This window comes from Phyllostomus hastatus, unplaced genomic scaffold (assembly GCF_019186645.2).
Source record: "Phyllostomus hastatus isolate PE091 unplaced genomic scaffold, TTU_PhHast_1.1 phas_contig_209, whole genome shotgun sequence".
Classification (NCBI taxonomy): domain Eukaryota; kingdom Metazoa; phylum Chordata; class Mammalia; order Chiroptera; family Phyllostomidae; genus Phyllostomus; species Phyllostomus hastatus.
In genome coordinates, this window is record NW_025333735.1 from 19525546 (window position 1) to 19647441 (window position 121896).

Below are 121896 nucleotides of genomic sequence, written 5' to 3' on the forward strand. Positions count from 1 at the left end.
ACAATGGTGGTGCTCTGAAAGCTGCACAATATGGGAAGCTTTTGTAGACAGAAACTAGGTGGAACAAGAAAATTAGTGGCAAAAGACAAGAAAGGATTGTTTTCGGCAAGGTTGCCTCCTTCTGGGAGAGTGGGAAGTCTTATCAGCAGACTGCCTGGCTTCCTTTGAGGTGATGGAGAGGGCTGAGGTGCCAGGCTGCCTCACTGGTGTTAACCAAAAAATCCCAGACTGACCCGTTAATATTACATTCCCAGAGAGGGTTGAAACTGCAATTAGACCAGGTAAGAAGCCTAAGTTTGGTGTCATGGGCTTTTAGCACAGGTGACTCCATTTGGGGACTGGAGACTTCTCTTTAATAGGCTGAAAATAATATAACTTGTTCACTCAAGGGTAACTATAGAACAATATAGAAACTAAAGCCAGTGTATTACTTTGACCTGACAAACCTTGCTTGTAATCTTTTGTATCATAAATAAAACTCCATAGTAATAATCAAGCTATAAATAGCATGCTTGTTCATTCATGATAATATAACAAGATATTACCAATGTCCTTCAAATATTTTCCTAGAGTTGGAACTGACAAGGAGTACAACCATATTAAACTTTTCATATATATGTACAGTCAAGATACCTCCAGAAAATTGTGTTATAAATAGGAAAGCTGCTAAGTGTCCTTTTTGGTCATGATAATGCAGGCCCTGACTGTAGGATATGCATTTGCCCAAGAGTAAGGAAAGTTCATGAGTGAGGCCTGAGAGGATACGTAACTGGGGCTACTGTGATTAATCCCATGTCCAGAGAACAAGATAAGACAAAGCCAGAAGGTGAGGAAAATGACACTCAGTTTTGTGGCATGCTTAGTCACATATTTCTTTCATAAAAAGGCATTCTTTCTGTTTGGTAAATTAATTGCTTCACCCCCTAGTCCATTCCAAATAGTGACTAAAACACCATCCACCTTATTACTGGTCCATTCTCACCTCCATTGGGAGTATACATATGAAAGTAAATTTCTACCCTTGCTATCAGGCAGGTCTTAGAACTAAATCAGTTTGCCTTTTACAATAAATAGCACTTCTGCAGCCCAAAGTGAACATGTAGTGAAGACCACACTGGAGGTTGGAGGGATGGAGAGGATTTAGTATTTGCTTAGAATCTACTATTGACCAGCAATTTGCCTACATATATCATTTAATATCTCAATTACTGTCTATATGGTTTTATAATTATCACTCTTTTTTAAAAAATGAAATTGCAGCTCAAAAAGATCCAATGACTTAAGTGATCCTGCTGCAAATAACCAGCAGAACAGGGATTTCACCACACTCTGCTGGATTCCAAGGCTCATCCTCTTTCTACCACCTCCACAAAACAGAAATGCCCCTGATGTGAATTCCACACAGGCTTATGCTAGCAGAGCCTGACATGATCTGTTCAACACTTGAATTTAAAAACAAAGGGCTAAAAAAGAGAATAAAAATTAAGAAATAATGAAAACAAAGGGCTGCTGCAGAAGAGGTTTGGTGCCTTGGTAACGGCCAGGGAACTTTGTGGCGGATACTGGCCAGCAGTATCCATCTCTGCTGCCGATGCTCGTCAAAACATGAGAAAAACATACACAGAGACAACCAGGTCCTGTGGGGAAATAGGGACAAAACAGCCACTTTCTCTAGTGGAGAGCACCCCATTTCCATTCCCAAGCAGATTTTTATTAAGAATACAGATTTAGTTTGTGGATTCACAGTCTGGCAGAAAAGGTCAAAAGAAGTAGGTGACTTTCAAAGGTGCAGACAGAACCCCTGCTGTGATTCTGGGCAGAGATTGGAGTTTTAATATTTGAAAGGACTACATGGCTCAAAAGGATAGTTTTGGTTTCCTGTCTGTGCCTTCAAATTCTAATCTAATAATATCCTCCAGCAAGCAGATCTCACAGGATCTTACATATTCTATGTCCCAGGCCTGATTACCCTGGGGATCCACCATTTCTGGTCTGGGCTGCACCACTCCTGTTATTTCCGCAGGCCTGAGTTGGGCAGAGAAGACAAAGGCAGCCAGGAGACTTGGATTTCTCACTTCTAAGAACAAGAACTCAGGCTTTGACAAAGCCGAGGGGTCAGGGGTTAATGTCCATCACCTCTTCATTTCCACAGCCCCCAAGTCCTTCCCTGAGGCCTCCACGCGATCATGCCTGTCTTAAGCGATTGCCCCCATGGGAAATCTTACCCGTCATTGGCTAACCGATCAAGCTTAGGAGGTCAGGCACAGAACAGGCAGCGTTCCTGCCAGGGAAATAAGTTTTGTCTCCTTAGTGGCTCCTGGTCCAGAGGTCTCTCACTCAGCCTAAGTCATGGGGGGTTACAGCTTCCTGAGACCAGGCAGGGCGATCCCCAACAGAACTTAAGCAACTATGCCCCTCACGCACACTGGGTGTTTGGTTACTGTTTTTACATGCTGCTTTGTTCTTTTCTCTCTCCACAGCACCTCCAGGTAGTCCCTCTTCAGGATGACAAATGAAACCAGCAAATCACTTTGGGACTGGAATCCAAGTCCTGGTTTCCAGACTCCCAGTTAGAGACCTGATCCATCCTAACCAAGACAATTAATTTGCACTTGAAGCCCAGAGCTGAATGGATTTTTAGGAATATGTCTCTGGTGAGGAGGGAAGTGGACTATAATTAAGGTTAGGAGGTAAGAGAAAGGGAGTTGCTTACCAACTCTACTTTTGGGAGAGTAAGTCTTCTGCTTCAGGTTGCCTCCACTGGCATTGAACTCTGACCTTAAAACGATTCTCTTCCCATTTCCCAGGCCTCAGCTTCCTTCTGAACTGAATCTACTTCCTCAAGAAGGAAATGGGAGCCCAGAAAAGGGAAGACATAGCCAGGACACACTGAAAGTGGAAGATGACAAAACCCCAGGACAGAGTGACATTCCCACGCTGAGCCTGGTGTGCAGGTTCCTGAGGCCTCATCACTGCACTATGTTGGCGCAGAGAAGCAATGGGACCCCACTGCAGCTGTGTCCCAGGGGTCATTTTCTAGTCTTTAAAGGTTCGAAACTCTTATTTTTGAAAAGCCCACCCATCAAACATCAAGCACATCAAAATGCAGCCACATACTTCATTTAATGAATGTATAATATATTTCAGTTCGGTGGTAGATAAACTCTTTTCAGTTCAGTGGCAGATAGTCTTTTTCTCGGCATTTAATTAAATATTTATTCATTTCAATTTTGCAGTCTTCCTTCTATATTCTTAAGCCAATATTTTTTGTACTTGAGGCCTTGGACATTTTCATAAGCTCCAGGCCAGCTGGCCCTAGAGCTTTTGGCTTTAGGGCTATTCTAGAATATTCGGTATCTTTTTTTTTAATTTTAATTGTTGTTCAAGTACAGTTTTCTGCCTTTTACTCCCATCCCAGCCCACCCCCAACATCCCTCCCCATCTCCCTCCCATTTCCACCCCCTTGTTTTTGTCCATGTGTCCTTTATACTTATTCCAGCAAACACTTCCCCTTTTCCCCTGAAATTCCCTCCCATCTCAGAAAACTAAAAATGGAACTGCCTTTTGACCCAGCAATTCCACTGCTAGGATTATATCCTAATAACCCTGAAACACCAATCCAAAAGAACCTATGCACCCTAATGTTCATAGCAGCACAATTTACAATAGCCAAGTGCTGGAAGCACCTAGGTGCCCATCAGTAAATAAATGGATCAAAAAAACATGGTACATTTACACAATGGAATTCTACACAACAGAAAGAAAGAAGGAGCTCCTACCCTTTGCAACAGCATGGATGGAACTGGAGAGCATTATGCTAAGTGAAGTAAACCAGGCAGTGAAAGACAAATACCATATGATCTCACCTTTAACAGGAACCTAATCAACAAAACAAACAAGCAAAATACAACCAAAGACACTGAAATATTTCATATCGTTTATAAATTGAACAAAGTCATCCCCCTCTAGGCAAATACATTTCAGAAAAGTTCATCCACACTGAATTAAATTCTGGGAGTTTGAATTTCCAGCTAGAATTAGGAGGTAGGGGAAGGGACTTAAGATGTAAGAAGCTGTCTTCCTACAGTCGATGAAGATTGCTGTTTGATCTGAGGTTTTGAATGAGATGACATTGAAGGCCCAAGGTGGGGGTGAAAGCCATCCCTCAAAAGGATATACAGGGGGGCTGAACTTCTCAGCCCAGGCCCCCCCCCCCCCAATGAACGGTCTTTATGCATTGTCTTTTCTGGCTTTGAACAAAGATTAAGGTTGACGTCTCAAAGGCTAAACTTTCCACAAGGGATTTAAAAACCCATTGGCCTGGGGTCAAAGGCAAGTCATTTATTATCTTCATCATATGTACTGAAATATCAGAAGCCAATGAAACTTACTAAAATGATGAGGAGCAGAGCTAAAGATGAAGACTCCCTATCTAAAAATGGCATATTATAACAAGAGACAGCACTTTAGACCATGCAAGCAAGGCAGTGACAGACACTTTCTGGGTACCAAATGCCTTTGGGAACTAGACCCTTAAGGTTACTGTTAGAAGTGGCCAGTTGCAAAGCAATTCATGTGTTCAGTATTTGGTACATAGAGTATATGTTCCCAATGTTTCAATGGAAAAAAGAAAACGAATAAATATTTGCTTCTCTAAGTTTTTGACTGAGAGAATCAAGGAAGGGGGAGGGTGTCATTTCTTACATACTCTTGTATATATTCAACAAATATATTTTAGCCCAGTAAAAAGATAAAAGAATTCCAAGTAAAAATTCTTTTACTATTCTACTGCTTAGTAGAATAAATTATCTATTCAAAGGTTTAGATCAGAAACCAGCCTACAGCAAAGGAAACTGAGAAGGTCGTGTACTTATAGAAATGAGCATCTGATTTTTTTTCAGTTGTGAGTAGTACCTAGGTGATAAATGAGCAAAGTGGTAGGAAATTTGTTTGACCAGGCAACATCTTCAACATTTTCATTCAATTAAATTTTTTTATATTTTTATACTCTTTATTATGGAATTTTTCAAACATTCACAAAAGCCAAAAGAAAAGGATAATGAAATCTCAGGTATCTAACAGCTTCCACAAATGTCAATATTTTTCCATTATTATCATTTCATTAATACCTACCTTCCAATAACATACACAGAAATTGTTTTTTTTTTCTTTTGCTGGACTGTATTATAGTAATTCAGATATTTCATTATTTCACTATAAATACTTCACTATAACCCTGGCTGATGTGGCTCAGTGAACTAAGCACTAGTCTGTGAGCCAAAAGGTCACCAGTTCAATACTCACTCAGGGCACATGCCTGGTTTGTTGGCCAGGTCCCCATTTGGGGGCAGAAGCAACCAACTGATGTTTCTCTCCCTCTCTTTCTTCCTCCCTTCCCCACTCTCTAAAAGAAAACAAATAAAATCTTTATGTAAATAAATACTTTACTTTGCCTGTCTGATACATGTGACTTTTTACTTTAACCACAATAACATTAGCATACCCAATAAATTTTTTGAAATTCCTAACCTCTTGTCATTTCCAATCTATATTTGATTTTCCCTGGTCATTTAAGATTCATATATTGAATTTTATTAATATGTTTCTTAGGCTTCTTTTAATATATAGCAGTTCTTTCTCTTTCTTTGTTTTCATACTATTTATCTGTTGAAAAAAACCAAATCATTTGTTTTGTGGAATTTCCCACATTCTGGACTCAGCTTATTGCATCTTCATGGTATCATTTGACACCTTCCTCTGTGCTCTGTACTTCTTGGTTACTTGAGGTTAAATCCAGAGCACAAGTCATTAAACTGTAGCCTGTGGGCCAGCGGCCTGTTTTTGTAAATAACATTTTTTTAAGAACACAGCTATGCTCATTTATTCACATATTGCCTATGATTGCTGTAACAGCAGAGTTGAGTAGTTACAACAGAGATCATATTGCCTATAAGGCTGGAAGTATTTACTGTCTGGCCCATCAGGGGAAAAAATTGTTAATTCCTGATCTAGAGGCTTGAATAAATTCAATGAATCCTCAGGTTTCAGGCATATTCCTTCACACGCACACACACCCTCCCAATAAACAGGGTTCAATATGTCAACCGACAGAGTAAATCTTTAATCTGCTAGATGGGTTATGTTTGTGAGGATCCAAAGTGGCCAGGTGGTAGTCACAGATTCCAATTCAGAAAACTGCAGAAGCTCGCCCTGGAAAAGGAAATCAGGACTTCAAACACAGCAGAACTCAAGGTTGTGAGGACAGAAAGCAAGCAGATGGAGGTGGTGAGGTCAAATCTATGTTTATCTTTGCTTCTAGGATCCACCTATTAAAGCTATTGAGGGCACAGCACCATATTAGCCATTGATTTTTTAGCACATCCAGATAACAGGGCACCCCTGGTGAATGGTGCTATCCCAGGGACAGTATTTTAGTGAAGCCTTCAAAAGCCCATTGCAGAGCTATCAACACATCTGATTCTCAGTGCTGCAGTAAAGAATACAATTAATAAATCATATGGTCCTGTGCCCATGGTTGCACTTTTTTTTTCAGTAATTTGGTCCCTTAGTCTGAAGCAGTATTGTGTCAGATACTATATCAAATACCATATCAACAGGTCATGATTTCTACAAATCCTCAAATGGTTTTGCTGACAAAGACATGGCAGGCAAAGAAGTTATATCCATACTTGGAGCAGGTATCCATTGCTGTAAAAACAAATTGCTCCCCACTGCATATTCTAAGGTATCCACCATAAATGCTTCACCAGGTAGATGGCTGGTGAGGGCCAGGGCAGTCACACAGAGCTCCAACTACAGTAGAGCCCACACTTGGTTTAATGTTCTGTTGTTGCTGTCTTGAAATTCTTAATAATTTCTGAATGCAGGGACCCACTTTTTCATTTTTCACCAGGCTTCACAAAGTATGGAGCCAGTTCTATGACCAGTCTTGTAGAAAGGAAGTCCATGTGCTTAGCCCCAGGCATATTGTCTACATCGGCAGTAGCTCAAATGTTCATGGTCCAATTGCACAAGCATGGCCATGACTGAGGATAGAAGTTGGCTTGACACCCACAAGACGAGTCATTCCATCCTCCTGCCAGTTCCAGGCCCCCACTGGTAAATATATTACGGATGGAAACCTGTTATGTCTCCATGTTAGTATAGAATGCTGTAGCTTGCAAACTCACCTTTATTCCATGGTGATATTTGCTGCCAGGGGATATTAGCAGAGACTTTATCAATTCATCAAATAATTTCTAATAACTTTGAAACTCGACAGGAAACAGGTCAGGGTTTGTTCCCTTTGTTTCTGGAAAATTCAGTGACCCCGGTTGACCACCTTCTTGAAGAACAGGCATGTGTGCCATCTGTGGAGCAGCCCTTTATTGCCAGGCTTCAGTTATGCTCCTGTTATGCCTTCCCTAAAGGCAATGGGTACCAGCTAGCCTCATATTTACATAGTAAGAGGGACTACCCAACCACCCAACTGACTCTTCCCAAAGCGATATCTGCTCCTAAGGATGCCTTTTGTTGGCTGAAAAATAATATCAACTAGGTGTTTTGTCACCAAAAAGGATTTATTCGGGAAAAGGAAAGGGGTGCTACCCAGTGTATTCAGGTACAGCAAGCCACAAGCACACTCTGGCCTGCAGCCAAGATGGAGAGAAAAGGTAGTAAAGAGAAGGGGAAGTTAGAACTATAAAGCTTTATTATAAACATAGATTTCTTTCTTTTGGGGTCTCGTGGCTACATAGTAATGTGAAAACTTCCATATGCCCTAGCTGCACGCATAGGCCATCCCTACTGTTCATTAATAAGCTATGTTAGGTAATTTATACTTTATTCTAAAGGTAGGTGACACTTGAGGGTTTTAATTAGAAGATATTAATTATGTTTTTATTTGGGGAAAAAGATATTCTAAATGCTAGGTGGAAATTGAATTTAAAATAGCATAAAACAGAGATACCTGTAAAGATGTTGTTGAAATTTATGGTAGAACAGACTAGTGGCAGAGATGATAGAAATAAGTAAATTGAGTGAAGATATTTAATCTATAATATTTATTTATTTATGGGACTACAGGAAGGAGCAGGGGTCAAACTGGACTCCCAGGTTTCTGACTTAGACACTGGATGAACTCCAGAGTTAGTTACTCACAGTATGAACACAGAGGGTGGGGGAAACAGATGGTCAACTCAGTTTGGGATGCTTGGGTTTAAAGCAGGTCAGAGGGGTTTTCAAGCCATACTGTGGATTAAAATCAGGTCTCCCTCCATTACAATACAAGCTGTCTAACAATAACTAGAAAGGAACATTCAAAAAGATATGACCAGAGGATATAGCACTAGTTGGATAAATGAGTCTTCAAACTGCAGAGGAAAGTCTGGGCTAAAGACATGAAGATATGCTTCTTCAAAAGACAGAGTAACTGAAGCTATGGGAGTAGACCAGCTATTCTAGAGAAAGGTGTAATTGAAAAAATAAAAGGGCTACCATCAGGACCTTAAGAAACACCAAGATAAAGAAAGAAGAGCCCTTCACAGACACAGAGAATGGACTGATGTTTGCCAGAGGGGGTAGAAGTTGGGAATTTGATGAAAAAGATGAAGGGAGGACTTCTGGTCAAGATAGCAGCATAGGTAAACACAGCTTGCCTCCTCACACAACCACAAACTCCAGAACAGCCGTCACTCAGAACTGTCAGACACCAAGATGTATGGAAGTCCAAAAACTACAGAATTTTTAAAAATTTAAGAAATACCACATCCATCCAACTGGTAGGAGGGGTGGAGATGTGGAACAGGCTGGTCCCACATCTGTGTGTGGTGGATAAAAATTTGGGAACAATATCTCAGGAGTGAGGAGTCCCAGCCCCACACCAGGCCCCACAGTCCAGGTTTCCAGTGCCAGGAAGATAAGTCCCTACAACTTCTGGCTGCAAAACTCAGCAGGGATTGAGTCTGTAAAAGAAACTTCTGGAGTCCCAAGCAGTTCCTCTTAAAGAACCCAAACATAGACTTACTCGGACTCACTCTCTCCTAGCTCCAGCACTGGGGTAGCAGCTTGAAATGGCACATAGGGAGGAACAAAGTGTCTGGTATCAAGGTGAGGGCTGAGGGACAGCTTTTTCCTAGACAGAAAGGTAGATAGAAGCCATTGTCCCTTTTCTGAACCCTCCCCCCACGAAACCACAGAGCTAGCAGGAGGGTGCCATATCTGAGACTCCATCAACCTGTTTAACACTGTTTATTTACCTTGACCTGGAAATCCCCTGAGACTCCAGCCCACCCAACTTTTGGGCCCACCCAAGCTATTAAGAGTGACTTTTCCATATGAATAGCTGGTTTTGGCTTATGCTTCACAACTTCCTAAATCCTCTTTAGGAGGGCCTCTTGAGACCAACAAGCAACAGCTGGCCTCAGTGAGCCCCTACCCCCATACCTCTTGCTAAGTGTCCCCAAGCCTGGAACTAGTGGAAGCCAGCCTAGATTCACAGCTTGGCTTCTCCTGGGAATCTCCAAGCCCAGCACAAATACCAGCCATCTCAGATTTCTTTATAGCTCAAGCATAATGGCCCTGGATGAAACACAGGTGGGAACTGACCTTGGCCCACACCAACCAAGAAATCCCAGAGCCTGCACACCCAGTGGACAGCTATAGACCACATCAGAGCACCACCACCCTGCCTTTGCACAGCTGATCCTCCACAGAGTGGAAGTTGGTGGTAAGTGGTCACAGCCAGTCCTTACAGCTAACTGGCCTGGGTAAATCTCTCTCATTGACCTACCAACAGCAATTAAGGCTCAACTACAGAAGGAGGGAGTACTCAGCACACATGAAGGCACACCTCAAGTACCCAGCTTGGATGATAGGGGAGGCTGTGCCACTGGACGCTATAGGACACCTAATACATTAGGCCACACTACCAAAACAGGTAGCTCTACCTAATACACAGAAGCACACACAGGGAGGCTTCCAAAATGAGGAGATAAAGAAACATGGCCCAAGTGAGAGAACAGATCAGAATTCCAGAAAAAGAACTAAACAAAATGGAGATAAGCAATTTATCAGATATAGAGTTCAAAACACTGGTTATAAGGATGCTCAAGGAATTTAATGAGGACTCAACAGCATAAAAAAGTTCCAATCAGAAATGAAGGATACACTGCTTGAAATAAAGAACAATTTACAGGGAAACAACAGTAGAGTTGATGAAACCTAGAATCAAATCAATGATTTGGAACCTAAGGAAGCAAAAGACAACCAATCAAAACAAGAAGAAAAAGAATCCAAAATAACAAGGATAGTGCAAGCCACCTCTGGGACAACTTCAACCATTCCAATATCCGCATCATGATGGTGGCTGAAGGAGAAGAGGAAGAACAAGAAAGTGGAAACCTACTTGAAAAAAATAATGAAAAGAAAATTCCCTATTTTGGTGAAGGAAATAGACATGCAAGTCTAGAAAGTACAGAGAGTCCCAAACAAGATGGATGCAAAGAGGCCCACTCCAGGACACTTCATAATTAAAACGCTAGAGTTTAAAGATGAAGAGAGAATCTTAAAAGCAGCAAGAAAAAAGAAATCAGTTACCTACAGGGGAGTTCCCATAAGACTCTCAGCTGATTTCTGAAAAGAAACTTTGCAGGCTAGAAAGAAATGGCAATAAATATTCAAAGTCATGAAAAACAGGTACTTACAGCCAAGATTGCTCCACTCAGAAAAGCTATCATTTAGAATCAAAGGCCAGATAAAGAGCTTCCTAGACAGGAAAAAAAAAAAAAACTAAAGGAGTTCGTCACCACCAAATCATTATTATGTGTTTAATATTTAAGAAAGAGGATAAAAACTATGAACAATAACATGGCAAAAATACGTATCTATCAATAATTGAATCTAAAAAACAAGTTAAGCAAATAAGAAGAACAGAAACAGAATCATGGATACAGAGAGCATTTTTACCATTGCCAGGTGGAAGAGAGGTGTGGGTGAATGAGTGAAAAGGTGAGGGGATTAAGAATTACAAGTAGGTAGTTACAGAATAGCCATGGGGATGTAAAGTACAGTAGAGGAAACAGAGTAGCCAAAGAACATTTATACACATGACCCATGGACATGAACAATGGTGTGGGGATTGCCTGAGGGAGTGGGGGGTGCTGGGTGGAGGGGAATAAGAGGGGAAAATCTGGGAAAACTGTAATAGAATAATTAATAAAATATAATTTATTAAAAAAGGTGAAGGGTTGCGATGTGGATGCCCAAGAACTGTATTGCCATTTATAAACTCTTTTCTAAGGAGGGCGTGATGGGGGCAAAGAAGGATGTGCACATGCCTGAACACCCTAAGCTGCCAGACAAGAACGTGCTTAATCTTCCCATCATGAAGGTCATGCAATCTCTCAAATCATGAGGCTATATGAAGGAACCACTTGCCTGGAGACATTTTTACCTAGAGACATTTCTACTGATTTGAGTAGATACTTTACCAACAAGGACACCCAGTATCTCCGTGATTACCTCCACCTGCCCCTGAGATCGTGCCTGCCACTTTGCACCGAAGCCAGCCTGAGACTGACAGGCCAAAGCCCAAAGGTCTAGAGGGCAAGCCACCTGCAAGACTCACAGGAGGGGAAGCTAGCTGACAGAGAAGACACTTAGAGATGGAGCTCAGTGCCCCCTGGTGCTGATGAGACAGCTCAGGCCTGGGCTGGGTCAGCAACTGAATTCCAGTTTAGAGGCAGATTTGGTTGTAGCTGTGGTCAATCACCTCAGTAAAGTTGGAGGGGTTGTTCTGTGTTGAATAAACATGTGGTCAGAAAATTAAAAAGAATCAAAATTAAAAGGTGAAGAGTGTGAGAAGTACTAATTGGTAGTTACAAAATAGTCTTGGAGATGTAACATACAGCATTGGAAATACAGTCAATAATACTATAATAACTGTATGTTGCCAGGTGGATACTCAAAACATCAGGGGGACCACTTTATGAAATGTATGATTGTCTCACTACTACGCTGTACACCTGAAACTAATACAAAATAATACTGAGTGTAAACTGTAATAGTTAACAATTTAAAAATATAAAAAATGAAAATAATCCAAAAAGAGAGAGAGAAAGAAAGAAGACTCTTCTTAAGAGGCTAAGAAAGAGTGGCCAGAGAGGTGGGGGGTGAGGAGGACCGTGAGAGTAAAACTGCAGAAGCCAAGATGACATACTGTTTAAAGAAAGGAAACACTGCACAAGAGTGGAATGCCGCCAAGTGATGAAATAAGTTAAGATCTGCAGCAAGGAGTCCATTTTCTACTCAAAAGCCTTCAAAGACACATCTTTCCATACGAAGAAATATTCATGAGCATGTGAGGGCCTGCTCGCGGAGAGAGCACATTAACTATGTTGGAGAGGACATTTCAAACTAGGACTTGGTTACGCAAATGGCTGAACATCTGAAAGAGCGAAGGACAACCTCATAGTAATCCAGAGAATAAGAATTGTGGGAAGCTAACCACACACACCTGGTAGGAATGAGGAATCTGAAGGCAAAGATGCTGCTTCCAGAACTGAAGAGCTTGGGGGAGAAGCTCTGAGGGCCTGGAAGTCAGACTTCTGGAAGGAACTTTAAAAAAACTGGGGTTCCAAGCTCTGGGAAGGAGAATCCAGCAGAGGCTTGCATTGCTCATCAGGGATTTAAGGCCTCTGGTGAAGGACTGTGGCAGCGTGGCTGGTTCACTGATGGCTAAACGAGTTGCCCCCCAGCTGCTGCTGGCAACCGAAAGGCATGGAAACGCCGGAGCCGACTGTCCCAGACTCTGGAGAAACATGCACAGGCATAGGATGACAGGAAGCAAGTCAACTTTCTCCCTCTCACTTTCCTCCATTTTCTAGTGCTTCCTAGTGGCAAACCCTAACAGGACAGCAGCTAACAGAAAAGTCTGGGAAATGCAAAGTTCTGAGCCCAACAGTATAGACTATGTATAAAAAAGTTATGTTTGTTGTTGAGAGATAACAGATTTTTAGAAGCCAGCCCACATGGCACACTAGATCCTGTGTAATCTGCAACCACAAGCGATGGAGCTTGAGCTGTGAAATCCAGCTTTACCATCTACCGGCCTTGCAAACACAAGTTCTAGGCCTCTCAGCTTTTGTTGCCTCTTTCATAAAATGAGAATCTAATAGTACAGGTCTCCTACTGCACTCTATATACAATCCTGAAAAATCTCATGTTCGACAAAAGCACACACTAAAAGTAAAAGGACTGAGGGGAAAAATAAAATCTGGCAGATTTCTCAAAAGCAGTGGAGCATTGCAACCAGAGTACTAATAAAAGCAATAGTTGGAATCTTGGAATATAACTCAACATGATCCAGGCAGGGCATTCAGCATAGTTGAAGGCTGCTTCAGGGGACATTTTAAAGGTATAAAATTATAGAGTGGAGGGGCTATTGTGTAGGAGTTAAGAAAAATGCAGGTAGAAGCAGAGCTGTGAGCCAAGGGCCTGCAGTGAGTGTGGACAGAGACGAACAGGCACCTGCTGTGACCCAGGAGTCCATGCAAGGCTGGGCTACCCAATGGGAACCCTAGAGCAGGCTCTCATTTTTAACTTTTTAATTTTCTTAAAATAGAGCAGTAAGTGCCCAGTCTAAAACATAGTAGGACTAAGGGTTCTCTCATTTCCTGTTGAGAGTTCTAATTGTACTTCTGCTCTGCCAATTCCCCTTGCCTACAGAAAAAAAAAAAAGTGTTGGCACTAACTGTACTTCATTACACAGAAATCATTCCCCATTTTCCAGACACAGGTGTGTTAACTGGGGTTATATTGTAGCACAATAAACTTGACCAATATCATAATGTTGTGTGAAAAGTGAAAAGGAAAGCCTGTGAAAAGTGTTGAGCAGAACACCAGGCTCCTAGGGAAATCCTGGCATTAATGCTGTTGTTCTTAAGCCCCCAGTTATCATCTTCAACTGTTTTCACTCATGCAACCTAAGCTCCAGCTGTGCTGAACAACCTGAAATAGCACTTACCATGTATTCTTGCAATTCTCAGCATCTGCATGGCTCTTGCCTCTGTTTAAAATGTTCACCATCCCCCTAACCCCTTTCCCCACCCATTGGCTATCTGCCCTTAGCCTGAAACTCTCTGTCCCAGACTCCTAGAGAGTTCTGGACATCCTCCTAGACCAGGGGTGTCAAACTCATTTTCACCAGGGGCCACATCAGCCTCGCGGTTGCCATGAAAGGGCCAAATATAATTTTAGGACTATGTAAATATAACTACTTCTTAACTAGAGCAAGGAGCTCAGTGCTGCCACCAGGTAGAAACAAGGTGTTGGGCAGGATAAAAGAAGCTAGAGGGCTGGATTTGGCCCACAGGCCTTGTGTTTGCCACCTGTGTCCTTGAGCAGCAGTTATGCTGTTGGCTGTCTCTCCAACAAGACCTGGAGCTGCTGGTGGGCAAACACTGTGTCTCATTCATCTCTATAGCCTCAGTGACAGTTGTAGTGCCTGGAATATAATAGTCAAACTTGGCTGCTGGCAAGAAGGAGAGCTGTCGACCACATGCCCAGGATAGGATTGTGGAGGGTTTTATATGCCCAGGTTTGAAATTCAGATTTGTTTGATCAATACTGGGTAACTTGTGACTGTTTTTAACAGCACAGTCAAAACTGGCCCTCAAATGAATAAAAGTAGCATCTAAGACAGATGGGCTGGAAAAGGGAAGACTGGAAGCAGGGAACCTGGAGAGGCCAGTGCTATGGGGGGAGCAGAGGTGATGGGAAGACGCAGAGAGGCACAGCGGGAAGGAGAGAAAGTAGAGACATTCTGGAGATGGAACTATCAGAACCAGGCAGCTGTTTACGTGGTAGGAAGAGTAAAAAGTAACTCCCAGACTTATGCTTAGGTTTCTGGAAAGAAAATGACCCTGTTTTCAGAAAGGGGAGGAAGAAAAGAGTTTATTGGGTATGGGGAGAAGGTGAGTTTGATTTCACTCATGTGGCATTTCCTTTGCTAATGGGGGAGCCTAGAGTTTGGCTCCCCTCAGCTCCAGTTAACCCTATGGGTCCATAAGTCTTAAACACTGACACTCACAAATCTCTCCAGTGACAAAAAAAAGTCCTGTCATCTTTTCCCTCTCTCCTTTGACTTAATATTGAACAAATACCTGTTTCTAGCCACCTGCTCGTGATCATTTCACGCAGCAATGGAAAGAGAGGTTGGGGTGAGGACGGGAGTCACTGTGAGTATGGAGGGCTGTGGACAGAGGTGGTGGCAGGAGGTTGTGGGTGAGGAAGGAATGAAATCAGGTGGGGACTTGAGGTCAGTGCCAGGTCTCTGGACTCCAGCACCTGCAGTGTGGCATCCAGCCAACTTCATGATGGCATTAGAGAAAACCAGTAAGTCTATCCTCTCTCTTCTAACTGCTGCTGTGAGTGAGCTGCAATAATGAAATAGAGCCACGCCTTCCTGACTTCGCATCTCCTGCCAGGGAGGCCTGCATCCATCCTACCGACACCAAAAGCGGTCCCAGGTACACAGGTTTCTGACTAAGAAACTTTTTTTAAAAAAAAAATGTATTACACCATTTGCCCTGGTCAGATGGTTCCATTGGTTGAAACATCACCCTGTACACCAAAAAGGCCATGGGTTCGATTCCCCATCAGGGCACATACCTAGGTTGTGGGTTCCATCCCCTGTCCGGTCAGAGCACATACAAGTGGCAACAGAAGGCAGTTTCTCTATCACACCAATGTTTCTTTCTCTCTTTCTTCCTCTCTCTCTCAAATCAATGAATATATCCTTGGGTAAGTATTATATATATTTATGCATATATATTACACCACTAATATATGTTCACTATAAGGAAAAAAACTAGAAAACGCAGCAAGATAAAACAACAAGCTCACCAAATAAGGACTGTTAATATTTGGTCTTCTTTCAGAGATTTTATATTCTTTGCATCTACAGTGTATTCACATGTTATTTCTTAATGTAGTTCCCAGATTTTGAGCAGGAAAATAATGAGCAGTCTTCTAAAGTGCTTAGTGGATGATTTCTAGCCCACTGCACAACCCAGAGCCTGAGTCCCATGCTTACCTCAACAACCCCCCTAGGTGGAGCCCTGGCATATCCGGGTCAGCACACGACCTCTGAGTAAAGCGGCTCTCTCTGGCCTAAGTACACATATGATTTTTTTAGCCAGGGGAGTCCTAAATGCCAACAAGAAGGCCCCAAGTCCTTGGGACTATTTCAGGCTCTTGTGTACTCCAGCTGGGAGTACTGCAGAGTCAAGCACTCCTGGGGGAACCTTGGGTGAAGCGGGAAGAAAAAAGAACTCTTATTTGAAAACCACCCACTATGCTCCCGTCTGCACTGTACCGCCATGAATGAGAACCATCTATCTCCTTTATGCCAAAGGTTCAGAGGGCCCAGGGGAGACTCCTCTGCCTGCACCCTGTTTGAAAGCTGGAACTTCAGACTTTGGGGCAGAGGTCCTTCACTCAGAACTTTTCAGAGGAACCTGGGGGAAAAAAAAACAAAACACAGAAACAACCCAAGTGTTTAGAAAAAGCTCCTTGAGAACTGCAAATGAAGCTTCCCTCTGCCTTCCCATGGATGACCAGCAGGTGGCAGAAGAACACAACTCAAACCTGGACGACTGTAAAGTTGAAACCCTCATACTTTTTTCTGGCTTATACTTTTTTATTTTTTTTATTTCTTGGATAACCTAATGCAGCGCTTTTCAACCTTTCTCATTATATGTCACACACAAACTAATTGCTAAAATTCTGTGGCACACCAAAAAGTATATTTTTTACCATCTGACAAAAAAAGTATATTTTTTATTCATTCATACTAGACAGCTATTGCTGTGTTAGCTATTGTCATTTTTTCATTTGACAATCTAAGGGAAAAGAGGACAGTGTCCCTAACTAAATAGATGATTGCATGCTTTCCAAATTCTTGCAGCACAACAGTGTGCCGAGGCACACCGGTTGACAATCGCTGACTGAATGGGTCCTATTCCACCTGGCCAGCCCATGATTGTTTCCTGACCTTTGGAGATTTGGAGTGTAGGAATCCTCTGTCCTCACCCATGGCCCTTCCAGCATTCACACTCCAAGTGGGGACATCTCTCGTCATGGGAAGCACACCGTTCATCAAGGTGGTTGTGACGTTGACGTGCATTTAGGCCTGAACCACTTACTTGCCTGTTCACTAGTACTGAGTTGTTGGAAAAGTGACTAGCCCCCGTTGTCTCACTGGGAATACTAACCGACACTAGCCACACAGGAAGTCCTACATAAATGACGATTATCTTGTCCCATTGGAACAACGTACAGGTGAAGTGAATAAAGAGGCAATAGTGGGGGGTGTCATTTCAAATAGTTTTAAAGACGTAGAGAAAATGATTCTGAAACCAGAATTTTCTTTTATTTTTAACTCTCCCGTGCAGTGCAAGCAGTGTCGACACGTCTTTGTCCTTAACATTCCACTCGGACTGATTTTGTTCAATGACATTCAGTAAAAATTTACCAAAGACCTATGCTGGAGGTGCAAATGTAAGATATTAAGTTTGTTAACATCTCCCTTCTTGTAATGTCTTGGCCGTTTTTTGGCATTGGTCATTACCAAGCCAAAGTTCAGTGCCCAATGCTTTGAAAGACCAAACCTCAAAACGTCAGAGTCTGGAGTCAGGAAAGGACTATTGATCAAGAAGGCACCAAGCAAGACAAAGGGAGGCCTAACAGTGCCCCCAATGCATCTTTTTCACTGGACTAGATTAAGAGTGTTTTAAGGGGCTGGGGAACAGGGGGCAAGTTGTAATTGGAGGACCTTGAAACTTGGTCATTTATGGTAAAGGGGCGTCAACACTGGAACTTCCAAGAATAGGAAAAGAGACACAAGACAAACCTGAGGCCCGGGCCAAGTCTCCGTCTCTCACTGGTCTCATAAATGCTAACCTGTGGAGCACAGTGATGTTTCTGGTCTCTGAGAATCAGTGTGAACTCAGAGCCAGTATCTAATAATGCCTGAGCATGCAGGACAGAAAGCCTTGTACCAGACAATGCTGGGGACATACTGCTGAAGTTGTTGAAAGGGGAGTTTAGGGTATTCGAGTCAGTTTGCCCCAAGTTCTCTAATCAGTCAGTTGCCTTGGAAAAAATAATGAGCATTTCTTGTTTCAAGTGCCCTCTACTGGAATGCCTGGAAGATCTGGGTGTTTTCCTGTCTTCAGTGTACCATTTAATTGGGTAAATGAGCTACAGTTGCTCTCAGTTGAGGGTCTTTGGTTCTGTAAACTGACTTAGTTCTCAGAACTTGCTAAGAAGCTGTGAATCTCGACTATGGTCCTCATGTCTTCTCAGCAGACCCCACATTTTACTTCCTATGTATGTCAAGCAACACCTTACTAGGCTGCCGATCTATTTCATTTCTGGAGATTCTGTTTGGTTTAGACAATCTACAAATTCTGTGTTTTCTATCAAGTTAGAAAGTATGACATCGCAGAAGAGAAAGAAAATGCTCCTGGTTAAAGGTCTGAGGGTGGAACATGAGAAATATCTGAGGGTCGTTAGCAATATACTCACCATTTGAGTTTGCTGATTTCAAGAGAAAGGCTGTGAATTTGTGGTAAAGTTTGAGGTTTACGTTGTAATGCCCGTATCAATAAAAAATTTGCAAGGTTATCAATCCTTTAATATAGAGAAAATTCTTCTTGTGTGTTAGTCAACATTTTTATTATTGTTTACTACTGTCAGTGTATCCATCTGTTTGCTCATTTATTTGCTGAAGAGTACATATTGTATCTCATTCTGTCCTTGCAGGTTTTATTTTTTCTTATCTATGTCATTTGGTGGTTCTTTCAGTGAAGGCCTATCCAGGTAAACTCTACTGCACTGTTATTTTCTCCCATGACTACAGATATTATTCTATTCTGGTTTCCACTCCTGTGTTTGAGAAGTCTACTTAGAGTTTAATTGTTCTTTCTTTGTAAATTGTCATGTTTTCTGGTTTCTCTTAATATGTTTTCTTTCCGTTCATAGTTGGGAGTTTCATCTGCTACCTGGGTATGAATTTAGTTTTATTCACAATTTGGGCTTGTGGTTTCTGGATCTTATGAGTCATGTTTTTCATTAATTCTAGGTTAACATTTCATGTCTGGAATGAATTCTTATTTTAGCAACTAATTTCCTCAAACGTAACATTTTAGAATGCTGCATTTTCTGGTTTTAGGTAGGTGCATTTCTGGTGAAATGAGGCATGCTATGGCTGACCTTCATCCCTTGTTTCTCCAGGTACTACTTGGAAGGCACCTCTGCCTTCCTTCTAGGCCTGGTTTTTCTCTGAAACATTTTTGCTCTCTTCTACTATGCCATACTACCTACAGCTAAAAACATCTCTATTAATTGCCTCATTCTCCAGTACTCTTGGCTTCCACATCTGCTGAGCTACTGCGTCCACCTATGAATCTCAGGTGGGAACAGTTTCTCTGCCCAGTCTCCATGCCCTGAGCATGCAGGACAGAAAGCCTTGTACCAGACAATGCTGGGGACATACTGCTGAAGTTGTTGAAAGGGGAGTTTAGGGTATTCGAGTCAGTTTGCCCCAAGTTCTCTAATCAGTCAGTTGCCTTGGAAAAAAATAATGAGCATTTCTTGTTTCAAGTGCCCTCTACTGCAGATACAGTACCTCCCAGCACAGAAAAATTAGCCACCTCCTATGTATTTTCCATTTACTTCACTAAGATTTATACTTCCTTTCAGCATTTTCTTGTTTAAAAGACTTCATTTGTTAGATATGAATCAGTCTTTTTTCCTGATGTTTTGACAATATCGTGAAGGGTAAGCAATGTGATAATGCTATATCCAGGTGGTATGGGTAGCCTTAGAACACACAGCATCCAGAGTCACTTTCTACCTTAAGGTCCCTCCCGCTGCCACCCTGGGTACAAGGTAACGCAATTCTTTCCACAGTGGTAGCCAATGATTGATTCGAAGATAGGCACATGACTAGGAATGGAACGTAGCCAAACATAAATCATCACAGGAGTGCAGGAAATTACTGAAACCAATCAAACTATCTTCCTCTGTTATCCAGATGTGGGATGCAGAGAAAAACTTCAGTCTACACAGATTCAGCAATAGAGAACCTCTGAGCAGCAGCCAGTGTGGGGTTAAGGACAATGAAATTAGTGTCCCCTGGAGCTGCTTGGGTCTCCAACAGATTTCCAGTTCCAGTTCCAACCCTGACTGGAAGTAGCTGGCTTGATAGGTGGGTGGGTGCTCACGGATCATCCCTGGGGCAGACTTCGAGACCAGGCCTCAGTCCCAAGATGAGGAAGAATGTAATTTTTGAAGTTAAATCTAAAGTATATCCATTTATTTTGCTAAATAACATCAGTTCTGCACAGATTAAAAATTTACACTCGGAAAGAACTAAAGTAGTAATTAATTTTAGCATATACAATTTTCTTGAGTTTGTGAGATTTACATTAGGTCTGAAATAGTAAGGTTGACAACATGACTTTTCTGCAGCCCCAGAATGTTAAAAAGGTATCACAGAAGATCTATTTAGGTAAAGTTATTTCCTTAAAATAACAGCTTATTTCCTTAAATTGGCATAAATATTCTTTGAAGTCAAAAGAGCTTATCCCACTCAGAGATATGCAACACCAAAATGTACCAGAATGAGCTCTAACTTGAAGGCATCTATGCACATAAAGCAGGAGGAGGGGATTCTGCTTTAAATGGGGGTGGGGTGAACCAGATGTTCTCAGACAGACATCCCACTGCAAACATCTAATGCTAGACAAAATATTAATGTAATCCTCAAGGTAAAAAAAAATTGAGCAGAGAGTTGAAACTGAAAAGATAAGAAAATAAAAATTCAGATGCTAAATATAGCAAATAAAAATAGAGAACACCCAGTTAAATTTAAGTTTTGGTGAAAACATATTGCATGGTACATACTCCTACTAAAAAATTAGCCATTGTTTACCCAAAATTCAAATATAAGCATAGGCAGGGGGCCTGTATTTTATCTGACAAGCCTGTCTCAGGGCCATATTTTAATGTTTATGTGACCCTGGGGAGCGAGATCGCATTTGCAAACAGTGGTTGCTAAAACCTGCAAGCTTCACACAAACTAGGATATGGAAATTCATCTGTCTCTCCTACACCTCTGGGTAGAGAAAAGGAAATGTAACCTTAATTAGTTTCCCCATGAGAACATAGGGCTGGAATTCAAATTTGTATTTACAGTGTGGTGAAACTATAAACTGAGAAATTAAATTTCTAAAAATTGTTATTACCGAACTGATGTCAGGCAGAAAAACATGCAAATTCACTCTGAAGAAAAGCATCCTTAATTCAGGTCTCTTAGAGTTTCCAAAAGTGAAGTTCAGAAGAATACAATTTCATAATTTAAAAAATATACACGGGTAAACAAGTCACTGTGAATTAGAGTTAGCGGAAATAATCGATTTGGTTGACCTAGGACTTCAAATATTGGCATTATCAGCTACAGGATACAAAACGATTACTAATAAGCTATGTTTAAAATAGACCTTGAGACTAAAAAAAAAAAAAAGCATGGAACAAGATGTAATAAAAATGACCAGAAGATTTGAAAATTTCTAAAATTAAAAAAAATGTAATTAAAATTTAAAATTCAATAAATATTTGATATGATAAGACTAGACTGCTCTAACAAAATGACCCAACAATAATTCAATGCCTTAAAGGGGACTGGAGTTTATTTTCTTCTCACATAATAGTCTGAGGGGATGTTCAAAGTAAGACCTTGGCCTCCTTCATTTGGCATTCAGGAACACAATATGTTGCTTTGCTCTCTAGACCTTTATTTCCCCGCTACCTTTTTGGGAAGTGGGTTGTCATGGGTTCACCAAACAGCCAGAAGGGAAAAGACAGAATGGAAGAGGTATGGCTGCGCCTTGCGTTTCAATCCTGGGACTGTACACATCTTTTCTGTTCGCTTCTGTTGACTCGAACTCAGACCTGTGCACCCGTTGGCATTTTCCCCCTCTCCCCACTCCAAATCACTGGCCCTGGGCAAACACCATAGATTTCTGTGACTTTTCCAGAATTTTACATAAATAAAATTATATGGTATATACACTTCTTTTTTTGTCTGCCCTTTTTCACTCAGTAAAATTATGTTGCAATTCACCCATGCTATTTTAAATATTACGGACAAAGAACATTGCTGTCCTAATCTTTGCACGGACATGTGTTTTCATTTCTCTGGGTGAAAAGGTTGCGTCTGAAGAATGTTGAAGCAAGCTTGCATGCTTGGATAAGCCCCACGTGGATACGATGTATAATCCTTCTATATATTATTGGAATAAATTGCTAAAATTTTATTAGGAATTTTGGAATTTACCTTCAGGGAGGATATTGTTCTGTAGTTTTCTATAGTTGTAATATATTTTCCTTGGTTTTGGCACTAGGGGAAGGCTGGTCTCATTAAATGAGTTAGAAAATAGTCCCTTCACTTCAGTTTTTCTTGAATTTCTATAGAATTGTTTTTTTTTTTTTCCTTAAATGTTTAGTAGAATTCACTGGTGAAACTAACTGGGCCTAGAATTTTCCTTGTGTAAAGATCTTTAACTGCAAATTTAATTTAATAGACATTGTAATGTTTAGGTTATATATTTCTACTTAAATAAGCTTTGGTAGTTTGAGTCTTTCAAGGAATTTATCCATGTCATCTAAGTATTGAATTTCCTGACATAAAATTATTGTAATACCACCTTACTTCCTTTTCATATCCATCAAAACTGTTGGATATCATCTTTTTCACTCCTAATTTGGGTAACTGTATCTTCCCTCTTTTTTCAGCCCAGTCTAGCAAAATTTTATCAATTTCATTGGTCTTCTTAAAAAAACAGTTTTAAAGGACCCATGGACAAAGACAATGGGGAGGGGGAATTGAATGTGGGAGGCAGAGGAGGGTAGGATGGGGGAGAGTAATGGGGTAAAAATGGGGACAACTGTAATCACACAATTAAAAAAAAAGGAAAAGAAACAATTTAAAAAAGTAACAAAACTAGTGTTGCATTTCATTGATTTTCTCTTTTGTTTTTAGGTTTTCTGTGTGATTGTTTTCTGCTTAGATCTTTATTAGTTCTTATCTTCAGTATATATCAAATTTTATATGCTATTTTCATTTCTAAAGATTAAAGATGTCACTTATCTGAGTGCCATAAATTTTCTGCTAAGTTTCTTCACTGCATTTCACAAGTTTTGATATGCTGTGTTTTTTCATTCAATTCATTTGGAAATATTTTATATTTTCTCTATTGATTTCTTCTTTGTCCGTGGGTTATTTATAAGTATACTATATAGTTTCTATGTATTAGGAACATTTCCTAATTTTTTGGTGATTAGATTTTAATTAATTCCATATAGAAAAAGAACATATTTTGAATGATGTATTGAGACTGTTTTATGGGCAGGAACGTGGTCCATAGTGGGGAGTGTTTTATGTGCACTTCAAAGCAATGAACATCCCCAGTGTAGGGGCGAGTGTTAGGACAGGTTGCTTGAGAGCGTTGTTCAGGTCTTTCACATGCTGCTGATTTTATGTTTATTCATTCTATCGATAATTGAGAGATGGGTGCTAGAACTCCAAATATAATTGCAAATTTGTACATTTTCCATGTAATTATACCCATTTTTCTTCATGTATTTTTAAACTCTGCTTTTATTTTTAATTAACTAATTTATTTTTATTGTTTTTGTTGTTCAATTACAGTTGTTGTTGATTTAGTTTATTTTTATTGTTATTCAATTACAGTTGCCTCCATTTTTCACCCATTGCCCTCCACTGCCTTACCCACTCCCCATCTTCAATTTTTAATCCTTCCTCCTACCCTGTTGTCTGTGTCCGTGGGTCCTTTATACATGTTCCTTGACTTGAACCTTGCCTTCTTTCCCCTGTTAACCTCCCCCTCCCCTCTGATCACTGTCAGTTTGTTCTTTATTTCCATGTCTCTGGTTCTATTTTGCTCATTTGTTTGTTTTGTTAATTTGGTTCCACTTACAGGTGAGATCTCTGCTTTTAGTCACATGCACCTTTAAGCTTGATTTATCCTCCTCATAATGGATTTATGCCTTCATTATTATGTCATTTCCCTTTTTATCACTTTTAATATTCTTTGCCCTAAAACCTGCTTTGCTTGATATTATGATAGACACTTCAGCTTTTTAAAATTAGTGTGTCATATAATTTTTTCCATCCTTTTACTTTTAACTAATTTGAATCTTTATGTTTAAAATGGGTTGTTATCCAATACAGTTCTTATGTGTTTCATGCTGATAAAATAAACTCCTGTAATAACCCCTACAGAATATATTATATTTAATGGTGAATTTCTGAAAGTTTTCCCTGGGATTGGTAATAAGATAAAGTTGCCTATTCTCCCACTTCTATTCAACATTATAATGGAGATACTAGCTAGCACATTAAAGCAAGAAGAAGAAATAAATATATTAAGAATTATATGAGAACAAATAGAACAAATGAAGCTGCCATTATTCAGAAATGACATCATTATAGATATACAAATCTAAAAGGATCTACAAACCTTTTATTCATTAACATTGATCAATATATTTTGAAAAAATATAAGGCATATATATAAAACCAAATGCATTTCTATATACCAACAATACTAATAGAAAATAAATATTTTAAAATTATACCAATTATAATAGCATCCAAATAATCAAATATCTAGGAATAAACTGAAAAAATATTATTTAGCAAAATTAAAGGAGATCTAAATAAACAAAGACCTATATATACCATATTTATAGATTGGAATATCAGATATTTTTAACTAAAATTTTTTCTAATTGATCTATAAAGACAGTGAAATCCACCCTTAGCTCCCCTCAAATCCCAGCAGATTGATTTGAGAAATTAACCGCCTCATTCCAGAGTTTATGTGAAAACATAAATGACCAAGAACAGTCAATGAAATACTGAGGAAGAACAAAGATGAGGGACTTACACTTTCAGGAATAAAGATTTATCCTAAAGCTACAGTCATTAAATGATATGGCTATTGGAATAAGAGAAGACCAAAAGATCAACATAACAAAATAGTGTCCAGATACAGATTATACATACATGGTTAGGATAAAGTGACACTATAATTCAGTGGAGAAAATGAGTTTTCTTTGATGAAATGGACTTGGATCAATTGAAAACCTTGGGAAGAAACTAGAAAAAGATCATACCACAGTAGGCAGAACATCAAGATGATGCACCATCATTACTGCATCCGGTATCCATGCCTTTATAAATTCTCCTTCTGTGAGTGCTGGCAGAGCCTGTAACTTACTTTTAATCAATAGAATATGGCAAAGGGGAAGAGATTTTTAAGATGTAATTAAGGTTTCTAAACAGTTGACTTTAAATTAATCAAAAGGCAAATTATCTTGGGTGAGGCCTAATCAAGTCAGCCCTTTACAGTAGGATTTGGGAGTGAGCAATCCAAAGTAGCACAGTACTCCTCTCTCCCTTGCTAGCTTTGAGGAAACAAGCAGTCATAAATTCTACAGCTGTGGGGAATAAATTCTGCTAACAATAATATGAGCTTAGAAGAGAGCCTTGAACCTCAGATGAGAACCCAACCCAGTTACCACTTTCAATGCAGCTTTGTAAGACCCTAAGTGGAGAACCCACCTAATCCATTCCAAGTGTGATAACCTATGAAAACTATGAGAAAATAAAATGTGTTGTTTTAAAGCTCCTAACTTTATGTAATTTGTTGTACAGAAATAAAAACCAACACAGGGCTTCTGGTCAAGATGGCAACGTAGGCAGACATGGCTCACCTCTTTGCACAACCACATCAAAATTACAACTAAAATATAGAACAACCATCACTCAGGAACATGAGCCAGAAATCAAGTTAAATGGGAGTCTGACAACTGCAGAATTGAAGAAACCACATCCATCCAGACTGGTAGGAGGGACACATGCAGAAGAGGCTGGCCACACACTCACATGCATAAAAATTTGGGAGGGATATCTCAGGAGCGAGGAGCCCAAGATCTGCACCAAGCCCCCCCACCCAGCCCAGGATTCCAGCGCCAAGAAGTTATGTCCCCACAATTTCTGGCTGCAAAAACCAACAGGGACTGAATCAGTGGAGGAGGCTGCTGGAGCCCTCAGCAGTTCCTCTTGGGGAACTCATACATGTACTCACCTACTCATACTCCCTCTGAGCTCCAGCACTAGGGTGGCAGCTTGAAAGGCACCAGTGGTATACGAGGAGAAACAGAAATGTCTGGCATTGGGGAGAGCAGAGGCCATTGTCCTTTTGCTGAGCCCTCCTACCACAGAGCAGGCAGGCTGGTGCCATATGTGAGACTCCATCAACCTGGTTAACACTGTGACTCACCTTGGAGATCCACAGAGGCTCCACCTCACCCAATTATGGGCCAACCCAAGCTGTTTTTCTATAAGCAGAGCTGGTCTTGGCTCCTAAATCCTATCAAACAAGCAACAGCTGGCTTCAGCAAGCCCTAATGGCAGTCAGATTAGAGTGACAGCTAGGCTTCACCTGGGAATCTCCAAGCCCAGCACAAGTAGTAGCCATCTCAGATTGCATTACAGCTCAGGCAGGGTGCCCTGGGCAAAACACAGGTTGGGGCTCACCTTGGTCTGCACCACCTAGGAAACCCAGGGCCAACACACCCAGTGGACAGCTACAGGCCACATCAGAGCACCACCACACTCCCCTGCATAGCTGATTTCCTCCATGGAAGGCAGACATTGGTGGTAAATGGTCACAGCCAGTCCTTGCAGCTGACTGGCGTGGGTAAATCCCTCCCATTGATCTGCCAACAGCAACCAAGGCTCAACTATAGGAGTAGGATATATGAAGCACACACAAAGAGCGGCGTACCCTGAGTACCCAGCTTGGGTGATAGGGGAGGCTGTGCCACTGGATCCTACAGGACACCTACTACATCAGGCCACACTACCAAGACAGAGTCAAAGTAGCTCTACTTAATGCATAGAAACAAACACAGAGAAGCTGCCAAAATGAGGAAAGAAACATAACCCAAATGAAAGAACAGATAAAAACTCCAGAAAAAGAACTAAACAAAATGAACATAAGCAGTCTATCAGATGCAGAGTTCAAAACACTGGCTGTAAGGACACTCAAGGAGCTTCATGAGGACCTCAGAAACATAAAAAAGACCCAGTCAGAAATGAAGGATACACTAATTGAAATAAAGGACAATTTACAGGGAAACAACAGTAGAATGGATGAAGTCAAGAATCAAAATAATGGTTTGAAACCTAAGGAAGCAAAAAACAACCAATCAGAACACCAAGAAAAAAAAAAGAATCCAAAAAAAATGAGGATAGATAAACAGCCTCTGGGACAATTTCAAGAGGTCCTACATCTGCCTCATAGGTGAGCCAGAAGGAGAAGAGAAAGAGTAAGAAATTGGAAATCTATCTAAAAAAATAGTGAAAGGAAATTTCCCTCATTTGAAGGAAATAGACATGCAAGTCCACAAAGCACACAGTGTCAATTATGATGGATGCAAAGAGGCCCACTATAAGACATATCATAATTAAAAGGCCAAAGATTAAAGATAAAGAGAGACTCTTAAAAGCAAGAGAAAATAAGTTAGTTACTGGAAGGTTACCAGATGGGAGGGGGCAGGGGAGAATGGGTGACAGGATTAAAAAGTACAAATAGGTAGTTACAGAATACCCACAGGGATATAAAGTTCAGTATAGGACATGTAGTAGTCCAAGAACTTACATGCATGACCCACGGACATGAACAATGATGGGGGGATTGTCTGAGGGAACAGGGTATGCTGGGTGGAAGGGACAAAGGGGGAAAAATCAGGACAACTGTAATAGCATAATCAATAAAATATAATTTAAAAAATATTGATAGCCTTAAGCAATACCATACCCCCCAAAACAAACTAACTTTAGATAGATTGTAAAAATAAATAGAATATATTTATAATACTAAACTACTTTAAAAAATCTTAAATAGGATTCAGAAAATGTTAGCTAGAGATAAAAGTAATAAATTATGGTACAATTACACATTCTTCTCATTGAAAGATTTCATTAGGAGAGTAGAAAAGCAAGCCACAGAGTGGTGAAATATCTTGGCAATTTCCAGATCTGAAAAAAGGATCCATATCTAGAATATATAAAGCATTTTTACAAATCAATTGAAAACAAAAGCAAACAACCAAGTAGAAAAAATATAGACAAAAGACTTAATCAAGTACTTTTAAAAAGTGGATATCTGAATGACCAAAACCCATATGAAAGACGCTTAATTTCTCATCAGAGCAATGCAAAACAATGCTCAACCATACTATCGCACATTCACTGAAGTGCGTGAAATAAACAGACAATTTCCATCATTTACTGAGATTTCATGGAAGCTTGGACTAGAATGGTGATAGAGGGGGTTGAAAACTGAGGACAGGTTCAGGAGATAGAAATAGGAGGATGTGGTGATATATTGGGTGTGATAAGTAAGAGAGATGGTGGAGTCAAACTCCCTGGCCAAGTGCCATACCTTTGATGCACAAGCTTTAATGGCCTTGCAGCAAGAAGCTGGACATCTGGCCACCTTAGGGATTTAAGAGAAGTCTGGCACAGTGTCACTAAAAAGTGTTTATCCGTTACAGATTCAAAAATTTTCCCTGACATCCTTCCCATGAAATTACCTTGCCTTGTAGTGTCAGGATTTAAGGCTATAGACAAAATATTTACTGAAGAAATTTTCATAAAGCTAGGTCATCAGCAATGATTTGATGCTCTTATGTCTTATTAAATAGAGAGAGATTTGGAAATATAGATGTTGCTTTCAACTATCTATCTACCATCATCTATCTTTCCATTTCTCTTCGTCAGATGTCTCAGTGTGTTGTCAGTCTACAAGAAATTGCAAGCAGTTTCACCTGTCAATAGCTCTACCTCCACCTACATTAAGCTGTTGGTAGTTCCCACTAGTTTTGTCCGCATGCAACTCCTTTCCCAGAGGTTTCACTCCCTAATGTGGTTGCAACACACTTGTTGCATGTGGCCCTGCTTCAAAGGCAGCTGCAGGCAAGCCCTGGAAATTAAGACCAGCACAGCAGAACCCAGAGTGTTGAGTCAAAGAGAAAATATCCAATGAGAGTGAAAAATGCCCCCTTTTGTCTTTATCATTAAGATTGGTAAACATGGTAAAAAGAAATATTGGTAAAAGAAACGTGTTCTTAGAAATTCGGAGTTGAAAGATACCTCAGAAATTAAGTAAAGCAAGTTCTCATTTAAGAGTGAAAAAATTAAAGACCAGAGTACATAAGTTATACCTCAAATAAGAAAAACTAAGATGCATATGTAAAAAGGAATTGTAAGAAATCAATAAAATTATAACTCAATAGAAAATTAGGCAAAGAATATGAAGGTAGAAAAAAAAACAAATAGCTTATAACCAGAAAAGCATGCTCAACTTCATTCATTTCGTTAAAATTAAAATATCAAAAGATACTGCAGACAACTTCAATTGGTTTCTTACACTTGCAACTGAGAGTCCTGACAAGCATATTTGCAAAAGCAAGCCAAAACTTAATTACATGTGAGAATGCTCACTTCAATATTGCCCATAATAGTGAAGGGTTGGAAACAAATATTCACCAGTCGTGACCTGCTTACATAAATCACTGTACTTTGATACAATGGTATACAATTCAGCCATTAAAAATAATGAATTAGGTCAATTTGAGTTTATATGGAAATACCACCAAAATATATTGAGGGGGGGTAATTTTATAACAGCAAGCAGAATACAATCCCAACCATATAATTTCTAAAAAGGTATGTGGTATGACAGTAACAGAGACTATTTTGAGAAATAGGAACTAAGGCTTTGGAATAGGAAGAGACCTGCACTTTTTATTTTCTATTTCTTTGTACTATTTGAAAATTTTCCTATGTATTCATTTTATTTACATTTTAAAATTAAAAACTAGAAAGAGAACTATACTAGTCTATTTAAATACTAGCCTAAATACATAGGCTAAAAACTCAAACTCCTAGAAACCTAACAAAATCAATGTTCACGAATTACTATATGTCAACATTTCTTAAGGAACTAAAGAGAACTCAGTATTTAAAATGAGTAATTTTTTCATTGCAAGTGGTTATAATTCCAGCAAGAATTTGGTATGGAGTGATGTATTCAGTAGGCACCAGAGAGTAACAGTAAGGGGAGATTACTTGGATTGAAAATGTTTTCAAATCCCTTCCAAAGGCAAAGCATTACATTTGCAAGAATTTTGAAGACACAAAGTCTAATAATAGATAAAAAAAAATTATGTTAAGTATTTACATAAACTACAAGGATAACTTCCTTATATTTTCAAATATTTGCTGAAAGTAGTAATCATGCAATATATAAAATAATCCTAAAATAATAACTTCATAGTAATTCTATTTGGACTTCATTTCTAAAACTTCTGACATTATTTATAATTCATAATTATAAAAAATTAAAACAACAGACATAATTTATACTTTATGACTTTAGGAACATAAAGGAGATTTAGGATAACTAAATTCTGTAGAACAATTAGAGATATATTTCTCAGCACTTGTGTTTATGACATTTATTACCATACAAGTTGTGACTAGAGAAAAAATGGTAACTGCATGCCAAAGACTTAATGACATGCTTTAGAAGTACAATATCTACAATAGAGGCATTTCATTACAAAATTAAATATCTTCTTATTGTTTCTCAGTTCCAGGTGTTTTGAATGAACATGTTATTTAAAACATCTGTCAAAGATTCTCATAAAATTGAATTTAATGCCATACATCTTAAGCATAATTAATTGTGGAAAAGACATCAACAGCTTTTCATTGAATTTATTGGGGTGACATTGGTTAATAAAATTATATGTTTCAGGTATACAATTCTACAGTACATCATCTATATATTGAAACACCAGCAGCTTTTCAAAATAAATATCAATTGATAAACTTTGTATAAAAATAACTCAATCAACATAAATACCTATGGAAACCATTCCTTGATGCTCATACAAATACATGTAATAATATCTCAGCTCCAACACAGACCTTTGTGTTCTAAGTTGTTCTTTCCTTTTTTTGATGTGTGCCATTATTTTTTATTGTTCAATTACAGTTGTCCCCATTTCCCCCCATTACTCTTCCCTGCTCTACCCACCCCCACCTCCCACACTCAATCCTCCCCACCCCATCATCTTTTTCCTGGGTCCTTCACACACGGTCCTTGACAACCTTACCCTTCTAAGTTGTTCTTTCAACATTGTGCTTAGGTGGAGTGCATTACTGCTTTAAACTACTTGATTAAGAAAAAGTAAAACTACTGACTTACCTAGTTTCCTCTTATCAATAATTCTTCACATTTTAGGGGGTAATTAGATCTACACTTTTTCTCAAATGCAATTTTTTTAACCATAGAACAGTGGGCAATTTTAATTTTATGTTTTAAAATTTGAGAGTGCGTTTTCTCAATAATGAATACTTTAAAAGAGTTTGTAACTATCAAGATGATACTTAAAATATGAAAAGTAGGACAATTTAAAAAAAAACTACAGAAAATAATTCAGAGGAAGATCTTTCGTTCACTCACTTCTATGGTGACACATGGTCGCAGTATGTCCTTCGCCCATCTAGCTCACAGTCCAGTCTGCACAAGCCCCGCAGACACGGCTCTCACAACCTCAGGTGCCCTCTGGCAGCCAAAGCAGCTTTGGAATCTGGTATCAATTTGTGGAGGAAATTTATATTTCCTCAGCTTTTGAGTAGTAAAGATGGATATTCCTAAGGGAATATAACCACAAGTTTGATATTTGGAAAAAGGAAATTGGTTTTATTGGAAAGGGATGAGAAGGGGTAGAAGAATGTCATGCTTAGGATCATAAACTTTATTCCAGGTCCAAGATCACACACTGGTTTGGGAATTTCATCCATGTCCTTTCACTACTTGAAACTAGGTTTAAAATACTATCTGTTCCTATTCATTTTATCAATATGTAGCTCACCTCTAGATGGGAACATAGGGCTCCAGCAGAAGGCCCTTACTCTTACTAAGTATACCTTGATTTATTTTTTCATCTTGGTTCTTGGGGGTTTTAACCTAGGAAACCTATAACCTCATTAACCTTGAAAAATTATTTGTCTTCAAACAATCTGTTTAAACTTGAAGTCATAGCTCAAATTATTAATTTCTGAAGGTTTTTTCATGGATTTCACATTTATAGAAACTGAAGAGCTGCAATTTAAGGCCTTTAAATAAAATATTAAAAATTCCTGATTTATCCTAAGTTTAAAAGTCCAAACTCATATTTCATCACCTTTCTCCCTCAAATTTTTTTTTTTTTTTTTGCAGAATCTCTGGGAAGAAATGGGAAATGTCTCACCATCCTGAAGTACAAAACATTCTAAATTTTACCTAAATTTTTATGAAAATCCACTATTTAGTGGCAGATAATTTTCACAAAGACCCAATAACATACAGTATTATAGTGAAATGAACTTTCAAAAGCAAAAATCAGAGCCCCAGCTGACACTGAGAATATGATATAAATCTAGTAATATGTACCAATAGACCAAACTATATCACGTCTGCTCTCTCCATGAAAGAAAGTTTCTGGAAATTTCAATACTTTTGAAATGTTTGTGTTTGTTTTGGAATTGAAGCTGCTGCAGGATGGTATCAATAATCTCAGGTTAGTAAGCTCCTTTAACTCCCACCTACAGCACTCCAGCGGTCCTGGGACTTCTGAGTTCACTACTGCATGCACATAGTGTGGTGAAGCCTGAGGCTGATTGCAACATCCATCAGTTTCTCTTCCATGTTGTTCTGGGTCCTAGACCACAGGCGAATGTGGTGTCTCAATGGACATGCTCACTGGACATGATTAGTCTCTAATTACATGCAGATATGGCAAAACGTAATTTTCTCACTTCTATATACTCCATCCTCAATTAAATGTCTATATTCTATGAGCAATATTAAAAATACTAGTTGATTTTACCAAAACTTTCATATATGTAATAATTTCTGCTTTTGAACCTGTAAACTACTTAAAATCAGTGAAAAAAATATTTTTTCTTAACTTACATTTGTATAGAACTGAGGTGTTCATACCACACTAACTGTACAGAGTCTGTGTGCGCTCTCCATCTTTCTCCTGTAAAAGGTCATCAGTTGAGTATGTGATTTCCTGAGATACCTCAACAACACTTATGACATGAAACAGCTTTACTGCTTCCTAAGTGGCAAATGATCATGAAGTGTGAAATAATATCTTACAATAGGGATCTAAGATCTTTGTCATTGTGTAGAACTGCTCATTTCATATGGCTATATGTGGACTAGAGACAGCATGTAGGGCTTTATCTGGGGTAACAGTTAAATCAGCAGACCTCTCTCAGTTTAAGTATGGAACTTGTGATGTCTAACAACCCATCGGCGTATTTCTGAGGACTATGGCATTTCTTTTGATGATACTGATAATCTTCAAATTCTTGCTTATTGCCATTGAATATCTCTCGGCTGGTCTTTTAATTTAATTTGTTGCCCAATATGCCATCTTTCAATTTCCTTGCCATATCAAAAGCTGAAATAAATAAACTTTAAAATCTCTAAAGACAAAGACAATATCTGGGTAATTCTTACTGAATTTTCATCTTGCATCATATTTGTACTTAATAAATTCCATTTGATTACACACCAGTTTCTGTAGGTGTTGTTTTAATGGAAGGCAATGCAAGGTGAGGTTAAAAATATAATCACTAGCATTGAAAAGATGTGGGTTTAGATCTGAATTCTGGTTCCATCTTCCACTAACCCTGTGACCTTGGGCAAATTAGTTACTCTCCTAATCTTTAAAAGAAGTATAATAGTAGTACATGTCACATACAATTATTTTAATAATCAATTGAGTTAAAGTATGGAAAGTATTAGCACAGTGGTTGGTTTACATATAGAGGGAATGTTCAGTTAAGTGAGAAACAAGTGTACATGCAGGTGAGAATGGGGGAAGACAGTGAGTCTTGGGTGATATACGGCAACACTGGGCAATCTAACTATCAGTAAATGAACACTTCAACATCTCTATGGGGAGGACTTAGAACACAGGTTTTCAAAAGTGCTTGTGTTGTCCTCAAGGTACTGGTTTGTGGATATTGCCATTATGATAAGTGGTTTAATTCTATGGTACATATTTTAGATTTCATACATAAATATTGGCTTACTTGCCAGACCAGGGCTAAATCCTCTATTTATATGCAACACTTAGTGGCGTGCTTAACACAGAGTAAGTGTTCAAGGCAAATTTGTTAAACTGAAAAATTGTTAAATCACAAAGTCTAGTAGCACAAATTACAAACACATTGCATACTTCAAAAAAGCACAATGATGCCTATTAAGGGAGTGTGTGTGCATGAGCATGTAGGCACGCTCATAAATTAGTGTGAAACAAAGGCAACTCCAGGTAGAACCACCATATCCTTGAAGTAGCAGTTATATCTCACAAGTGTTAGTCTGAAGTCTTCTCACAGATGTAGGTGTAGCTCAGAAACTCTTTTTACTAAGGTCAAAAGTTAGCAAAAGATATTTGCTGGGCTTATTTTTAGCTACAGACGAGCCATTGGAGACCTTCCCACTGTAGCTTGTTAAAAGAGTCATTAGAAAAGTCAGTCTCCACTGCTAGGCTCATGAAAGTTTCTCACGGTTTTTTTGTCTATGTATGACTGAGTGAGGACAAACAGATACCATTAATCTTGGAACAATCACTTTCAAATTTGACTGACAATTTTCTTTTCTCTCCTCTATCCACAACTCTAGTGGAATATATTATACTTTATATGATTCATTGTGACATAATCTGAGATGTTTCTTGATTGAAATTAGACAGTTAGGTCACACATCTTGTTTTCCATTATCTTCTGAGTCTGAGCAGAACAAGTCTGAAATTGAGGCATGTAAGATACAAAAGTCTTCTGGTCAGAAGTTCCTAAGTTGAAATTATTTTCTACAAGGTGTGAGCAACTGTCCCGGAGGATTCTGATGTCAGTGAATAAACAGTGGGCTGGGAATGGACACAACACCCTTGACTCATCAGTCAAAAACACAGCACTCTCTTTTTTAATTGAGGTGACCCCTAAATAATAGACAGATTTTTCATCATTATTTTCATCAGAGAAATTTCCCTTAGGGTTCAAAAGTTTATCCAATCCTTCTGAGAATGTAAGGTCCGGTGAAATTATATTGGGATGCTGATCTGATAACAGTAAAAATGCCTGTGTTTCTATATCCCATGAGAAAGAATCCTTTGATAGAGAATTCTTGCTGGAGAAACATTTGCTGCCTGAACTATTTATAAGCCCTTGCTCATCATCAATTGCACTTGATTTAGAGTTGCAGAGCAGGGTGGCATATTTAACAGAGGGTTGTCTCCTGCTTTCATCCTCACAGCTTATTGTGGAGCACTCAGCCTCACACAAGCTAGCACTATTGCACTGGTCATTCACACAAACAGAACCCTTTTCAGGACCCGGAGTTGTCAAAAGTAGAGAAACCATAGGTGTTGGTGCCTTCTGGTCTTTATTTTTCCATGATGTATCAACACTGATATCTTCTGAAATGGTTTCGGACTCCAAAAGAAGAGGACCAAATGTCACTGATTCTGTATGCTTGATAAAAAGATGCTCAAATGTTTCTGGCTAAAAGAAAAGACATATTTTAATGTTCAATTGTATTACTTTTTTTTTTTTTTGCATTTTGCTTCACTGACATGTTTGCAGAAATGGAAGTGTGAAAGGTCAATGCTAAAGGACATAAGTCAACCCAAAATTAACTAGTTTGGGACTGACACAGACATATCAAAAATCACAAAGGAAAAGCAGTAGATAATGTTTAAAGGTAGAATGAGACTGATTTAGGTCTGGGTCCTATTTCTGTGGCCATGGACAAGGACATTAATCTCTCTGCCTTTCATTTCCATTTTCTTATCTGTACAAACATGTTCGGTGCTTACTTCATGACACCGTGGTGAGGAGTAACTTATATAGTGTCCAAAAGTGCTCACCTCTCAATAAAAATCGATTTTTGTAATTAGAAACTGCTGTCTTCTGAAGAATTCCTAATATTCAATAGCAAATTTGATTTCCAAAAATTAAAAATTTAAACCTCAACTGAAAGTAAATTGAAATAAAATCAAATGAGCAAAAAACTTATCGCACATGACATAAGATATGATGTGAAGGTGAAATATTTGTGACTACTAAGAACTTATCTGCCTTACATCATACTGAGAATTTTTTGAAGACTATCAGAAAATAAGAACTAAGAATACTTATGTGTTGAAAACAAAGAAGGTGAAAAAGATGATCACAGACTTTTAAATTACTATTCCTTAAAATAACTTCATATAAAAATACATACTATGGGACATGTGAAATGAAGACAAAGACACAAAAGCAAATGCATATCATTTTTTATCAGAATGGTGGTTATAGCACAAGAAAAAATCCTCCTAAGCATCTACATATCAAGAATACGTGTGCAAAAAGCGCAACTCATACATACAATGTGAGCATATTGAGAAACAGAAATGCAAAGTAAAGAATACTGTGGACACATCACATTGAAAAATTAACACAACTAAATGAAGTCCTACAGAAAATGTGTTCAATTTATATATCATACACATAATTGAGGGTTTAAATACTACAATTTTGAAATTAATAAAGTGAATTCAGATTTATTGCCTGAATTCAAAATGGCAAATCTATGCTGTATAAAAATGTAATTGATTTAGTACAGTTTTAAACTCTTAAATGTATTGGTGATTATAACCATAAAAGAATAAATATACCAAACACTAAATATAATAATAATGGAATAGATTTATATAGACATTAAAACACTGCAGGACAAATACCATGTTAACATAACCTTCTCTGTTATTATATCAACAGAAGATAAACTGTTTCTGCACCTATTTTCTGACAGAAATTTATAATTAGATTTATGATTTCCTTCAAATATTTGCTTGCTTTTTTTTTGTTTTTTTTTCTTAAGGTTACTACTATATATGTACTGAATTTCTTAAAATTTAAACTAACCTAGAAATTACGATAATCAAATAAAGGAATTACATACTGTCAGTGTGTAAACAAGAAATACAGATGGCCCATAGCATGCAGTCAAACTCAAATGACATGTTTGGTGTATTTCATGCCCTCTAAAACTTCACAACTGGTAACTAATTATTGACACCAAATAATTTACATAGTATCAAATGTATTCATTTCAGATGGAAGATTACACTAATAATTAATTAGAAATCACATTCCCATATATTATTGAGCTATATTTTATGAGTGGGTCATAAGCCTTTGTTAAAAGTATACTCATTAAAAATAACTTAAATTACTATATTTATCTAGTTTTTTGAGTTTAGAACAGTCTGGGAACATACTAAATATGTGTACAGGTATAGGAAATAAATCTATTTAAAGTCAATGAAGGGGAAAAAGGATACAGTTCTGATATTTTATGTTATTTTTTTTACACTCAAATAAAACTATGAATAAAATCTAAGTGCAAGACACCCATGTATAGCCTAAATTTGAATTATTTTTTGGTTCATCAAACAAAAACTTTGGTTTATTTTGAATGTGAGCAAAATAACACAGTATGCTAAGTTCATAAAAATAGCAGGTGGTCTTTTTCAGGGAGAACAGTCCTGTCCTCACCATGAAATATTTGTAAAAGCTGCAAAAAGTCTCCTTTTTTTCATCACTGCACACCCACTGCCTGACAGAAGCTTTGAGAGGTTAAGTGTAAACAAGTTAAATTCAGGCAAAAATTTCACAAGGAGGCTGAATTGGAAGCTGATGTGTTTTCTCGCCAATCGGATCTAGATACGTTGGGTCACCTTGATACGAACTGTAACTTCCATTGGCCTGTGACCAGCACAAACTGTAAATTCTGGATTTCTTTGAAATGCAATAGAAGTTAGCACTTTAGCCATTTTCGAGGCTACAGAAAATGGAAAGTTCCAGACTGACCACATTGAAGTGTCTAGAAAAGAATATAAATGAAAAATTTGGGCCATAAAAGTATAAACTGAATACCTTTACTGCATTCTGTAATTAGAGTCAGTGTGTTTGCAAAGCTATGTGTCAGAAGCTGCTGTTTTCGCCTACTTACAGCATTGTTTACCCCATACGCAATGATATCTAATGGATATATAGTAAGAACAACACATTAATTCAATGTTTTATGACCAAAAGATAAATCAAAAGCCAGATATCATGAATACTGGTTTTTAAACTTTAGATGACCTAAAAAGTAATTATACATCCAAAGTGAATTGGACTCAGACCTTTATCTTGGTCCCAAATTTACCCAACTCTTTTTAGTTTTAAATAACATAATCCATCATATTTTAATTCTAAATCAACATAATCCATCATATTTTAGTTCTCCCCTTCTTCAAAGCATAAGAATCTTCTAATACTCTATAGAATGTTGGGAAGTTGGTACATTTGGTTCATCTGTAGTGATCATGATTAGACTTCAAAGAATGTCCGTACTCTGTTTAGATAAAATAAAACAAAATAAGAAAAGAAAAATAAAAAATTACTCAGAAAACAAAAGATAAAAGATTTCAAAACATTTTCTGTCAGGCATGGGTTCTGGACTATAATTTACTGTGTTTTCTTACAGTACTACATCTTTTTAGAAAAGAGTAAAATTTTGAACTAAGGTGGCTTCTCCCACTTTCTTAATGTGTGCCTTAATATAACACTCTGAAGTCAGTTTCCTTTCCCCAGCAACAGGAAAACTGTAGAGGAATAACATAATAAATAAGAGAGAGAAAAACAAAGAGCTGGAGAAATAAGAAGAGTGTGGGGAACAATAGCAATATTAGATAGTTTGGAACATAAAAAGTAAAAGAATAAAGCAGTAAAAACGAAAATGAAAAATTAAGAGAAAGAAGGGCTGAATAGTGAAAAACAGAATCACAGAATCATTATCATTATTTTTTAAGCTAGAAAAAAGTTCTAAGAAGTCACCTGATACAACTATTCAACTACTATATAGCTATATGCAACTATTCAATTATATATACAGGTATGTACAACTATTCAACTGTATATGCAGCTATGTACATCTATCCAACTAACTATACAGCAGCCATGTACAGCTCTTCAACTATATGTAACTACATGAAATATACAATAACATATATAGCTCTGTACAACTATTCAACCATATATACAGATATATACTACTACTCCACTGAAATATGGCAGCTACCTACAACTATTTGATTCTATGTATAGTTATTCAACTCTATAAACAGCTATTCAACTTAATATATAGCAACTATACATAACTATTCAAGCACATATAAAACTATATACAACTATTCTTCTCCCCCAAAGAAAAAGAGAGAGAAAAATTATCTGGTCCATGTCTTCCCTTTCCTAGGCAAAATAATTGAGGCTTAAAGTTATGCAGCTAATTAGAGCTGAGTGAGGACCCTAAATTAACTTTCTTTCCAGTCCAACAATCTTTTTATAGCACAATGGAAGATGGAGAGATATCCCAAACACAAATAGTCTGAAGAACATATTTTTTGTTTTGCTTTTTATATTTGCTGTGATAGATATGAGCTAATTAGTTCATATTCTCTTCTAGTTCCTTATAACCTAAGGGCACATGCATAAACAGTAAGAAGAACAAGAAAATAAACAAAACTGAAGTCATATTTTAGGGAACTGGAATATACACTTCTAAGTAATTTGCACTTCTCAATAGAACTTCTAAATTGCACCAGCTTTCCCCCACTTCTGCAAAGCCATGCTAGCAGTGTCAGGATGCTCTGCCTCAGCGCTGTGAGGATGGCTCTTCTACAGGCTGATGAGCTTCTTCTTTGGAGGCCTAGAGCACGCTGAGGAATCTAAAACAGTCTTCAAATCAAAAAGGAAAAGTCCATTTTGTTTAGCTTTAACACTCCAAAAGGTTGTTAAGTAGAGTATACTCTTATGAAAGTTGACATAAATGTAGATAAAAATGAGCAGGGTTAGATTTAAAAATACAGATGATTTGTAATTAGAGAAAGAAAATCATAGATTAGGCAAAAATGCTACAGCAAAGGATAAAAAGTGGTTAAAGTCTTTGAAACACTGTGAAATTTGAATTAGAAGAAAAGCAAGGTTGAGTCACTACAATACGTTTTCCTATAATACAAGTCAATCTTTGTCTAATATTCTTATTTTTACTTCATTTTAAAATTATTTATTGAATTTATTCAGGTGACATTGTTAATAAAATTACATAGGTTTCGGGTGTACAATTTTATAATATATCATCTGTATATTGTATTTTGTGTTTTAAGATCCTGATTTTTAAAATATTAAGAAAAATGGTGTAGAGAAGTAATCTCATTCAAGAAGGAACATTGGGCATATGTGTTTTTCTCTCATCTCTGTAAAGATTCTGTTAGAATAAAAAATACATGAAAAAATCAAATAACCACAACAAAGTAGATAGTCTGAGAATGCTGAGAGGGAATGAGATTTTGAATTATTTTTTTAAAAATGGAAAACTTCTGAATGAGTGTAGACCAAAGACGATGAGCAAAGGAAGCTACAGACCCAAATGTCTCCAGAGTGGGCTATAGCCGAAGAGAAAGCCAGTTTGCCAGGTTGAAAGCAGTGGAGAAGGTAGGTGAAGAAAGGATGGGTAAAAACACAAGAGGAGATGAGAGCTGAGGCAGAAGGTAAACTCTGCATATGGAATGGGGTTTTCTCCTCCTCTGCTGCACATGGAAGAACCTTCATATTAGAACTACCCTGAACCCTCAACTTGGGGATTTTGTTTTAAACAGTAATTAATGGAAACCTAATCCTGCATCTAAAAGAACTAGAGGAACAAAAACAAAGTTCAGAACAAGTAGAAGGAAGGAAATAATCAAGATCAGAGCAGAATTAAATAATGTAAGACTAAATTCAACACAATCAATGAATCCAGGAGCTGGTTCTTTGAAAAGATCATCAAAACTGACAAACCTTTAACCAGACTCATCAAGAAAAAAAAAAGAGGAATCAAAAAAAAAAAAATAAAATCACAAATTAAAAAGGAGAAGTAACAACTGATACCATAGAAATACAAAGGATTGTAAGAAATTAATATGAACAACTATATGCCAAGAAATTGGACAACGTGGGCAAAATGGATACATTTCTAGAAACATACAATCTTCTAAAACTGAATCAAGAAGAAGCAGAAAACCTGAGTAGACCTATAACAATCAGCGAACTTGGAGCAGTAATCAAAAAAACTCCCAACACATAAAAGCCCTGGACCAGATGGTTTCACAGACAAATTTTGCCAAATATTCAAAGAACTAATGCCTATCTTTCTCAAACTATTCCAAAAAATTCAAGAAGAAGGAAGACTTCCAAATTCTTTTTAAAAGGTTGGTATTAACCTAATTCCAAAATCAGCTAATGACACAACAAAGAAGAAAATTACAGACCAATATCTCTGATGAACATAGATGCTAAAATGCTCAACAAAATACTGGCAAACTGCATGCAGCAATACATTAAAAAGATCATATACCATGATCAAGTGGGCTTTATTTCAGGGATACAAGGATGGCACAAATATTCACAAATCAATAAACATAACACATCACATAAACAAGAGACAAAAATCACATGATCATATCAATAGATGCTGAAAAGCATTTGATAAAACCCAGCACCCATTTATGATAAAAACACTCAACAAAGTGGGAATAGAAGGAGAATTCCTCAATATAATAAAAGCCATATATGAGAGACCTACAGCCAACATCATACTCAATGTGCAAAAAATAAAAGCATTTCCCTTAAGATCAAGAACAAGACAAGGGTGTCCTCTTTTACCTCTCTTATTCAACGTAGTATTGGAAGTCCCAGCCACATCAATTAGACAAGAAGAATAATTAAAGGCATCCAAATTGGAAAGGAGAAAGTAAACTGTCATTATTTATAGAAAACATGATAATAGTATACACAGAAAACCCTATAGGCTCTAGCAAAAAACTACCCAACCTAATTATTGAATTTGCAAAGTAGCAGGATAAAAAGACAATATTTGAAAATCAATAGCATTTTTGTACATCAACAATGAACTATCAGTGAGATAAAATTTTTTAAAAATCCCATTTACCATAGCAACAAAAAAAATTAAAATGCCTAGGAATAAATTTAACCAAGGAGGTAAAAGACCTGTACTCAGAAAACTATAGAACACTGAAGAAAGAAATGGAGGAAGATACAAATAAATGGAAGTGTATACTGCATTCATGGATTGGAAGAATTAACATCATTAAAATGTCCGTACTACACAAAGCAATCTATAGATTCAACAAAATTCCTATCAAGGTTCCAATGACATTTCACAGAACTAGAACAAATATTTCAAAAATTTGTATGGAACTACAAAAGGCCCCACATAGCAACAGTGATCCTGACAAAGAAGAACAAAGCTGGAGGAATCATGTTGCCTAATAGCAAACTATACAACAAGGCCACAGTAATCAAATCAGTATAGTACTGGCATAAAAACAGGCACATAAATAATGGAACAGAATAGAGAGCCCAGAAATAAACCGACAACTTTATAGTTAATTACTATACAACAGAGGAAGTGAGCATATACAATGGGCTAAAGAGAGTTTATTAAATAAATGGTGTTGGGAAAATTGGACAGATAAATGCAGAAAAAGAAAACTAGACCACTTTCTTGTATCACACACAAGAATAAATTCAAAATGTATTCAAGACTAAATATTACATAGAAACCCTAAAAGAACACATAGGCAGTAAAATCTCAGACATTGCTTGCAGCAATATTTTTTTCCTGATGTAACTCCTAAGGCAAGGGAAACAAAAGAAAACATAAACAAATGGCACTACATCAGATTTAAAAGTTTTTAGATAGCAAAGGAAATCATCAACAAAATAAAAAGACAACGCACAGGATGGGAGAACATATTTGCTGATAAATTTTATAAGAGACATTTGCTTCAAAATTTGTAAAGAACTTACAAAACTCAACACCAGAAAAGCAAACAGTCCAATTAAAACATGGGCAAAGGACCTGAATAGACACTTCTCCAAAGAGAACATACAGATGGCCAATAGACATATGAAAAGATGCTCAGCATCACTAATCATCAGAGAAATGCAAATTAAAACCATCAATATATAATCATTTTCATTGAGGAAATCATCTCACAGCTGTCAGAATGGCTGCCATCAATAAATCAACAAACGAGTGCTGGCAAGGATGTAGAGAAAGGGGAACCCTTCTGCACTGTTGGTGGGAATGCAGAGTGGTGCAGCCACTATAGAAAGCAGTATGAAGAGACCTCAAAAAATTAAAAATGGATCTGCCTTTTGACCCAGCTATCCCACTTCTGGAAATATATCTAAAGAAACCCAAAACACTAATCAAAAGAACATAAGCACCCCTATGTTCACTGTAGCATTATTTACAATCACCAAGATATGGAAGCAGCCCAAGTGTCCATCAGTAGATGAATGAATAAAACAACTATGGGACATTTACACAATGGAATACTATCATTTATAAAAAATAAAATTTTACCCTTTGCAACAGCATGGATGGACCCAGAGAATATTATGCTAAGTGAAATACACCATCCAGAGAAAGACAGATACCATATGATTTCACTCATGTGTGGAATCTAAAGAACAAACTGAACTAACAAGCAAAATAGAGAGACTCATAGATAGAGATCGGGCTGACAGCTATGGGGTTGGGGAAGGTTAGGAGATAGAGGGATCGAGCACAAAGGAAAAAGGGCTCATGGACATGGACAACAGTGTGGTGATTGTGGTGGGGAGGGGGTATAAGGGAGATAAATGGCAATGGAAAAAATACATTAAAATTTTTTTAAAAATAAATAAAATGAATAAAATAAGAACTTTCAAACGATAAAAATGTTTAGAGCTCTAGAAGGCATATGACATCTAAAATGCACTCATATATTTTGGGTTAAGAAAACTGAAAAAGGAACCTTTTGAAAATTAAGTCCTTGTGCCCAGGAACAATTCTTGGGGTTTGGAACATCTTCCCAAAACAGTTTTTTCATTCTACGAAAGATAAAGACAGCAGTAGAATTAAAGAAAAACATTCATATTGAAAACGTTAACAGTTAATGAATGTATAAACTAGGAATTAATCCCCCAGAGCTATGCCTCAGTAGGGTTAGATTCATTTTCACATGCTATCACATGAAGATTTCCACCAATGAGCTGTCTAGACCAAAGTTAATAATCAGTATATTAATAAAAAATAGCCAACACATATTGGAAACCATGTACCAGGCAATTTACATAGACTTTTCTCAGAGAAAATAAAATATTAAAAATGGTCATCAAGTGAGTTTCAGAAAACAGTGATGTGGTCACATTAGCTCAGTTAACTGAAAGATAAATTCTGATTCTAAAATTTACTCTCTCTCATTTTGTTTTTGCCAGAAGACAAAGGTTTCTGTAGAGATGCCTTCTGTGAAATAAACTCATTGGCCCAGACCTCTCAGCACAGAGTAATGCAGTACCCAGAGCCACAAGAAATTCAAGGCCATTTGCCAAACCAGACTGACTAGAGCCATCAGTGCTTATTTTTAAAAAGCAGAATGTTTACTGATTATTTGAGAACTGACTGCTCCAGGTAAATTTTCACCACTAAAAGCCCTCAACCCACATTCACAACCCAAAAGCCACTTCTGCCATCTCCAAAAACATACATCCCAGGATTTCCTATTATAGGCTTATTTCCTGAGTGTATTTACACAGAAAATTAATTTCTTCCATGAGGTTTATATTGTGCTGGCAAAACAGAATTTAGCTGCTGAAAACAGGCCTTTTCTTTTTATGCCATCTTAACTATACAAAAAAGGTATTTAGAATGTAATGTTTCTGATTTGTATTTTAAATCAAGGTTTAAATATGCTGAAGGTTCTTAACACCAACTATAGTACCTTTGATGTAATATTAGCAATGTTCCAAGCAACAAGGTTAAAGATGAAATAATTATTGGCACAATTACATATACACTTGTATAATTCCGGAGTTTTTCAATATCACCTGAAAGAGAAATGCAATTCACATAATTCAGAAACTTGAGGAAAAAATATCTTCCTGTATCAAAAATTATAACACATTCCCTGATTTCATCATAACTCTGTATTACCTCTAAAATATAAAATTAAAAAGATAAAAATATAGTTATGATCACATTAATAAAATAATTATTACTATGTCTAGAATTATGCTTATTGTAATTTAGTAAAACACTTTCTCAAAATGGTTTGTCAGTTCTCTCCATCTGATTCCTTTTAGGTAATATGAGTCCGTGTGCCATTTAGTTGTTACAATTACTGGGCATCTGCTTCTAAAGAGGCCAACCTACAACACCTGCCAATCTCTAGCTTGTTCACTCCAGACACATTGACCCCCTTGCTGTTTCTTGAATTACCAAGCATGCTCATTCATCCGCACAAAGCACTCCTTTATATTTGGTATCTCTTTGCTGAAATGCTCTCCCCCTTTGTACTTGCAGGGCTCTACTCAAATATGATTTGCACAAAGAAAAGACCAATTTTGGCCATTCTAACTACGACACCACATTTTAAGTCTACCCCTTCATCTCAGTTTGCTTCATGGCACATAATTCATACTTCTATCTGACCTTATACCACTCATGATTTGTTTATTGCTTGTCACTCCCATTAGAGTACTGGAGGTGAGGCTCCATAGGGGCAGAGAATGATGCTCACTGTTCAGTGCTTAGAAGAGTGCTCTATCTCTATCTGTTGAATAATACATAAACTAATTTTTACAATTATTTTAATCCTAAAACCAGGTAAACTCTCTCTTAAAACTTCATTATTGGTGTGCTTGGATTTGAGGACAATTTGAAATATTGTGGGTATGCCAAATATGGTAAGATGAGTCAGAAAATATGAAAGGCCCAGTCTATGATAATCTCTCCAGTTTTACCTTCAGAGGAAAAATATTTCCTTTAGAAGACTGATTAAAATTTATGGACTCACAAACACAGGATCCAGCACAAATAATGCCCCTTTTTATTACAAAATTTTTTATTACAAAATCTCTTGTTACAAAATCATAAGCATGTAACTGTGTAACATAACAACATACTCAAGCACACCATATGACATTTTAGGTGAAATGTTCAAATTAAAACTATAAATCATTACACCCATGACACACTAATGTCAAATAGGCATTACTTCTGCCACACCCTGTCTATGTCCCCAGATGTATTTGGAGGGAAAGGTGCAGTTACATACATTATATAAATATGTGCAAAAAATTAATGTATTTCTAATGAGTCTTTATGAAGATATGCTTTATTATATAGCTGTGTATTTCCCTTTATTTTGTTTACATCAATTTTTTTACCCTATTTGAGACTGAAAATGTTATTTACCAATGCAAGAATTCAAAACTATGCCCGGTTACTCTCCTTCTTACTATCACCATGGAGCCACATGCCCTGACTGCATGCACCCATGACAGACGAGACTCTGGCTCTTCTACCAGTCCATCCGAAAGGGAATAACCAGATGGCAATGTTACCGCTAAGTAGGAAACCACCCACCTGTATACAAAGAAACTAAAAGTCAAAGTTTTACCTTGGGTAAAACTATTAATTATCTTCGGTTTACCCACTCCTTCCATAAATACTGGGTAAAGACTGAATTGATACTTATCAATGGGGATGAAATGATCTGGGGAGAAAACAAATTAAAGAGTCATTCTGACTGAATTAATATAAATGAGTGAAATCTATATAAAACAATTTTAAGTGGTCCTCCTGCATTTCCAGACACAGAAATTAGTTGTTATTTATGGATTTAAAGTGATAATTAGGGGAGTTTCAAAAACAAACTAAGTACTACAAATTCTAGTAATGCCAATAATTTTACAAATAGTACTTTGAAAATTTTACATAGAGATAGGAGATAGTGATTTTTCAAAGGCGTGTTCCAGTGACAGCTCCTCTGTTCAAGTTCACAGTATGAGTTTTTTGTTTCCCTGTCCAGGGCAATATGCTCTACCTCCTCTCCTGTATCTCCAAAGTAAGCAATAGTCCCTTTACATAGGAATTTCCCTTACTTAGTTTCCCCATCCAGGGCAGCAGGAAGACTAAAGTCTCATGAAATCCTATACAAGAAAGATGGGGGTGGGAAAGAGGAATCTCCTTGCCATATCCAGGATTCTAGCATCATGGAGGGTGACCATCTCCACAGCAAAGCTCAAAAATGAATCTATCAAGTGTTATTAATATGCAAAAGCATTGCTTTACAAGAGATAAACCTCTTTGAAGCCTAAATTCCCCATGGTTTAAAGAAGAGCACAGAGAGTAACCACCCAGACAGCAGTGCTAATTAAATGAATTTAATTCTCTGTCAACAATTTGTCTCTTTTTACCCTAGTGCTAATTCTAGGTCTTGGAAATAAAATAAAAGTATGAGTCTTTGGGATGATATTACATAATAAGATCATGGCAATCCTTGGCTTCCCTATACTTATACCTAACTCAGAGTTAGAGATGCTGTGTTGCGCACTTAAACTTTTTAATCACTTCCTGGGGCAACACGTCTACTTTTGGGAGTTTGTGCTGGTTTCTGTGACCAGGTCCCAGATTCTCAGACCTTCAGCACAGTACTCTCACTCATGGACAGTGAATGATAAGTCAGTACATGATCTGGTAGGACAAGTGGGCAGTAGATATCAAAATCCATTACAAATTAGTTTAAAGATAAAGGTAAACCTGAAAGCAACAAAAATAGTTCTCAAATAAATAAACCACTTTAAGCAGATTTTGGGATAAAATGTTATACGGTCATTGAAAATAATGATTAAAGGGAAAACATGTTTGTGATATATCAAAGGAATAAATCAGAAGAAAAGTGGTAGATGATAGAGTATTATGACAACTATGTAAAATACATGACAAAGGATCAAATGAGACAGAATTAAATGTTTATGATAAGGTGGTACATTACCAGCATATTTTTTAAGTTTCATTTAACTAACTGGCTCTGTTAAGTGAATTAGTAACATGTAGTATCAGACTAATCTGTAAGAGAAACTTACTAAAGTACAGTAAACTTACCATGGATATAATACCTCTTAACAGATGAAGGGATCCTATGCCATTTAATTTCACTGTCTTCATTAAGAATTTTCCACTCAAGAATAAAATACATCAGATTGTAATCACTAAGTGATAGCATCCAGGAAAGAATCACACAACTACTGTTTAAAGGATAAGCATTGAGTGACTGCACGATATTTACTGAGGGGAAAAGAAAGAAATTTATTTTTTAAATAAAAATTAATGAAAATCTCCTAATACTTTTGAAGAATATATAACCTACTAGAAAAGGGGAGGAGGTAGAGATGGCAGACATTTACACAAGTAAATATAATACATGGCAATTATTTTTGTATTACAAGAGTCACAGAAGCAGAGAGACATGGGAGTCTACGCTATGCGGGAGAAACAAGATGCTACCTAAAGCCTAAAAAAGGGCTCTTTGGAGAAGGTCAAAGTTGTTTTCCCCTGGAATGCTGCACCGGCCTATTAGTTATCCTTACATACTCCCTGCAAACTCTTCTCTCCCTCTGACCGAGCATGCTTTCAGAGCACACACCTGATCATTTTAACACCCTCTACAGAGAGTTCCACTTCAAAGCCTCCAGTGGATTTCCACATATGAGGATAAAATTCCTGCCAGATCTGCAAGACCCCAGGGCCCACACCTCAGCCTGCCTCTAGACCTTTAAGGATTTTCTGCCCTGGGGCACCCTGGTCCTCCTTCATGTCCCCTCCTGTGCCATAAGGACTTCTGTTCAGGCTGCTCCTGTCTCAGGAGCCAGTGCTCTTCCCCCTTCTCTGGGGAAGTTCGATTCCTATAACAACACTTCCTCAAGAAAGCTCTCACCCTCAACACCAGATCAGGTTTTTATTTTCTTTCCTTTTATACAGTTATATTCCTTTCCTGGGAACACCTTCCTGAGTTTGTAAATAAGCATTCACGTGCATGATTATTTGATTAATGTCCATTCCACCTGCTGGACTCTACAAATGCTGAGACCATTACAGCTTTTCTCACATTGGAATTCCCACCACGTTGCACAGTACAGCATTCAATATATGTTTCTAAAACATAGTGATTGAAAATACCTTTAGCACGTTTCATGGAGGAGATTGGTAAAGGTACAGAAATTTGAGTTTTCTATTAAAAATGTGTATTTTGAATAAATAATCCAGAGTAGAAACTCCTATTGAAAGTGGTTCTCAATTATCTGATTAATCAAATACATCAAAATTAACTAAAGAGGGTTCATCACTCATATTAAATGAATTCAGGTTAATTTTTAAGTCTTAGCAATTACTAGCATCTATATAATAGGTCATACTATTACCTATACATGTAACCCAATTAAACATGTACATGTACTTATTTTTATATATTTATATATATGTATGCATATATATGTATGTGTGTGTGCATATATATATATTTATATATATGGAGAGAGAAATTGAGACTGATTTACCTATGACCCCCATTGGTCTAAAAGTATCAGATTTATTAGAATATCCTCACTTACTATAATATTACTTTAACCATGTGCTACCACAAGAAAACCCCAGGACCATATTAGGTAATCAGAGTACAATCCAGTTTGTTATTTTTCAGACAAAGAAGAAATAAAGGTAAAAGAGAGACTTTCAGGTTCAGAGAATCATAGGCTTCTTGGAAGACCATTTAGAATGGGAGGAGTTTGCAAAGATTAAACATATAAAAGGGCATAGATTTACTACCCTATACTTTTTTCTTACCTTTGCTGATAGGCTGTGAGAATGTTAAATTAAAATTTGCAAAAGAGGCACCAATTGAATTGAAAGCCAGAACTGTAATGGTATGTGTTTGCTCTGTCCATTGGAAAGTGAAATTGGTATGATTTCCCACATCTTCTGACCATGTTCCATTGAGGGAAGTGTTATGTTTTACCACATATCTTCTCACGCTGCACAATGAGTCATGTTTCAACAGCGGCTAGAATAAACATGAAAATGGATTAGCTTAACAAGTAACCTTTTATACCAACTGAGCTCATGGAGCTCTGATTCTAAGTTCCCATTGGGAGGCAGGGGTCAGACCAGAGGCAGCACTGCCTATTTTCAGGCTGAAGTTCAGGGAGGTAGGGCAGGGAGGGGTCTGCCTCTGACCACAGGCTCAGTGAAGGTGTCATGTGGATATGGAACAGAGGAAAGTTATTTTCCCCATCCTGAGTTTTTTCTTAAGACTCAGAGAATAAATTATTGGAAGATAATGAACTATGGAAATAAACAGGAAGCTTTTCTACCAAAAAGTTTCACTCTAATTCTAAAGAAAGGAAAGGTTGACAGAAAGTTGAGAATTTCCTCATCTAAAAAGGGAAAAAATAAATAACCCTTTGGTTCTATAAAAAAAAACCAGGAAAGTTGAAAAATGTTAATCATCACATATAATAATCCCAATAAAATTTGTCACTCATTTTCCCTTCCCCTGATTTGCTGCCACTTCAAGTAACAGAGGCTGTGCACGACACCCCAGAATTTCAGTCCTACAGTTTAAAAAAAAATCATATCAGGTCACTGACAATTCCAGTGTCAAATGCATATTCAGTCCAATTCTATTCCACCATTCTACAGAACACACCATTTCACCCATCACCTTCTCCTGTGTCAGGTAAGAGTAAGTGCTGCCAATCCTTTGCAAACCCATAGAAAGCTTGACTCTGTACAACAGATTAGACTAGTGCTGCTCAATTTCTTTTTTTCCCTTTGTTATTGAGATTCCTATAAGTCAGAAATATCAGAAGGAAAAAAATACACAAGCACATATACATCTATCCCTGCAGGGCTTGAAATAATCTGGGTAAACGGGGAAGGAGGTTTTTGCAACCACTACAAGAATGAAGTGTCTGAAAAGTCACGCAAATTTTGCATTTTGTTTTTAAAAATCTATGTCAGGCTGTCGGGGGTTGGGGAGAGTACTGGATAAAAGAAGGTGAAGGGATGAGCCAAAGAACAAATATGCATCAAATATGTGTAATCCATGGACACAGACAACAGTGTGGTGACAGCCAGAGGGAAGGGTGGGCGGGAGCTGGGAGGAGGGGGCACAGGGGTGAAAATGGGGACGTCTACAATACTGTCAACAATAAAAATAAAGAAAAATTCTATGTCAGTTTTCATATGCACATATTTACTTTTGTAACCATCAATTAAAAATGAGATACGAGTCCTTACTTTTGGTACAACAAAGTTCCTCTAAGCTCATCTTGTGTATTTCCTGTCCCAGTCCCAAATCAAACATTTTTCAAGGAACCTTGGTTCCTTTTATTGGAGATTGATATTAAAAACAAATCAGGGTATGCTCCTTGCTACCAGAGTGCTATTACTTCAAGGCCCTCTCAGCTTATAAATCAAGGAATACATGTGTGTACACTAAGTCCTGTATTGCACACATCTACAAATATTTCTAAATGAATCCATCTGTAGCCATATTAATCTAAACAGGAATTCATACTGATGTCTCCAACTCTAATGCCTTACCACATTGAATCATTCTGGTTTTCTGCCCCTAGCTTCTCTATAACTAGTCCAAAGAAGAGACACCTGGGTCCCACCATCCACATCCATTTCCTTAATTGTTCAGTTCCAGTTTACATGTACAGCGGTATAAGAACTGTTAACCCATGCCCCATGATAATTAACTTTATCAACTAAAACCCAGTGCATAGTACCATTTCTTTTAGCTTTAACTTTAAGAATCCACTCATTTACAAATATAATTAGGCCTGCACCTTTTTCTCCCACCTCCTTCAGTGCAGTTTTTCATAGACTTGTCACACAGTTAGATTCATTTGTCCCAGCCTGGGTTCCATCCTGGAATCCTCCAACCCCCGAAGTGATTTATGTTTAATTTGCATATGTTAAGGTTTGCTCTTTGTGCTATAAAGCTCTACGGGTTTTGACAAACACATATGTATTCACCATGTTATGTACCCACCATGGCATGTACAGAATAGTTTCACCACCATAAAAAATCCCTTGTGCTTCACCTCTTCAAACTTCTCATCAGCCAAACCCCTAGAACCTACTGATTTTTCTATCATCTCTACAGTGAAGCCTTTTCCAGAATATCATATTTTTGGAATCATTACGTAGCCCTTTCAGATGGGTTTCTGCCACTAAGCTACATGCATTTAAGATCCGTCCATGTCTTTTTGCAGCTTCATAGCAATTTTTCTTTGTCACTGAATAACATTCCATTGTATGGAAGTACCATAGTTTATTTATTCACTCATCTATAGAATGTCTTGGTTGTTTCCAGATTTTGGGGATTATGAATAAAACTACTGTGAACATGTACGTGCAAACTTTTATGCAAACACAAGTTTTCAAATCAGTTGGGTAAATACTGAATAGTGCAATGCTGGATCATTTGGTATGACTATGTTTAACTTTGTAAGAAACTACCAAACTATCTTCCAAAGTAACTGTACCATTTTACAGTCCCATCAGCAAAGAATAAAACTTTCTGTTGTTTTGCATCCTTGCCAGCAATTTATTGTCAGTTTTTTTAATTGCAACCATTCTAAGAAGTGTATAGTGATATCTTATTGTTCTTTTAATTTGTAATTCCCTAATAACAGATAATGTTTGCTGAGGACCACATGTTTGTCTCCCCAAAGTTCCAATAAAAAAAATCCATTCACTTGGGATAAATAAAGGTAGGAGAGAGAATGGTTTGAAAATTGTTAAGCTGAATATCCACTGTTTATGGAAATATCCATTGCTTATACGTCACCATGCAAAAAGAATATCTCTTGTTTTAGATGTCTTTGAAGTAGGTGGGGAAGGCCGCATTTACTTTGTTTAGGATTAAATATAAATAGAATTTTTGAACTTGAAGGAACAATAGATATCTTCTAATGCAATCCTACTTTTATATGGATGAGGCTGAAGAGTCTAGGTGACTTTACCAAAATAGTACTGACACAACCATAGTAAATTAAGCTGAGAATAGAATTAGAGTCTCCTAACTCGGCACTGGTGCACCCTCTACCAGGGACCTTAGCTCTCTGTGATTGCCTCTCAAAATGGAAATAAAATATGGGATTGCAGAGCATAAAAATGTCAGGATTATGAACAATGAAGAATAACACAGAAAAGCAGAAGTTGAACAATGAAGAATAACATAAAAAGGCAGAAATTCAACTATGAAGAATAGCATAAAAAAGCTGCAATACTTTCCAAAGTAAAGTGACATTTCTCTCTTTTTTAGTGATGTCTTCATTAATTATTCTCCAAAATTCAGGTCCTCTTATAGGAACTGCAAAACAACAAGGAGCCCAAGTTGTACATGTGTTCTCAGAAGTATTTTTCAGTCATATTTGAAACACACACTTAATGCATTTTTAAGACACTATCAAATTCTCTACAGACCTTTGATGTCCGTAACAACTGTGTAGGCTGGAGTGCTCCAGTCACTCCAATATCCCAGTCCGTCCATCCTCTTACAGCGCACCTGAGCAGCGTAGACTGCGCACAGGTCTGGCACTGGGAGACTGGCAGATTTTGATTTCGCATCATACACCTCATGCATCTGCAACATAAGTCAAAGCATCAGATTGATCATTATTAACATGTAGGTAGCTAAAGGACCCTGCAGTGCATTTTATTTTAAACCTTAACACTCCCCCCAAATTAAGAGGGAACTGACTTCACGTCTTCTGGCTTTAGAAATGCTCAAATTAGCCTAGGATCATGAGCTCTTTTGATATAAGGATTATCTTGGTTATCTTGTTGTTTTCTTCTAGTAACCAGATTTGGAGTGGTTCACTTGCTTTTATGAATTTTAACCTAGTACTTAGTCAGGCCTGCCTTGTACAGAATCTGATATTCAGTCTCCTCAAGAAACAGGTAAACAGTCACAGCTATGAGTATAATTCTATGTTTGATAAAAGCAGCTCCTTCCAAAATGTGTTCCACTGAACACATGTGTACTAAAGAATATTATTAGCTGTTAGAGTAAATAAGGGTTTCTTGGTGAAATGAATTTGAGAAACATAGCATGAAATACAGTCACAAATGTTTCTTTCATGCAGGGCCTCTTCCAACCTTGAATAAACTATGACTCTGCAGTAAGAACATACAGTGATGCAGCGTTTCCTAAACTTACTTAGCCATGCAAATTTTTCTTAAGGAACATTTTATGGAACAAATGTTCTATAAAAACTCACTTCAGGAAAATAGTTTGCAGGAAATTTTACTTCTTTAAAGGGTTAAACTTATACCACTCTAATAAAAATAGCTACAGAATACAGAGGATATACTAAATAAATACATCTTATGCCAGCAAAATAATTTTATGCAATACAATTCTTTAAAATTATAAGAAATAACATTTAATAAAGTAAGCTAAAGACATTTCTAGATAAAAGGTACCTTCCATTGTATTTCTTTTCCATTTAAACCATAACGAATCTGAAATTGAAGATCGTTCTCTGGAAAAATTGGCTTTTTCCAAGATATTTTCAATAATCCAGTTTTTACAGTAATTTCTGCTTTCACATTGGATGGAGGCAGTGGTTTCACTAGAAATTTTAAAAACAGTATGTATTATAGTAATAATGCTTAAAAAACATTACTATGATGTTACCTTATAGGTAATCTCCATACCTTATATCAGCAACTTTCAACCTTTTTCATCTCATGGCACATATAAACTAGTTGCTAAAACTTTGCGGCACACCAAAAAACACATTATTTTTTGTCAATCTGACAAAAAAATAGGTATAACTTGATTCATTCACACCAGACAGCTGTTGTTGAGTTGGCTATTGTCATTTTTTCTGTTTGACAATCTAAGGGAAAAGAGGACCATGCTCCTAACTAAATAGTCAGATGTTGCATGTTTTACAAATTCTTGTGGCACACTGGTTGAAAATTGCTACCTTATATTTATAAATCAATATCTCTTTTTGAAAAATTTCACATTCCTTATCTCATCTGATGGCCTACAATTTTATGTAATAAATAAGAAAGGGATTATTTTGCCAGTAGAAAGATTGTCCATGTCACTCTGCAACTTTATAGTAAAACTGGGTTAGAAATTGAGCCTTTGGCTCTGCATGCAGAAGATACCAGACTGAACACATGATAAACATCAGTAGCAAACTGTTCCATGCAGAGCTTTAATTCAAGGCAAACAAAAACAAAAACAAAAGCATGTACTATATCCATTTCCACATGTGTGAGTTTCAAACTCTTCTCCTACTATCTACTAGTAACTATTTGTGGGTCAAGGTCAGAGGCAGCCTTGCAGAGTGAAGACTTTGTTCTCTAAAATCTAAGAAAAACAGGCTTTAAAGGGGCAGAAATGGAGGAACTAGATTATATGTGACTAGGATAGGAAGAACTTTAAAAAAAATAGAAAAAGACAATATATAAACTTGATGTATTTAGGAACCAAAAGTCCCATGCCAACACATGCCAGAGTGAGCCTCTGAAGCACCACACTTCGTCGGCAACACTCCTATAAACTGTCGATGACCAAAACAACTAAACTTTGTCATCAGTACACAGTTTCTCTTGATTGTTCAATTCTTCATATACCAAGAAGGCATCCTTTACCAACTTGTAAATAACTCTTAAAATAATTTCTCCTCAGGAAAGGAAGTACAGGATAAATGTGTGAGAGACCCAAAGACACTAAATCTGTAATTGTACTTAACTGGATCAAATGGATAGCATATGGATATATTCCATGAATATCCAGCTTGCAGAAAAGATGCTTAGAAGTACAAAAGTTAATGTGGTCTCCACAATACTCACACTGGGAAATATGAAGAGGTGGCTACATTTACTGGGTGATAAAACAGTCACAGAGCCCTTATCTGGCTAGCCCAAGTTTATAAAGCTAATAATAAGTACAGCCGGCATTTGGATCACAAGGTATAATCTCCACATTGTCTTCTAGTACTAAGTAGGCAACATAAGCCCAATTTAAACTCCTTACTTAAGTACTGAAAAGAGTTAACACCCAAGCTATTCAGGTATAGAACTGAGTCCATGTTGCGCTTGTTACATATTACATGTGATGGTGCATCTGTGCATGTTTGAGGAATGGGGAGGTAGAGGGTTCTTTGCTATCCTAGGATATTTAGTACTAAATAGGTACTGCCCACAGTAAAAACACTTAACATGGAACCAAACTAAATTGAGTGTATGTGTGTTGATTAATTGGGACATTTATGTAGCAAAAGAAATCTAAACATCGGGTGTGTTTCTTATAGTTAATAAAACACAGATTTTAATTCTGATGTGTTCTAATTACTTGAAAGCATAATAAATAAAATCATAATTTTTGGCATAATTTCCCAACAGAATAATATATAGCACCAAAATATATTGTTTTACCTCTGCTGCACAATCACCAATGGGTTATTTCTCATAGATGCCACAGTAATACTAGAGGGCTATATCAATTTTTCCCAGGGCTCTCTTAATTCTTTGAGATCAAAATGTCTTTTTAAAAGTGTATTTAAAAGTTCACAATGGATGTCATCATTCCTTGTGTATTTTCTCTTTTTCACTTGCCTTTAGCTATTTTGAATCCTGCTCCCTAAACAGCCTCATAAATGAAAGTCTTGGGTTATTACTATTCAGATTACAAAAACCATCAGGATACCTAAATTAAATTTTGAGATTTAAAAATTTCAAATGTTTCCATAAGTACCTGGGTAGGGTGGGGGGTGGAAATACAAAGTAGTGCCTATTTAGAATATTGTTAAATTTCACTCCCAGTGACCAATATAATTCATCAAATAGTATGTTGAAATTATTCCTATTGCTAAAAAATTGTGCTGTATACAATTTAAAATGAAATCAAAATGGTAAAACTTTCTAAGGCTGATTGTCTTCTCACCCTCTGTGAACAGGAGAAAATTTAAACCTAATATGATCAGGAAATGGTAAAATATAACAATTACCCTGAATCAACCTAAATCCTAATCTTCTAATGAAAATAAAGACAGACAACAAAGTGTCACATACCCATGGAGTCAGGAACGACACACATTGGAGGAGAGTCAAGTGAACCCAAAGAGTGATTGACCCTTATCCACATTGTGTAGCCAGACAACAGAAAGATGGGCTGAAATACACACTCATAAAAACCATCTCTCTGCTCATGGCAATCTTTGGGTTCAGATGTGGGATGAATAGTTGGAACATCAGGACAGTAAAGGCTGTTCCTTGAAAGATATGAAAACAGTCAATTAATATACAACACTGATGAAAGCAGCAAGATATTCAAGAATTCTGTTCTGCTTTGCTGTTTAAAAGGTATAGTTTTTGCTCCATTGGAAAACAGACGTTCTTCTGAACAGGTATTTTTGAATTCCCAGTTGAGTCATAATCTTGTCTATCCATAAAAGCAGACAGTAACCCTTATTAAATATTTTATTTTGCACTCAGTGGGAATGTAAATGAAGTTCAATGGCATTGCTCTAACAAGGACATAATGACCCAATTAGAGATAGAACCAATAACACTTTGAAAGCTTAGCTAATATTATACTTAAGTAATACAACTTTAAGATCAAAAGTAATAATGAGCATCTCTGAGATGGGAAGGAAAATAAATTTCTCACACTTTCAATATACATTAAATTCCACAATAAACTACAAACATAGTTGATAGTAAATTACAGCATTAGAGTGTCCTAATATTTTCTAGTTCAAATCAATATAATTTTTAAAATAGTAATTCTTGATTTGTATATGAATCATATAGTCAAATATATTATTCATCTTTTCAGAGGAGAAAATCAAGAAAATACTGTCCTATAACTGAGTCCCTATCTATACCCCACCTCAAAACATACAAAGCATTTCTCCTCTTCCTTGAAATACCCCTTCTGCCACTATTTGCTCCTAATACAACATTACAATGGCTCAAGTAGCAGTTACTATTCCCTAATTAAGTATATTCTACCTTCCTCTTTCAAGAAGAAAATCTACAAGAATACTGCAGTAGCAATATTTCTATAGGAAATTTTTATCTCATCATATCCACAGAAAAATAAAAATAGCAAAAATAATACATACCTATGATACCTCAACTGCAAAGTACTTCCTGTGAGTGATGGGATTGCATTGGCTGACCATCTGCAAGTCATTTTAGTTAAGTACCCATCGGTTTCACATAATATTTTGATATTGACATCTATTTAAAACATATAGAAATATCAATGTATAGCAAAAACACCAAAAATATTTAATGAAAATAAAATTTCCTCAGATATTTCTTCAGTGGGACTCCACTACAGGGTCCATAAGACAAATGCATCTCGTGGAACAAAGTGAAGACCTCAGGCTGCTTACCCAGCACGTACAGCTCAGCATAGCGATGGTGGCACTCGTGCTCGCTGCAGCAGTACACTGCGTCGTAGGTGAACCTGCCTCGAGGTCTGGTGGCATTCACATTGGGAAGGGTAACTTGGCTAACATGGTCACCCACGGTGTCATACTGGCTTTCAGGAATTTTCTCAGCTAAATTCATCCACCAAACAATCTTTTTCGAGGAAAGGACCTTGTTTCCGTTTTTGTAGATGCAGTGAAAGGACACGTTAGACCCAACACTTGTCAGAATTTTGGGTGGAAAGTATAAGACATCTGTAACAAGGGAAGAAAGGTAGCAAATCAGATGACAGAAAAACATCATGTGAACAATTAACAATGTAAGAAGGATTCACAAAGCATCCAGGATGACGCTGCCAAAAATAAAATGGGGGTACCAAAGGACTGCATAAATGTAACTGCCTGTTTGTGTACAGTTGCCTAGAGTCTCAAGCATGCCCATTCACAAATACCCGACATTCCATAAATATCATCAGTACTTCCTAAACATAGAGACATTTTTACTGTAAAATGTCTTAGTGAGTAATGGACCCTTGCTAAGTGATAGGTAGAAAACTAATGAAAGTGAAATATAGGCTAATTCCACAATGACACGTCTTCCAGGGGATTTTGCTTACAATCAATGAATCTTAGGATGAGTTCTTAAATCACTTTAAGATAAAATCCACCCCCCCCAAAGGTGGTTGTTATTGTCTCATTAGAAAATATGAAAATTTCAAATTAGCAGAGAAAGTACACAAATAAGCTTTAAATAAGAAAACTATTTAGGAAATGTAAAATTAATAATTTACCAAATAACAAAGCAGGTCTGGAGTATCATTTTGAGTTATTTATTAACAGTCTCCTATGGTTGAAGACAAAGAGAACCAATATTTTTCCAAATATTATTTTTAATGACTATACCTATTCCATACTTCTTTTTCAGTTCCTTATTGTTGCAAACATAGTTTGTCTACATTTTTAATTAGAGATTGAATAAAAATCAATGACTATTAACATAGGAAGAAATTATTTCTGCCAGAGTGATTACAAAATCAGTATATTTTGATTGTACAATTTAAGGCAACCCATTTTCTGCTGATAAAATATAAATATCTGTTTTGTTACATAACATCTGGATTAGCCTCAAAATCAAAACTGAAAACATTTAACTTTTTTCTAACTTTTCTATAATACCGTGCTAGACTCCAATTTCTTTACATTTACAATCTATGTAAGACATTGGCATTTTGTACATCTACAGTTAAACATAAACAAGAAAAAACTTAATAGCACAAAGTGACTGGACAGAAGCCAGTCCATTAGAGTCATCAGCGAGTACACAGAGGCGTTCAAGCCTCTCCCGTGCATTACTGAATGCGCACAAGTACTTAGCACTGACCCGAGAGGAGGCTGACCTGCCTCCAGTGTGCTCCACACCTTATTACTGAACTGCCACACAGGTCTCCAAATAATCCACTTTTAAAAGCATACGAGTGAACTTTGAAAAATTAAGCTAAAGCTTTTAGTTTTAAAGGTAATAAAAACTCAAAATATTTCATTTCAGAATCAAATGCATACAGTTAAGGTTTAGTTGAGAAATAAGATTAAAGTTACAGTACTTTGGCATTATTAAATGTTAAAATATTATCTTAAAATAAGAAAAACAATTTATTAAAAACTTCACAATTTGCAAAATTTACATTAAACAAATGTATTGAAATTGATGAGGTAAATGTTGACTATTTAATTTTTTAAATAGTATAAATATGTATTTTATTTTCCCATGAGATACTATACAATACTTAATTTGTAAAAATAGAAAGCAACAATAATTTTCTTCTCATGGCCAAGTAGCAATACCTTTGCAGCATCTACATTAATGAATTTTATTAAAAGAGGAAATTCTACTGATAATTATTAGTGAATTACTCAAAAGAATACATTTCAGGACATTTAAAAGCTATTTTAAAATGAGCTTATTTAAAATGAAAATTGATTTTCTAATTCTTAGAGCAGATTACTTAATTTTTATGGGGAAAATATATTTTCTAACCTATTGTAAGAGCACCATGTGAAATGTAGAAATTACCTACTCTCTATCCTCTTCTTTGGCAGCAACAAGAATGCAGTTAATAAAGGTATTAATAAGAATTCAGCACTTCTGAAGTTCTTTTAGCACATAGCATAACCTCAATGCAATATCATGGGACTTGTTAAGTTCTGGCAAGGTCCTAGATTTTCCTCTAACAGTCCAAGACTTCTCAGCAGCTATAGCAAAAGAACTTAGCCAATTCATTTTCCAAGCATCAACAATTCCCTGATTAGGAACAGGCAATTCTTCATTTACTGTGGTAGCTATAAAGGTAAATGGCCTTCTGTTTGCTATGGCAGCCATATATAAGGTAACCTCTATCTAAATAAATAAGTAAATAAATAAATACAAAGTATTTGGAAATGATGAATCAGATATGCTAATTCATTCTAAATAAATAAAACTACTCTAAGGCTCCTGGGCCTCTATGTAAAAGAAGTCGTGACTAAGCTACAGTTTTTATGATATTAAATATAACTTTAAAAATATGAAAACTGAAAATGAAAGCTCTCAAAATCAAGTCTCTGAAGTGAAAATATTATTTTAGTACATAATTTGTAATATTCCAATAAAATTTTAATATTTGAAGTTTTCATCAAATAAATATATCTAACTTTCAAAATGTAAGTTAAGGAAGCATAAATACAAGTGGTGTTCTGAATTTGTGAATTTGAAACTTTTGTATTAACTCTATCTTTTGAATAAGAAAGTCATTCAACAAGATATTACTTTGGATGCACACAAACCTGGGAGCTCTTACACAAGTTCACTAGCAAATTAACTTTTCAAAATTTAAGTAAAAAATTAATATTGTGTCCCTTTCTTGTTTTAGCACCACAAAGATTGAGTCTTATAATATGCCAAAAACAACTTCAAAAATCATATTTCCTTTTTAATAAAAGGTAATATTACAAAACCTACCTTGTGTGGTAAAAATAAGAGGGGTACTCCAGTCACTCCAGATTCCTGGGCCATCCAGTCTCTTGCTCCTCACCTGAACTTCATATGAAGACCCAGGAAGCACACCACCCGTTAGCAGAGATGTAGCTGAGACAATCTCATAGGCCTGTTAAATATTATTTGAAAATGTCAGAGCATCAAGTCAATATGAACCCTTTACCAAATTGATCTCAAGCAAGTCTCAACAAATTTGTAAGTATTAAAATCTTACAGAGCTGTTAGTTGGCCACAGTGGAATTAAACATAAATCAATAACCAAATAACAAAGGTTGGCACATTAGACAACAAAATTTTACATAGCATGTTGTGTCCAAGAAAAAAATTTCATGACAATAAAAAATATTTTCAACTGGATGATAATGAATATTCACTTTTCAAATTTTGAGATATACAAGGTCTGTCCAGGAGGTATCCAACCATGTAATATAAAAAACAGAGACATTTATTGAAGAAGCTACTAGATATAAGAAACATTGTGCATAGGACAATGATGACTCAGTTCCCTTCAAAGTAGGCACCTTGAGACCTCACACAGTTCTCCCAGTCACCATCAGCTACCCCATCAGATTTTCCTGAATCTCACTGACAGCCTGAATTTTCTTCCCTTTCAAAGGTGATTTAGTTTTGAGAAAAAACAGAAGTCACAGGGCTCCAAACTGGGGCTATAGGGGGCTGAGTCACCTGGGTGATTTGGTGTTTTGCCAGAAACTCTGCACAAGATGAGATGCATAAGTGGGTGCATTGTCATGATGAAGCTGCCAATCACCAGCTGCCTATAGCTGCGGCCTTCTGAATCATCTGAATAGTCTCCATGGAGGAATGTTCAAGCTTAATGCAAAATTTGATGCAGACTCATTGCTCTCCTCATTTAGTCATTTTGAATGTGATGGCCACACAATACACGCCCTCACTTAATGGGGTGTACCACCCCCACTGACTAATACAGTGAAGTCCTCATTTGTGCACACACGTGCATTCCAGTCCACTCTCCTTGACTACCAGGTTACATCAATGTGGTGCAAACTGTTCTCTTTATATTACAAATGGCTGGACTTTTTCCGGATAGACCTCATATAGCTAATGTCAGTGGAAAGTGTCAAGCTACTGCTAACAACTGCAATGTACATGGTAGAAAACTGTGAACAGAAAACTATAAACTTTCCTAGTGGAAAGCAGCACAGAAGAAGGACATGAATGATTTTTAAGAGTCTAAGCCTGATGATAAACTACAGTAAATCAAAATATAATTTACAAGTAGAGGTAGAATATTTAAGAGACCTAACTCTGCATTTAAAAACCATCAGCAAAGAACTGCTTAGCAAATAAACTTTTTAAAAAATTTAATATGTATATTGATTTTAGAAAGAGAAGAAGGGAGAGAGAGAAAGAGAGAAACATCAGTGTGAGAAAGAAACATTGACTGGTTGCCTCCCATATGCACCCCAACTGGGGATCAAACCCACAACTTAGGTATGTGCCCTGTCCAGGAATCGAACCCCCAACCTTATAGTGTATGAGACCATGCTCCAACCAATTCAACCACACCAGCCAGGGCTCTAATAATGTACTTCAAAACTACTGAACTTGCCTGCCATTTAGACTGTGGGGCACCACAGAATGAAAATGGTGAAAAGCATTAGGAACCCATCCAGGGGTATCCAACATTTTGGCATCTCTGGGTCACACTAGAAGAAGAAGAGTTGTCTTGGGCCATACATTAAATGCATTGTGATACATAATCACAAAAAAATCTCATAATGTTTTAAGTAAATTTATGATTTTGTGTTGGGCCATATTGATAGCCATCCTGGGATGCATGTGGCCCTGGGGCCATAGGTTGGATACTTCTGCAATAATATCAGATCACTTATAATATTTAAAATCCTATTTTCTCCATTTTACAGATCAGAAAACTGAAGCCCAGAGAATCCTTAATCCTGTTTTTTCATACAACACTAAGGATTCCCATCCTGTTCTTTATGAAAATAAAAAATTAAAAAGTTAGCCCAGGTCTAAAAAAAAAATAAGTGTTTACCTCTAAATTACATAGCAATTAGTTTCACAAAGGGCCAAAGTCCTTGCATGGCCCAAGAGGTTCTTTACAACCTTCTCCTTCTCTTCCCCTACCCTTCTTTGTTTTTTATTGCAGATTAATTGAGGGATTGATGGGTTTTTATTGAGGTAACATTGGTTAATAACATTGTATGGTGTTGGAGTTTCCAGGCAAGATGGAGGTGTAGGTAGATATGCTTCATGTCCTTGCATAATCAAAAGAAGGATAAACATTTCTTGGATACATGCAATGTTCTATTTGCTATGTATATGTATTTGTTCTGTTTGTAAAAATTCATTGAGCTTATGTTTATGATTTGTGTACATTAGTTATTATTCTTCCATGAAAATTTGAAAAAAATAACACATTTATGGCAATGAAAAAAAAGGATAACAACCAAATTAGAAACCAAAAAAAAAAAAACAACCAGACTGCCAGAAAACTGAATTGTATGGAAGTCCAACAACCAAGGAGTTAAAGAGGAAACAAACATTCATCCAGACTGGAAGGAAGGGTGGAAACAGGAAGCTGGGGCAGCAAGGAAGCAGCTGGCAGACAGGAACAGGCGAGGCGACAATTGGTGGACCAGGAAATCCCACATTCACATGTGGATAAGCCAGGAGGAACAACTGTGGGGCTCCACACCTTGGGTAACAGGTGCTGTAACAGGTGTGCTGAAACAAAGAAATATAGCCCAAATGAAAGAACAGATCAAAACTCCAAAATAAGAACTAAGCGACATGGAGATAGACAACCTATCAGATTCAGAGTTCAAAACACTGGTAATGAGGATTCTCACAGAAATGGTTGGGTACAGATGCAAAATAAAATAAGAAATGAAGGCTATACAAAGTGAAATAAAGGAAAATATACAAGGAACAAACAGGGAAGGGAAGAAAACCAGGACCCAAATCAACAATTTGGAACAGAAGGAAAAAATAAACACTCAACCAGGACAGAATAAAGAAAAAAGGAGTTAAAAAAATGAGGAGAGGCTTAGGAACATCTGGGACAACTTTAAACATTCCAGCATCTGAATCATAGTGGTGCCAGAAGGAGAAGAGGAAGAGCAAGAAATTAAAATCTTATTTGAAAAAATAATGAAGGGCCCTGGCTGGTGTGGCTCAGTAGATTGAGTGCCAGACTGTGAAGCAAATGGTCATTGGTTTCCCAGTCAGGGCACATGCCTGGATTGCAGGCCAGGTCCCTAGTAGGGGGTACATGAGAGGCAACCACAGATTGATATGTCTTTCCCTGTCTTTCTTCCTCCCTCCCCCCTCTCTAAAAATGAATAAATAAATAAAATCTATTTTTTTATGATTTTATTTATTTATTTTTAGAGAAGGAAGGGAGGGAGAAAGAGAAAGAGAGAGAAACATCAATGTGCGGTTGCTAGGAGGCCGTGGCCTGCAACCCAAGCATGTGCCCTGACTGGGAATTGAACCTGCAACACTTTGGTTCACAGCCCATGCTCAATCCACTGAGCTACGCCAGCCAGGGATAATAAATAAAATCTTTTTACAAAATAAAGATTGTGTGCTTTAAAAAAAAAAGAAAAGAAAAATAATGAAGGAAAACTTCCCCAATCTGGGAAAGGAAATAGACATGCAAGTCCAGGAAGCTCAGAGAGTCTCAAAGAAGTTGGATCTGAGAAGAAACACATCAAGACACATCATAATTAAATTACCCATGATTAAAGATAAGGGGTGAATCTCAAAAGCAGTGAGAGAAAAGGAGTTGCCTACAAAGGAGTGTCCATAAGACTATCAGCTGATTCTCAAAAGAAACCTCACAGGCAAGAAGGGGCTGGGAAGACATATTCAAAGTCATGAAAAGCAAGGTCCTACAACCTAGATTACTCTGTCCAGCAAAGCCATCATTTAGAATGGAAGGGCAGATAAAGTGCTTCCCAAATAAGGTAAAGTTAAAGGAGTTCATCATCACCAAGTCCTTGTTATATGACATCCTAAAGGGATTTGTCTAAGAAAAAGAAGATCAAAAGTATGAACAGTAAAATGACAACAAACTCACAAATATCAGTAACTGAATCTAAAATAAAACCTAAGCAAACAACTAGAACAGGAACAGAAGCACAGAAATGAAGATCACATGGAGGATTATCAGCGGGGAGATGGCGGGGGGAGGATGGGGGAAAAAGCATAATATACAAGGAATAAGAAGTATAATTGGTAGGTACGAAATAGGGCAAGGTTAAGAATAGTATAGGAAATGGAGAAGCCAAAGAGCTGATATGTATGACTCATAGACATGAACTAATGGAGGGGGGGTTGCTTGGGGGGGGCGTTCAGGGCAGAGGGGGTAAAGCAGAGAAGAAATTGGGACAACTATAATAGCATAATCAATAATATATACTTAAAAATTGTTGGTGTTGGGAAAACTGGACAGCCACATGCAACAGAAGGAAGCTAGATCACTATCCCTTACACCTCTTTGATTCGCACTACTTCTCTTATCCTCACTCACTCCCCTGGCCACCAGTCTGTCATCCAGCTTAGAGCCTCCGAATGGCTATTTTCTCTATTTGGAATCCAATTCCCCCAAATATACACATCACCATCTCCTTGAAATCCGTGCTCAAATGTCACCTTCTCAAAGAGATCTTTCCCTACCTCTATTTAATACCCACCACCTTTCACCAGCACTCCCAAACTCCTCTTATTTTGGTCTACTACCCCAATGTATCCTGAGGCAAGCAGAACCATTCTTGATATCTAGCAGGTGCTCAATAAATACTTACTGAAAGAATGAAAAAAGGAGTTGATGCAATTCACAGTACAAATGCACGCACTGCACTGCATGTAATCAAATATATTGAGCAATTTCTTAAAAGAATTAAATGTAAAATTGGAAATCAAAGATTGTAGGTGAAAAAAGTATAAATGAATTCAAGCTTGTGTAACTGAACTTCTTGTAGCCATTTAACTGTGTGTGTCTGTGTGTGTGTGTGTAAATGAGAGGGAGAGAGAAGAAAGGAGAGATGGGGGAGAGAGAACAGGAAGAGGAGAGAGAGAAATCAACCTGATATACATAAACTTTTTTGGAAGAGGAACTTTCTCTGGCACTAAGTTCTGAAAGGAATTTGTCATGTTCCTCATATATACCCTGGATCCACATACAAGCAACACTGAGTAACATCAAATGACTTTTCTAAAAGCATTTTATAGAAGATGCAGAAATGCTGTTGATATGGTAACTTTCTATGCTGATCTTAAATGAAAACCAGTGGTATAATATTCAATTATAACTGATTCTGTTCTACAAGAAGCAGGCACATTTGATACACGGAAGGCACTTTCTATGGGACTTGGATGGGTCTCACCTTTACTTTAGTTGTGTCTCAAGTTTTCCTTGTATTTACTTACTTCTCTCATACTTGTAGAATTCTCTGAATATTTCACTTGATATTGAAGTTGAAAAGGTACCAGTGTTGAACTGGACCAAAAAATCTTTAAGTTACCACTGTCTGTGATTTCCATATGCAAACCTAATGGTGGATCTGGCTTCACTTAAAAAAAAAAAAAGAACACTTTTAAGTCAAGCAATTTTTATGATAACCATTAAATGAAGTCAAATTGAATTTTTAGCATATCCTATTCTTTCAACTACTTAAGAAGTGACCTTATTCAGTGGCCAATTACATAACCAAAATACTGGATCTACTCCTTATATCTTATCATAGCAATCTCATTTCCTTCTTTCTAAGTGATAAAACTATAAATTAGTAAATAAAATTATTTTGCTAAATGTGAATTCCTGCTGTTAAAAAAGTCATCTTCACTTTATTCAACTTGGCATTTCTCAAACTTATTTGAAGCCTCCCCTCCACTATATTCACTCACTTGTTTTGGTGGATAACAAGGAAAAAAGCATTTTGCAAAGCCCTATTTGGAAAATTGCATGCAGATTTGCATGCAAACTAATGTGATTATGCATGCAAAAGTCAGAAAATTTCCCTCAACTTTAAAATGCAACAACCCAGATACACCTATTGAAATAACTCACAGCATGCATATTTTGCATGTAATAAACACCGCATGAACAGACCTTGGCTTGTCAGCAGAAATGAGGATGGAGTTTCTCAGCCTAATGGGCTGTCTACCCGAGTAACTGATTTCTGAGTTCATATGTATACATGTATGTTTATGTATGATATACATTTTATTTATAAATATGTGGAGTTATGCATCTGTGTGAAGTTTTAAACATATAACAAAACCTTTAAATTATTTGCAGAAACAATATAAACATATTACAATAAAGAATTAATTGAATAAATTTATGGTTCATCTTTATAAGGGCTATATAGCTATAATCTATATAGCTATTAAAAATCATATTAGAGAATATTGAAGATGTTTACTATTGTTAGTTTTAAAAGTTTATTAAACAACATCTGTACTTGAATTCCTGATTTGTTCAAATTAAGTAAAAAGCATATGTATAAATATGTACTAAAAATAAGAAAAATGACAAAATGATAGAAAACAGATGATGCATTTTTCTTCTTCATGCATCTGTTTCAAGGTTTTTACAATTAACAGAAAATAATTATTACATTGAACATTTACTGATTTGAGTTTTATTTTCAAAAAATAAAATGGCACAAACATTTTTCATATTCTATGTGTTTAGAAATGTGGATACAGTTTTTCTCTTTTCCTTGAGTCAAAATTAATACTTTTTACTTTATGCAACATATTGCAAGTTGTATTTACTTTAAAGAAGGCACAGCTAAACACTAAAGTCTAAAAAACAGGTAAAATTCACTGGGTTCCCATGACCAAAAACAAAACAAAATAAGACACGACTCTAAATCATAAAATATAAACCATATACAATCCCATAAACACCTATATGTTAGAGACACCCAAATATTTATCTCCTCTGAACTCCCAGCTCATACATCCTACTGCCTACTCCACATTTCTCAGGTTTCTAACAAGCATCTCAAACATAATATATCAGACACCTAATCCTGCCCAAATTTCCCCATCTTAGTATCTGGTACCACCCTTCACTGGCATGCTCAGGTCCAGTCCTAAGTGTTATCCATGAGTCCTCTCTATTCTTCACACTGTATACCCAATCCCCTAGAAGCTTCAGTCAGCACCATATCCCAAATAGATCCCAAGTCTGATCATTATTTTCATTCTCCACTGACTTAACCCTAAGCCAGCTGGACAATTCCAACAGTGTCTTAGCTGGGTCCTCTGCTTCCACTCTTACAACCATTCAACACCTCTTCCCCATCAATTTATTTCTCCACATACAGAGTAAATTTTAAATATACAAATATGCCCCCTCAGACCCACATACACCTGGTCATATGGTTCTCCTGGTTCAAAAGCTTCCATTGCACTAGAATTAAATCCAAACTCTGTAACTATGGCCTATGATATGATCTAAACACAGATAACTCTGACCATATATCCAAATAGTCTACCTCATTCACTCCAAGCACAACAGCTTTCTCTTTGGTTCCTTCAACGACCAAGCTCATTCTTTCAAGGGTTTAGTGAGTGCTGTTCTTCCTGTTTGGAGTACCTTTTGCTCTGGATTTTTGCATGGTTATCTCTTCTTCATCAACTCAAATTCTATGTCCTTAAAGAGATTTTCTGTGACCTCCATAGCTGAAAATAATAACCCCCATACCTAACAGTCTCCATCACCACCTGCCATTTCTTTCATGACATGATTTTTGGACATTATCATATACACCCAAATATGTGGAAAAAATCCCCAAAGTTATCCCTAAAGACAAAATTCTTTTTAAAGTTTTTATACAGTCTAACATAGCCTTTTATCTTTATTTTAAAAAAACAATTCAATTCAAGCTGGCTCCAAATGTTTCTGAAAATCACCTGATAGAACTGGTTTTAAAAAAAGACAATAATATTTAATAAACATTTTCTATCTTTTTTCCCCTGAGGTATAATTTCATGACTGAATTGCTTAAATATCATTGTAATTATGCTGTGAAGATCATAAATACACCCCTAGAGGACAAATTATTTGAAAGTCCTAATGTTACCGTATAATGTCATATGTAGATTGGAAACATGATATATCCCCAATAACTTAGAAAGTGTAGGGAAATTGTGTCAGATACCTAGAAAAGTCACTCAAATGATGACAAAACAATGATGCAAAGATGCATGTAAAGTGCTTATATATAATTATTTAAGGAAATATGGAAAATAGTAACTGTTAAATTTATATATATATATATAAAATGTGTAGTATATAATTTGACATGTACACAAAACTGAATGAATAAGTTGAATAGTTCAAGTTAACATTTACTTATATTAGTCACATTTGTAGTGCTATAGTCAAGTTGATCCAAAAAAATTGAGGGGGATCTTTGCACTAAAAATATGGGACATTATCTATTATTTGAGTTTTTCTTGTGATCAAATTTGTATAGTAAATTATTCCTTGTTTACATTTTTGTTTATCTCTGTGCACCATTATTTATCCCTGCTCTATGAGGGAAGAACTTTGTATCATTCGCCACTGTTTTCCCCAGCGCCCAAATCAGGAGCCTCTAAAAAATATTTATTGAAGAAAAGTTGGGCAAAGAAAAACCTCTAATTATTTTTATAAATAGTTATCTGAGATGTAAAAAAGTGATAACCGAACAATTCATATCCATTAGACAAATCCAGGATTTAAAGAAATCAATCTGTTTTCAAGAAAGAATTTAAGTTCCAACTGCAAAAACAACAATACTACTGTTAAGTCCTTCCAGAAGCTGCTCTTGGTACTCTCTGGCACTACATTTATTGTGCCATCACTGCAGCACTGGCCAAAGCGAGATAAGCTAGTGACAGACTTTGTAAATCAGGCTTTAACCTATTTGTACAACTGATGTTTCAGATCTGTGATCTTTCTTAGGCGCAACTTACCAATATTCATGGGTTGGACTGACATGAGAGGTGACTGAAACACTATTCCAGCAGATGTGATTTTTAAGTACATAAGAAGAGTGTCATTGAGTTTGGCTGCTGGCACAGACACACGGCATTCACAACCTCCATGAGCACTACAGTTGCATGGAACAGGTTGAAAACTGCCCATCTCACGGACTAGCGGTGATTCTTCTAACACATCAGGCCTTTGTGAAAAAGAAGAGTTACATGTTAATATAGATGTGAAGGTACTGAATATATTTAAAACATAGGATATGAAACCCAAATTGAGATAACCTATTCTGGACACCCAGCTTGAGGGGCAATGGCAAAAAAGATACATTATATCAGGGGGAAAAAAGATAAGAGTTAAAGCAGGTTAGCCGTCAGAAATAATTTAAGCAAGGAGATAAGTCAAACAATGGTGAAATATTAAAAGGTAAGAAAAATTGCTATCCTAAAATCATATGCCCAGTGTAAACATCTTTCAAAATAAGTGTGAAATGAAAGCTTTTGTTTAGGCATACCAAAACTAGACATTCATCACCATGAGACCTGCATTATAAAACATGCTAAAGAAACTCCTTCAGGAAAAAAGAAAATGAATGATAGCAGATAAAAGTCTGGTTCCACACAAAAAAATAAAATTTAACTAAAAGGGTGAGTATATACTGACAATATAAAGCAAAAAGAATTACCATGTAGTGTGGGGTTTATAACATAAGTAGAAGTAAAATGTATGACATTAGCACCAAGCTTGGGGAAAGAAGGGATGTGTTAGTGTGCAGTGAAGTGGTCTAATATCCCTTGGAGGTATAATACCAGACCACAGTAAGTTAAAGACCTATATTATAAATCATAAAGCAATTACTAAAATAATAAAACAAGTTATAGCTAATAAGCTACAATAATCAAGTCTATGGAATATTAGTGTAAAGATAGAAAAACAGATTACTGGAACAGAATAGAGACCAAAACCTATGTGGACAACCAATTTTCTACAAAAGTAAAAAAAGCAGTTCTGTGGAGAAAGGGTAATTATTTCAATGAATTGTGCTGGAACAATGGGATACCTATATTCCAGAGGCAGGGGGGGGAACCTTTGATCCATACCTTACACCAGATCCACAATTAATTCAAAATGGATCACCAATTCAAATGTAAAACCTAAAGCTATGAAACTTCCAGAGTAGAACATGGGGAAAAAATTTGTGACCTTGGATTGGATAAAAATTTGTCAGCCTCAACACCAAAAGCATGATTCATAAAAATCAAATTGATGAAGCAACTACTATCAAGACTGAAAACTTCCATTCTTTGAAAAACATTATGAAAAATACAAAAAGACAAGCCATAGATTGAGAGACTATATTTGCCTGTCATCTACCCAATAAAGCACTTGTCCAAGAAGATATAAAGAATGCTCAAAACTCAATAATACTAAAATTAACAATCCAATTAAAAAATAGGCAAAGCCCTGGCTAGTGTGGCTCAGTAGGTAGAGCACTGGACTGTGAACCAAAAGGTCCTGGGTTTGATTCCCAGTCAGGGCACATGCCTGGTTTGCAGGCCAGTCCCCCAGCTGGGGGCATGTGAGAGGCAGCACTCAGTGTATTTCTCCATATTGATGTTTCTCTCCCTTTTTTTCTCCTTCCCTTCCCCTCTCTCTAAAAGTGAGTAAATAAAAGCTTTAAAAAAATAGACAAAGAAGTCAACAGTTCGCCATAGAAGATATAAGAATGAAAATAAGGCCCTGACCAGCGTGGCTCAGTGGGATCAGAAAATAACATTCACAGACCTTTTAATGTGCAAAGCAGTCTACTATTATGAGACACTGTGTAAGGAATAATACTATGGTAAAAAGCATACTAAACACTGAGACTTAAACTCAAGTTCTTCTGTTTGCTTATTGAGCCATAGACCATAGCCATGTAAGGATATTTTGTGAGCCTCAGCTTCCATAATCAATAAAATAGAGAAAATGCTGCACCATCTATCTTTCCATGGTTGATGTAAAAATCAAAGAAAATTACATGAAAGTATTTCTGAAAACTTGAAGTGCTATACACCCATAAAATACTGTTTTTAATCAGAAGTAGAATGACTTCACATTTTTGATGTTTTGTAGATCTTTAAATAAAACCAATAATTCATTTTTTAAAAAATATTATGCCACAGCTTTTATGTGTTTTTCACATATTGAAATAAAAAGCTTTTATCCAAAGTGTATGGAACAAGTTCAATAAATTGTGGTATTTTATGTCAGAATCTTTAACTGAAGTACTCCCAAATTTTAAGGCCAAAAAAAAAAAAAGAAAGAAAAAAGGACCTGAACAGAAAACAAGACACATATTCTAGACTGATATTTTAAAGAACAGAAAATTCTAGTGGTATTTTTAAAAAAACAAAAACAATTAGAATGAGACTCCCCCAACTCAGGCAGTCTTGCCCATGCCATCCTTTTCCAAATATGGTAGATGTTGTAGAGGAGGACTGGCTGCCAATTAGAGTAACTCTGGTTTTCTAACACCTCACTGTCGTGTGTTCTGTTTAATCAATCTTCATCTTCTTTATTACTTCAACAAATTCAAAGAAAGTAAACTACATGGCAAATATTCATAGTAACTACATGTTGCTTACAATGATTATATATAACTACATTATATATTACTATTAATTCATAACTTGTCTTCTCTTAAGAGCATCTCCATTCAGAAATTTCCCAAACCACCCCAACAGACAACCCTATGATGAAACTCTAAGAATCAATCTAAAACTAATATAAGGATGTTTTAAGCAGCAATCACCAAACTATAGCCCATAAGCCAAATATACCTGTTTTTGTGCAGCCTGTGAGCTAAGAAAGGTTTCTTACATTTTCATATATTCTTTAAAAAAAAGGAAAAAGGAAGAATGTTCTGTGATAGATGAAAATGAGATGAAATTCAAATTTTAGTGTCCACAAACAGAGTCATGTTCATTTGTTTATGTATTAACTGTAGTGCAAGGTTATGACCTGCATAATCTAAATCATTTACTACCTGGTCCTTTAAGAAAAACAAGTTTTTAGGACTTCTAGCCAAGATGGAGGCATAAGTAGACACACTGTGCTTCCTCACACAACCAAAATAAGGACAATAACAATTTAGAAACAAAAAACAACCAGTACTGACAGAAAATTGAACTGTATGGAAATCCAACAATCAAGGAGTTAAAGAAGACACATTCATCCAGACAGGTAGGAGGGGCAGAGTCAGACAGCTGGGTGAGGGGTCATGGCAGGGCAGCTGGCAGACCCAGAAAGGCAGTGGATTATGGAGGGGCGTGGCACACAAGGCGGCTGGAGGACCAGGAGGTCCCACATTCGAGCGCAGATAAACCAGGCAAAACTGGGGAGCAAGACACACTTTACAACCCAGGGCTCCAGTTCAGGGAAATAAAACCTCAAAACACCAACTGAAAACACCTGTGTGGGGGTTGAGGCGCTGGGAGAGACTCCCAGCCTCACAGGACAGATCGTTGGAGAGACCCACAGGGTCCTAGAACATACACAAACCCACCCACACGGGAATCAGCACCAGAAGGGCCCAATTTTCTTGGGGGAAGTGACTGAAATCCAGCAGAGAGTGGAGCAAGAGCCATTGTTCCCTCTCAGATGCCACCCCCACAAACAGCATCACAACCCAGCGACTGGGTTGCCCTGCCCAGGTGAACACCTAAGGCTCCACCCCTCACTACGTAATAGGCATGTCAAGACAAAAAAAAAAAAAAAGGCCCAAACAAAAGAAAAGATCAAAGCCCCAGAACAAATACAAGTAAGTGATAAAGAGATAGCCAGCCTATCAGATGTGCAGTTCAAAACACTGGTGATCAGCATGCTCACAGAGTTGGTTGAATTTGGTCACAAATTAGATAAAAAAAATGAAGGCTACACTAAGTGAAATAAAGGAAAATGTACAGGGAACCAATAGTGATGGAAAGTAAACTGAGACTCAAATCAATGGAATGGACCAGAAGGAAGAAAGAAACAACTAAACAGAAAAGAATGAAGAAACAAGAATTCAAAAAATGAGGAGAGGCTTAGGAACCTCCGGGACATCTTTAAACATTCCATAGTAACTACATGGAATATCTGAATTATAGGGGTACCAGAAGGAAAAGAGGAAGAGCAAGAAATTGAAAAGTTATTTGAACAAATAATAAAGGAAAACTTCCCCAATTTGGCAAAGGAAATAGACTTCCAGGAAGTCCAGAAGCTCAGAGAGTCCCAAAGAAGTTGGACCCAAGAGGAATACACCAAGACACATCATAATTACATTAGCCAAGGTAAAAATGAAGGAGAGAATCCTAGAAGCAGCAAGAGATAAGGAGACAGTAACCTACAAAGAGTTCCCATCAAACTGTCAGCTGATTTCTCAGAAGAGACCTTGCAGGCAAGAAAGAGCTGGAAGGAAGTATTCCAAGTCATGAAAGGCAAGGACCTACATCCAAGATTGCTCTATCCAGCAAAGCTTTCATTTAGAATGGAAGGGAAGATAAAGTGCTTCTCAGATAAGGTCAAGTTAAAGGAGTTCATCATCACCAAGCCCTTATTATATGAAATGTTAAAGGGACTTATCTAAGAAAAAGAAGATAAAAAACATGGATAGTAAAATGACAGCAAACTCACAGTTATGAACAACCATACCTAAAACAAAAACAAACTAAGCAAACAACTAGAACAAAAACAGAACCACAGACATAGAGATCACATGATGCGTTAGCAACAGGGGAGTGAGAGGAGGAGAGAGGAAGAAAAGGTACAGAGAATAAGTAGCATAGATGGTAGGTAGAAAATAGACAGGGGAAGGGCAAGAATAGTATGGGAAATGTAGAAGCTAAAGAACTTGTAAGTGTGACACATGGACATGAACTACAGTGGTGGACTGTGGGTGAGAGGGAGTATGCAGGGTGGAGGGGAGTGAAGGGGGAAAATGGGACAACTGTAGTAGCATAATCAATAAAATATATTTAAGTAAATTAAAAAAGAAAAGAAAAGAAAAACAAGTTTTTAATACCAACTATAGGCCCAAATACTTGGTATTCCTTCCTGGTGGGCACTTGATGGGCAACGGACACAAAAACAGAAAAATCACATTAAATATATCAACTTTCATTGTGTAACATTTTTATTATTTTCACATCTTAAAGATCCACATCTATTACAATGTTCCAAGCCACCTTATGAGGAAACTAGTATCACCTACTTAATAGGTAAGAAACTGAGGCTCAAAGAGAAGGTACACCTGAAACTCACATAAAGTCTTATGCTTCCATCTTCAGTGCTCATTTCATTACACCCAAGATTCCTTATTATTACAAGATAAATTTTTCTATTCCCATTGTCATTTTATTTAGAGGATTAATAAAGACTTTAGGGGCCACAATTAAAGAATCTTTAATCTGAGTTGTGTTAATATTTTTGTGTTAATACATCAGAACATTAGAGAATAAAATAATTATTACAACTTATTTTACCCTGAGGAAAACATTAGATATTTTTCATATTTAAGAGAGCAGAAGTCCCCGGCTGGTGTGGCTCAGTGGATTGAGCACAAGACTATGAACCAAAGGGTTAAGGGTTCATTTCCCAGTTGCAGCACATGCCTGGGTTGTGGGCCAGGTCCCCAGAATGGGGCATGCAAAAGGCAACCACACGTTGATGTTTTTCTCCCTCTCTTTCTCCTTCCCTTCCTCTCTCTGTAAAAACAAATAAGTAAAAATCTAAAAAAAAAAGAGAGAATGGAAATGTTTCCATGTTTGTGTGAAACCTAGAAAATGCCAGCTTTGTTACTTGCCAAAGTCAGCACAAGAACTCCTTTACCTTCAAAAAGACTTTTTAAAGTTTTTAAGTATTTATAAACATCAAATGGCACTTTAAAACTTGGTCATTTTAAACTATAAGGATTAAAATGATAACCAGTATTTTTTTAAAAAAGAGATAAATTAGCTTCAAACAACCAAACTTAAGAATTACTGAAATTCTTGAAAAATTTTTAGACAGCAAAATATTTTATGCCTTGCCAGTGTACATATGTGCATGCACACACTCAGCACCTCTATTTAACCTCACTTTATTTGAAAGTGCACCCCTGGCTGGCGTAGCTCAGTGGATTGAGCTCGGGCTGCGAACCAGAGTGTCACAGGTTCAATTCTCAGTCAGGGTACATGCCTGGGTTCCAGGCCATGACCCCCAGCAACCACACACTGATGTTTCTCTCTCTCTCTCTATCTCCCTCCCTTCCCTCTCTAGAAATAAATAGATAAAATCTTAAAAAAAAAAGAAATATTAAAAAAAAGAAAGTGCAAATAGTAAAAAAAAAATTATAAAATAAATTTTAAATTTGGCTTATTTGCAAATTTCACCATTTGGTCCAATTTTCCACTCAGAATTTACATATATATATAATTATTTAATAGTGAAATTCATTTTCATTAGCCACAGTAATTTATAGAAAGCACATTCTGTCCTCTGACCTTTATTCAAATTATTTGTTTCCAAAATATTGTTCTATGAATATATTAAAACTTCTATAAGCAAAGATTTATACTAAATACTATAGGAATAACACCAAATTGGTGCCATCCAATTTCTCACTGTGACATAAACTTAGAGTAAAACATAGTGGACACACCACTTAACAGGAATTGGAAAATTTAGTATCAGCTTTGCATATAATTTAATCAAGTCATTTATGTTAAATCTCAGACTACCAATCTACATAAATGTTATCCAAAAAGCCTACTTTGCCAATCCCAAATAATTTCAAAGACCAGATCAGTGTCCCAGACCTGTCTTATCATAAGAATCACCCAAGACTGGTTAAAAAAGAAATTCCTAGACCCTCCTTGAAGAATTCAGGAGGTCTGGGGCTAAGGCATCTGTTTTTAATAAGAGTCATTGATCAGTAGTTGTCAAAGCCTTAAAGCGTATGAAGTTAATAATAGAACCACAAGGTGAGGAAGGAATCCTAATTAACTTTGGAGTTAGTATTTTGACCATGTAAACTTTAACCTTGGTAAAGACAAAATAAGTCTAAACAAATATTATACTCTAATTAGTATGTTTGTTTTTCATAGTGGTATTGGTTAGCAATTTCAAAATTACTTCACATGTATTCTAGGACTGAGCAAATAGGTAATATATTGTAGGAAAGGGAAGCCAAGTTTCTTACTGCTGGAGAAGAGTTACAAGAAGAAGGAAGGAAAGAAGGGAGGGAGGGAGGGAGGGAGGGAGGGGGAGGGAGGAAGAAAGGAAGAGAAAGAAAAAAAAGGAAGTCTAGGACAAATCTTGTGAGTTTAGACTAGAATGGGAGATATTATTATGAACACATGCTTTTAATATATGGATATACCAATAGATATAGACATGTAGATTTGTATATACTATATGTACACATCATATGTGTATTTTGTGTGTAAACATATAATAGTTCTGTGGTGGAGAGGGCCTAGCAACAATGCAACCCAAGTAACAATAAGCCCCTAGATACTGCTTTGTAAATACCACTCCCCAATAAAACAGAATAAGGGCTCCTTAGAAAAATAGCAGATTCCAGTGTTATAACAGAAAAAAAGTATAAAATCAACCTGGAACATATTTTACCACTGTAAAGTAAAGAAGTCATCAAAAAAAGTTAAAAAGATAAGACACATTGAAAGACACAGGGGCCAACTTGAATAAACTCCCACTGGCCAAATATGGGACAATTAGAGAAATAAAATAATGAGAGTAACTGATTATAGCCTACGAATTAAAATAATCCTTGAGTCCATCTTGATAGGGAGGAAGGAAGGAAGAGAGGGAGAGAGAAAGGAGAAAAGGAGGAAGGAGGGAAGGAGAATGGAAAACACTTCTCATAGTGCCCAGCACTGTGGCTTGCACACACTAAATGTTTCTTGATTGAATAACGCTATTTCTAAAATGAATCAATTAGCATTGAACACTTTTGTTTACTTTATAAATTATGCATTTTTCTTCTCTAGAAATTTTAGTTGGTTCTTTTATCATCAATCTCTCTTATTATATTCGTGTTTTCCTTTATATCCTTGAGCATGTGGAGCATATTAACAATAGCTGTCCTTGTCTGCTAATTCTATCATCTCTGTCATTTCTGGTCTGTTTCTATTGATGAATTTTTTCTTTTTCTCCTAGTTATGGGTTACATTTTCCTGTTCCTTCATATATCCAGTACTTTTTACTGGATGCCAGACATTGTGAATACTATGTTTTTGAGTGATGAGTCACATTGTCTTTAAAAGAAGGGTAGATTTTGTTCTAGTAGTTGGTTAAGTTACTTTTGTTACAGAACCAGCCAATGGTGTTCTGAAACAACCATGGGATTCAACTGTCCACCACCAAAAAGTGTAACTACAAGGCAAAAGTTTGGTGAAAAAGGAAAGGGGTTGTTTATTTAAAGATTATACAGATTTCAAATAATGGCAAATTTCTGCTGTTAAGTCCTGCTTCCCTTAAAAACACCCAAAAAACAAATAGTCCTGCCTCCCTCTGCCAAATCAGTCCAGTTTCAGAATACGCCACTTAGAGGTACCATCTTTCAGAAAAGCAGAAGTCCACAGCTTAGCATTTCCAGCCACAGTACAACTCCTGGCATTTCTTAAATCTGTGTGATTGGCTAGGCAGGTCCCCGCAGCACTGCCAGCTCTGCCCCATCTTCTGCAGGCATACTTCCAGGCAGACCTCCTGAGTCCGTGGCAGCCTTCTTTGCACACCGTTTTACAGACCTTGTGGCTGACTGACCTTCAGAACTTTTGCTCCAATTTTCAATGCTCAGCTTAGAACTTCCTTCATGATCTAACATCTAGCTCCTCCTGTGGTATGTTTAGTCCACCATTTTTGTCAGCTCCCCAATGTCTGTGACCTTTTTCAGCTGCCATCTTTAGTCAGGGCAAGAGTTCCCAGGAACGCACAGGCATTCGGGGAAGGCATCCACCCCTCCCTCCACCACCCCAGCCATAGCTCACGCAGGCACTGTGTGAGCTTCCCCCAGCTATGTCACCAGTCACTATGCATTCTTACAGTCACATACACAATTCTGCAGCTTCTGAGACCTTCCTTTCAGTATAGCACAAGCTGTTAACCTGCCTTTTTTATGTAATGTGTCTTAAATGCTGTACCTTCCACGCTGTGGGCATCCCTCTGGCCCCCTTCATACCCACTGCAGAACCTGGGGGTGATGGTGGGGCTCCTCCCTCCACCCTCATGTGACCCAGCTCTGTACCCTCTTACACTTTGGCAACAGTTTAAACCTTTAAAGCTTTATAAGTTCTTCTGGGGATAGTATAAGGAAGCCTTGACTCTAGGACTAATCTGGCCCCACTTAAAAATAGATTATTATGGGGTTTCTATGAAATATCATTGATATTTAATAAGGTCGCTCCAATCTGCTTGGTGGAAAGTTTAATTATTCTTGACCCTGAGTGACTTCTGGGAATTGTTTAACTTAGAGCTCCTGTTAATTGTTCTCTTCCTAAAAGGTTTCCTACCTAACGTCATGGGCAGATTGGTATTCAGCCAAAGAGTCAAGGGGATCCCCATAACAATTTCTGTGTACTTCCTGATTCAAGTACTCTGCTCCATGAATTCAAGCCCTGAACTTCTTTATATTCCCTGAATCTCTGTCTCTGTCTTCTTGAATCATCAATATTTCTGGGTTCTGCTTGAGTTCCCCAGCCCCGTGCCATATTATAGAAATTATCTCTAGTTTAGAAAGTCTGAATAATATAGCACTCACTTTGCTTCCTTCTCTCAGGAATCACAATTCTATTCTGCATTTGTCTGTCTAATATCTGAAAACAGATGCTTCATATATTTTATCAAGCTTTCTAGTTGTTTATGACAGAAAAGCGATCCCAGACCCTATTACTCTGTCATGGTCAGAAGCTACTTTTATTGACTATTTATATTAACTTCTGAAGATATAAGGTATTCACATGGTCCAAAAGTTGGTTTTCTTTAAAGAGAGTAATGAAATGGGGTGGTTTCTTGATGAAAATGTGTGATCGAGGAAATCCATGTTTTAAGTGGGAGTTATTAGAGCATGTCTGTCCGCTGAGAGGAAAACCTGATAATGCAGGAAAGAAAGGGGATCATTGCAAGAACAAAGTTCTTGAGTAGGCAACAAGGAATGGGACTGAAAATCCATGAGAAAGAGCTCACTTTAGAGTGGAACACAGAGACATCGCCCGCGATTAAAGAAGAAACTGCATCCACAATTCAAGAAGGAAGTTGCATGGACATGGACAGGAGAAGGCTAATACATTTTTATGAAAACAATCACGAGAATCTCCCCCTGCTTTTTTTTCTGGTGAAAATCAAAAGCAAGGTCATCAGCAGATCTCTCTGGCTCTCTTTAAAGGGAACCAGCTGCAATGTTGTAAGGTGTCCTGTGGAGAAATCCATGTCACAAGGAACTGAAGTAGACCTCCAGCTATAGTTGGGGAGGATCTGAGGCCCTCAGTCCAATGACCTACAAGGAACTTAGAAGCTCAGGAAGAGAGTTGGAAACAGAGCCTCCTAGGATTGAGCCTTGAAATAACTGTAGTCCTAGCTGACATCTTCATTGCCAACTTGTGAAAGACCATGAGGCAGATGCCCCTAGCTAAACTGCACCTGCATTCCTGACTCCCAGAAATTGTAGGATGACAAATGTTTGTTGTTTCAAGCCACTAAATTTGGTGTAATTTATTACATAGCACAGATAACCAAGGCAGACATTGGTACTTGGGAGTTGGATGCTGCTATAAGAAATAACAAAAAATATGAGAGTAGCTTTGGATCCTAGAGATGGACAGAAGCTGGAGAGAGTTGGAGAAGCATGAGAGAGAAAGCCTAAATTGCCTTGAACAGACTTTTAGTAGAAATCTGGGTTTTGAGGGCACTGTCAGTGTGGACACAAAAAGAAGTGAGGAACATGTTACTGAGGAAAGAGGATCTTTCCTTTGTAGCAGCAGACAGCTAAGTAACACATCTGCCATTATGTGGACAGCATAGAATGCCTATGATAAATAAACTGGGTGATCTACTTCAGACTTCCAAGCAGGTGTTAAAGGTGCCTCTTGGTTTCTTCTTGCTGCAAGAGAAGAGATATACATTGAGGAAAGGGCTGTTAAACAGAAGGAACCAGGACTTGAAAACTGTGAAATGCACAGGTTCTCCAGATGGCAAAGGATGTTAAAATTATGAAATGGCTTCTCAGAAAAGATCAAGGAGAAGGCAGAGAAGGGCTTATCTCTAAGAGACCTGTGTACCTTTATCTACTGGAGTGAATCCCCACATGATTCACAGGAGGCTGTGTGGTCTTGTGAGAGGATGAGAGTAGCAGAAATGCTGCTAGCTTAGACTCGAAGAGAACAGAATGAAACAAAGCCACCCACTCCCCAAATTGTGCTGACCAGAAGCATGCTGAGAAAACTACTCAGCTGCAGAGATGTGTGACCTTTCATAAAAAAGGGAGGGTGACAGATGGCAGAACCAGGTGCCCAGGAGAATTACTCCTGAGGTACAGGTAATAGAAGGAGTAAGCTTAACGTCAGGGGGCAGGGGAGGGAGGGTCAAAGTGTAGTATCCTTAAAACTGAGATTATAGCAAGAACACGCTTATCATTAATGACAACATCTAGATATATGTCCATGAGCATGGGTTAATTAGGTGGGATAAAAAAAAAGAATAATGAAAGTAAAGCATTGAAGACATTGAAGATCATCCTTATAAATGTTGAAGTCCCTGAGAGAGCTGACAGGAGTAATAGTAAAGAGACCAAGTAAACTAGGTGTCAGTAGTTAAAAAATCCAACCTCCCTGGATAACCCTTGCTGAGTCATCCACATTGGTTTGTAATCATTGCCCAGCTTCCCAACCCAACTACATTGAACTTTCCAGGTCTCCAAATGTCTGTACGTGCTACCGGCCTTTACAAATGCTCTTCACTCATCTGTCTCATTCTTCTCTGCCCCCTCATAATCTTGGCAGATACTTGTAGTATGTTTCCACAAGTCCCTGTATTTATTACATGACAGTATTTTCAAACTTTATTATGTTCTTTGCCTTTACTATTAGCTCCAGGAGGGCTGGGGCTGAGTTCAAGTTGTTTAACATTATTCCCCACACTCAGCTCAGTGCCTGGTGTGCACAGTAGGCACCTTGTGATGGAAGAAGAGGATTTCCATCCTAGGCTTAAGATAAAAGATCTAAAGCAGTTCCAAGAGAGCACATTTCTTTGGTATCTCTCCTTCAGATTTTCTGACAAACATTAATATCTGAGCTCAAACAATGCTTCCCCTTAAGGAAGACACTTATAGAGCTTTAAATCCCTTATAAACATTAGGTGTTAGTTCCTTTTAAAAAATATAATTATTTATACAAGGAAGCATTTGAAAGATATCTCTTGTGAATTCCCTAATGTCCAGGAAATGTGATTTTGATAAACACTTTTCTACAGTAGTCGCCATTATGGATTTTCTCTTCCATGGCAGTCTCATTGGTTAAACCGACCAGCTCTTCCTCCTGACCTGAAGAGTCTTATTTAAATTACTTAGAGATACATTGCCAAAAGTTATGTACAAAAATAGAATTCAAAGCAGAAATAGCATGTGGCAATTGGTAAAATATACGTTATTACCCAAGTTAACCAAATCATACAAAAGATAAAACAATTAATGTGGCAAAACAAAAAAAGAATGTTTCTCAAACTGAGTGCACTTACGAGAGGTTTTCCTGTACTGATATCTTTAGAAACCTCAGTTCAAAATAAAAGCAGGTGAAAAGAATCTGCTGAATTCATCATATGAGCAAGTTTTAAAAATTTAGTTAATGTACCATAACTTTCTCATTTTTCCAGGTCCTACCATTTAGATGAATCGCCCAGTGACCTCGCAGCTGAAAAACTCCCAGCTGTGGCTAAGTTACTGTGCCATTTTGTAATGCTCTGATACATTCATTAAAAATATCTATTTCAGAAAGGTCAGGCCTCAAGACATGACTACAGTCTATCCATGATAAAATTTAAATCCTTACACATGTTCACAGAGCTTTTGAATCTGAGTACATTGCCCTAGCCTGCTGATAATATTTGAAATTCTCTCAAAGAGACACCCAGTGAGTTTTTGATCATCATCCAATGTATTTAGGTCACTTAGAAATGTACTACATTGCAAAGCAATCCTTTTCTCTGAGCTAAAATCTGTTTTACCCGTTAAAGCAGGGAACTTTCTGCCCCAAGCTTCAAATACATCTTCATCCCCACAGTGCTTACTTTATTCTCTCCATGCTCAGAAGACAAGGTGAGCCTTCTTCACATTAGGACTGACCCTCTATCTGTGCTCTTTTTCTGGAACTTGCTTATTCAACTATTCACTATCTATCATATATCTTCAATAGGTCCCTTTCTATTATATCTCCGACTCTTCTCTCCCTGCTGGGTCATTTTCTATAGACTAGAAATAAGCTCATTCTTTCTCATACTTAAATGTCCACCCTTGGCCATGCATCACTCATATTACAATCTTTCCCCACTCTACAATCTCAATGAGGCTTCTTGGACCCCTAGAGATCTATAGTTCACCCTTTTCGGTTGCAGACACTTATCTAGGTGCCCTGGCTGCCCAGCATCAGGGTGGAAAATCTACTGTTTTGTAAGGCTGAAATACTGGCAGCTAGGGCTCATTCTCACCAGTCAGATACTACCAGTCAGGACTCTGGCCCTTATGAGAACTGCACAGAGAAGTGGGGGCTAGCAGGGACTTCTAGCTTCATCAGTGGTAGCATCTTGTGACCAGCAGTTAGATGTGGAAATTATTACCACAGAGGCATTCAATGTCCAGATGTGACAGCAAGGGTACCCTGTCTGGGCTACTCCTGGTGTGACTTTAAGAATTAGTTCAACATAAGTTATAAATATTAACTACAGCCTGATAATCAATTCAAAAATGAGGATGATGTCAATTAAGCATGTCTTCTTTCTTTTTTTTTGTATTCATAAAATGTATTTTCTATATATTATTATATATGGATTATACATTGTATATATACTATATACACAAAATACATATATTGACAACTTTTTTCTTTTTCTTTTTCTAATCCTCACCCAAGGATATTTTTTAATTACTTCTAGAGACAGAGGAAAGGAGAGAGAGGGAGAAATATTGACTTGAGAGGGAAGCGTTAATTGGTTGCCTTCTTATATACACCCTGACCAAGGATTGAACCCACAACCCAGGATGTGCCCTGACCAAGAATTGAACCCCTGACCTTTTGGTTTATGGGATGATGCTCTAACCAACTGAGCCACCAGCCAGGGCTTTTTCATTTTTTTATATTAAATAATTTCCTCTGAATTTTCTCCTTCCCTTATCATTTTACATAAAAGGATTCTTGGTGGTGTTAAATTTACAATTTAGTATTTAGTTTATTGAATATTCATTTAAGTGGGACTGAGTCTAAATGGAAAAGGAAATTAATATTGTCCAGATATCAGTTCTGCAAACATTGCCCAGAAATGAATACAATGACAAAGGGCACATATTATCTCCCATTTTGGTGTCCCCTTTTGTTCAAAAGGTAGTTGCATTCTATTAAGTGAAAGCATAAAGCTATAGGGAAGTTGTAGTTCAAGTATGTGTAGAAAGGTGTGTGTGGATGCTATGTAGCCAACAGGGTGAGTTATGCTGGTGATGCAGCTCTTGTCTCTCAGCTTCAAGCCTACCCTCTATACCCTGCTTTCCCAATCTGTAGCTGCAACTCTGTACATTCCTGGATGTTGGTTAATTTCTACCTATAGGGGGTGCCAGAAGACCAGAAAGTTGGTGGAGGGACAAGGGACTTGATCCTCCTTGTTTTGCTTCCCATTCATCACCCCAGTCTCTTCAACTGGGGACCTGCAGTAGATTTCAGTAACCAGGCTTCCCCTAGCCCCACGTTCTCAGAACCAACCACAGCACAGCTCCTCAGAGACTCTGCAATACCGGCCATCTATCTTCCCCTCCCCATTTACATGCCTTCCAGCTCTGCAGGGCCCCCTGCATCAAGTGTCTGAGGAACCAGTACCAACTCCTCAGAAGTCAGCTCTTCTGAATCCTTTCTCCGAGATTCTCTTCGCTCTAGCTACCTCCCTTTCCTCTCTCTGAAACAGCTCTGGCCAAAGTCCCCATTACTTCAACATTGCCAAATCAATAGGTATTATTCAGATCTTACTACACCTTTCTGTTATATCTGTCACAAATGACCTCTCACTAGTCCTACCTTTAGATAATATTATCTCTTCATTAATAATTTTTGGCTCATTAATACATTTCTGGAGGATAAACTGACAAAAAAATTTTTAGAAAGCATTTTAATAATATCAATTCAACAAATAATTCTGAAGTATTGTGTGACTGCTTCCAGTGAGTTAATTCTAGAGTTGGGAATACTGTTAAGCATAGCAAGTGCTGTGTGTGTACATTTAGTAAGTGGTAGAGATGGGTGGTCCGACTCTAAAATATATCTTAGCAACCTCTCTACCAGGGATTCTCAAACTTTGGTTCCATCAGAATCACCTCAAGGGCTTGGGAAAACATAGGTTGATGGACCCCACCCTCAGAATTTCTGAATCACTAGTTCTGGGGTGGTGCTAGAGAAGTGAAATTTCTAAGAAGTTTCCAAGTGATGCTGATCTGCTTCTCAATACCACCGACTCGAATGTTTTATTTTCTTATTAGCTCTTATTCATCCTTAAACACTCAACTTATTGACGGGAGAGACCTGGTTCTTCTTGCTGACACATGTAAAGAATTACAGATCAGCAAATCTATTAGCGTGCAATCAGTTTATTAGTGATCCACTCCCACGGATGAGAACGGGACTGGGTAGAGTAGGGGGTGAAAGTCAAAGTTTCATGGCAAAGCAGGGAGGCAAAAGTAAGAGCAGTTGAAGACCAGGGTGGCAAGCCCCCAAGTGGTCTGAGGCTGGGTGGCCAGAGAGCCAAGAGTGCCAGAGCACCCAACATGCCCTGAGTGCCCGAAAAGAGAGAGAGTCTTTTGTTCTGAGAACTTACATAGTTGGTGGGATAGGAGAAAAAAGTTATATATTGCTTAACATGTAAATGTGGTGCCAGCTTTCCTGGGGGGAATGTGATCACCCAAACTTAGGTATGGGTGGGGGTCTGTTAGTCCAAATCCTTATCCTGCTCCAGACTCCATTTGTTCATCTTGTCATAAAACAAATACGTGGCAGGAAGCAGTTAAAGTTGGAGCACTTTCCCAAAGTCATTTAGGGGCTCTTTCTGTAAGCTTTAGAGACCCCCTAGTAAAACAGATAGTGACCAGAGGCAGATAATTAACCCAAGTTGTTTTAAGGGCTTCTTCTTTGGGCACTGTGGACCCTCTCCCTCATTCCAGGACCCAGGATGAAAGCATAGTTTCAGGGCTTTCTTTCCCAGACAGTGGAAACGATCCATAGAATTTTCAAGGACTTCCCTTCTTTCTTGATAACATAGTGTTTCTTGTTATGTCAGAACACCTGGTAATATTATCAGACCAGGCTCAGCACTAAAGAGTTTGCGGGTAAAACATGTCTCATTCTCCTCCCTGCCTCAGTTCTACCTAAGTGCTAAAAGGCATTTCCTGGCAACCAGGATGCTAGATGCTGGCCAGTGACAGCAGTGCAGTCTCAGAGTTCTTCCCATGCTGTCTCCTGCCTCAGACTCAGCCCTCCCCTTCCTTAGGTAACCCTCCCATCTGTCTTCTCTCACCAGCTGTACTAGATATCCTCATCTGAGGCTCCACTCCACCCCTGTGTGCCTGTGGCTTCCTGTGCCCACCAAACACACAACAGTTAAGCACTGATACTGAAACCCTGTGCCTGTCCCCACCACTAGCCTGCGAGCACTTCAAGGACACAGATCATACCTATTCTTTGTGGGGGCTTTTGACATATCTAAATTTCTTTCTTCACATTTTTTTTCTTGTGGCAAACATGAATTTTACCATTTTAAGTGTACCATTCAGTGACATTAAGTACATTCGCATTTTTGGGTAGTCATCACCACTGTCCAACTTTACAACAATTTACGTCCTCCCAAACTGAGCCTCTGTACACCCCTAAACAAGAACCCTCGACTACTTCTACCCCTAGTCTCTGGTAACCATCATCCTGTTTTCTGTCCCTGTTTATCTTTATATGTATCATGTTTCTAACATGTCGCCTCCTAATGGCATGATTTCCCTATCTGTAGAACTGAAGAAGGTGAGTCTTTCTTAAGCATCAAACAAAAGAACAAATTAGGAAGAATCTTAAAGAGTTAAAATTCATATAGAAACAGTATGTTTTAATACTGGAGTTCTTAGTAAACTTGAATGCTGTATTAGCTGTTAGGATCATAAGCATATGGGTATTCGAAACCACCATCTTGGCACTCCACATAGCACAAATAAAATTAATCACCTTATATTTTTAACATAATAATAAGGAAAAAAAAGTCTACCTGAAAAAAATAGGAAACAAAATGTTCCCATCCTCCACTCAAATATCAAAGACCCCTAAACTGAATTCATGTTTTTCTCAGAATATGTGCCCATTCCTATCTGCAATGTCTTGCCACCTGAATCAACAGGAGGAGAAAACAGAAAACCTAATGGAACAGAAGGTTGTATAAAAAATATGTAAATTCCCTCATAGGAATTTACACAACATAAAAGGAAATGTGGGGATACAAGAGGTTTCACAATCCACTTCCATATATAAGCACACTTTCATTTTTTTAAAATGTATCATAAAAATGTACAAATTAATTTGGTACTTACAGAACATACAAAAGATGGGCCTTAAGGTCATAATTCTTGAAAGAATTCTTAAATAATGGCTCTATATAACAGACGAATAACTTCAAGTCCTCTTTCATCCAGCACTGTATGTTCCAGTTTGCACCTGAATTAAAAATAAACTACTTCAGATCTGAAAAACATTCTGAACAACTCACTGAAAAAGAGCTAAATTAAATTTACCAGTGTTCTGATACAACTTCCATTGCCCATTCTGAGAGAAAAAAACAGTCTCTGCCTAGTGGTATGTGTTTGCCCAAGTCACACAGCCCCTTTGGCCTTCAGTCCCCCTTTTGTGTAAAGGAAGGGAATTAAATTCAATTGTTGCTTCTCAAACTTTTTTACCCTGAACCATGTGAGTAGGACAAACCCTAAAAACAAAATCCTCATGTAGCTCATTTCATGCTCACTTTCCAAGAGAAAAGAGAACATTAAACATCAAAGTACAAGCAAATTTGGAGCAGTATTTGTGTGTGTCTGCTTTAGCAATAAAGGTATGATGATTCACGTTTGAACTGTGATGCATGTCAAATTTTTGTTATTATATTACAGGCTCCAATACAACTGATGAAAGCTTATTCCACTGCACACTGAAAAACTCACCTGGTAACGTAAGAAAACTATAGAGGTGATTTGTAATTTGGAAAGCAAGAATAGCAATGACTGAAAATCAAGACTAATGTAAGACAAGACTAAACTTCTTAAGGCAACACCAACACATTTCCTCAAACCTGAGGGATTTCAATCTAGGAGAAGGACGTTGCAACCTTCTTGAGCCCTATGAAGTAATCAGCCTCAAGGCAGAATAATAACTGGAAATCCTCAGTGACCACTACTTAAAGTAGTAACTTCAGTTACAAAAATTTTAATTCACTTAGGAGTATCTAATTAGCCTTTATTTACATGGTATATAAAATTAAAATCTACAGCACCATAATCATTCAAGTGAAAACATTAACATTTTTTGGTCATTTCAAAGCTTACCACAAGGACCCTGACTTCTTAAGTTCATTCTTAGTACATTTAATAATCACTGGAATGGCTACGTTTCCTTACAATTTTTTTAAAAAAAAGTGTTTCACTTTAATGACAATGCAGTGGAATAAAAATTTTATAACAAAATTAAATTAAATAACTATAGATTCAATGGGAGGCACTGCTAGCTTGTTTTAAAATTCTGATTTCATTGACTATTTATGCTTTATCTTTATTCCTAAACTGATTTCAACAAACTGGAGTGTTCCCTGCATCTAATCAGCAGTGCCCCACCAGGGGCAATTTGGCCCTCCACGGCGCATCTGGCGAAGTCTGAAGATATGTTTGGATGGTCCTAACTGGGAAGGGAGTGCTGCAGACATCTAGTGGGTAGAAGCCAAGGATACTGCTAAATATCCCACAACGCACAGAACAGCCCCCATAACCAAGAATCATCTGGCCCAAAATGTCAAAAGTGTTGAGGTGGAGAAATCCTACTTAGCCCTGCATAGGTGTGCTTTAATTATATGTGCTTTATTCTCACATTGCAGGTCTCTTATTACCAAGTCAATTGACTCTGCTCTATTAGCGCTTCCAGAAGGCTTAGAAATAATGATGCTGTTTAGATCTCCAGGTGTGGCATTTTTAGAAATATTCATTTTATTTTATTTTAGAGAGAGGAGAAGGAGAGGGGAAAGAGAGGGAGAGAAACATTGACATGAGAGAGAAACATTGATTGGTTGCCTTCTGTCTTCTGCAAGCACCCAGATGGGGGCAGAGCAGAGTCTGAAATTCAGGCATGTGTCCTGACCAGGAATAGAACTAGCGACCTTTCAGTTTGCAGGATGATGCCCAACCAACTAAGCCATGATGACCAAGATGCAATGTTTTTAACTACACTAGCTACATTCAGTGGTCATTAACCTTAAACAACAAAAACCCTTGGTTTAAAATATGTGTTGGTTACAGAGCAATTCTTTGCTTGAACAAATATTATTCATAAATGCTTTAAAATTTAACTGATTTAAATATTTTCTCTAATAAAATAAAGTGTGCTTTTTCTATTTTAAAGCAAATTTGGAAGACTGCAAGAAATGAATTTATAAGTTAAAAAACATCCCCTTCTTACATTTTTATTTTATTTTATGGGGTATTAAAAATTTGGGGTTTATTAGTTCAGTCACATGATAAATCCTAATTTTATTACTAACATAAGATGATAATATGTGTGAAGAATCCCACCCCCAAGACATCTATTTCGTACATTTTTCAGAGAATGAAAACATTTTGTTCAATACAATTAAATAACAGCTAAATCTTGGAGTGTTAAAATACTTACCTGTTTGCTGAAAAGCTAAAGAATTTACTGTTGAAACCAATGCCTTCCCTTCAATGCCTTCTGCATGCACAGAGCAGTTTTTATCTTCCTCCCTCCAAAAGCAACAGTGGAAAGTTGTTTCAGACAATAAGGTAGAATAGTTGGTACCGCTTGAATTCGATTTAGCTTCAAAAAATGTCTCATCATGTCCATTCAAATTTGAGGTGTTCTTTGAGATTCCGGCAGGCATGAGGAAGTCATAGGTTGTATTTGGTGGCATGCAAACCAACTTAATGGGATATGTCAAGTTAAATGCCGTTATCAAATAAATTAATTCTGTGTGGACATTAAAAAGATACATAGAAAAACAATTAACCATTTTGGCTGAGACGAAAATAACAAGTATTTAAGAACAAACCATGCAGTGCTCAATAGTAATTATTTAACTTTCCAGGTGCTCAGTCAGTGCCTGACAGCACATAGCTCTTCGCTTCCCTTGTACAGCGGGCAGTACTTGAGAGGGTACATTTATTTCTTGAGACAACTTCACACTCTAAAACCCCTTTTTGGAAATTCATGCTTCCTTTTCTGCACTAGTCTCACATATATATATTTTAAAGAAAGGAAATTGTAACTAAATATTTCCATTTCTCTTCCTAAGAAACAATATTCTAATGAACTCCAGCATGAATAAGAAATATCTGGATGGCCAATTAAATAAACAAATACTAACGTGTTGTTTTAATATTTCTTAAAGAGAATAACACCAAAATGTTAACAGTACTTTTACTGAATGCTTCTAGAAAGGTTTTGTCTTCAACATCAGGATAGCTGGATGACCGGACTCTGCCATTAATCCTCCAGATATACGACATCACGTAAGTCATGCCCTGAACACACTCTCCAAGAACTAAAGTACAATGACAAGATTTCTTACAGGAATCTTCCATTGCTGATTAAAGACAATTATTACTTTTAAGATACATAAAAGTTAAAAAAAATGTAATCCTGTAACAAAAAAAATCCTCAAATTTTAAATAACTAATTGTTTAAAAATAAAATAACAATTTTCCATAATTCTTTCTTCTACAAGTTACCCAAATAATCCTACAGCTGTGTTGCTTCAGATACAGACTAATGCAGAAGGAGAATTCTGAGAATTCTGAGAATTCTGCATGGATTTATGTAGAATAAATATTTTGAAGGATTAGGGTAAATGTAAAAAAAATAGAAATGTTTAAAGATCAACTTACAATCATTTTAAGTTATAAAAATAATACATGTAAAAATATTCAAAAAAATACATAAATGACTGTTAACAATTTGGTTTCTAAATCCTTTCTATAAATATAAGTTAACATAAATATGTATCAAATGCAAAAATTAAGGCAAAAATGATTAGCATGACTAATATTTTGCCCAAAGCGTTCACAATTAGCTACCATAATATTATCAAAAGTGAATCCTCATTGCAGTTGTGTTCCTTTGTACTTCAATATTACTAACACATTTCTAAAATCATAATATCTCAATGAAAAGAGAATTAGTCATTTCTTTGGTGTTACAAAACCATAAATATGTCTTGGCACTAATTAAAAGCATTGTATTTTCTAGCTGCACATGGAGAATTCAGTTGGCTGAAGTGAAATTAGCCTAAATTTCTCAAAGAAGAAATTTAAAATGTAATAATGAATGTCACAGACATAGCAACTATTGAATCAGTTTAATTAAAAGATGACTCTATTCTGTTTGCAATGCTTCCTTTGCAAATGATACTTCTTTCCCTCCAAATGAGTCCTAAGCCTGCTAGGAGTCCAGAACTTGCATTTGAAACCATATGTTTTCACGGTGACAAGATACCAGGAACTTTCCTTATTCACAAAACTTGATCAAATTGCAAACCTTTTGGAAAGCTAATGTGAAACATTTCAGTGGAACCTAACAAAAAGAAGATAGAGAATATAACAGAATTATATAAGAAAGAATGAGTATGTTATTACTTTTTGATAATCTTTTGTAGCATACTTTTTTCCTGAAATCTCTAACAATGGAGATGTCCTGGGCATTTTCTGTGAATATACAGATGGCGACAACGAGAAAGAACAGTTAGATACAACAGGGAAGACTGGTAGAGAAGCTCACAAGGGCACCTTTAGATTGCAGCAGTCTACGAGATGCTCAAAACTAGTGGACACATAGATAAAGATTGCCAGATAAGATGGGTTTTGTTACAGATAGCTTCATTTTAATTTTGAAAACTAGGAAATCAACCTCATTAAATTAGATGATGAGAGTTTTTTTAACATCAGAATAAAACTAGAATACAGTAAGAAACAAGTGAAAATAGCATGCTCAAAAGTCATCAGCAATGTATGACTAATTTCAAACAGAAGCCTGTTGTGGTTCAGGGCAGTTTAAATCACAAGATAAAAAAAAAAGAATATCTGTAAGCTTTCTCTTGAGGATATTCCTGCAATGGGTGGGAGAAAGACAAGTGTACATCTTAATTTCTGGAAGCATTCTTCTGGTGGTATTCAAGATGGAAATTTTTAACATACACCATCCCTTAATAATATCCCTTTATAACATTATATTTGTTATTGTTTATAAGAGTTACAGTGCAAAAGATAGCATTTCAAGTGAAAACTCCATTTCATTTAAGAACAAACCCATCATTTTATGCCATAGTCATTTATTTTAAATATTATCATACATACATATATTAATAATATAATAGTGCTACATTTACTGAATAAAATTAAAATAATTCAGTGTCTCATCTTGTTTCTAAGTATGTATAAGGCTATCGCTGTGTATATATCAATTTGGGGGGCTATAAAAGAAAACAGCTAAAATGTAAATCATGGGCAGAGAGAAATATTTTGCAAAACACAATAAATTGTTAGGGCTCTGATAATTAATATTATGAGTCCATTTGTTGAGGCCTACAGGTAACTTGGACATTTTGTCAAACATTATTCTGGGTGTGCCTGTGAGAATATTCCTGGATGAACTTAACATTTGAAACAGTAAAGCAGATGCCCACCCTAACATGGGTGAGCCTCATCCAGTCAGATGAAGACCTGACTGGAACACAATGGCTGACTTGGAAGGAACTCTCAATGCCTGCTTGATATCAGCTTTTCCCTTCCTGCGGACTCAAACCAAAACATCAGCTCTTCCTGGGTCTCATACCCACCAGTGTTTTGAGTGGAACTTACACCATCAGCTCTCCTGGGTCTCCAGCTCACCAACTGCCGGTCTTAGGGACTTTGCCAAAGATAAAGGTGTGAGCCAATACCTTATAATAAATCTCTTCCTGAATATATATATATATATATAATACATATATACACACACAAATCCTACTGGTTCTGTTTCTATGGAGAACCCTGACTACCACCTACAAATCTAAATATCTATTACATTTTTTAATTCCTAAAAATCACCTAAGGCCAAATAAAATCCAACAACAAAATTGTCAAAGTATATGAATTGAAAATCACATAAGAAATATGTCAATACACAGTGCTGAACCTCACAAATAATCAAATAAATAAAATTAAAATTAAATGCCATCTTTTGCTTACCTGACAGGGCAAAAAAGTAAAATAATGATAATATGCTTCTTTGGCAGAAATGCAATGGAATAGCACCCATATACTTATGTTCAGACTGTGAATGTTACAAAGCTTGTGGAGATTTCACAGTGTCTATCAAATTCAAAAATGTATATACTATTCAGCATAAACATCCTTCTTTAGAAATTAATCTACAGAAATATTCTCCCAAATATTCAAAGATATATGGATTTCAATGCAGCATTATTTGTTACAGAAAAAGAAATTGCTATCAATGAGAAATTGGGCAAATAAACCAATAATTTAAGGTACATTCATACAGTTCATTGTTATGTGACCATTAAACAAGTAAGTGCATCAGTAAATACTGAAAAAAAAACTGTCATGATAAATTGAAAAGCTGTTAAGTGGAGATAGAAAACTACAGAACAGTATATATTAACCAATTCTATTTTTGCAACTATAGATATGAACTGTGTGTGTGTATGCTATACTTTTGGAAGGATATATGCATATATCAGGTTCTTTCCAAGAGTTTGGTAGTAGTTTTCATTTTCACTCTATTTTCAAAGGGCTAGAAAGGGGTTTCATTTTCATACTTATACTTTTGTTCAGTAGACAAGAGCATGAAAATTCCTAATTGGAAATGGAAAGTTTATTAGCCAATAAAGGAAAGAGTATCTAAAAGGGCAAAATCTCTATCTTGCACATAGATGTTTAAAAGGCAAATAACTTACCGCAATATAGCAAAGCCACACAAAATTTTTGACAAGCCATCTTACTTCAGAGAAGAACACCTGAAAAACAGTAAATCTAAAATTAACATATATACATACATACACACACACAAAACTGACATATATACAAGTTGCCGGTAGAAAATATAAAAGGAAAGGGATTATAAATGTCTTTAAATTTTTATCATCTATAATACTCTAGATCAATATTAGGGAAGTGTCTCACATTACAGTACAACTGTGTTATACATTTATTCTTGGGCACATGCCATCTTACATAATTAAAAGAAGTCACACATTCATATATGACATAATCAAAAAATTATCTTTGTCTTTCCTAAGCTACAACAAAGCCAAATGGTTATAACATAGGTAATGACTGAATATTCATTTCCAATAAAGAAGAGGAAATTTTCCAATGTATTTCTGGAAACCTGCTGTTCATTTGCAAATGAGGTGATACATTGAAGAGTTATCAGAGTAATTCAAGGACAATTTGATGGCTTAATATATCCAAATGACAAGGTGACTTCAGATACAAGCCTTCCCTTGAATTCTACTCAACATGAAACACATTATAAATAAGATTATTTGTACTAATATGTCATGAAGTAGAATGCTGGTATTATTTTAATATATTGGGTTTAGATTTGTAATGACACACTAAAAGCTTTTGATGTTCCAATTTTTTATTATCTCAAAGTGGAAATTTAATTTGCTATACACAAGTAAATCCAAGGTCAGAAGCTGTGAATTAGGTGTCAGGTGTCTGGGGTGCAAATCTAGGCTCTTTACTAATCAGCTATGGGATTGGGGATTTCAACACCTCAGACCTCACGTTCCTCATCTACAAATCAGACTGATGGATAATCTCTACAGTCACTTTCAGATCTTCCCATAATGCTGAGTGATTTTATTTTAAAACAGAAGTCACATCTTTACCACAAAGAATGTTATAAAATATTAATTGAGAAACACATCTCATAAATCATGTCTCAGAATTGGGACCATGTGATGAGTAAGCAGAAAAACGTGTTTGTTTCATTCACAATGTAATAACTGTTGAGAAAAAATAGATGTGTGTAAACATTTTGTAGTCTGGTAAATTTGTTTTTCAGATTATCTGTTTTTTATCAAAATTTGGGTTCTTTATAAACTCACATCACAATATTTCTTTAGGATTTTCTAAAAAAGGTAGAGTTTGGAATCCTCATTATCTAATCATATGAAATGTGTGCAAACTCCTCTGAGTTTTTTCCATGCTACCTGTTTCTGATACAAAAGTTTCTTATAAAATAAACCCAAGGGCAAGTTTCATAATCATGATGTGTCATAGATAAAACACATCACTAGAGTGAGTATATCAAATGAACGGATTAGTCATTCAGTCCAACAATTAATTTGACTCACTTGTAATTCAACTGAATATTATCTGCTGATTTAAGTAACAAAATAGATCAGTTGGTTTTCCTTACATAAGCAAACCATTCTTTTCCTTAATGTTCTGTGAAAAACACAAGCTATTTTTATGGTTTGAGATCTTGCAGTCAGGTGTTGCTCTTATATAACACATAAACAATCACAAGTATGAAAAGGGCATAAAAGAGAGTGTGAGAGGTGGCACCTTCCATAGACTCAAAGAGAGAAATAATTATATGCACCCTAAATTGTACCAGAACAGAACATAAGGAGGTTTACAGGACAAAAATAACACAGAAAAAATGACAGAAAATTTTAAACAAGAGAAAAAATCTAGCAAAGGGGAAACTAGTAGTAAAGTGACCAAAATAAATCTAATATACAAAATGTCATTAAGTGGAATTCACTTTGTAAGGATGAGCTATTATGCTTTAAGCTTTTGTATGGTCAAATTTTTCTATTATAAATTCAGAGTAATTAAAATAAAATAAGAGCAACAGCTTAGGGAATGTACAAATAATCCTAACACTAAGAACAGACAAAAAAATTGCCTAACTTTAAGATAACAGGTAACATCCTCATGAATATCCTAATAGTGGCAAAGTTTCACAAGAAGTTAGAAATTTGATAATTTCTCACCCCCACCGTTTCCAATATTCCATTCTAAAGCCACCACTATCTCTTCCCTGGAAGATCAGAAGAGCCTCTGATCTTCCCTGCTGCTTGCTGCCCTTGCTCCCCAAATCAATCTATTCTCAATGCAGTGGCCAGAGTGGTCTTGTTAAAGTGTAAGTCAGATTACATTTCTCTTTCCCAAAACACTGCAGTACTCCCCTTTGCACTCACGGTAAATGTCTGAGTTCTGCACAGAACTACAAGGATCTCTGTTACCTCTCCGACCTCATCAGCCACTCCTCTCCCCTTTGCTCAAGTCACCTGCTCAGGGGTGCCTTCCCTGACCAGCCTATCTAAAATTTCAACACCTTCCCCACCCCAATCTGTCATATTTGTTGTTGTACTTAACTTTTTTCTCCTTAACACTAATGTGAATGTGATTTTATTTTTTCTTGTTTATTGTCTGACTCTCTCCACTAGGATGTCAACTCCACCAAACCACTGAATCATTTTTTTTTTACTATTGCCTTTTCATCATTATATCCTTCACACACAGAAGCTTGCCTCTCACATAGTAGGTGTTCCATATATATTAACTGAATGAATGAGTGAAAGAGTGAATGGCAAGATATAACCCTTTCCTGAAATATTCTCCAAAATAAGCTGGTGGCATCACTCCAAGACAAAATTGAATAAAAGCAGTCTTTAAAAGAGGCATTCTAATATCATCCACACACAGCTCTCTGAGAATCCAACTTAATGCCAGAGAGAATTTCAGAATGGTGACTCTTAATCATTTTTTGATATGGACCTTATAAAGAATTTAGTGACAGCAATGTTCCAAGTGCCCAGAAGACACTCATACACCAGAATTAGGGCTATAATTTAAGAGGGTTGACAAACTCTCTGAAATTTATGCAAAACTCTGAAATAAAGAATTCTTTTACATTCAGTACCATTCCACATCAATTTCAGTTGGACAGCAAAGTGGCCAGAAAATCGTGCTCTCTTCAGAGTGTCCCCCCGCACTGCCCCAGGCTGGACCCACCTAGACCCATATCTAGTTATCTCAACATTACTGACTATATTCATCACACTGTAAACCACATCTCTGTGACTATTCTGTAACTACAAATTTGTACTAATTAATCCCTTCATCTTTTTCCCCCAGGCTCTCCCCTCTGGCAGCTGTCAATTTGTTCTCTTTATGAGTCTGTTTCTATTTTGTTTATTAGTTTATTTTGTTCTTTAGATTCCACATATAAGTGGAACCATATGGCATTTGTCTTTCTCTCACTAGCTTATTACATTTAGCATAATACTCTTCAAGTCCACTGAGGCAGTCGCAAAAGGTAAGGTTACCTTCTTTTTTTATGGCCAAATAACATTCCATCATATAAATGTTTAACCACTTTTTTTAATCTATGCATCTACTGATGAGTACTTGGACTGCTTCAAAATCTTGACTATTATAAATAATGCTGCAGTGAATATAGGGATGCATACATATATTCTTTCAAATTAGTGTTTTGTGCACCTTCAGATACATTCCCAGAAGTGGAATCACTGGGTCACAAGGCAATTCTATTTTTAATTTATTGAGGAACCTTCACACTGTTTTCCATAGTGGCTGAACCAATCTACATTCTCATCAACAGTGCATGAGGGTTCCCTTTTCTCTACATCTGAGCCAACACTTGTTTGTTGATTTATTGATGATAGCAATTATGACAGGTGTGAGGTGTTATCTCAATGTAGCTTTGATTTGCATTTCTCTGATGATTAGTGATGTTGGACAATTTTTCATATGTCTATTGGTCAACTGCATGTCTTGCTTGTAGAAGTGTCTATTCAGGTCTTCTGCTCACTTTTCAATTGGTTGTTTTTCTGGTGTTAAGTTGTCTGAGTTCTTTATAAATTTTGGACATTAACCCCTTATCAGATGTATCATCTGTGAATATGTACTCCCATTCCATAGGTTGTCTTCATTTTGCGGATGGTTTCCTTTGCTGTGCAAAAACTTCTTAGTGTGATACAGCACCAACCATTTATTTTTTTCTCGTGTTTTTCCTTACTCAAGATGTATCAGAAAAAAAATGTTGCTAAGAGAAAAGTCTGAGATCTTATTGCCTTTGTTTTCTTCTAAGATTTTTATGGTTTGAGTTTTATGTTAAGTCTTTAAATCCATTTTGAGTTTATTCCTGTGTATAATGCAAGAAGGTGATCTAGTTTCTTTTTTTTTTACCTATCTGTCCAATTTCCCAACACCTTTTATTGAATACACTTTCTTTACCATATTGTATGTTTTTGCCTCTTTTGTTAATTATTAATTGACCATAAAGTCATGGGTTTATTTCTGAGCTCTCTATTCTGCTCCATTAATTTCTATGTTGTTTTTATGCCAGTACCATGTTGTTTTGATTCTAATGGCCTTGAAGTATAGTTTGATATCAGGTAGCACGATACCTCCAAGCTTGTTCTTTCTCAAGAATACTGACGCTATTCAGGGTCTTTTGTGGTTCCATATAAATTTTCGGAATATTTCTGCTACTTCTGTAAAATATGCCATTGGTATCTTGATAGGAATTGCATTGAATCTATAGATTGCTTTGGGTAGCATGGACATTTTAATGATGTTAATTCTTCCTATTCATGGACACCATTATGAACTTCTACTTATTTGTGTCTTCCTCAATTTCTTCCTTCAGTAACTTATAATTTTCAGAGTGCAAATCTTTTATCTTCTTGGTTAAATTTATTCCTAGGTACCTTATTTTTTGTTGTTGGAATTGTAAATGGGATTGTTTTTCAGTTTCTCTTTCTGATAGTTCATTATTGGTATATAAAAATGTCATTGATTTCTAAATATTAATTTTGTACCCTGCTACTTTTCTGAATTCATTTACCAGTTCTCATAGTTTTTGGTGGAATCTTTAGGGTTCTTTACATAGTATTACATCATCTGTAAGAAATGACACTTATACTTCTTCCTTTCCAATTTGGATGCATTTTATTTTTCTTGTTTGATTACTATGGCTAGAACTTCCAGTACTATGTTTAAAAAGAATGGTGAGAGTGGACATCTCTGTCTTGTTACTGATCTTATGGAAATTTTTTTTTAGTTTTTAGTTTTATGATGTTGGCTGTGGGTTTGTCATACATGGCCTTTATTATGTTGGGATATGTTCCTTCTGTTCCCACTTTGCTGAGAATTTTTATCATAAATGGTGTTGGATTTTATCAAATGCTTTTCCTGCATCTATTGACATGATCGTGTGATTGTTATCTTTAATTTTGTTTATGAGGTGTATCACTTTTATCTATTTGTGGATATTGTGCCAACCTTGCATCCCCAGAATAAATCCACTTGATCATGATGCATGATTTTTTAAAGGAAATACTGGATTTGGTTTGCTGATATTTTCTTGAATATTTTTCTATCTATGTTAACCAGGGATATTGGTCTATAATTTTCTTTCTTTGTAGTGTCTTTATTTGGTTTTAGAATTAGGATAATGCTGGCCACACAAAATGAGCTTAGGAGATTTGCCTCCTCTTGAATTTTTTGTAACAGTTTGAGAAGTATCGTGTTAGATCTTTTTTGAATGTTTGGAATAATTCACCTGTAAAGCCATCTGGACCAGGACTTTTGTTTTTTTTTTTTAAGTTTTTTAAAATTACTTCTTTGATTTCATTAGTTGTAATAGGTCTATTCAGATTTTCTGATTTTTTCAGATTCAGTTTTTGAAAGATTTGATGTTTCTAGGAATTTATCCAATTTGTACAGATTGTCCAATTTGCTGGCATATAGTTCTTTTCTTTTTAAAATTACTAAACATCATTTTATTGACTGAAGCTGATCAGTTCTCTTAGAAGGACAGAGAGACACATAGTATATTCTTTAAAAACTAAATAACAAAAAATGCAAGTGTTTTAGACTTTAATAATTTTTTAAATGCATATAAAGCTTGATATTTCAGTAAGCTGTTGTTTGTATAAGTAGATAGAACAACTACAGACCCAGACAAGTCAGGGCTCTGCTCAGCTTTGGGAGACAAGGACCTCAACTGTCAGTAACAGAGGAGATAACTTCCAGTTAAAAATATTTTATGTCACTTTATGTCTACTTACAAGCAAACTTCAGAGATAAAACCACAAGAAAAGAGAATACTATTCATTCCTCATACATTTGGAGCTCACTCTGATAAGCTTATTGGTTATAATTTAAATGTATGTACAGGTTTTAAAATATCAGATAGTAAAAACAGCATTTTATGTACAGGGGTTCTCAGTTTGATATTCATACTTTTAAAGAACTTATCTGGTTATTAATCATAGTCTGCATCTTTACAGGGAAGTCATTTTCCCTCATAGCATAATTCCAAGTTTGTGTATATACAACAGAGAATAAGGTCTAATTTCTTACACATGAAAAATATCTGACTTATGCAAATGGTTAACTTGAAAACAAACAAAATACAAATGTTTAAAAATGAGCTTTCAGTTTATGCTCCCCTTTGTTATAAAATGTTGCTTATGAAGGGTTCCATCCTCTTTGTGTTTTCAGAGTTAAGTATTAGATATTGATATCTGCTTCCTGCCTTCCACATAGATGAGAAATATTTCCATGAATATTGAATATTGAAATAGTATTTTGTTTTCTTTGATTACTGAGAGGTATTTATTTGAGCTGACTCTTCTGAGATTTCTAAGCTATGTTTGGCTGTGTTGTTGAGACTCTCAAAGCTGATGGGGAGCACAGTACTCCAGATCTGTAACCATCTGATGAGATTCTGCCTGCAAATGCTTAAGATGACTTGTGGGAGAAAAATCATCCTTTTCCCTGAGCAATGCTGCATCTTTGTTCACTAACAAAATCGTAGGTGAATTCTTTTTATCAGAAGAAGACTCTGTCTCTACCAACTTCTCATCCTCTGTTAAGGCAGAACCCAAATAGAAGGAATGCTGGGTGACAATTAGTTCACCCAAGGAGAAGCTGTATTTTGTTGCACTGGCACTTTCTGAACAAATGCACACAGACCTGTGGTGAACAACTCTCTGCCATTTAGAAGCCTTGAGGATACTCATCCTCTCGATGTCAGACATATGGCCTGGAGCCTCAATGATGAAGTTACTTGAGTGGCAGCACCTGAACTCACACATGTCATTTTCATCCAGACAGGCTTAATTTTTTACAGCAACATGAGAATCACAGTCTTTCCATGTGATCATAGCATTCAGCATCCAGCTTTTCTGGTCAATTTGAACAAGAATAGTTGGCAAGGCCCAGGTAAATACTGACATCATGCCATGGCTTTTCATCAAATGAAATTAATATTTCTGAGAGCTGGTTCCCTTCAGTCTGAATCTCAATTACATTACCTTTAGGGGATTTTTCATGGATTTTGCACATGGTACTCTTGTTTTAGGGTTCAATCTGGAATATTCCTACCAGAGACTAAGATTTCTTTTAATCCATAAGTCTAGACTCCAGGGCTTTCGATTCCTTCATCTTTGAGTTATATATCTGTATTAATTCCTAAGAATTTTCCACATTGAAATTAAGAAACTGAAGATCACACTACTGTTTCAGGTAAATCTGTCTCAGACTATACAGTTCTGAGTTTGTATGTTCTTGCTTTGACTTGCAATACAAGTAACTCATCTTTCCTATTTTCTCTCTGCAGTAAAAACCAATTCATCATGTATGCAGCTCACCTCTTGCTTCAGCAAATAATCTCTTCTCACTGTACATTATTTTCTGTTGTCTTTTCAGTTAGATCCTCTTTACATTTATTGATTTCAATCTTAAGGTTCTTCAATTTCTACTTATAGTCTTGCTTTTCTTTCACAGTACAAGTCTCTACCATCTTGGTATCATGTAATACATGTACTAACAATTTAAATTTACCTGAATGGTCTACAACATGACTGACTGCCTCAATAATACCTTTGTTCCCACGGTCTCCAGAGAGGGGAGAAGAATGGGTTGCCTTCTGAATCATTTCCTTAAGCTGTAGTTGAGTCTTCTGTAAAGCTGTTTGGCATTCCATTTGACCAGATTCACAGGTTTTTACCATTCTCATGAGTAACCTCATTATTTCAGGTCTTTCATGTCGTTCACCTAATTTGCTGCAATAGTCTTTCAAATTCAACACTTTCTACCAATCCTCTTCTCCCATGAAAGAAATTGTCTCTGATGTACTGTAACCATATCATTAAGCTCTTTATCACAATCTTTCAGTTCTCCAAAAAGCAAGTGTAGCTCTTTCCATTGTTTCTAGGTAGTGGAAATCTCAACTTCTAACCTGATGTTCTGGTGCCTGGAAGGTTGCAGAAACATTCATAGGTGTTTCCCTCAGCATTACCTTAGAAATGCGAGAGGTACACCAGCCCAGAGTGGTAGAGGCAAGCCCAGAGCCCCAAAGCCCTGCACCCTCAGCTGGCCAAAGCAAGCCCCAGCATGTATTTCTTCATAGTATTTTCTTACAATCCTTTGCATTTCTGTGTTGTCAGTTGTTACTTCACTTTCATTTCTAATTTTATTTATTTGGACCCTTTCTTTTTCTTTGAGCCTAGTTAAAATTTGTCAATCTTGTTTAACTTTTCAAAGAACCAGCTCTTCATTTTGTTAATCTTTTGATTGTTTTTTTCTTTTAGTCTCTATGTCATTTATTTTTGCTCTAATCTTTATTATTTCCTTCCTTCTATTACTTGGGGCCTTGTTTGTTGTTCTGTTCATAGTTCCTTTAGGTGTAAAGTTAGACTGTTTATTTGACATTTTTCTTGCTTCTTGACGTAGGCCTGTATTACTGTGAATTTCCCTCTTAGGACTGCTTTTGCTGTAACCCATAGATTTTGGGTTGTTGTGTATTCATTTTCATTTGTCTCAAGGTAATTTTTTATTTCTTCCTTGATTTCATTGTTGACCCATTCACTGTTTAGGAGCTTGTTATGTAGCCTCCATGTCTTTGTGTGTTGTTCAGTTTTTTTCTTGTAATTGATTTCTAGTTTCATAGCATTGTGGTCAGAGAAGATACTTGATATGATTTCAATCTTCTTTAATTTATTAACATGTTCTGTGTTCTAACATGTGATCTAACTAGAGAATGTTCTCTATGCACTTGAAAAGAATGTATATTCTGTTGCTTTGGGATGGAATGCTCTCAAAATATCAATTAAGTCGATTTGGTCCAGTGTGTCATTCAAGGCTGCTGTTTCCTTTTGATTTTTTTGTTTGGAAAATCTATCCACTGATGTCAATAGGGTGCTAAAATCCCCTTCTACAACTATATTACTGTTTATCTGTCCCTTTATGTCCATCCAGATTTGCTTTATATATTTAGGTGCTTCAGTGTTGGGTACATTAAGTGTTTACAAGGATTATATCCTCTTGCTGGATTGATCCCTTTCACATTATATAATCTCCTTTGTCTCTTGTTATGGCCTTTGTTTTGAAGTTATTTTGAAGTATTGCTACCCAAGCTTTTTTTTCTTTCTATTTGCATTAAATACCTTTCCCATTCCTTTACTTTCAGTCTCTGTGTATCTTTTGTTTTGAGGTGGGTCTTTTGGAAGCAGGATATATATGGATCTTGTTTTCTTACCCATTCAGCTACCCTATGTCTTTTGATATCAGCATTTAATCATTTACATTAAAAGTAATTATTGATAGGTACTTATTTACTGCCATTTTATTCTTTATATCTATGTTCCTCTCCTTTTCTTTTTTCTTTCTTCTCACAGAAGGTCCTTTGCAATTTCTTGTACTACTGGACTGGTGGTGATGAACTCTTTTAGCTTTTTCTTATCTGGAAATCTCTGTATTTCACCTTCAATTTTAAATGATAGCCTTGCTGGGTAGAGTAGTCTTGGTTTTAGGTCCATGTTTTTCACTATTTTAAATATTTCATGCCAATCCCTTCTGGCCTGAGGTGCTTCTGTTGAGAAATCAGCGGATAGGCTTATGGGAGCTCCCTTGGAGGTAACTGTCTTTCTATTGCTAGTCTTAAGATTCTCTGTTTATCTTTAAGCTTTGCCATTTTAATTATGATGTGTTTTCATGTGGGCCTCTTTGGGTTAATCTTGATTGGGACACGCTGTGCTTCTGGGACAGGTGTGTCTTTTTCCTTCATCAGGTTAGGGAAGTTTTCAGCCATTATTTCTTAAAACAGGTTCTTGACCCATTGCTCTCTCTTCTCCTTCCATACTCTTATGATGCAGATGTTGTTGGGCTTGATGTTGTCCCAGAGGTCCATTAGACTTTCCTCATGTTTTAACTTCCTTTTTCTTTTTGTTGCTCTGTTTGGGTGTTTTCTGTTATCTTACCCTCTAAATCACTGATTCGATCCTCTGCTATTGATTCCTTCTAGTGCATCTTCACTTCAGATATTGTATTCTTCACTTCTGACTGGTTATTTTTTATGGTTTCTATGTCATTTCTAATGCTTGATGTAGATAAACAAAGGAGTGCTCCTTCCTCAGACAATCCTCCATAAGTCTAGCTCCCTAAATTGAGCCACTGATGGACACCAAGCTTTGAGGATTTTGAGATAATACTATCTAATATTGTCTTAGTATGTAGTCATTCCATGTTGACAATTAAAAGGAGTAATGTGTTTTAATTGATATATTTGAAGAAATATTTCTGAAGCATACACTCATCCATAGCCTGATCTAAATGATGCATCAAGTATACCTGGATGTGGAGGCAATCATTCAATTTGCATAATGCACTAAGCACAGTAAGCATATTAAATATATCACTAACGCTTTAATGATTACTATAAACTTTAAACAAAAAGAAAATCAAAATATACATTCTGGTAAATTATGATATTATGGGTTTTCAGAAGCAAATCAGAGTGTTTAACTTCTATCATAAGGAACTCTCTCTGTGTTACTTTTATGTATAAGATTCTACTTAAATATAAAATAGGATAGTCTCAATCAGTACTTGAATGGATAACTGGGCAGGAAAGAAATTATTCACAATTTACTTCAATGACCTCATAAAGTCTCTAGGTTTGTAGAAAAATGTATGAGTAAGGAAAGCAATTCTGACAATTCTTTGCCTTGATGAATAAGCTCAATAAACTCCATCTGCCACTAATTTTTGCTTTTACTATTCTGCAGGCGAAGTACCCATCTATCTTTCACTTAAACAACATTTAAGCATTTCATTTAAATATAAATGAAAAACATCATTCCTTCAAGTGTTAAATATTTAACAAAATAAATATTGTCTGGTCTATTTGTGGTAACCTTGTCATTTTAAGTATGTCTACTTTTATTTCTTCACTTATGATAGAAATTGGTTGTTATTCCCATCAAGTTTCTCTAAAGACTTAAATTATCTTTGAAATTAAAAAACATATTTTTCCATCATCCTGGCACATAGCATGCCACTTTGAAAACATACTTTCAAGTACTTTAATTACTGAAATGACTCTAATTGTGTGATCTTGTCTGAAATTAAATCCTTGAAAATGCAGAGGGATCAGCTACAATTCAAAAATTTGAAGTCAACAATCTTGAGTCAGAATAGGCATCTTACCTACAAAATAATTTAAAAATCTGTACCTAAATCAACTCATTTAAATATTAACTGAATACTTGATAAAATGTTAAATGAAAAGAAAAAGCAGCCCAAGTATATTTATAGGCCTAGAAGGGTAGTCACAAGTCTAACAACCAAACCCAGAAATGGTTCAAACTAGTTGTCGCCAGAATCAGGACTGGCATAGTGAGTAGTGGACCTGAGTACTACAATTTTTTTTTTTACTGTATGTCTTTGTAGCCATATGCATGGATTTTTTTTCATGCAAAATTATTATTTAATTATTTTAATTAAATAAAGTCCTATGAGACTTCAGAAAAAATAGCTACTATCAAAGTTCTAGGGCCAACAAAAGTTTCACGTTGTGAAATTTTAGTTGAACTCTAAGAAATGCAAAGGAAAAGAGTAGTATTGTATTTCTTCTATTTTAAGATTCACAATATTTGCACATCTCTGACATCAGGATCTTTGTTAAAATCGATGTCATCTTACAATCACCGATGGCCTGGTAGCAGCTGTGGTCTGGCTGTCATTGATTGCATACATAAAAACTGGAGCACTTGCCTCACGACAGACTGGATAATTTTAACTTGTTGATATTTCGATCAACAACCTATTTAAAGACCACTTAATGAAGGAATATGAGCCCTGCCTGAGTCTTGCCTAGAAATCTTATGTTGACATCTTATGACAATATTAATAAAGACCCAGCATAAAATTTGTAAAATGGACAAACCTAGAAGAAAATCTCAGAAACTGTAGTGAAGCATTCTTTTATGAAGTGCTATATCACAAATATTCTTCATAACCCAGGGTATGATATTATTTGGGGAAACATGGACATCAACAGCATTGAACTGCAATGTGATTAAAAAGAAAACCAGATTCTGAATATAAAAACAAGAATCCCTTAACCAAATTCTTTGATTTATGCTCTCTTATGAAAGTGATAAGACAAATAAAAATCATCATTTAAAAATTCCTAAAAGTCTCCCAGTCAGTACAAAAAATTCTAAATAAAGGATGAAAAAGCATTGTGAAATAGTTAAATAACATTTTAAATAGTTAAAAATCTCAATGTCTATATTTAAAGAATCACACTACCTAAAAAGAGTGGTAATTCGGAGAAATCAGAGAGATTACTTTTAGTTTGGGGAAAATCATAAGACCTCCCAAAGGAAAGTGAGGATTTAACTGCCCCTTTGAAGAATGGGGAGGATATGAATCATATTGCAAGTATTATAAAAGAGATTCAAGATCAGCCAAAAAAAATCAATAAAACACAATAGGAACCTCTGTGTGAGAACTGATTTGCAAATTTGGAATCAAAAGACCAAGAGGCCACTTGTGCAGATGACTGTTTTTCATAGAAAGAACATACTTATATACTGTTCATTCTGGGCAAAAACCTTTTCTCCCCCAAATCAAACCTGTGACTGGCAGTGTTGTTGGAAGACCCTCGGGCGGCTAGAGAAATACCCAGCCACCTCCTGGGAAAGTCTAATACGGTAAGTGTGTCAAATTTGAAGAGTAGTATCTTAATAATGTTATAGAAACCACAATTATTGGGAGCTTACTATGAAGCTGTCAACATACTTTCTCCCTGTTTACTATATGTGTATACTTATCTATGTATGTTTATAATTTATTTTCCCTTTCATGTCCTAAACACTGACTAATTTGGTTCAGAAATTGTGTTGGTGCATACAAAAATCTAATTGTTCAAATATCTCATGTTTACAGTTTCTTGGTTTTCATAGAAACTATGAAAAACCCAAATAACACCCAAATAACAGCTGCTAGTTAAAGTAAAAATAAGATCATGTAATTCTGAGAAAAACTAAGTTGTCCTATGCCTTCCCAAAATAGATATTTGGTAACAGCTGTTCTTAAACATGAGTTCACATTTTAAAAGCCTATTATAATACCATTATAGAAGCTCATGAGAATCTCTATTTGGCTCAGATCTTAAGTTTAGCTATTATCTAGTACAAACACATAAACATTTATACATCCCCATAAACTTTATAGAAATTATTGTGCCAGGAATAGAGTGTCTCTTTCTCTCTCTCTCTCTCTCTCTCTCTCTCTCTCTCTCTCTCTCTTCATCTCCCTCCCCACCCCCCATCTGCTCTCTCTTCCTCTTTCTCTCTTTTTTCATGCATTATTGTACACATATGTGTACACATTTATAAGGCTATATTATTTCTAGATCTTTCCCTCCTAATTGGCAAAGACTTTAAATTAATGTTAATACCACAATGCCCCCTAAGCGTTTCCAGTAGGTAATTTTCATTTGCTAGTCCATACTGTTCTAGTTTGATTAAATAAGTCCATAGGATAACACAAAATTTTTTCCAACTAGTTCTCAAATATGTGACTCTGTCCTTCAAGATCAGCCACACCTTACCAGGCCATGGCTCCCCACAGTTCTCTTCTCTTCTCAGCCAGCCCCCATGCTGTGCTAAGCAGAACCACAACTATATTCCCACGGAGGGGATTACCTCAACGCTTCAGTGACCAAACAAATGTTCTCCCCCACTAACTGCAAGTGAACTGTTTTCACTCTGGGGGAGACTTCATTTGCGTAAAATTGTTTAAGTGGGAAGAACCTAGCCTACTAATTTTATAAGAGAATAAGTGACTTGCTGACTTTCATTTGCTGCGAATCAATATCCCCCCAGATTTCCCATAGCCTACTTTGAACAAATTCAGTGTTCACAATTCTAAAAAAGATTTTAAACTTCCAACTTCATGGCACTTAAATTTGACAATGATTTTTACTACATATTCAGCATTTCTGTCTCTGATATTTCTTATACTTACTAAATTCATTTAAAAATAATATAATGGCATTAATCACATCTCTAGGCTTGGCATGTCAGATTGCAGGAGTTACAGAGTAGTAGATATATTTCATTTTTACGTTGAAGCCAATAGGTAGTATGGGGATAACCCCAACTCGGAACTATTTTAAAAGGTTGTTACATATGTAAACATAAATTTAAAATAATATCCCCTCAATATAATCCTGCAGCAGCAGAAAAATAGTGAAGCAAGAGAGTCACTCCAATTGATGAAAGCTTCCATTCAGTAGGAATATATAATTTTAAATGTGTGTATAAATTACAATAGAACCTCAAAATAGCATATTATTAAGTAACTTCAAAATATATAAAGTGAAAAATTCAGAGTACTACAAGGAAAAAGGCAGAAATCCACACAGATGATGGAAGACTTTAACTTCCTAAAGAATAAATAGAATAAGCAAAATGATACATATAAAATACATAAAGACACATGAGATGGGGAAAACACTAAAAAATAACTTGGAACAACATTAACAACTTTGACATACATCGAACTCTGCTCCCCAAAAATACAAATTAAACATTATCTGCAAGCACCAATGGTGCATTTACAAAAACGGAACATACACAAAGGCACAAAGCACGTTACAAACAAAACCTAAAGACCAAAATCAGACAGACCACATTCTCTGACCACAGAGATTTTAAGGCAGAAATAAATAGCAAAAACATAACTGCACAGGTGCCCTATGTTAGGACAAAATACTTTGAGCAAGCCACTGGACAAAACAGATAAAATAAAAATCAAAATATATTTTACACTGATGACAGTGAAAGAAGCACCTCAAAAGTTATTTCGTGCAGATTAAGGAGTCCTTAAAGAAAAATTCAAAGTCATGAAAAAAATATTATTCCAAAAAGGAAGAAAGGCTGAAAATTAACGGGCTATCATTAACTTTAAGATGTTAGAAAGAAATACAAAAAATTCAAAGAAAGTAAAATGGAGAAGATAAGAGTTGAGATTAATAAAATAGAAAATAAACACACAAAAGTGAAAATCAAAAAACATAAAATTGGTGTTTTGAAAGACAAGTAAAATAAACAAAATTCCGATGAGATTAAAAGAGAGACGGCACAAATAACCAATATCAGCAGCAAAGGCAGGGCATTGAAACAGGATTAATTAGGACCAATTTCATGGCAATAATTTTGAAATGTTAAATGTAATAAGCAAATTCTTAGGCAATATAATTTACCAAAGCTGATGAGCAAGGAAGGGAGGGAGGGAAGGAGAGGAAGAGGAAGGAAGAAAAGGAGGGAGGGAATGGTCCTATAACCATAAAAAAATTAATTTCATGGTAAAAAAAATCTGGTTTCACCACAGATTTTTACAATGCAACAAGTAATTTTAGACTAGCACAAAAACTTCCAGAGACTAGAAAAAGTCAAACACTTGACAATTCAAATTTATAGTTAATAACCTTAACACCAAAATGCAACAAGTACAATTTGAAAAAGGAACATAATAGCCAATCTTTAAATAAGAATACAGACTTTTAAAAAGCTTCACAATATATTAGCAAATGGAATTTTGCAATGCATAAAAAATGCATATAGCATGAGTACAACTGTTATAGTAAAGACAGTGGCGCAGGGGACAACGATGACTTAATATTTTAAAAAGCATGTCCTGGCTGGTGTGGCTCAGTGGATTGAGTACCAGGCTTCGAACCTAAAGGTTCGATTCCTAGTCAGGGTACAAGCCTGGGTTGTGGACTGGGTCCCCAGTTAGAGGCGAGCAAGAGACAACTGATCAATGTATCTCTCTCACATGGATGTTTCTCTGCCTCTCTTTCTTTCTCCCTAACTCCTCTCTAAAGTACATAAATAAAATCTTTTTAAAAAACCAATTAATACAATTTACCTCATTAATAAACTGAAGGAAGAAAAAGCATTTGATTATACCAGTAAATATAAAAAAGCATTTTATAATAGTCAATATCCATTCATGACCAAAAAAACCCAAAACTATTTGCAAGTGAGAAACAGAGGGAACTAAGTAAATCTCAAAAAGCATATCTAACCAAAACCAAAGCAAACATCCTTCTCAATGGTAAAATGACTTCCCCTGCAAGCACTGGAAATCAACACTATACTTGAGGTCCTAGTCAATGCAGCAAGAAAAGGGTAAAAAAGTTTAAAGATTATAGAGGAAGAAACAAAATAGTCTTTATTCAAGAAAAGTAGAAAATCCAAAAGTATCTCTATGTAAGCTGTTTAACTTTTAATTTTAAAATTCAGCAAGGTTGCTGGCAGAATATATAACTATATAAAACCAAGTGTTTTAATATGACCCCACCTATTCTGAGGCCAGCATTACTCAGGTACCAAGATGAAAAATAAAAGATATTACAATGAAAGAAAACTACAAGCTAGCATCCCATAATATCCCATAACTTAAGTCCCCATAACTTCGGGCTGCAAAACCCAGCAGGGATTAAGTCAGTGGAAGAATTTCTGGAGCCTCAAGAAGTACCTCTTAAAGAACCCACAAATGAATTTACTCAGACTCACTCCTGAGCTCCAGCACCAGAAAAGGGGCTTGAAAGACATAGATGGCATATGGGGAGGAACTGAACTGTCTGGCATCAAGACCAGGGCTGAGAGATAGTTTTCTCCTAGACAGAAAGGTGGGCAGAGCCACAGAGCCAGCAGGTAGTTGTCATATCTCACACTCCATAACCTGGTTAACACTGTTTGCCTGCCCTGGAGATCCTCTGAGGCTCCATCCCATCCAACTTACAACTGTTAATGGTGGCTTTTCCATGGTGGGTCTTAGCTCATGCCTCACAATGTCCAAAATCCTTTCAAACAAGCAATAGCTGGCCTCAGTGAGTGTAAGCACCTATGCCTCTTGCTAAGTGACCCCAGGAACAACACTGCCAGCAGCCAGCCTAGATCACAGTTTGGCTTTCCCTGGGAATCTCCAAGCCCAGCACAAGTAGCAGCCAACTCAGATTGTTCTATAACACAGGCAGGATAGCCCCAGGCAAAAAACGGGGGACAGGGTTGACCTTGGCCTGCACCACCTGAAAAACCCCAGGGCCAGCACACCCAGTGGAGAGATACAGACCACATCAGAGCACCACAACCCTGTCCCTACATAGCTAATCCTCCACAGAGGGCAGAGGTTAGTGGTAAGTGGTCACAGCTAATCCTTGCAGCTGACTGGCCTGGGTAAATCCCTCCCATTGATCTGCCATCAGTAACCAAGGCTCAACTACAAGAGGGTGTACTTAACCCACATGAAGGGAACACCTCAAGTACCCAGCCCAGGTGATAGGAGAGGCTATGCCACTGGACCCTACAGGACACCTACTATATTAGGCCACACAAACAAAACAGAGTCAAAGCAGCTCTACCTAATACATAGAAACAAATACAGGGAGGCTGCCAAAGTAAGGAGACAAAGAAACATGGCTCAAATAAAAGAACAGATCAAAACTCCAGAAAAAGAGCTAAACAAAACAGAGATAAGCAACCTGTCAGATGCAAGTTCCAAAAACTGGTTATAAGGATGCTCAAGGAACTTAGTGAGAACCTCAGCTGCATAAAGAAGACCCAGTCAGAAATGAAGGATTCACTAATTGAAATAAAGAACAATTTACAAGGAAACAACAGTAGGATGGCTGAAGCTGAGAAACAAACAATAATCTGGAACCTAAGGAGGCAAAAACAACCAATCAGAACAAGAAGAAGAGAAAAGGAATCCAAGAAAATGAGGATAGTTAGTATAAGCAGCCTCTGGGACACTTCAAGCATTCCACCAATCACATCATAGGGGTGCCAGAAGGAAAAGAGAATGAGCAAGGAACTGGAAATGTATTTGAAAAAATAATGAAAGAAAGCTTTCTTAATTTGGTGAAAGAATTAGACGTGCAAGTCCAGGAAGCACAGAGAGTTCCAAACAAGATGGATGCAAAGAGGCCCACTCCAAGACACATCATAATGAAAATGCTGAAGGTTAAAGATAAAGAAAGAATCTTAAAAGCAGCAAGAGATAAGCTGTTAGTTACTTACAGAGGAATTCTCATAAGACTGTCATCTGATTTCTCAAAAGAAACTTTACAGACTAGAAGGGATTAACAAGAAATATTCCAAGTCATGAAAAGCAGGGAACTACAGCCAAGACTGTTCTACCCAGCAAAGCTATCATTTAGAATCAGAGGGCAGATAAAGAGTTTCCCAGAGAAGAAAAAACTAAAGGAGTTCATCATCGTTAAACCATTATTATATGAAATGTTAAAGGGACTTATTTAAGAAAATGAAAATGATCAAAACTATGAACAATAAAATGTCAAAACTATATATCTGTCAACAGCTGAATCTAAAGAACAAACTAAACAAACAAGAAGAACAGAGAAAGAATCACAGATATGGAGAGCATTTTGATGGTTGCAAAAAGGAAGGGGGATGTGAGGGAATGGGTGAGGAGGTGAGAGGATTAAGAAGTACAAACAGGTAGCTACAGAATAGCCAACGGCATGAAAAGTATAGGAAATGGAGCAGTCAAGGAACTTATGTGAATGACTCCTGGACATGAACAGTATTGGAGGGATTGCCTGAGGGAGTGGTGGGTGGTAGGTGGAGGGGGTCAAAGTATGGGGGGTGGATTGGGACAACTGTAATAGCATAATCAATAAAATATAACCTAAAAAATAAACTGTAATTGAAAAAATTGTTTTTAAAAATGCAAAATTAAATAAATATTTCAAAAAAGAAACTTTATTTTTGCTGGTGGAAGGTCTTACCTTAATTTGTATAAAATGTAGTATATCCAAGGCACTCTACAGTGAAGTACAATAAAATGAATGTGCCTACATAAATCTTCATGACCTGGAATTAGGTAATGGTTTTTTAGATACTACACCAAAAACAAATCCAAAAAATAGTTAAATTGGACTTCATTAAAATTAAAAACTTTGGATCATCAAAGGACACCATCAAAAGCTTTAAAAAGGCAAACTACATTATGGGTAAAAATATTTGCAAATCATGTATCTTACAAGGGATTTTTATCTGTATGTAAAGACTATTACAGCATAAAAAATAGAAAAACAAATAACCCAATGAAAAAATTGGCAAACAGCACTTCTCCAAAAAAGATATACAAATGGCCAATAAGCACATAAAAAGATGCTCAACATCATTAGTCATCAGAAAATGCAAATCAAAACCATAATGAGACACCACTTCACATCCTCGAGAACAGCTATAATCAAAAGCACAAACAATAACAAGTGTTAACAAGGACATAGAGAAATTAGAACCCTTGTACATTGCTGGTGGAAATGTAAAATGATGACAGCTACTTTGGAAAACAATTTGGCGGATTTTCAAATATTAATCATAGTGTTGCCATAAATGCAGAAATTCTATTCCTTTGTATATGATTATACCCAAGAGAGGTATATACATTCACACAAAAACTTGTTCACAAGTGTTAGTTGCAGCATTATTCATAATAGCCAAAAAGTGAAAACTATCCAAATGTCCATCGACTAATGAATAAATAAACAAAAGTGGTGTATCCATCCAATGGAATATTATTTGGCCATAAAAAGGAATGGAGTACTGATCCATGCTACAGCAAGGAATGAGGTGGCACAGTTATCCATAATCAGAATCAGTAAACCATAAAGATACATTCACACAATGCAATACATCCGGCAACAAAAACAAACAATGCAATAGCCACGGTCAACAACAGCATTCAATAAACAAAAAATACTGAGCACCTTTTATATGCTAGGTCCTATTCCAGGTGCTATGGATATGTTAGTAAGTAAAACAAGACAAAACAAAATCTGCCTCCATGGAGTTTACATTCTGCTAGAAATGATACAGGAAAACATGATAAAAGTCATACAGTATTTTAAAAGGTGACAAGTACTATAGAGAAAAGCAAAGGAAAGGAGAAAGTAAGAATATATATAACTTGAAATACGATAATCAGGGTAAGCTTCATTCACCGAACAAAGACCTAGAGGAAGTGGCGGTAACAGAGTAAGCCACGTGGAGATGTGGGGGAAGAGCATTGCAGGCAGAGAAAGCTGAAGTGCAAACATGGTCTCCAATATAGTCAAGGAATAGCAAGGAATCCCACTGAGTGAGTGGGAAAAACAGTAGGGAATGAGACCAAATAGGAAAGAGGAGGGGGTGGATAAATGAGGGAGGGCCTTGCAGGCCATCTTAAGGACTTTGGTTCTTTCTCTGTATAAACTAGAAAGCCACTGGGGAGTCTGGAGCAGAAAAGTGACATGATCTGACATGTTGTGAAAACAAAAGCTCTCATTGCAGTTTAAAAATGGATGATGGGAGGCAAAGGATAAAAGCATGAAGACCAGTTAAGAGGCCCTTGCAATAATCCATGTGAGACATGGTGGAAGCTCAGACCAGGATAATAGCCCTGAAGGAGATGAGATGTAATTATGTTTTGGATTTAGTTTCAAGATAGAGCAAAAAAAGATCTCCTGACACTTTACATCTGAGGTACTAAGGTATAAGGGAATGTGAGAAATCAAAAATGATTCCAAGATTGTGGGCCTAAGCAATTTGAAGGAGATGGGAAAGCATGCAGATAGAGTAAGCTGGGTGAGATGAAGATTCCATTTGCAGTATGTTGAACTACAGGTGTCTACTAGACATCCCAGTGGAAATGCTGAGGAGGCAACTGGATAGAGAAGTCTGAATTTCAGGAACAAAGTCAAGGACTGAGCTATTGTTTTGGAGTAATCAGTATAAAAATATAGAAATCAGAGAAAAAATAAAGAGTTGCATGAAATCATCAAAGAGTATAGAGAGAAACTGCTCTCAAGGACTAAATCTTAAAGCATTCTAAGCTCAAAACCTCTGAGAGAAGACAAACCAGCAAAGGAGACAGAAAGGAGTAGCCAGTGAAGGAGGGACATCAAGAGTGCATAGTGTCCGGAAGTCAATAAGGAAATATTATAACTGTGGCAATACTACCAATGGGCAAAGTAAGATCAACACTGACGACTGACTATCAGATTTAGGAAAGATGATGTTATTGGTGACTTTGATAAGAGTAGTTTCGGCTGAGCAGTGAAAACAGGATTGGTAAGAATGGGTTGAAGAGAGAATGTGAGGAAATGAATTGTAGAGAAAGAATATAAACAACTTAAAAATGTTTTTCTTTAAAGGGGAACAAAGAAATGGCTTAATCTTACAAACATAATGTTAAGCAAAAGAATCTATGAAAGAATGCCTCATATATTCATATAAAATTTTTTTAAAAAACCTTGTGATCAGGAAGAACCAAGCAAGAGGTTTCTGAGTATTGACAATGTTCTCTTTCTTACATGGTGAATAGTGGGGTATTTGCCTTATAATTATCCATAATATTACTTGTTAATGAGTACATTTATTTTATGAGACTTTTCCCTATAAATGTTATAGTTCAAAGTGTTACAAAATTTAATTAATAAGATCATGTGTATGAAAAGACAACAGATAATATCACAATTGTCACAAAGTTTTAAAAACTATTTGTAAAGGAATATTCCAAACTATAAGCAGACCAAATTTAAATTTAAACTTCAAAAGTTATATGCACTAGGTTTGGCCAGTAGGTGAACATTTGTGCCTTTCTGATTTAACTGAAAGTAGAATTTGTGAATCACATAAAATCTTAAGAATTAAAGCAGACTATAAGCCATTGTCTTCATTTTTGACTGTATTGTGTTTTGGCTCTAAGTATGAAAAAATGCAGTAGAGTAAGTAACTGCCAAGACAATTCATTTCTTTCTGGATATCTTAGTTTTATTTCCAAGGTATTGCACTTCAGGCACAAACCATTTGGTTATATAATAGTGATCTAAGGGTGAAGACATGACTTCTTTCTTGGTAAATTCATGAGAGCCAAATCCCCATGTCACAAAAGTGGAATAGAGCTTCTGCCAACCATAATGATGATTCTAAGCTATGAATGAGTTGGCTATATACCATGAGCAGTTGGATTCACCCACTGGTTCCGGATGTCTCCCAACAAGCAACAAGAAACCAGGGTTTTACTACTCTGCGTTCATTCCATAATTTGCTGAATTCCTTGAGCATCTGTTTCACAGGAGATGATCATCTACTTCACCAGAGGATATGAGGGAAGACAAATGCCTGAGTGATTGATTGCTGACACTTCCAGCCCAAAAGCAAAAAGGCACTGAAAACTAAGTTCAAATGTGTTTGTAAGAGTACTTCAAATCCATTCCACTCTCCCAAACCGTATACCACACACATGCTGGTGGAAACACATTATTTTAGCTCAAAGCCACCAAAAAGAGCCAGACTACTTCTCACCCTATCCTAAAGACAGATAACTAAGTCTTAAGTAATTTTGAATTACAAGTAACAAAAAAAGCCATTTCAACATTCTCTGTCTGCTTACACCAATAGTTGTTTGTTGTTGTTTCTGTTTTTTCAGTCTTGTATAACTGTGTGTGTGTGTGTGTGTGTGTGTGTGTGTGTAAATTCCTAATTTCTGGTTTGTAGGTTTAGTTAACCTCTGCTATTTTCTGGGATTAATTCCAAGGCAACTAAAGTGCATTACTAAAATTGGCATCTCTGTTCCTGAGCTTAATTTCAGAGAGGCTCTGAAGTGGGCTGAAACCATTTTTTTAATATTCTGCACACAACTTTATGCTAAAAAGTAACAAGCCCTGTTCAAGACCAGTAATTGATAGCAGAGGTGAAATTTTTGCTTTCCTCCAGAACAATTTTTACGTATTCCAAGTGTAAAATACTGGAAGAGAATGAGTACTATGCCGAAGCCACACGTTTTGTTGAGGTGTTGCAAATACTGACTTACCACTGAACTAATGACTTTTTTGTAACATGATTCTTTAAGGTAGCATGAGAAATGAGCTAAGTATTTACATATAAACTATATATTTCTGAACCCTTTTATAAGTATTTTTCTCTTTTGTTTTTGTTTGAAAAATCCTAAAGGTATAAATCATAAATGCACATAAACAAAAATGCTAAGAGCAATGTCATGAAATTATGAACCTAACATGTTAAAGAGTTCAAGAATTATACAGTTTTAAATTGGGAAACACCGTAGATATTAAAAGGCCATCGGAATCTTAATCCAACCCTCTAATTTGACAGATGAGGAAACTGAGGCTCAGAGAAGTTAACTAGTGTTCCAGGTAAATGGCAAATCACACCAAAATTGTGACTCCAACTCCAAAGCTCTAAAAGAGTATTCCTTTCGCTATACTTCAATACTTATGTAAATAACGGTAACAGAGGACACTCCAAGGATCCCCTCAATACAAGGAACTCCCTCAGGCATACAAGAGCCAGCGTCATCCTCTGTTTGCAAACACAGTCCTAGAAATAGTGCCCACAATAAACAATGTCTTAGCCAGCCTCAACATACCTTACACTTCCAAAGTGAATCCCCACTTGGGTCTCTTTTTCACACCTCTACACATCCCTTATAAATAAGTGCTTTGGTTGGGGTTGCTTCCTGTTATTTTGTTTTTCATTTGCTTGAGGACAGCAAGGGAAGGTGGAAAACAGAGGCTCAGGTCTAAACACAATTTTTTTCTTTTGTCATCCAAACCAATAAAACCTTCCTCCAGGCCCCACGGCTTACGGGTTTACCGCGCAGTCCCTTCAGTTTCCAAAGTAAGAAGGAGACCTGGAAAAGAAGTTGGCCAGTTGGCAAGTCCTTTCTGCGGCTCCCGCAGGTGCGCCCAGGCTCCGCTGCCTGCCCTCAGCCTTGAGCCGAGATCTCCTCGCCTCCGGGGCTTCCCGTTCCCCAGCACTGGGGAAGCCGAGAGCTCTCCAGGGCCCCTCCAACCGCCCCCTCCGCTGGTGTCCCTGGCGGCTTAGCTGGGCTCCCCGCTGGGCTCCCCACTGGCTGCGCGCCGGGCACGCGCGCCGCAGCTCCGGGCTCCTGGAGTTGCCCTGAGCCGGATGAGGTGGCTGTAGGGGAATGGGGTAGAGAGAAGCTGGTCCCACCTCGATTCCGGGGTCCAACCCAAACGAACAACAGAGATGGCGACGGCGCCCGGGCTCCGGCACTTGCGTGGCTCACGCTCGGCCGGTGAGGGCTCTGCGGTGGGGTGGCTCCAAACTCCTCGCAGCAGGAGCCTCGCAACTCCTGAGCGAGGCGAGCGGTGTGTGGGAAGGAGGGGCTAAGGAGGTGAAGGAGTGGATGGGGCGGGGAGAAGGGAGGGAGAGGCGGGTGACGGCCAACGCCCGCCTCTCTGCGATCTCTCCGGAGCGGAAAAAGCGGACTCCAGGCGGCGTCAGGTAATTCTGCTGCTTGTGGCCAGAGGCCCAGAGGAGGAGAACCGGGCGCTTGGGAAGGACGACCCCCTGCGTGCCCGGAGACCGAACCCAGCAGGAAGGCGGCGCCGCTACTTCACCCAGCAGTCAGCCACAGCGCGCCCGCCCGAAGCCAGTGGTTCCCGGACTGAGTTAAGCCGGGAGTCCCCCTGTTCTTCCCACCTCCAGACTTCCAGGCTTCTGTTACATTAGGTGTGGAAAATGCTACCAAAAAGATCACGGGGATTGGGAAGAGTAGGAAAAGAAAGCGAATGGAAAAGCCCAGAAGTTGCGAGATAGTGAGTTTTCTGTAACCACGGACGTTTCAGCCAACCGTTTTGGTCCTGCTGGTGAGGAAGGCTCAAGAGTCCACTTGTGCATCAAGTGGGGAGTTGAACTAAATGACCACTTATCTCTCAATCTTGAAATCCAATGGCTTTTGACATAGGGAGGGGAAAAAAGCATCCTTGAACAATCTGATTTCAACCCCAAAATAGCCAATAAACATTTTCTTGCTCTCCACTCTAAAAGTTCACCCATGGATTTATTTATTAATACATTTTTATTGAGGACATACTGTGTACCAGACAACATGATAAGTGAGTTCCCTGAACTTGGAGCTGTAGCAGACAGACAAGCAAGTATTCATATAACCACCAATTGTGATGTGTGATACAAAGGAAACCAACTGGGTGAGGAAGAATGAATACGGGGAGTGGACATACTCTAAGTTGGGTGGATAGTTCATTTCAAAAGGTTCCTAGAAATGAACTTGCCTAACACCCTCATGTCAAGAGGCATCAGAGGCACAGAAAAAGTAGCCCAGAGATAGACAGGGCCATGAGCAAGGTATCCCAGCTCCCTGACCCAGTTACTTTGCTGATCTGTGAGAGTTTATAAGTGGAACTTTTCTCCCATAGAAATATCCTCCCAGGACAAGTGTCACTTTTCTTAAAGAACATTTGAATCTCCATACCATTTATTGAGGCTACTTGATTCAGAAATTTCATATTTGTGCACTGAATTGACTTTCTGGGGCATGTATGGTAGGCAAAAATGACCCAGAAGCACTCACCTTTTGGTTTTCATCAAACCTCACAAAACAGATAATGTCTCCATTGGGTGGAGACAAGAATTTGAGTAGAAACACTGACCTTTCAAGAGTATTATGAAATAAAACAACACAGCAGAATCCTTAATTAGATAATTGGTATAAAATAGCACATTAGTTTCCTGGACCTGCCTTAACAAATGACCACAAACTTAATTTATTATCACACTGATTTTAGAGGCCAGAAGTCCAAAGTCACAGTGTCATCAGGTCTGCATTCCCGCCCAAGACCCCAGGGGAGAATCCTCCCTTGTGTCACCCAGCTCCTGATAGTTCCAGGAATGCATGGACTGATGGTTGCATCACTCCAGTCTCCAACTCCATCTTCACACAGTCTTCACCTCTGAGTCTGTCTTCTCTGCTGTAAGTACACTTGTCATTGGATTTAGGGACCATCCAGATAATCCAGGATGACCTCAACTCAAGATTCTTACTTAATTACATCTGCAAAGACCCCCTTTTTCTTTTTCAAGTAAGTTTCTCATACTGAACTCAGGTTTGGCTGCCTGCTGTTTCAAAAGCCAATATTCAAGAGTCAGTTGTGGTGCAAGGAAAGATGGTTTATTCAAGCACCAGCAGCCTGAGAAGATGGCAGACTCCCATCCCAAAGACCATCTTAACATCTCAGTGCAATAGGGGGTTTTATTAGGAGGGAGAGAGAAAGCAGAACAAGGAAATCAAAGGGTAGGTGGTTGAAAGTTCTCTACATATAAGTCAACACAGTCCATTCCGTTTACCCATAGGTTACATATTACCGTATTTTGCCATGTATAATGCACACTCAAGTTTTTTTTGTGCGTTGTACATGGATTATATCCATTATTGTACCCATGGCATGTAATCATTAT

At 37.0% G+C, this 121896-nt stretch overlaps 1 protein-coding gene and 2 pseudogenes across 3 annotated transcripts; 1 reads left to right on the plus strand and 2 right to left on the minus strand.

Annotated features, from left to right (window-relative positions):
* The first annotated feature begins 11251 nt into the window (after positions 1-11251).
* Positions 11252-11778, plus strand: LOC123816545 (annotated as a pseudogene).
* A 23200-nt stretch (positions 11779-34978) lies between these two features.
* Positions 34979-119786, minus strand: LEPR (leptin receptor). Of its 3 annotated transcripts, XM_045835499.1 has the most exons (20): positions 119629-119786; positions 119042-119305; positions 95179-95238; positions 90882-91196; positions 88550-88673; positions 70707-70915; positions 67161-67303; positions 61686-61830; positions 58655-58945; positions 58379-58496; positions 57324-57523; positions 54714-54862; positions 53712-53871; positions 53516-53598; positions 50055-50271; positions 48318-48500; positions 46831-46926; positions 45151-45256; positions 44185-44260; positions 34979-35794 (listed from the first exon to the last, which is right to left on the minus strand). In XM_045835499.1, the coding sequence occupies exons 3-20, from the start codon at positions 95216-95218 to the stop codon at positions 34979-34981; spliced, it is 3471 nt and encodes a 1156-aa protein (XP_045691455.1). In that variant the 5' UTR covers positions 95219-95238; positions 119042-119305; positions 119629-119786. The 3 variants fall into 3 exon arrangements, with proteins under 3 accessions (XP_045691455.1, XP_045691454.1, XP_045691456.1); XM_045835498.1 differs by lacking the exon at positions 119042-119305; XM_045835500.1 differs by lacking the exons at positions 34979-35794; positions 119042-119305 and adding an exon at positions 36556-38675.
* On the minus strand, positions 101880-103555 carry LOC123816421 (annotated as a pseudogene).
* Positions 119787-121896: the final 2110 nt, after the last annotated feature.

What these genes read in the sequence shown, in the direction of transcription:
- LEPR (XM_045835498.1), bottom strand. Translation starts at nt 95,218, where the DNA reads ATGGCTTGTCAAAAATTTTGTGTGGCTTTGCTATATTGCG. An exon ending in GAAAAGAAATACAATGGAAG is followed by an intron (nt 53,872 to 54,713) that starts GTACCTTTTATC and finishes CTTATGTTGCAG; the next exon opens with ATGCATGAGGTGTATGATGC. An exon ending in TTGCTAATATTACATCAAAG is followed by an intron (nt 44,261 to 45,150) that starts GTACTATAGTTG and finishes TATCTTTCGTAG; the next exon opens with AATGAAAAAACTGTTTTGGG.